General features: G+C 43.2%; 8 protein-coding genes across 11 annotated transcripts in view; 3 read left to right on the top strand and 5 right to left on the bottom strand.

Moving 5' to 3' along the window:
* Positions 1-4534, bottom strand: part of LOC130172327 (amine sulfotransferase-like) — an 8759-nt gene extending 4225 nt beyond the window's left edge. The window contains exons 1-6 of one of the 2 annotated variants that reach the window (XM_056380965.1): positions 4226-4534; positions 3666-3950; positions 3151-3365; positions 812-938; positions 630-724; positions 344-524 (exon numbers count right to left, since the gene is read on the bottom strand). In XM_056380965.1, the coding sequence (XP_056236940.1) occupies positions 344-524; positions 630-724; positions 812-938; positions 3151-3365; positions 3666-3945 (898 nt within the window). In that variant the 5' untranslated portion in view covers positions 3946-3950; positions 4226-4534. The remainder of the gene's footprint in view (positions 1-343; positions 525-629; positions 725-811; positions 939-3150; positions 3366-3665; positions 3951-4225) is intronic. The other variant, XM_056380966.1, reaches the window with a different exon arrangement.
* Positions 4535-6240: 1706 nt separating this feature from the next.
* zufsp (zinc finger containing ubiquitin peptidase 1) lies at positions 6241-26293 on the bottom strand. The gene is made up of 12 exons (XM_056380964.1): positions 26170-26293; positions 23119-23662; positions 22944-23045; positions 22649-22708; positions 21436-21531; positions 21218-21327; positions 18143-18311; positions 13484-13672; positions 11791-11956; positions 9743-9903; positions 7221-7441; positions 6241-6399 (listed from the first exon to the last, which is right to left on the bottom strand). Exons 2-12 carry the CDS (start codon positions 23651-23653, stop codon positions 6352-6354), a joined length of 1857 nt encoding a protein of 618 aa, XP_056236939.1. The 5' UTR covers positions 23654-23662; positions 26170-26293; the 3' UTR covers positions 6241-6351.
* Positions 26294-28229: 1936 nt separating this feature from the next.
* On the top strand, positions 28230-41780 carry kpna5 (karyopherin alpha 5 (importin alpha 6)). Its single transcript, XM_056381334.1, has 14 exons — positions 28230-28334; positions 30077-30210; positions 31518-31619; positions 31779-31878; positions 32296-32390; positions 33022-33153; positions 34637-34725; positions 34818-34917; positions 35022-35185; positions 37564-37642; positions 37742-37867; positions 37954-38081; positions 38267-38445; positions 39986-41780. The coding sequence occupies exons 2-14, from the start codon at positions 30082-30084 to the stop codon at positions 40171-40173; spliced, it is 1611 nt and encodes a 536-aa protein (XP_056237309.1). The 5' UTR covers positions 28230-28334; positions 30077-30081; the 3' UTR covers positions 40174-41780.
* A 12569-nt stretch (positions 41781-54349) lies between these two features.
* Positions 54350-64903, bottom strand: gprc6a (G protein-coupled receptor, class C, group 6, member A). The gene is made up of 6 exons (XM_056379825.1): positions 64541-64903; positions 63190-63472; positions 60640-61443; positions 59791-60006; positions 59249-59372; positions 54350-58222 (listed from the first exon to the last, which is right to left on the bottom strand). The coding sequence occupies exons 1-6, from the start codon at positions 64744-64746 to the stop codon at positions 57105-57107; spliced, it is 2751 nt and encodes a 916-aa protein (XP_056235800.1). The 5' UTR covers positions 64747-64903; the 3' UTR covers positions 54350-57104.
* Positions 64904-66530: 1627 nt separating this feature from the next.
* On the top strand, positions 66531-71160 carry cnih4 (cornichon family AMPA receptor auxiliary protein 4). The gene is made up of 5 exons (XM_056381736.1): positions 66531-66656; positions 67352-67420; positions 67850-67962; positions 68287-68427; positions 68541-71160. Exons 1-5 carry the CDS (start codon positions 66588-66590, stop codon positions 68566-68568), a joined length of 420 nt encoding a protein of 139 aa, XP_056237711.1. The 5' UTR covers positions 66531-66587; the 3' UTR covers positions 68569-71160.
* A 1271-nt stretch (positions 71161-72431) lies between these two features.
* On the bottom strand, positions 72432-87373 carry wdr26a (WD repeat domain 26a). Its single transcript, XM_056381735.1, has 14 exons — positions 86705-87373; positions 85718-85817; positions 85494-85550; positions 83708-83844; positions 81972-82069; positions 80376-80532; positions 79852-79990; positions 79629-79769; positions 76939-77058; positions 75944-76089; positions 75730-75808; positions 75516-75645; positions 74818-75012; positions 72432-74519 (listed from the first exon to the last, which is right to left on the bottom strand). The coding sequence occupies exons 1-14, from the start codon at positions 86983-86985 to the stop codon at positions 74497-74499; spliced, it is 1803 nt and encodes a 600-aa protein (XP_056237710.1). The 5' UTR covers positions 86986-87373; the 3' UTR covers positions 72432-74496.
* Positions 87374-90240: 2867 nt separating this feature from the next.
* On the bottom strand, positions 90241-118105 carry adcy3a (adenylate cyclase 3a). 2 transcript variants are annotated; one of them, XM_056381732.1, is made up of 21 exons: positions 117913-118105; positions 115987-117153; positions 110563-110712; positions 107344-107474; positions 105781-105892; positions 104541-104668; positions 104144-104302; positions 103125-103290; positions 102791-102910; positions 102236-102378; positions 101695-101856; positions 101408-101495; positions 99118-99234; positions 98637-98929; positions 98443-98524; positions 96948-97106; positions 96589-96735; positions 96362-96475; positions 96092-96218; positions 94546-94670; positions 90241-94457 (listed from the first exon to the last, which is right to left on the bottom strand). In XM_056381732.1, the coding sequence occupies exons 2-21, from the start codon at positions 116659-116661 to the stop codon at positions 94278-94280; spliced, it is 3378 nt and encodes a 1125-aa protein (XP_056237707.1). In that variant the 5' UTR covers positions 116662-117153; positions 117913-118105; the 3' UTR covers positions 90241-94277. The 2 variants fall into 2 exon arrangements, with proteins under 2 accessions (XP_056237707.1, XP_056237709.1); XM_056381734.1 differs by lacking the exon at positions 117913-118105 and adding an exon at positions 117722-117894.
* A 5184-nt stretch (positions 118106-123289) lies between these two features.
* On the top strand, positions 123290-130448 carry preb (prolactin regulatory element binding). 2 transcript variants are annotated; one of them, XM_056381710.1, is made up of 11 exons: positions 123290-123460; positions 123622-123687; positions 124647-124836; positions 125279-125477; positions 126358-126611; positions 127429-127509; positions 127621-127748; positions 127830-128003; positions 129121-129193; positions 129269-129428; positions 129527-130448. In XM_056381710.1, exons 3-11 carry the CDS (start codon positions 124702-124704, stop codon positions 129619-129621), a joined length of 1299 nt encoding a protein of 432 aa, XP_056237685.1. In that variant the 5' UTR covers positions 123290-123460; positions 123622-123687; positions 124647-124701; the 3' UTR covers positions 129622-130448. The 2 variants fall into 2 exon arrangements, with proteins under 2 accessions (XP_056237685.1, XP_056237686.1); XM_056381711.1 differs by having other exon boundaries at positions 123291-123452.
* Positions 130449-143405: the final 12957 nt, after the last annotated feature.

Below are 143405 nucleotides of genomic sequence, written 5' to 3'. Positions count from 1 at the left end.
CAAAGGTTCAGTATGTGGTGGTGACATTTTTTTAAAAATTAAAAACCATCAGAATAATCCTACACACAACAGTTTAAACATAAGCTCAGTAAAGCTCTAAGATTGAGTCTCACCCCGGCTGTTCAGTCTACCTCTTGCTACACACTTTATATGAAGAGGCTGCGTTATCAGACCAAATGTTTCCAAAGCTGTTTACAGTGTTAGGATGTAATATCAGTATACAGTTATTAAACATATTTAATAATTTAATTAATTAATTCTGTGGGTTGACAGTTGAACCTCTTGGGTATATTTAGGTAGAGGTTGACTTCCTGTTCGCACCTGAAGCAGTAAAGACTCTTACCTTTCCTCATGAACCTGCCCTGGTGGTGGTTGAGCAAGTCACCTGGCACCTGCTCGTAGTTGGCCTGAGGGATCTTCTTCATGTTCTTGAAGGTGCTGTGTTTCACCACGTTGGCCAGCTGCTCGTCAGTCAGCTCTTTCCCCAGGAACGAGGAGATCCTCTCCACTGCAGACTGCAGGTCCTGAGCAACAACACAGTACCATGGACGATCTCTTTCTAAAGCACACTGATGCTACAACAGACGATATGACCGGACGTGGTGAGACGGAGATGATTTGAGTCATACCTGGATCATTTCTTCATACGTGATGAACAACATGTTCATATCATCCTTGTGAGAGAACCAGGTCTTAACGTGATCAAACCAGCTGCACCCAAACACTGCAATGAACAGAGCACAATGTCAGTGCCACACTTCGGACACTCATCATGAAAACGTATTATTCTGTGGAGGACAGCTGCTCTCACCGTCTCCTCTCATGAACTTCTCAAAGAACTCGTCGAAATCCTTCGGCGTCTCCAACATGTTTGCGAGTTTATGGAAGTAGAAGTAAGACACAAGGACATCTTTGGGATTTCTTGCCACGTAGATCACCTAAAGAAAGGAGGTCAAACCTGGACATCACCGGAGTACAACTGTATCCTGTTCACTGGGGACTAACTGACTCTTATAACTGCCTTGCTGGATTTAAGCAACATTATCAGTGTATCGGCCTATAACTATGTGTTCGTGCCACAACCCTGCTGGGGCCCGAAATTGGCCTCTCAGTGTTAATGAGATGATTTGGGCGTGTAGCATTTCCTGCAGCTACAGGGCAGGAAGTCACAAGACCAACTACAACAAACATGAGGGGAACACAGGATAAAGAGAGAGCAACACAACAAAGTGAACCCGCTGAACATCGGGGGGTTTGTGTTGTCGCTGGAGCAGCGGGGTCTTAGAACAGCAGTCGCAGCCCAACACTGTGATCCAGAACAAGCAGCCCCCACTGAGGAGGTTTCCGTGTAGTTTACTGTTGATGTTAACGAAGCCCAGAGGACGAATCAGAGCCTCCAGTGGGACAAAATTTCCACTCTGCATGAGGTTGGGTATCGTTCTCAAGGCTGACACAACACATTCTGTGTATTGTACTTAAAAAACAATCAGTGACTTATTTTGGGAAAGAAGCTGTTTCAGGTGTTGCTTCACCTGTGTGGTCACTATGAAGGATGTAGTCTGAGCTGATGTTAAATGTCGTACTTCATACACAGAGATGTTTCTATTGTTTAGCCTGCCCTCATAATTAGTGTACATTCAGGCAGTTCATTTTTTCCTTTTAAAACAAAAACGAAAAAAAAAAACCCCACTGTATTTCTGTAACTTTCGTTTTGAACCAAAAATGTAAAAACCTTTTTCTTGTCAGAATTAAAAAATGGAAAAACAACAACGTCCCATTGGAAGAAACAGTCCAATTCTGTGTTTGCATATTCCTTTTTTTTTAGTAGTAAAGGGAAATATTTCAAAATAAAAGCCAAGAGGGTAGCGTTGGTGTTCTATAAACGTAGAATTATGCCAGAGAAGAAGCCATCACATTGTGGGGTTCAATCCAGAATATCTATGAAATTGAATTTTTTTCTTTGAGGTCTGGTGCATGTTGGTTGCATTAATCATTCATCATATCTATACTGGCTGTAGAACGATTTCTAAACAATTTCAAAGTAAGTGATGGGGACATGGTTCAGCTGAAACTAATATGAGTTTTCATATCTTCCACAGTTATTAACTATCCCTCCACAGTCAGTGGAAACAGAAAGAGAACATTTGGTTCTAAACAGAGGAAGTTGGGGAGATGCTGGTTTGATGCAGACTGCCGGACTTTCATGTGAACTCAGGTGGAACAGGGACTGTGCATTCTGATCTAGCTTGTGAGTATATGAGTGTTGTTCTTAGGCAAACTTGAAAAGATATGAATTTGTCCTTTAATATGTGACACATATTGTGAAGACAGGAAGTTGACCAACTGATGGAAGACCAGCGATAAACTGTCTGCCTCAAAGAGAAAAGCATGAAGGACATTAGTGATACAGCTTAATGAGATTTTTGTTGGCAGCACTCTAAGTCGCCTATTTAGTCTTTATAATCAGTAATAATTATGTGATAACTTAGTTTTTAATGCAGCTGTAATCTGATCTAAGTGTTACTGTGTGATGATGAACGACAATATAGTAAAACACAGCTGGAACCATATAAAATATGAAGAACAAAAACTAAATATTGATAAACATTTAAAGGTCCCATATAGTATAAAGGTAGATGTCCATGTGTTGTTTGATTATAAATCTGTATTGCCTGTATTCAGAAACTAAGCCTTAAAACCAGCCGTCTCAGTCATGCCCCAAGCCCCGCCCACCTGGACCCACCCTGCAACCTTGCAGGATTTGGTTTCTCTGAGTGTTTTCCTGAAAACTGCTTTATTTTTATCTGATCACTCAGAAAACAGAGGCTCAGAGCCTCCTCTCTTCTGATTGGTTCACCACCCTGTTGTTACTAGAGCTCCAGAGAGAAGATGAGAGAAGATGAGAGGAAATGTAAAACTACACTGAGATGGTTTTTGGTTCTTAAAACTACAAATATATCTTCTAATGGATCAACGCTTCAAATAAAACACATGAGAAAAGGAGAATATGGAGCTTTAACATAATATTATATCTGCTTTCAACTGCATGAGTATATGTTTATATACTGCTCATGAATGCTAAATGGAGGAACCTAAAGTAAAATCTTTAGGTTTAGGTGCAGGTGAGATACAGTTGTTTAAAGAGCTGACCTTGCCCCTCTGGCTCAGAGCAGGAGGCATGAACTGGTGCTGCAGGTGGGTGACCCTCAGTCTGGGTGACGGGGCCGTGATGAACGCCTGTCTGTTGCCGTTCACTTCGATCCAGGGGATGAGATCTGCGTTGGAGAACTTATTGAGCTTGCTGATGGCAGTCACATCTCCTTTCATCTCCAGGAGCAGCAGGATCTGCTGCATCCAGATGGTCCCTGTCAGACAGAGCAGACAGGCCTCATTTCCATCCCCCAGACTCTGTGTGTACAATGGCAGCAATTAGGTCAGCCTGGTGTATGAGCACACCTCTCCTCTCCGCTCTGAGGACCTTTGTCCTGATTTCTCTTGGAGTGTTTTCACAATACTCACTTGTCTAGTTGATGGTTTGATACCCTGCTCTCTGCTGAAATCAATTTGTTACACACAAAATAGCAGGACATTCATCTGGAAATGCTGTACATACTAATCAGCCTTGTTCCTTCCACTATGCTGAGAGCGCCACAAACCGCACTGACCTTTAGTGCACTCCCACTGCGTGACACTGGACACAACAGTGTATGTGATGGAGCCTGCAGCAAAGCCTGGTGCCTCCTCTGTGTGTGTGCAACACGAGTCTTCCATCTCTATGTTCCTCTCACCTGATTTCGGGTATGTGACGACAAACACGTCAGAGTCTCTGATCTCCAGGTTGTAAATCTGGTCCACATCCTCCGGATCATGAGTCCCGCTGATCAGCTTGAAGCCTTTGTGCGGCACCAGTTCGTGGTTGTGAGTCTTGGCATCATTTAAATCCATGATAACTGAAGCACAACAGAAGCACAGGTGTGTTTTCTTTACCTGTCTCTTCTCTAGTGAAAGCACAACAGCACTTTGTTAATACAGCTTAACTGATTCCTGTGTTTACATTGGTCTCAGTTCATCTACAGTCACCAGCGGAAACACTAACACTAACTAATCACTAACGTGTCTTGAGTTTCAGTCAACTGACTTTCCCAGCTTCAACAGCAGAAATAAAGTCACACTGTAGAGCGCGCGCACTAATCTGTCCGCGTGCCTCTATCAACATGTTTCCTACCTGCTCTGTTCGCTCCTCTGTCCGACTGGAGGAACCACGTCCAGTGTGTCTGATATGATCTCACTGCCACCAGCAGGAAACACCTTATATGAACCCAGATCAGTGGCAGAGCTGCGGAGGCCGGAGGTCCCTCCTCTTTTCCTCTGCTCAACGCTGGAGATGCGCGTGGAACGCGCGTTTTTACGCACTGTCAAGAAAAGCATCTCCGAGTCCAACGCGCCCTCAGCAAACAGAGTGATGACGGAGGAGAAGAGGAAAGGAAGGAAGGAAGGAAGGAAGGAAGGACGGAAGGAAGGAAGGAAGGAAGGAAGGAAGGAAGGAAAGAGGGAAGGAAGGAAGGAAGGAAGGAAGGAAGGGAGGGAGGAAGGAAGGAAGGAAGGAAGGAAGGAAGGAAGGAAGGAAGGAAGGAAGGAAGGAAGGAGGTCACTCAGTCAGCGGCGCAGTGGGTCAAGTGATTAGCGCGGGAGATGAAGTGACTGTAGCGCTGTCCCAGCTGAGACCGCCACAGGGAACTGATACAGGAAAAAGCTCAAACTGCTTATGCAACATCAAAACCAAAACAAGGTTCTGATGTTGCATAAGCAGCACTTTACAGAGAAGTATGCAGAACATACACACACTCACCAGAACAAACAGTCCAGAGGCTGAACCCCTGAACCGCTTCACCTCACATGAACCACAGAGCCTCAAACTCTCCGCACTCTGCTTTGGTCCTGGACTGTTGATCCAGCACAGTCACTGTTAACATCGTTTAAAATCCACTGAGGGTTTGGTAAGAAAACTGATGAATTATAGCCTCTGCTCTAATAACCCGGATTTTATATTTCCCATAATGCATTAATGTCTGATACATCTGTCAGACCCTACACCCCCTAGTTTAATCACTGTTATCAATTTGTCCAAGCTGAATTAATCCCAATGACATCATCAGGGTCATTTTCTCAGACTTCAAGGATGACATCATAGCCCTGTTTTCATTGGCTGAAAATGAATAAATTGGTGGACTGTCCCTTTAATTGCAGTTGATGTAATTAATGATTTTTTTTTATTTACACACTGAATCTGTCCAAGCAGTTCAACACAGTCAGCAAATACAAAAGCGTTAGTGTTTCCCCCACGTCAGTCGAGGCTCATCTGGCAGCAGGATCAGCTTTCGCACATCTGGACCGTGGGACTGTGAGGGGGCAACAGTTTATGTCAAGACCGCGTACAGGTTCTGGACTGGACTGCAGGTCCACAAACCTCCCACAGTGTTTGAAGACCGTTTGTTCTGTTCACATCTACAGCTGTGACCTCACACTGTCGCTGCCTGACTGTCGGTAAAACGTGTCACAGAGTCGTCCTGTGTTAATTAACTTATTCAAAATCCACTTTCTAGTTTATTCTGCATCTTTTAACAGCAACTAACAATCTTCAGAGGCAAATGGTGACAAAACCAGACTGTTTTTGTCTTTTTTTAAACTTGGTGAGGTGAGTGAACTGTCATGTTTCCATTCACGAGCTCATAATATAGAAATAGTCATTAAACGCAGCCCTGATCGTCATGACGGAGGTCGTGTCAGAGGCTGAGTGACTGAGCAGTTGCCTGATACAACCTCCATGACGTGGTCTCACCTCAGGCTCACTGTAGTTGAGCTTGACGAACAGACACACTCATTAAACATGTGATAAGTGCAGTGAAAGAGCTCCTCTGCTCTGGCAGCCTGAAGGTTCCTGTTTTATTGTAGCAAACATGTCATAACTCTTCATGAAGCACAGCAGGAGGCCCCTGAACAGCTGCTGGACCTTCAGCTTTACTTCACTTACAGCCACTCATCACACTGTGGTTACACACACATGACCTCTGTTCAACCTGTCATGTGACTCCTACAGCTAACAGAGCCTGAGTGATGATGTAGCTGTGCACAGGAGGTCAATTACTTACGATGACAAATATTTGATGTTTTCATTTGTGCTTATTTTTAGCTCAAATTGATATCTGCTTGTTGACGATGTGTGAGGTAGATGACTGGACGCATGGAGAGAAAATAGTTTATTTAAAACATTTAAAAAGTACAAAATGACGACATTAAATAAAAGAGGTAAATCAGATGTGTTCACAGTAAAAGCAGAAGTGTGTTTTCTGTTCACGGGATCCGCTCAGCACACAACATCCCGGAGTTCAAGATGCTCCTCTGAAAGAACAAACACAATGAGCTGATACACAGACAAACAGCGTTTATTTACACTCTAAAGCTGCAGGGTTAAAAGGTAAGCCAATCTCAGCTGTTTTGGTAACCCAGTGATGGGTCAAAAAGGGAACTGACCCAGCCATGGGGTGTTTTAACCCAGCAGGGTTGGGTTATAGGTGTGACCCGCAGCATGTTGGGTAAAAATGTTGTTGAATTTAAAGCTACCAAGAAGTGGAATGAAAAAAAAAAAAACACCCCAAATTCTGGGTTCTCTCTATCACTGGGATTTAAATGACTTATTTAATGTCAGTTAACTTCTTCTTCTTCTTCTTCTTCTTGAAACAAGCACATAATGTCCCAGCCATTCTTTTATTGCTACAACCAAAAAATATCAAGTTAGCCATGTATAAGTTCCAATACATTTAAAATCTATAAAATTAATTTCAAATTGATGTTTCTCATCATCTTTCTTTTGGTGGCCTAAACTGCGTAAAAATGGTGGACTGTGAAGAACGATCCAGCCCGTGATTTTGAGGTGCATCTTCAACCCATGGTGCTGGGTCACTATATTTAACTTAATGTCAGAACCCAGCAGCTGGGTTATTAAAACAACCCAGCATTTATAGTGTGTATCCAAACTTCACTGAACCTCTAATTCAAAGATTAAAGACCTTCAACAAGGTCTTTGTTTAGTGACTCGTGATGACGTCACAGTGAAGGAGCATCGCTGCAGGACTAACGATCAACCTGAAGCATCTAACGGGCCAGTTTCACCTTTAATCCGACTTCACTCCGACCCTCAGCAGGTGTGTCACCCGTCTCACCTGTTTCTCCTCCGCAGTCAACACCCCCTGCACAGCCACCACCTGGTACTGTTTGTGCTTCAGGCTGCCGGGGAACTTCCTGACGTGGCGGACGGCTGTGGAGACGGTGTTCCTGCTCATCAGCTTCCTGGTGTCTGATGCCGAGGAGCCAGGATCCAGAACCAGGAGGCACAGGTTCCCGTTTTTCTTCTGCTCCAAGCCCACAATAGAGCGGCTGTGACCTGCAGGAGGACACAGGGTGAGGAGAGGGAGACCAGGCAGAGGAGAGGAGAGGGGGACAATGACGCTGGATGAGAACTAGGTCTTGCGAGGTGATTTCCGACTTTGTTGGAAGGCAGATGTGATTCAAGCTGTTCTGAACAGAGACACTGGAGGGATGTAGAATGAGAAGCCGGCTGTCACAGACGGGCGAGACACAATATCGTTTAAATATGGAGGTAACAGTTCACACACACCTTCCTGCTGCTGTAAATACGCTCTACAGCACCAAATGTGGATTATTCCGCTGCTGAAAATAGTCCCCAACAAAGTCAGTTTCCTCCTGTTTGTTTGATAAAAACTGCAGGAGCCTGTTTAACATGAGGAGGAGTTAAAGAACTGTGCTGACAGCTCTGTCACACTGCACCGAGTCATGACATGTTGTTATTCTCCAGGCCTCACAACAAACAAACAAACATATATCTATACACTCAACCTGTATATGAACACTATAATAATCACGTCCTGAGGTGACCACAGTATTTATCTGCGGTTCAGCTGCTGTGTGCTCTCTCTAACGAAGCCCTTCTTAAAGCCTCTCACTCACTGTGGTGAAATCTGTCTACTGCACATTTCACACTTCACTGAGCTCCTCTGACACATGGTGTCTGGGACAGTGTCTAATGAAGAGAGATGAGTTGGTGGAAAAGTTCCCTATTTGTTCCATCAGCTTGTGGACACATTGTCCTCAATTACTTCCTGTGAAACAGGGATAATCTGTAAAAGTAACAGCCCACACAGGTTTATTATTAACAGCAGCAAATACAAGTACTCTTTCACAGATGGTACAATGGCACTTCAGTCACTGTGCTATGTTCAGTATGCTGACCTTTCACCCTAAAACCATGTTTTTACTCCTAACCCCAGCCAGGAGATGCGCCCAACATTTGATTATCACCATAAAACTGTCTGATTAAAGAATAAGTTCCTCAACTCTCCTCAGAGTGAACGTCTCTGTACAACACACACACACAGATGTAGGTGGAATCAGCAAGAACAAACATAAGAGTGAAAAATGTGGAACTGCTCCCCACCTCTCCTGCTCTCCACAGTCAGTGTTTACATGTACTGAAATAACCCGACTCTTGCAGAAACTTGATGTCAGACATGTCAATGTAAACAGGAAACCTGACCTCTGTTATCAGGAGAAGGGATTAGAGAGATTTGCTGAAGGCAGACCTGATTACCTGGCCTTTAACATGCTTCCAAGGTTTCTGAAAATGTTGTAAAGGATCTGTTTGGAGAAGAGCCAAAGCAGTGCAGAGGGAGAGAGGAAAGATCATTATCTGGCTGGTAGTTCTGCAGCAGCAGACCTGAAATGATTGAGTCTCACACTCTAAAACTGTATTAAAGGAGAAATAAAGAAATTCATTTAGCTGGAGAACTGATGAGGGACAGAGTTGTAAAAATAACAGTCCAAACTGAAGCAGCAGAGGTTTCACTCCCTTGTGTGGGTCAAGCTTCAAAAACACTGGATCCTTCATTTCCCAAGATGCAACTCAGTTAGATCTTGTCATTAGACCCTCACGGCATAGTAAACACTCACATCCTTCAACCTCCACACAGCAGCTCTGGTGTAAGTGAATGAGCTGAGACGGTTCTGTCACCTGTCTCCAGGTCAACGCTAAGTCGACTCTGATTGGCCACAGAGAGAACTGAGGAAGCTACATCTGATGAAGACTGTGTGACATGATCAAAAGCTCCAGGACAAGAAATAAATGGACTGACTACAAGGGAAAACCCAGATCTCCTCGAAGGTGGAACATGGACTGAAGCAAAAATACGGTTCTAGCTAGAACTACAAGCTGGACGAGTTATTATCCACTGACCTCTCTAGAGCAATGAAGCTAATGTAGCAAAAAAACAATAGACCATACTGCACCTTGCTGCAGTACAACTCAGTTCAGGTTAATGTTCTCCCCGTTCAGGTTAATGTTCTCCCCGTTCAGGTTAATGTTCTCCCCAGTTCAGTTTAATGTTCTCCCCAGTTCAGTTTAATGTTCTCCCCGTTCAGTTTAATGTTCTCCCCAGTTCAGGTTAATGTTCTCCTCAGTTGTTAGCTTCACTGGACTGAAGCTAAAGCAAGAGAACCACGGCTGTAGAACACCTGACATTTAAGCTTTGGACCTGTTCCACATACCTTTATGTGTCAACCGATCAGCTGAGGCGTGAGAACATCACCCAGGTAAAGACACAGGTAGGAGAGTGTCAGTGCAGCTGTAGAGTGTGTGATGGGGGGACTGAGGTGGGGTGTTGGGGCGTACCTTGGTGCTGCAGGTACAGCGGGGGCAGGGAGGTCTGGATGAGTCTGGGGGGTAGTCTGCTGCTCCTGCTGGACTGACAGAAGTACTGCTTCACCCAGTCAAACAGCCGGGGGTGGGTGTCACCGGGGCCGGTCGGCTGGTGGAAGTCGATGATGCGAGCACTAAAAAACACAAACAGCTCCAGCCTGATTACATGTAACTGACATGTTTCCCAGTCCAGCTTCATACAGCTGTTAAGTCATCCAAAGTAAAGTGAGGAGAATGGAACTAAATCAAGAACAAACATACCTGACATGCACAAAATGTACAGAAACTAAGGGATCCTGGTTTCACTGCATTTGGCAATGTAGAGAGATGTTCTGGGAAGAGGTAAGAGTTATGATGGAAAAGATCATTTCAAAACAAATTGAACTGGACCCTAGACTCTTTCTGTTTGGTTTATATCCAGAGAAACATGACTATAGTAAAAGTGAACGAGCGCTTATAGACTCAGTTTGCTTTATGCCAAAAAATGCATAGCACTGTTATGGAAAAACAAAAACACGACTCAGTGGATCAGACAGATGTTATAAAGCCTTCCATTACAAAGGATTTCCTACATATTAAAGGCTAAGCAGCATATATTTGATAATACATGGAGGCCCTTCATTCATTTTGTTAAGGATTAAGATTTAACAGACGAGCAAGTGAGCGACTAATTACTGTGAACAATGCAGTTTCTGTGTTTATTTATCCAGTTATTTAATCAATTGTACTTTGTATCATTATAATTAATATACCCCAGTTTGTATAGATTGCCAATTGTTAAGATAAGAGGAGCATTTGTTTGTCTTTTATTTTTTTAATTCCTTCCTATGTTCAGAGTGAAAGTGCTGGAAGCTGTATTTCATGTTAAAATATAAGTAAAAATATTGTGGCAGAAATCAGTCAGCAGAATGAGACTGTGAGGTGTCGCAGTTCTAAAGGACAACTCATCAGTTTCACTTCAGACCACTTATTCAGAGCTCTGAGTTATCCTAGTGACCACAATTATACGGACATACGGTGACATTCTCTGGAACATAATGGTTGTGTTCATGTCTTTTCCGAGGCGCAGTTTAGGGCAAATAACCATCTAATCATGTGATGCTGAAGTCATGCTGCTGCTGCTGATGCTCTTCAGGGGAGAGCTGTTGAGTCATGTCATGTTGTTCATACAGAACATTAACAAAACTACAAAAGCAATGCTCATGTTTCAAAAAAAAAAAAAAAAAACAACTTTAAATCAGCCACAGGAAGCCCACTGTGCATCGTACACACTCAGGCTACCAGCGGCTGTGGCAGTGTGTTCATTATCCTACAGAGCAGAGGTAAAGAGGTCATTTCACCCTGTAATAGACTGCACTTCTTCTACTTCTACTACTTGATATCATCAGGCTCAGAGAGAGGTCACATGACGTACACGACCTTTTGCTTTGGTGTAATTGTATATTTGTCCCATGCTCTGTTTCCATTAGATGCTGTGACTGATTCAGGATCCAATGACTGAATATTTGGGCTTACTAAATAAAGTAAATGAACCGTTTAATCAAACATACAGTGGGGTACATCTGATTTCCTCCAGCAGGAATAAATAAGTGATTGTCTTGCGTCTCTTTTCGTCTCTGAAGGAGAGAAGTTGTTGAAAGTCTGTGCTGCGTCCTGTATCTGCCAGTCTGAAGCGCCACACTTGCTTTCACACGTTTCCTCACAAATTCCGGAGGTTAAGTGTGTTTTATGTAAAAGTCGACTTGTCTTATCAGCACAGTGTGAAAAAACATGACACATTAGCAGAGAAAACAAAAGATTGCGCTGCTGACAAACTGAGCAGGCCCGCTGACGCAGACCGAAGCTCAGCTGCAACTAACTGTTATTCTCCTTTAAACACGGTACAAACCCACAGAGACTCAGGTGACAGTGACAGAAGACAGAGCAGCTGTAACTGCAATACATGCAGCTTTATTATCTTCAGGAATGGTGACGCAGCCTCGGGTTGTGCGCTACATTAATCGGAGTCTTGTGTTGCTCACCTGATTCCCAGAGAGGTGAGGAGGCTGTAGATCTCCGTTGCTCCGATCCAGGCTCGTGTTCCCTGCAGCCGCTGGTTGAAGTGGGACGCACCTTGTGGATCCAATCCTCCTCTCCAAGCCTCCTCGATCATACCCTGCACCCGGGGGATACTGGGCACGGCCTTCTCTGGAGGAGGAGGAGGAGAGCGTCAGTGTGTCCGGGCGCAGACATGGAGGCAACAGAGCAACAGCCTTTACTCATTCTCAATTGTTATCTAAGTGTGATCCACTGTTTTTAAAAAAAAATCCACCCTAAAATACTTTGTTTTGGACACTGCTGTACCATGTCTTTTTAATGGTGAATTTCTACTATTTGTATTATTTCTGTTGTTCTACATGGTGAACGTGTCCACTGCGGGGGATGTGTGTCCTGTTGAGAAACAGCGGAGCCTTAAGTTCTCAGTCTTGTTGTCACCAGGAGGAAAACCACAGAGGACCGGGAACAGATACTCATCTCTACAACAACAATAGTGTCACCGGACCAGAACGCAGAACAAGGACAAGACATGACGTGCTCTGAGTGCAGAGCGTGGCTGTCATCACAGACACACCCCTAGCATAACGAGCTGCCGGTCACTTATCTAACCAGCTATATTTATACTGTAGACCCACATGTTTTCACTGCCACTTCTCTGTTGTCAAAACTTAAACCAAAGTTCACACTAAACTAACTACAATCAATTCTCTGCCTCCTCCACTCAGACTAGTTTCAGATTACTTCCCTGTTTATTCAGACGTTATGTACAATATGAACCATTTGTGTGAAATTTTGTCATAATTGCTGTGACGTCTTGAGTAATGGCTAAAAAGTGTTTTGTAGTAGTTTGTCCTTGAGTCCAAGTGAATGTTTGTGCCAAATTTGAAGAAGTTTTATCAAGGTGGGGACGGATGGACGGACAACCTGAAAACAATATGCCTCTGGCCCTGGCGTTCACTAACTCACCTTGTCTTAATAAACTCAGTGTAATGTACATGTCCAGAGGTCTGACTCCATCAGTACATTATCATTACTCCAGTGTTTTCTTCCTCGTCAGTAACCAGCCTGCATGTGCTGGTATTAGTAGACTAGTATTTGATTTCTGACTTTAAGTTATATCGAGGTGTCTCATGTTATTCTACCAGACGCCTGCAAACTGATCAGCGAGTGCTATCTATGATTCCAATTGAAATAAAAAATAAAAAAGGCAAAAAGACTCTTCACGGGGTCATAAACACTGAACCTCTCCAGTAGACGGTATAAGAGACTGTTCACACCCTGACCTCCACCTGTCTGACCTGCTGCCCTCTGACAGGTGCTACAGGTCATTTAAACCTGACCACTAGACTGATGAACAGTTTCCTTCCTGAAGCTGTTTCCATAAGAACCTGTGAAGAAGTACACATACACTCGAGCGATAATCACTGAGACACTTCATATTAATCTATTTATATTAGGATTAATGTGTGTGACTTGTAATTTTGTTGTAGTTTGCACAGTACAATAAGGCTATTCTATTCTATAATATAATATAATATAATATAATATAATATAATGTAACATACAGCCATGAATATTGATAAATATCTTTCAGTCTGCACTGGGACCACTCCTCAGACTTGTGTGCTGGCAGTAAAGAGCTGACCTCAGGTCAGATATTACAGTGTGCTGGTGCACCTTGCAGGCAGGTCAGATACATGTCGATCCTGTGCAGGCAGGAGACGAGCATCTGGAAGTTTCTGTACCCGCAGCCCCAGCCTTTATCCCCCGCCGAGGAGCAGTAGTGGTCGGTGTCGGCGCTCAGCCACACGTGAGCGACGTCTCTGCATTCAGTCTGGTAGTATTCATACAACGCTGTGACCACGCCTACACAGACAGGTGAGGAGAGCGCAGGTTAGACAAAGTGACCTCAGCAGCAGCAGCAGCTCAGCAGAGAGACTGACTCACACAGAGAGAGAGAGAGAGAGAGAAGATGCTGACAGTGTACACATCAGTCAATCACACACTCTGTTTTCAATGGATCATTTACGTCTTTGATTTTGTGACATCTGTATCTTAAAGCACATAATTATGTGACATGAAGACATAATTACAAGGTACAAAGGCGATAATTAGCAGCTAATGCTACAGGTTACGTGCTACACGCACTACCACTGACACCAGTCTTAGATCAGTTTCAACAAAGGTCACTGACATGAAAACACAGACAGACATCTGCTGCATCTAACATGTGACCTTCAAAGTATGTGACAACGTTTTAACTGAATCTGACTCAACTAAAATTTAGACAAAAAATTTAATTAAAGGGAGATGAATTTCCTTTTCAAAACTAAAATTAAAACCCTTTTAAACTACAGTTTGAACTTAAAGTTAAGCTTTGGTCTAATTTTATATTCAAAAAGAATCGGTCTACTTTATCTCTTCATGTTGAAGATGAAGTTCATCAACATGTTGCTCTGTTTCCATTAGATGCTGTGACTGATTCAGGCTCCAATGACTGAATATTAGGCCTTACTAAATAAAGAATTAAAACCCTTTTAAACTGTATTTTCCCTAAAAGTTGAGCTTTAAATGATGATTAAAATAAGTGCAGAACTACAATTCACCTTTGTCCAACATTACACAGATCAGATTCAGTCAGTTGTTGTTTAGTGAGTTGATCATTGTCTCAGTATTTCCCACAGTCCCAGACCAGATGATTCAGATGTGAAGTCAATTTAATGTTGAGATGAGATTTAACCATTTTGTTACCAAATCAATCAAATGTTTGTCGTCTTTCATCTAAACTCTAAAGAGCACGAGCACGAGCACATCTCCTCTCAGACAGCAGGGAATTAAAAACTGCACTGATAAGCTGAGATGACAAGATTGACGCCTGGATGTTGAGAAAAGGGAGATATGGACATATATCTGAAGTAGCATGGCTAGAAACGTGACGACAGTCCCAGCAGTCCTCAGGTAGTGGATAAATCCGGTACAAATATCGCTTCTCTTTTTTGAGATTTATGTATTTTGTACGGTGGCCCGGAGAGGTCAGAGCACTGCAACTTAAGAAAACACGAGCAGATACACAAACGCACTGCAAATCCAAAAAAACATCTCCATCAATTTGACAACACTTGCGCTGCAATAACATCACAACACATGCAAATAAACAGAAGCTCTGCAAATTCAAACCTACAACATAAATGGAAGTGTTTCCAGCGGACAGGCATAGAGCTAACCGCAGCCGCTTTCAGTCGGTGGACTGACTGAAAGTGAAAGTGGAGGATGCGTTTCTCACACAGCGCTGAGTTTGTCTTATGATCCAGTCATTGATAAATAAAGTTAAACCTGACTCATCACCTCTGAAGAGGAATGTAAGAGAGAGGTCTGACAGGTGCAGTGAGGAGCTGTCACCTCAGCTCTGAGGAGATGTTGATTTTAAATGTTGGTTTAGCTCCAGGACAATGTTGGATCATCCTGAGCCGACAGTACATCTGTCAGATCACTGAAACAACCTGCTGCTCAGCAGAGGGTAAAGAAAAAGTTTTTAAAAGGTCCATTAAGTATAAAGGCAGATGTCCATGTGTTGTTTGATTATAGATCAGGTCTATGTTCTATATTAATACTGTGAAAGTATCAAAGCCTCAGTCCACAGAGAAATACACACAGGCTGTATTCAGAAACCGTTAAAACCAGCCGTCAGGACTTCTGGAACTTTGTGATGTCACAACAATCTTGCAGGATTTGGTTTCTCTTAGTAAACCCACTAATAAAAGCCAATTGACCCGTTTTCCACTGCCTTTCTGTTCAGAATATAGACACACACAAGGAGTGATGTCATCACATGCACTTACAGAGCACACACACACAACGCAGGGGAGGAAGAGTGAGCTGCTAGCCATCGTGCAAACAGGTGAAACAGATCTGTTACATCTCATCCTCAGGTTGGTGCTCCTGTAAAAGTGTCGGAGCCTCCGTGTGAGACTCTTCGATCTGTGATTGTGTGTTTTTGCAGCTTATTTCAGGGCTGCAGCTTCACTCTCAGAGGAAGGTGTAGCCGCAGTGTTTCTGGTTTAACAGCACCGTGCTGGACAGGTGACAGGTGTGTTTACAGCGTCTGTGCTTCGAAAGACGTCACAGCAGGAAAAGGGGCAAAAATGAGCATGTTGTGTTTACATCACTGCCCCTCGGAGCCGCAGCCAATAAATACCCGCATCTACTTCAGAGTCATTTGACCCAGGTGTGAATGCTGATTCAATTTTCCATTGCAGACAAAAGCCTGATGTAAGAGAGTCTTAGCGTGTTTTTTGACTGGTGGAAAAGGGCTTCACTGAGTGTTTTACCTGAAATCTGCTGTATTTTTATTTGACCACTAAGAAAACAGTCAGCCAATCAGAAGAGAGGCTCAGAGGCTCCTCTCCTCCGATTGGCTCGCTGACCTGTTGTTCCTAGAGAAGAAGCCTGAGAGAGGAGATGTAAAACTACACTGAGATGGTTTTTGGTTCTTAAAACCACAAATACATCTTCTTATGGATCAACACTCCAGATAAAACACAGGAGAAGAGGAGAATATGGAGCTTTAAGGAGGGGAGGGGCCCCTGTGGGTCAGGGGTTAAAGCAGCAACCCTGGACTGAAAGTCCCTGGTCTGAGTCCAGCTGATGACCTTTGGTTCATCTCTCTACTGGAGCTGAAACATGAGCACTGTGAGTGGGCGACAGTCATTTGTGCTGAGGACACAAATGGGGTTAGTGAACAGCCTCCTTTTCAGGTTTCCTTCACAGTCAGCTGTCCTGCCTTCACATGATGTACCACAACAATACAACACGGACTGATGCTGCACCCACACTGACCTACTCTACACCTGTCCCTCTGCATGACTCACTCACTGAGCTCTTCATGTTCATCTGATTTACTGAGCTGACAGTAGTTTGTATAAGCAGCTGAACAAAGCATGTAATTAGGTGAAATAATACACACACACACACGCACACACACACACACAATGACAGAGATTATCTCCAGGAACATTTTGTGAGAGTTGAGGGAATGCTGAAAAACTGGTCCCGGATAAAGACCTGGACTGAAACAGGGAGTTGACACACTGCTGACGGCAGGAACATACAGTCAACAGTCCTGACAGACTGTTTCAATGAGGCAGGACCAGGCCTCCTGCTGCAGGGCACCAACTGTCAGTCTGAGGTCTGGAAACACACAGTCCATTCACAAAGTCTTCAGAATGTCCCCGTCTCACAGGGTCTTGCTGTTTCATGTTAAAATCATTCAAATTCATTTAAAGCGAAACTGAATTTTTTGCAAATGAATTAAAAAGGAAAAAGTGAAATATCCCATTGACATAAGTATAGAGACACTCGCATCCACCCACTGTGACTTCCTGATCGTCAGTATCTCACCTTCAGCTGCAGCGGGACAGACCAGGTGTCCCTTCCCTGCACCGTCTCCCTCACACTGCCAGAGTCACATGTACGATCTGATCCACTGTTTACAAAGACTCCTGCACACATCAGCTGGAAACCTGAGGTCAGACACCAGACTCTGTGCTGCTCCTCCATCAAAATAAGAATCACATGAGGACAAAGACTCGTTGTCACAGCAGCGTCAGTGAACTTCCTCTGTCACTCCAGAGTCTTAATGAGTTTTTGTGTGTGAATTGTTTTAAAAACTTGAATCTCTGGGATCATAACAGCTGGTGTGAACTAGCTACGTCCTTTTATTGTTGTCATCTTCATCTATTTGATTTTCTGTGAAGCACTTTGGATGAGCTGTGCTGTTATAGAATATTGTCTCATATAGTCTAAAGGTCCATGTGTAGTTTGATTATAGATCAGGTCTAGGTTCTATATTAATACTGTGAAAGTATCAAAGCCTCAGTCCACAGAGAAACACACACAGCCTGTATTCAGAAACTGAGCCTTAAAACCAGGGAAAGCTCAGAGCCTCCTCTCTTCTGATTGGCTCACCGACCTGTCGTTACTAGAGCTCCAGAGAGAAGCCTGAGAGAGGAGATGTAAAACTACACTGAGATGGTTTTTGGTTCTTAAAACCACAAATATATCTTCTTATGGATCAACACTTCAGATAAAACACAGGAGAAGAGGAAAATATGGAGCTTTAAATGTTGGTCAGTGTTTTATTGTCACCTGATCCATGTAAGGCTTTCAGAGAGAGTTACCTACTGTAAGTTCCATCGTAAGAGATTAATGAGAGATGGGAAAAGAAAAGTATACCAGCAGCAGATTTATATTCACACACTTCACATGACTGAGCTGACTACACCTACAGCAACCTTAGACCAGTAGTCTGTCTGTGCTGCTTTTACACAGCAAACATACCCTGAGTTCTGGTTCTGTTGTCATCGACCCCCGAGGCCAGAGACTCCATCATCTCGGCCCTCTTGCAGTGAAACTCTGCGGGGCCCATGCGGCCCCCGGCCACAGCTCTCTCCATGGTCCTCTCCATCTGTCTGCGGTAGCCCCCTCTGCCGTCCAGACCGAACTGCCTCTGCACAGTCACATACCACACAGGTCAGGGTGATGACTGCAGTCTTGTGAAAGCATAAGACTGAGAGTTCACACACACACAAACGCAGACATGTGCTGCTGCACCACATACACTCACAGAGGAGACATCAGGAGACTGTTCAACCTCTCAACTGGGTCTCGAAACAGGGATCCCGCCATTGGCACGGCAACTCTTATTTTGAAATTTATGTACACCTCCACAGAATACTTCCTAATTTAACCATGTTTCATATAGTTTGGGGGAGTTGCCATATTTGATTCTTAAAATAAAATGATCAGCATATGATTAAAAAGACTTGCTTTCTCTGCTGCACTGCATTTAATTTTGTGTTGTAGTGTTTTGTTTTTTTTACATAAGACCTGTAGTCACTATTTATTCAAGTGTGTAGAAGTGGTCCATAAGCCCACAGGTTAGTTATCATTCAGAGAGCAGCTCAGAGGATCTATGACCTCAGTGTCTCTGCCCGTGGCTGTGTGAGAGTTATACTGGTTAGATTGATCGTATGGATGAACTGCTACCGCAGCTCAATAAACAAACACACAGACTGTACTGAGTCTGCTGTGCATCACACCTGTGCGTCACTATGACCACTTCAAAGGTTCTACATGAAACACTCAGGAAACCCTGAGTTATTGCAGAACTGCAGTCAGCATCATGTTGCTCTCACACTGCAGGTCATCATCTGGACATGTTACAGGCACCACAGAATAAAGCAGGTTGCATTACTCTCTAGTCACTTTATGAGGATTATTAACTAAAACCCCACAAATACTTAGTATAATAGTAACTTATCATTCTTTGAAGATAGACATCATTATTTTACTCGGCAGCGTCATTTTCTGTTGCCACCATGTAGAACTAATTTAAAACCGAGAACGGTAAAACATCGAGCAATGGTGGCCTGGAACTCATTACCAAGTTTCTTGACATCAGAAAATAGTACAATATGTTTTTTAAAAAGTTAAAATTGTATTTGTTTACACAAGGAATATTCTAGAACTCTGTGGGCCTGATTTACTAAAAGTTTGCGTGTGTAAAAACGTGTGAAAACTTGATATCACCCAAATAACAGATGTTGAAGCTGATCTACCAACAGTGCACACTGAGGACTGCGTCTTTCAAATGTGCAACACAACACGCGCTGTCCATTCAGTGCGTTTGCCTTAATGAATATGTGATATGGGGCGTTTCTGCCCTAGTGTGCAAAACACTGGGAGGAGAAAATGCAAATTAGTTAATTCAGCACACACATTGCGATTTACCGAGCCTGACAGTCGTTTGGTGCTAATCAGCCCAGCATTGCGCACACATGGCTGCTGGTATTGCGGCGAGGACGAGAACATGGGCACAATGAATGACTACGAAGAGAACCAGTTTTTCTCACTTGTGTTAACATTTTTGGAATGTAAGAAGGAAAAATAATTCAGACCACTGGATCTAATTTCATCCTGCTTTCCGTCCAAACTCTCCATGGCAGAAACCATTAGAACACGCAAAAACCCTCATTTAAATACTGCTGTTTGTGCGGCCTAACATTTGCACCTGTTGTCATTTACGCAATTATTCTTAGCTGCTCACCTGCAAAACGTACACCAATCAAACGTGCAATATGTTACAATAAACACGCCATTTTGTACTTAGTGATTTAGTCATCTGGGATCTTAGTAAATCAGGCTCTATGACTTTTATGTTTAAGTTTTCTGAAATGGAAATGATACAGGAGTTATTTCTTTCCATTATTATTATTTATCTTTTTTGTGACTTAGTGGATTGAATTGTGAAGTTTTCTTTTCTCCGTTATTAAGAAATGAAATTACTAAGTAGAGCTGTTGTATGTGTTATATGGGTTTTGAGTTGGTGTTGGTTGTTGTGCGTCGTAGGGGTCGTGTGTTGCGTTCTTGTGAGTCTCACTGTGAGTGTGAATGATACGGATGTGTATTGATGTATCTATTGTCATTGAAGAATTGTTTATGAATTTACGGGGACCCCAGGATGAGCAGCAACTGTTACAATACGGTGGCTAATGGGGATCTGACTATATAAAATAAATCTGGACATCAGACTAAACAGTGAGGTGACACACACACGACTAACCAGCATCATGTTGGTAAATGAAGTTACTAAAGTTACACTGTTAGTGTAGTTTGACTGTAAACTATATGTGTGGAGACAGTCAAACTATAATCCTGTATCATCAGACCTGACTGGAAGCTAGTTGTTTGTTGACTCTGCTTCTAACGTTGGAGCTGTAAGAAATTATGAATTTTATATTTATATCATAAATACATTTGCAAAGTTTGTAAAAACATGTTTTCACTGGGTCATTATAGATGATTCAGTTTAGACTGATCAGCAGAAATTAAAATGAAATCTACAAACACTACTCCAGAGAAGAGTGTGAAGACTCTGCTCTCTGCTCACAGGATTGGACTTGTGATTATTACATTTTCCCTGAAAAGTCAATGATGTGTGGAAATACTCCAGGTTGAACATGATAAATTGGTGGTTTTAATGTCAGTGGTTTAGAATAAAGCTGAGATGAACTCTGTGACTGTGTGATGACTGGAGCCGAGGCTGCTGGGAAAGAGTGACAGGTTTTCTATTGTTCTGGATCTTTACTCCGGCTCAGTGAAATAAAACACTGGCTGTGGATAAAGTGCTGACTTTAGGGTTCAGGTTACAGCGTATGACTGGATAAACAATAAAAGAAGGAGCCTCACTCCTCATACACAGAGCAACTCAAATGTTACTGTTGCTACAGTTTTACTCTCTTCACCAGCGCGAGTGTACTGTTTACTGTCATGGTCACTAACTCATTTAAAATCCAACACACATGCACCGCTGTCTAAACACACAGTAGGTGTTCTGTGGTGCAGAATCCAGACCTGCAGCTTCTTGAACTCCTCTGCCTCCAGCTGGGCCTCCTCCTGCCTCCTCCTCTGCTCCTCCTCCTGCTGCAGCTGCGTGGCCAGCTGCAGGTCTGAGCCCGGACTCCCTGCAGCAACACAGGTAAACCACAGGCTGAGTGGGCAACAGATCAGACAGAGACTGTGCAGAGGATTTTAACAGAGGGAGCTGAGTGAATGATGTAACATACACCCACCTGTTCCGTGGTCTAAGTGCAGTTCCACATGTTCCTGCAGAGAGAAGCTGTCACCGCAGACGACGGAGCACATGGGACACTCAAGTCTCTTCTCTCCTACAAAACACAGCGGAAACTCCATGTCAGCCTAGTCGTACATATTTTATATGAGGGTTGAGACAGATGAGCTAATGGTCTTTACCTTGGTCCAGTGTGATCTGAGAGAAGTGTGACTGAAACACGGAGAGCTCTGCACACTAACACTCACTGTCAGCGGGCGTCACTCACTGTTGGAGCTGTCTGCTGTTAGTTTCTCTTATACTCAGACAACAAGTCTTCAGAATGGATCAGTGGGAACAAAGAGGGACTACAAGAGTTACCAATTAGGGTCACATGTAGGTATATCCATTTGGATCTACTGTGTGAGATTCAGTCAGTTCAAAACAGACCCCGTGTGTGTGTGTGTGCGTGTGTGTGTGTGTGTGTGTGTGTGTGTGTGTGTGTGTGTGTGTGTGTGTGTGTGTGTGTGTGTGTGTGTGTGTGTCCAGGGTCATGCAGTCGTAGCTTGGACCCATAAAGTCTCCAGTCTTAAAGAGGATGAATCATAAAAGTGTTTAAAGCCTTTTTCAAATAAAAAATCTGAATAAATAATAGTAGATTGAAAACTTCACTGTGGTTGTTGATTGTTGTTACAAACATTTGAAAAAAACATCATCACATCATATATTAAACTAGGAGACAAAGCTGAGAGGATTCTTGACCATGGTGATGTCAGGACCCCCACCATCATCATCGTCATCGTCAGTACAAGATATGGTGTAACATCTGAAACACTGAACACTCTCTATTGAAAGAACAACTGAACAAGCTCTCTGTCTGTCGACACTGTAGACTGGACTGTAATGCTAACATCATCACCATGACAAAGCTAGCATGCTGATGATTAGCAGGTATGATGTTTACCTTTGTCGCTATCTTAATTTAACATGCTAGCATGCTAACATTTGTTAATAAGCACTGGGTCTGATGGGAGAGTCATTCCTTCTGCAGGCAGAGAAAAATGTCAACTTTGACCTGAGGATGGCGCCAGAGAGAAAGTCAGTCAGAGTCACTACAGTTCATCCTGAGGGGAACATGAATGTGTGAACCACATCTCATCACAGATAACAAGACAAATGTCTTGTACAGAGGCAGAGATCAGCTGCCAGAACAAAGGGAAGAACAGGAGACACACCTGAGACATGGCTGGATGATGGTGATGTCATGGCAGGTGAACACGCCTCCAGCGTCGCCCCTGAACAAACAGCAGACATGAATAAAGATACATCATGTTCATATGTGTAGCTTAGGGCATCTTAACCTTTAGAAACAAAGAGCTCTTGTGTCTCCTCTGATCTCAGCTGACTGGGCTGGTATTTGTGGACTAGATGCTACAGATTAACTGCATGCATTACAGTAGGTGCGAGTGTCTGAAGTGTACATTCTGTACACGGCAGCATAGATGCAGATCTTAGAGGCAAAGCAGTTACCCTCAGCTGAGTGCTGCTCCTCTAGATGCAGCTCCACATGCTCCTGCAGGATGAAACAGCTGCTGCAGACCAGGGCACACATGGGGCAGGAGAACAGCTTCTCTGTAAAATACAGGACAGTTCAAGTCAACGCTGACTTTACAATATGAATCAAAGTTGGAAGAAGTTGAATCACCTTTTCTCGGTGAAGACAGACGCTTCTGCTTGGCTTTGTTATGCTCAGATTTAAATCCGTCATTGTCTTCCTCGCGTTGCCTGACAGACTCTGGCCTAGTTTCAGGACTCTGTGATGTCAAAGTCAAGGGGATGGGTCCAGTTCGACTGGGCGATGAACACCCACTTTCAGGTGTACCGTTCTGTTGAGGTCGCCCAGAGTCTGTTGTGGGGCCAGAGGCACAGGTGGGTATCGCTCCACCAGCTGGATCACAGCTGCCCCCAGCCAAGCAGGACTGAGAGGTTTGGGGCTCCTGGCTCTCAGTTAGACCCGTGTCTGTTACAGCAGAGCTGGGTGTGAAGTCGGCCACACCCTGCGCTGTGAGCTGCTGCTCTGGATGAGCAGAGCTGATGTGGAAACACAGTTCATCATAGGACACTCCAGACAGGGAGCAGAGTGGGCAGCGCATGTCGTTTTCCAGGTGGCTGAGAAGGAGATGTGTTTTCATGTCCTCCGCCAGCAGCACCTCCTCTCCACAGATGTCACAGGTCAGCATGGCTGCGGCCTGCAGACAAACACAGGTTTCTTTCCTACAAAATGGCTAAAATTATAGACAGAGTATCCACAGAGCTGTGTCCAAAGCACTGAGTATGGAAAGGTGCACTTTATTAAGGCACAGTTACTGTGCTGTTGATTATATCAGGAGGGCATGAAGCCCTGGTGTATTCTACTTAAGAATGACACTTAAGGTTTGAGAAGTAGGGTGTTGCACAAAATCTCATAAAAAGTTTCCTGAATTTACAGCAATGAAAGAGATTTTACAGCACTGAAATTCTACTGTTTCCATGGAGACCATTTGTTTTAGTGCTTGTGATACCCGTTATCACTTTTGTAAAGCGGGTAACATTACAGAAGCGCTCTGCTATCTCATCCTCCTGTTGCTTTGATGGGAACTTCACCACAGTGAACTTCAGTCGTAAGGTACTTTATGCAACGGTTTAATTGACTTTAAAGGAGCTTTTTGTACGTTTTCCTACTGCTACATAGCTTGTGTTAGCATTAACACCTGTTTACTTACCCATACTGACAAGAGTCTGAGCAATCGTTGCATTAACAAGAGTGCTGCTTCTTCAGGGCAGAATAGACACAACAGTGACTCGGTATCGGAAAGTGACGAGACAGGCTGGCTGGACCTAGCTGGTTAGCATGCTAACTTCAGTAGATGAAAGGAAGTGATAGAAATAAAAGGAAAACAAGAGTCAGGCTGACATTGGTGTTGCTCTCCACCACTGGAGACACCTCTTGGTGAGTAAAGGAATGAAGTTGCAACGTTTCTTCTAGACTGTTAAGTAAACAACTGTTAATGCTAACTTTAGATATGTAGCAATAGCAAAACTTACAAATAGCTCCTTTAAGTGATTACTGAAATGTAAGACTTAATGAGAAAATCTTAACCTAAGTGAACACTTTAAGGAAACCATGAGAAGACTGAAGGGTTTTGTGCAACTGTTTTTATTTCAAGGAAACCATAACTCAGACTTTAAGGAAAATCTTAACTTAAGGTGTTTTGTGCAATCAGCCTCTGGTGTATTTGTATTTTGGAGTCTCATTTGTTCTCGGGTAAGATGATATGGTGACACTGAGGAACAGAGGAGGATGCTGAGGTCTCTGGTCCTGATCAGTGCTGACCTCTACTGGTTGTTGTTTGGACCTGCATGTGGCTGGAGCTGGTGTGAACCTGCTGGGGTCAGCAACTGTTTGTCAGCTGAAAAGAAGCTGCTGATTCCACATGGGGGTGACTCATCTGACAAAATGGTTTATATTAATAAATCAAAAAAAGTGTACCAATCTGTAGTGAAAATAGTAATGTTTAGGTGACACTGCTGTAGCAGAGGTTGGTTGTCATCGTCAGCTGAACTAGACTTAGAAGGAAAATACGAAATTGTGTAAATGAATTCTAATTTCTAATAAAATATAACAAACATTTGACAAAACATCAAAAGTGCTTAATTATGGCTTCCAAGAGAGAGGCAATTTATAGTACTTTTCAGTTACAGAGGTTGTTAAGGGATCAGCTGGAAACGATCCCTCATCATTATGAGCAGATACAAACTTGTATTTGAATTAGAAAGTTCTCATTCATTTGTTAAAGTAACAAAATATTATTGAATGCATATCTGACCAGACTTTATTGGAGCTGTTTAGGAACAAAGGAGACCTAGAGATAACAGATTAAAGACCAACACAAGTGTCTTAGTCAAGTGTTGTTCTACCACGTGTCTCCAGAACAGCTTCACTTCTCCTTGTAATTGATTCCCCAAGTCTCTGGAACCAAGTTTTCTACTTAAGTATAACACTTAAGTTGAAATTTCTCCTTAACTGAGGGAGTTACTTAAGGTTGTTGCACAGAATCACTTAAACAGTTTCTTTTGTTAAGGAAAACATTAAGGTATTTGCAGCAATGAAAGAGATTTTGCAACAGTAAAATATCTTACCTATATTGTCTCACAAAAATTAATTCCTCATTGCTGAAGGTGTTCATCGGGTTCTTCCGACTCAGCCAATAAGATACAATCAGAGGTACCTTAAGTTTTTTTTCCTCGGTTTGGTTGCTATGGTCTCCTGTGCAACGGCTTAACTGGCTTCAAGTGATTCCTAAATTCCTATAAGGCCAGGATAAGGTGAAAAACTTAAATACTTAACATTTTAAGGAAACCTTAAGTAGAAGACTTAAGGGTGTTTTGTGCAAACGTTTTTATTTTAAGGGAACCTTAACTCAGACTGTGAGGAAAATATTAACTTAAGATGTTTTGTTCAACTGGCCCCATAACTCTACTGGAGGACGAACACCATTCTTCATAAACATAATACCTCATTTGTTTTCATGATGGTAGTGGACAGCAGTGTCTGACAGGTTGCTCCAACATCTCCCATAATTCAATTGGACTAAGATCACTGTGACTGGAGCAATGGAGTCTCAACGATTCATGCAACGTTACCTAACCACTGGTATGTCTCACAGCGACTCACACTCAGGTCTTTATCTAAATCATACGCTGAAAATCTACTCACGGTCAAAGCAGTGCACTCAGTTCAGACAGGAGACAAGACTCAGTTCGTTTTACTTTCCTTTCTTCTGTTTCGAAACTAGCACGATTTCTTCTTCTTCTTCTTCTTCCTCTTCTTACTCCTCTTCTTCTTCTTCTCTGAGTTTTATTGGCAAACGACGAATTGGTGCCTTACCGCCACCAACTGGCCTGTGGTATGAATCACTCTAATTTATACAATATTAAAAAATAAAAATAAAACTTATATCTTCTCAATCAAATCAGTCACTGTAAGATCCTTAAACAGGATTGTAGAAAATACATTACTTTATGTTTCTTGGGTTTTGAAGCAGAAATAAATCAAAATATCAAAATAAATCTGGCCCATACTTGGGCCACTTGCTTGTTTTCCTCTGGCTCAGTATACCCCCGGTTCCCTAGCCCGAATCAGACAGCCTGAAACGGATAGCATTATTGTCAGATGCTACTTGCACATCTGGACTAATTCTGGCACACAAACAGAAAATCTTCCGTGAGTCAGCCAGTATATGGGCCAGACTCAGGCCAAGGACCCAGGCATATGTAGGGCCACAAGTTTCATTTTGCTACCCACCTTATATTTCTAACAGTGTTTTATAACATGCTCTACTGTTTGTTCTTGCCCACAGCCACATAGGCCTGTACTATGTTAACCTAGTTTGAAAAGTGGACTGTTGTGTCCAGTGTGTCTCAGTCTTGACTTGATGGTCTTGTCTCTCCTGTCCCTCCTTGCTTGCCACCTTTCCTTCAGTCTCGGCTTCATAATGAACTTAATTTCTGTCCTGCTGATGATAAGTCACTGTGATTATGTTTTGTGGCCTCCTTTGCAACCTCACGTACTATTTAATTTACTTTGATGTCAATATGTGCTAGTATCCATGAGAATATTACCACAAAGACGCATCATTTGAGTCCTCTTTTTTGTGGTCTGCTGTCAGTGACTGAACTGTAAACTGGTCAGTTCTGAGCTTGAGTCTGAACAAATGATTGTTCTCTATGGTCTTGTCTCCCCTGTCCACTGAACTGCCAACAATACTGCAGACATCTCCTCTGTTTACAAGCTTTGGTTTCTAAAACTTCAGACTCATGACGCATTATGGTGCCACTGAGAGGCTAGTTAATTATAGGTGTAAACAGGGCTTCATAGCATTTGGTAGCTGACAGTTGACAGTTGGTGCTGTTACCAGATAGCTTGCTAGCCAGCTAGCTTCTTCCACATGTTTGTTTACAGGGTTTAGTTTATCAGATTGAATTGAAACGTGTCAACTTTATTCCCAGATTAATTCAATTCAATTCAGTATAAAACTTGTCACTAAACTTGATCTAATCTGATGAAGTGATTTGCAGCAGTAGGAGCTCATGTTTTGCTGCCTCTTCTCTCTGGTTGCTATGGTCAGATAACTCAAATCACAGGGTTCATCAGCTCAGAGTTCATGGTCCGGCTTATAGCTGCTTTCTTGAATAGGCCCACTCTTTCCTTTTTTCTCCCCAACATCTTTATTGAACATAAATGTCATATATGACAGAGAAAATATTAATGCAGACAAATATATCAGTCATTAATACATAGATCCAGGGGGAGTGATCACAAAGAACACAAATCCAGGGTTTTGCAGCTTTCTAATTTTTGGAGTTGAAATATAGTTATAGTAAATATAGTGTAGTTTTAATGTACTGTTTGGTCTCATTGTCAAAAACTATAAACAAAGGTTTAGAATGGCTAAATCTAGATTTATGGATACGAAAATTTGCTAGAATGATCACCAAATTGATAATATAAAATTCTTTAGGTTTTATTATTAATAACAACAACAAGAAGAATAAGAATAAGAATAAGAATAAGAATAAGAATAAGAATAAGAATAAGAATAAGAATAAGAATAAGAATAATTAAGATACCAAACAGTACATTTCCCAGTGAAGAGAAAAGCATCAATAATGACAGCATCAATGTTGTCATGCCCACCTTGTCCGGTCTACCTGTGGGTCTACCTACCCCGGGCTGACCTCACACAGCTGACGGAAGTGACGCAGGGTGTTGTTGATGCGAGGGGCTTGCTGGGAGAGTTTTAGCAGAACGCCATTTTGCTCCTGGAAACGGAGGGAGAACAGCAGAGGCAGCAGCGATTAAAAAGCCGCACACAAGTCCAGGTACGTCAGCACTTCAGTGGGTAAGAGACTCGGTGTTTCTCCGGTTTGCCGTGGAAGTTGTCAGTGCAGCTGAATACACCCGGGATATGTGACACAGCGCGGCGTTAGCTGAGGAGCTAACCGTGAAGCTAGTTCAGTGATTGACCAGGAACAGCCCAGACCCGTGTTGTTATGTTGCCCGGAGAGATGTTAGTGAAGTTCACTGAACACAGTGATACTACATGATCAGCCTCAGCTGGGTGCGTTTAGATCAGGAGCAGGCCGGGGCCGGGTCCAGGTCAGCCATCACTGTTAGCATGTACAGCTAGCTGGCTGTGGGAGGGAGTTGGGTATGACCTCTTTTTCCTGTGCAGGGGGACGGCTGGTGTAACACGGCCTACACGGGAGAACTCTCCTGCGTGTGTTAGCTTAGGATGTGAGATGTGACTGCCTGTCACCGTGCACGGCCCTGATCTCTCCTCAGGTGACGAGAGAGGGCGAAGACCACCTTCAGCGTTAGCCCGCATAGACGTGTTCTGCACCACCCACGGTTTAAAATAACACAGTGCTGAGTGATATAAACTTAAAGTCCTCAGTGTTTAGAAACAAACCCGCGCCCCCCTGTATAATGCAGTTGAAGAAAAGCCACTTAACAATGTTGTTTTTGTCCAATTTTCGTGAAGTTATTCAAGTAGTGAAGACCACATCAGTCTGGCTGTAGATTCAAACATTGCACCATCCACTCTCAGCTTGGCTTTACATGATGCAATTGTTGGTATAGACAGTATCATATATTAACATAACAATTCCATATGCCTAATTTCTGAAAAGTCAGTTAATCATTCTTTGTCTTTATTCTCCTCAGTAGTTTTAAGTGGTTTCAGAGCTGGTTCTCAGACTTGGGGCTGGTCTGGCCCAGTCTCTATACCTGCCACTTATTAAAGGAGCGCTGCAGTAGAGCAGTCTGGGCCCAGTCTTCTTATACACCATTCATATAAATTATTTGCAGCATATTGTCTCTGTCTTCAGTGATCAAGATCTAAATGTTAGCATTCATTTATAATAAGCTTGCCGTCATTAATTTGGACAATACATTCACAATATGATTCCAGATACTCTCCACTGTATCTTATACAAGATGGGGTGATGTCCCCTGCACACTGTATTTATCTGCAAAGCTGTTTTTGGAGGGTCCTCATGTTTGCTTCACCGTAACTCAACCTCCAGTGACTGGCAGATGCAACTATCCCTCTATCAGATGTAGAACAGATGTTTTAACGGGCTCATTTTGCACAAGTGTCGATGTATGATTGAAATGTGACTCATTGTACACTGTAGTTAGTGGTGTATTTGGTTTTGTTGTATAGTATAGTGAATGTGTGGAGATGGAAAGTAGCTAGTTGGTAAATCCAAAACAAACTGCCTGTTATCTTGTTTGAGATGAATATATTTTTACCTGGTTCCGGACATATAAATGTAATAATACTTAAGTAATAACAATCTGCCAAGCCACCTACAAGACCATTATCAGTAATTGTCCCATACTTCCCTGTAGAAGAGACAATTTTCTGTTTCTTTGTAACATTTTTTATTAGTGTGGCAGTAAACAGTAACCCTATTTAAATACAGGTATAGTTTATTAAAATAGTGATTAATGTTTTGCCCTCTAGAAGAAAATGCTGTCACACAGTCAATGATCCTCCACATTTCATGAGTGAATGCACCTTGCTCATGACTGCCTGTCCTTCACCCTGACTTTTCAGACACGATGGCGAGTCCAGGGAAAGACAGCTACAGGATGAAGAGCTACAAGAACAAAGCGCTGAATCCTCAGGAGATGCGTCGAAGAAGAGAGGAGGAAGGAATCCAGCTACGCAAACAGAAAAGAGAGGAGCAGGTAAACTCTCTTTCCCCTATTTTATTTATTCACCCATTTTTATTTTTTACTTTAATCACACAAGCACAATAATAAATGCACACTGGTCCTGGGAGCACAGACCAAGTGAACCTGCTATTTTTATGCAGCAGGACAAAGTGTTAAAGTGGAATATAGATGAGAGGGTGTGGTGATTGATACGTACACTCACAGTAGGGGTGGGAGAAAAAAATCTATTCACTTAAATATCACAATAAATACATTTTTTATGATTCTTTTTAATTATTTATATATATTTTTTATTCCTGAATCAATATTTATTATATTATTTACACTGAGCTAGCAGCTAACAGTTAGCCCAGGTGGTAGCTGGTTAGCCTTATGGCATTGGCACATGAACCAGAGAGCCATTCATCTGGCTTGTAGCCTACAGCTTGCAAGACTAATGTTTTTAGCCTCTTATATCATAGTGCAATTCACCTTTTTGTTTGTTTTTGCAGTTTGTTATTGTTCGTTTTTTGTATCAGTTGTGTTAAAGTGATAATAAGCCTCTTTACTGGGCCTCTCTGTGCTCCTGTCATTCAGGGTGGGCATGAGGGTATGTTGTGTGCAGCTTGGTGTGATTTATATGTAATTTAATCAAGGTAAACACAGTGGATGGCCCCGCCTGATGTCACTACACTGTGGAGCAGCACCCCTCCAATCAGAGGCTGCAGATTCACCAACATATGTCCTGCTGCTTTCAGGTGCTGCAGGGATTTAAAAAACTGAAGAAGAAACAGTTTATACAGTAGAAATCAGCTGCGGACAACAGATACTGTCAGAATCTCTCAGATGCATTTATAGATCAATTCAGACTCATTTACAGACGCTCCTCCTTTAAACCACATGAATAGAATTTTTTTTAATGCTGATTTAAACACATCCATCAGCTGGAGAGTTATTCCAAAAAGAAAGACCAACAACAAAAAACCGACAACTCTCTGTGTGCGGCCTGATTTAATTCAACCTTCCACCTGTGAAACCCTGTGTTCTGGCTCGACACCAACATACCAAAAACATCCTCATCACCTTTCACAGTTTATCTCAAAACGTCAAGAGTGGGAAATTTCTGGTTTGGGTCATTTGGGTCCAGACAACATTAGAGAGTAAATCTGTGTTTGATAATGATTACAACAGTACATCAGACAGATCACTGCTGGCTCCAAGTTTCAAGTTTCTCTGCGAACTGTTTTTGTGTATGTGTCAGTGTGTTTAGTGTCACAATCAGTTCATCCAGCCAAAAGAAAAAGGAGGCTAATCATGTGACCTTGACTCTGTGCCCACAGTTGTTCAAGAGGAGAAATGTGTGTGTACCGTCTAATGATGAATCCATGCTGGAGTGTCCGATCCAGGATCCAGACATCAGCTCCACAGTACCTGTCACAGGTGTAAGTAGTTCACTGTTGTGTTCTTGTGTTTATCTGACCTTGGTTTTTTACAGCTAAAACACCAGGATCTACCTCATCTATCTAAGATCAGGTGTTTCTATAAACTAATCTGAAGTGATTAGAAATTTGAATATTTATCTGATGTTGATCTTTGTGCAGGACGGAGTGATAACTCCAGATATGATTCAGATGATCTTCTCTGAAGACCCAGACCAGCAACTCATTGCTACACAGAAATTCAGGAAATTACTCTCCAAAGGTTTGTGTTTCATCAAGGGAGTCCTTATATTTATGTGAATAATTTGATCTGAAGACCAAGCAATAATCTCTGGCAGCTTTATTTAAGTGTCAGTTGTACCACTGTTTCACTGATCAACACAACAGAGGTTAAACTGAAAAGAGTGCTAACATTTGAACGCACCACATCAGAATTGAACAGTCCGGTTGAGTTTGGATGATCAACTAACTGCATGAGCAGGTGGAATCTGTGATGGTTTGTGTCAGTGTCATGTGATGAGTCAGCTTTATAAGAAGTCCGCTCTCTACTGAACACAAAGCTGAACTGGCTTCATGCACATTAGTTGATCAGAACCACTGCCTTGTTTTAAACCTCTGTCAGTCTTCAAATCAGGTCCCGTTCAGTAAGAGAAGAGTTCTGATGTGTTCCTTTGCACAGAGCCCAACCCGCCCATAGACGAGGTCATCTCTACTCCTGGTGTTGTGACTCGTTTTGTGGAGTTTCTGAAGAGAAGTGAAAACTGCACACTGCAGGTGAGAGCTCCGCAACACTGCCACCTGTGTGCCTGAAGCTGTGATGGGTACAACGTTAAAACGATAAAAACTGATTTTCTAATAGATGTGTTACTGAACACACATGTTGTGTTCACCACGTGATGTGAGCAGCATCCAGGGTTCTGCCTCAGAGACGTGGGACATCTCAAATGTTCCTAATAGGATTGTACTGATAGACGATGATCTTCATGACAGACGATATACTATATAATGCCATGTATTATGTTGGTATTATTATTATTTTTAGTAGTAGTCTCATTGAATTTATAGTACATATTATTTGCGCCACCATACTTTCATCCCTGCATATAACCGATGCTCCGGCAGAGACCATATCGGGTATTGGCAATTTGACAGTTTGACGACAGGACGATCTGACTGTGGATCAGATCACACAACCTTAGTTCCTACCCACAATCACTGGTGCCAGTCAGAGTAATGAATGTTTCATTTCTCTGAAGTTTTACTTCAACAGTACAGATGATAATATGTTCAGTGTTGCATTATGTGCAGTTAATCATGAATTAAAAGATTGCCCAGGAAAGACAGTCATGTTTTTAACTCGTTTCAGACTGGACTGATGTGTGTGTTACATGTGTGTTTCCAACAGTTCGAGGCGGCCTGGGCGCTCACCAACATTGCCTCCGGTACCTTCCTGCACACCAAGGTGGTGATCGAAACAGGAGCTGTTCCAATTTTCATTGAGCTGCTGAACTCTGAGTACGAGGACGTCCAGGAGCAGGTGAGAGGTTGCAACACCACATGTTAAATATGGACGTCAGTGTCATCAGGGACAGTAATGTGAAATACATCTTTGTTGTAACAGATGCTGTGTGTAGTGTTGAAGTTCTGGCCACATAGTGTAAGATCACTGTTGATAGCTGGTTCTGTGCTCCCATCAGAAATCAACAGAGAACCTTTCTTCACCTCATTGGACAGAAACAACAGTTTAGACACAGACAACACAATGATATATAAGGATGTGCATTTGTTTACCGTGTTCCAAATCAATGACCGAGAGTAATTGATGGTATTATTGGACTTTTATCAGATTTTTGCATCGGTGTGATGAAGATGAACCATCATTTATTGATTAGTTATTGAACTTTCTGATTTGACAAACACAGACAGGGATACCTGGTTCTCTTGTATCAGCTCTAAACCGAATCACACGTCTCTCTGTGTTTTTCTAAACACACATCCTGCATCATCAGGTGCTGTGCTGGGCAGTGGAAACAAAAACAGAACCGGAGACAGAGCATACACTTGAAGCTGTGGGTCACTGAGTCCCTGAAGTGAAAAAGGCTCATATATTACATATTGCTATCAAGATACAGAATTACATGTAACTCCATGTCACCCACTGATAGCACCACCCACCAGGCTGCTAAAACTGTCCTTAAAAAATCAGTGGAACAGTTGCACCAATGTATGACTGTGAATCTGCAGTGTGTAGTTTTAGGTGTGTTCATGATATTCTGACCAGCAGTTCACTGATGATGTCCAGGAGCCGGTTGCATAAAACTCTTATGTAAGGGTGTTGCACAAAATATCTTAAAAGGTTTCCTTAGTTACAGAAAACTAAGTAATTTACAGCAGTGTAAGAGATTTTACAGAGGTAAAATTCTACTGTTTCCATGGAAACTGTTTGTTTGCTGGCATTAGCTTGTGGGAAGGCATAAACATTAAAAGAGTGCCCTGCAATCTCATCTTCATGTTGTTTTGACGGGAACTTCACATTGTTCGGAAGATGGTATGAGAGTGTTTAAACTCTCTGAGTGACCTGAAACACCTCGACTACGCCTGACTAGAAAGATCATGTGACATAAAAACGTAGAGCTCATCAAGCTGTGGAAAGTAGAGTGATCCATCCATCTATGTTGCAGTTAAGATGCAGTCAGAGGTACCTTTCGTTTTTTTCCTTACTTTGGTTGCTAAGGTCTTTTGTCCAACGGTTTAACTGACTTTAAGTGCTCTCTTAAGTATAAGACTAAGATAAGGAGAAAACCTTAAATACATAAGTGACCATTTTAAGGAAACCTTAAGGAGAAGAGTTAAGGTTGTTTTGTGCAACTGTTTTAATTTTAAGGAAACCTTAACTCAGACTCAGGAAAATTATAGCTTACGGTGTTTTGTGCAACTGGCTCCTGACTCTCTGAGCTGATGACACACTTTGGTGCTGTGTGTCTGATGGACTGAGCTGACTGTGTGTTGTTGTGTTTCAGGCTGTGTGGGCGCTGGGGAACATAGCAGGAGATAATGCTGAGTGCAGGGACTATGTGCTGAACTGTGGCATCCTGCCGTCTCTGCAGCAGTAAGTGTCCCATCCGTTTGTCTGCCAGTGTCAAACTTCTCAGTATGTTCATGACAACAGCTGGATCCTGTGTGTTGTGTCGTCACATCCAGGCTCCTCGCTAAATCCAACCGTCTCACAACAACCCGCAATGCAGTGTGGGCGCTGTCCAACCTGTGCCGAGGGAAGAACCCGCCTCCGGATTTTGCCAAGGTGAGTCCACCTGTCACGACCGACCTAGTTTGTATTGTTGATCCAGCTCTGGTACTAAACCCCCCCCCCCCGTCTTTGCTCTCCTTGTCTCTGGTGTGTGTCAGGTGTCTCCTTGTCTCAGTGTGCTGTCCAGGCTTCTGTTCAGTAGTGATCCTGATGTGCTGGCTGACGCCTGCTGGGCCCTGTCCTACCTATCTGACGGCCCCAATGAGAAGATCCAGACGGTCATTGACTCCGGGGTCTGTCGCAGACTGGTGGAGCTGCTCATGTAAGAACCCGACAGACCCACATTATAGAGAGTAGTTATTTATTCAGTGGCGGCCAGGCTGTACATGTACATGACAATGACAATGACATGACCAGGTGAGTCCAGTGTTTTCTGTGGGGACACCTCGGGGTGCATCATCATGTTTGTACTGGAAAAGAAAAAGAGAAGTCACCCATTGTCTGTTGGCAGGGTAACACATGACTGTGTTCAGTGGTGTGCAGTACTGAGAGTGAGTCACACTACACTATTGCAATACAACACAAGCAAATGTTCATGCTAACCTTGGAAGGTGATCAGACTGCGGACTGTATTTAAAGGGAAACTTCAGTTTATTTCAGCTTGGTTTATTTTTTTTCCACATACATAAAACATTACAAAATACACCGTATATAGTTTTTATTAAAGGAGCAGGAGAAGTAAGAAACGCATAGAGGGCCTATGTTAAACCTCACCTCAAAGTGAAAATAAACATCATACAGGATGAGCAAGATGAGAAAGACAGACAGAAAACAAAAAAATAAACCCCATAAACAACACAATATATACAGTGAAGGGGATTCAGATATTTACATTTAAATCTATCAGCCACAGACACAAAGAGAAAAAAAAATACATAAACCAAATCACTGTAAGTTTACCCTATTTCCTATCTGAGAGCTTATTAATGCTTCTTTTAATTTTCTTTTAAAAACAGGTAGCGAAGGTGAGGTGTGTACTAAGTGTAAATTGGCAGTTGTCCACCTCTATATTTAATGAAATACCGCCCCCTATTGGTATGATAGAAAGGGAGATGCAGATCATGTGGATTGTCTGGTATTTCCTTTACGTGTGGCTGTTGTGCTGACTCGGAGACTCAGGGAAACATGGACTCACATGAAACAGTGTATATCAGTACGAATCTACAACAGCTTTGACATAAAAGCCTGATTCCACATGAAGCATTTCTAACACTCTGAGTCTGACTGAAAGTAAAGTCAGCAGCACAGGATCCACATCTGGCTCAGTTTAGCATCAGCTACTGTGATGATTGTAATGTCACATTGTGGTGTATGGAGGTGCAGTGATGTCACAGGAAAAGTAATAAAGAATTTCCATTGTAAAAAGAATTTATAAATGAACAATTAATCCATCAAAAAAATACTAAATGGATTTACAAAAACACTCATAAAACAACGGTAAAACCAGGCTTAACAATCCTAATTGGCCACATGGGTTTTATAAGCTCTTGTTGGTTGGAGAGCTAACCAGTGGGTTTTATCAGCACTGAAGGCCCAGAGTGTCACAGCAAGGCTAACAGGAGAAGCTAAATGACAAAGCTAATCATTTAGCTAATATGAAAAGGAAATGGAAATTGAAGAAGGAATCCAGGAATTAATTCCCATTTTTAAAATACCTTCTCAGATAGTTTTTAAAATTCTATTATTTATTCATGAATTGATAAATGTATTTATAAATGGTTTATTTAATGAGTTTTTTTATGCTGTTTTTGTGAATCCATTTTTAATTCTTAAGTATTTATTGATGGATTCATTGTTCATTTATAAATTATTTTTTACAATCCCTGTTTTTAATGCCTATTAAAATATGACATTATGGAAATGCTTTACTGTTTTTCCTGTGACATTCCTGCTCCTCCATAGTGGTGGGTCCAGGATAACGCAGAACCAGTTATAACCATTATAACTAGTTACCAGTTTATTTGCAATCTCTCACATAAAATAGCATTTTACAGTCCTGCAGTTGAATTTGGAGACATCAGGCAGTCCCACAAATGTATTTGTTGTAACTTAGTTGAACAGCTAGGATCAGGCTCCATGGACGTATCAAGACTGTCCATCTGGCATCAACAGGCTCTCTTCACTAAAGTCTCTCTCAGCATCCTTTTATGTCTCCTCCTCCTCCCTGTAATTCAGCTCCTCACCTGTGTACTTAATACAATCCACCATCAGAGTCAAATGACTTCCTCATAACAGTCCACTGCATTCATCAGTGAGAGTTTCCTCAGAAGACACAGCGTCACACATGTGAACAGACAAATGTGCCAGCTGATTGGATTTCAGCCAGCTGGAAACTCCTGTGTTTACTTTGGTTCAGAGTCTCGCTGCTCGTCCTGATACACATTGTTTTACATCCGTCCTCTTTTCCCGGAATCTGTACAACAGGCCAGGTGAGTTCATAGGTAGCACCACCCATACGTCCACATTGATTGGAAATGTACCAGGTAAAAATGTCCAGGATTGTTCCTTGAGGTGGGATGATCTGGAACATGGTTTGTGTTGTTGAGCTTAGTCACTGTAGACTCAGATGATGATGTTTGAATCATTTCTCAGTGTTTTAGTGTGAAAACTCTGTGTGAATGTTTGTGTGTGTTCCTGTAGGCACAGTGACTATAAGGTGGTCTCTCCTGCTTTACGTGCGGTGGGCAACATAGTGACAGGAGATGACATCCAGACTCAGGTACAGGCTCAGTGACCCTGACACTTCATCCCTTCACTCGTTTATTTAGAAATACAGGATTTAACATGAATGTCCTCTGATGTCTGTTTGTCATCTCAGGTAATCTTGAACTGCTCGGCTCTGCCATGTTTACTCCACCTCCTCAGCAGCCCCAAGGAGTCCATCAAGAAGGAGGCGTGCTGGACTGTGTCCAACATCACAGCAGGAAACAGAGCTCAGATCCAGGTAATGGCCACCTCACCTTGTTTCAGTGTTTCCTGTGTGATGGAGAGCTGCTGTTCTGTAGCTGACAACATGTCTTGTTTTATCAGAACGTAATTGATGCCAACATCTTCCCGGTCCTGATCGAGATCCTCCAGAAGGCCGAGTTCCGCACAAGGAAGGAGGCGGCGTGGGCCATTACTAACGCCACCTCAGGAGGCACACCTGCACAGATCAGGTCTGTTCACCTTCACCCTCATGGGTCACACATTCAAAGCACTGAATGATTTTCAGATGTGACAAATCCAGATGTGATCAGCTGATTCACTTTGATCTGCCTGTTAGTAATGATTTCAAATTAAAGACTTCACAGTTTAAAAAAATTCTGAATACTTTATTTAACACCTCTCCCTGTGTGAACAGGTATCTGGTGTCTCTGAACGCCATCAAACCCATGTGTGACCTGCTGACAGTGATGGACTCGAAGATCGTGCAGGTGTCTCTGAACGGTCTGGAGAACATCCTCAGACTGGGAGAACAGGAGGCCAAACAGAACGGCACCGGCATAAACCCGTACTGTGCTCTGATCGAGGAGGCCTATGGTACACCACGACACAACACTGTACAACCTGCACTCACACCAACACCTCCACTGACAGATGTTTGTTGATTCAGTCTGTGAGACAGAGACCCTGCACAGCTACACTCTGATCAACCTGTTATGAAATCATTTGTACTGTGTGACACATAATACAAACATATTCAGCCTGAGACGGCTTTGAACAGCTTATGATCTTTAAATTCTTTTATCATTCAGAACTAGAATCACCTCCTCGTGGTTGTCTGCCTTCTCCGCTTTATATAAAATATGAACCATTTGTGTGAAGAAGTTCCGTCAAGGCGTTACTGAGATATCGTGTCCACGAGACGGACAACCTGAACACAATATGCCTCCAGCTCTGAGTGTCGCTGGTCGGAGGCATAAACACTGAGTGTTAAGAGCATGATCTTTACCCTCTGTTTAACAGGGAATGACTGATCAGTTCTTACAATATAAAACATTCAGAACCAAGAAAAGTGTAAAAAAAAATTTCATTATTACATAAATGTCTGAGGTTTATATTGTTAATGCAGCATAAACTGCAAAAGACAAAGTAAACTAATAAACACTGAGTTTGAGTTTCGAATCAGAAACTTCATCCGTCCTAAATTATTAGTAACTGCTTTCACCTCATCACCTCTCACAGTAGTTTGATTTGAAGCCAGTCTGACCCTCCACAGTGGGACACACAGCTGTGACAACTACACACAACTCTTAATGCATCTGTGAGACAATGTCACCATCCACATTCATCTCCCCTCAACCTGTCCCATCCACATCCACATCCACACCTCGGCTCCCTTAAATATTTATAAGTGCACGTTTTCTTCTAGTAGACAGTTGCACTCTGCTTTTCAGAACATCTGGGAAGATTAATAAAAAAACTGATGTTAAAATCATGTAAACGTCGGCTTTAATACACTCATTAATAGTGGCTGAGAATTAGTAACTAACTCACTAGTACTTTCAGTCCTGACAAATTAACCGTATCTCGTCGAATTAACTTTTTTTTTCTTCCCCATATTAGAAAAGCTGATGATGTCTGCACTCTGCACTATTTCACCTGTGCTCGCGATTCTCCTCCTCGCGAACTCTGTTTTTAAAAGAATCTGTGATTTGAGACATTTCTGCAAAAAACCCCCAAAAAACATACACGACGGGATGTATCGTTAACTTTGGGACTTTTCAAGAAGCTGGGTGTGCTGGGATGTAAAAGAGATAATATTCATCTGTAGGGCTGCCACCTTTTATGTGAAAAAAGGAGGCAACTGGTTTGGTTTTACTCGACATTACATTATTCACAGCACTTTGAGGACATGACACGAACAAAAATACGGGACAAATTGTGTCCCGCATTGATTCAAATCAAGTAGGCAGCACAAGGCAGCACGAAATTTTTGACTGAGGCAGCCGCCTCCCAATTCTCTATGCAGACACTGTGCACTCTGTGCAGACACACACACACACACACACACACACACACACACACACACACGTTTCTTTTGCTTAATGAATTATATAAATTATTTTATTTTCTGCAGGCCTGGACAAGATTGAGTTCCTGCAGAGCCACGAGAACCAGGAGATCTACCAGAAGGCCTTCGACCTGATCGAACACTACTTCGGCGTAGAGGAGGAGGACGCCAGTCTGGCTCCACAGGTGGACCAGAGCCAGGGCCAGTTTGTCTTCCAGCAGCAGGAGGGACCCATGGAGGGTTTCCAGCTTTAACCCCGCCTCATCTCCACAGCCCCTTCTTCTTGGTCTCTGAGCCTGGGCCTGCTGGCCTGCGAACTCTCCTGGGACCTCACCTCGTCTCTGCTGGACCAGCTCCACCAGCTCGTCCCCACACCTCCACCTCTAATATGCCTTCACAACAACACACATGCTGGATAGACAGAGGTCTGTGAATACGGAGACGGACAGTGAGAGCTGATTGGACTGCGGGAGCCTGAGTCCTGAACGGAGGCTCAGCTGACTGGTTTCCCTCTGATGAGACGTCTACGCCATGAAAAGCCAACTCATGTTAAAGAGAGTTCTCTTTTTCTTCAGTGCTCAGTATGATGTTCCTTTGACTTCCTGTGATAATGAAGTTCAGAATATTTATGTTACAATTAGAAACAAATCAAAATCCACATCCCTTTCTGAATGTGAATCTACCTCTTCAGTCTAAAGAGAGAGAGAGAGGGAGAGTGAGGACGGAGGGAAGGAAAAGCCCTAAATGAACAGATAAAGCATCAGGCTGATTGTTTTTCTTTTATTATTATGGCTAAAATCCAATCTTGAATAAATCTTGGGTGTTGAGATTGGGGCTGTAGAGGCTGATCTGTTGGCAGTGGATGTAAATACAGTGTTACTGTACATGGTGGTGTTGCCACGCTGTTCTGCTCTCTGGGTTCTCTCTGCTCCCATTTGTCTTCTCAGAGCTGGAGGAGCTGCTCCTCTCTCCTCCACCCTCAGCTGCTTCCTGGATCTGGCCTGCAGGTCTGAGTTGGTTTGAAATCTGTGACGTTGTTTGTTACGAGCAGTGTGAGAGCCGGCGCAGCGCTGTCTGTGTCACATGATGCAGTGGTTTTTTCTGTTTTCCAGCCTCATGATTAATCTTAAATTATTTTCTCTGCCTGCATCACTTCTTCATGTGATGGATCAGTGGACTCGGAGGGTTTTGTATATTATATATACATGCGAGAGAGTGTAACCAGAGTATTTAAGTGGCTGCAGGAGGGTGTGATATGCAATTATATTTCCTGGTTGATGCAGTTGTCGTGTTTCCATCACGATGAGGACGTTCCTCTCTTTACTCTCTGATTTATTTTTTTTTTTCCCCATGTTCTCGTGTTGTGGTTGACGTCTTAAGATGGAAACACACCGTGTTTTGGTTTTCTTCCTACTTTTGACTCCACCCCTGAACCATGATTGGACAGTTTTTCGACGCGTGCACGTTTGAGTACAGCGACATCAGCTGGTGGAGAAGCGAACATAAAATGAATCTAATATTTATGTGAAATGGAAAATATTTGTAATGCAGAAATGACATCAAGCACATTGAATTGTGTATAGTTTTCTAATATTTCTGGTTTGTATGATTGTATATCATTTTTTAGGTTTTGGTAGTGTTTTTGTTTTCTCCTGTTTGGGAGTTGATTTGCTGTGTTGTTGTGGCTCTCAGTAGAAGTGTGTGTGTTGTGGCTGCTGACCCGGACTGGATCAGGTCTGACAGCGACCTGGATCACAGAGGTCTGACAGTGACCTGGCTCAGACTGGCTCCTCAGTGTGGGGACGCACACTTCCATTGTGTAACAAGAATTAATAAACTGATCTGTTGGCTACAAACCGAACACACTGCATCACTGTTTATTGACTTACTATCACGTTCATTTTTTTTATTCTACAGCTACAGTTACCTGTTGTTTTACAGATTCATTTATGAGCGCCTTTCAAGGCCCCAAAGGACACGTAACACAGCAAATAGAAACATTCAGAAACAGAAACAAGCTAGAGACAATGTATGAATGAAATAATTAAATATACACAGTATACATATACTATATATACATATACATATACACACATACTGCTTTAAGCAGCTGCAAAATGATAAACTGTAAAACATTAAAGAACCTAAGAAGATGAACTTAAAATTAGCTCCATTTCCATCAGCTGTAAAGATAAAGTGATGAGAACTTTATCAACAACAACAACAACAATGGAGCATTTTAAAGTAGCTGTTGTTACTTCTACTGTAAGTTTTGCTATTGCTACATAGCTAACGTTAGCATTAGCAGCTGTTTACTTACCAGTCTAAAAGAAACGTGAGTTCAGCATCAAACTTCATTCCTTTACTCACCAACAGCTGTATCCAGAGGTGGAAACAAACAACAATGTTAACTCTTATCTCTATCACTTCTCTTATTCTACTGAAGTTAGCATGCTAACCAGCTAGCCACAGTCCTTCACTTTCTGATAGAGACTCACTGCAGACTCCAGTCTGTCCTGAGGACGTATTATAACCTTGTCTTGTAAAGACAAAAATGGCTGAAGCTCTTGTCAAGCAAAATGACCACCACCTGCTCCTGATGAGAAATCGTGTTCAGCAGAAGAGAAAACTTTAATATAGAACCTTAAGTAAATTACATACAGTTCATCCTGAAAGTCTTCAGACCATCACAGTTTCACATTATGTTGCAGTTTGAAGCTAAAGTAAAAAAAACAAAACAGTTTTTCCTCATCAGTCTACACTCAATACCCCACAATGACAAAGATAAAACTAAATTAAAAGGACTCTTCTAGAGCTGGACCTGGACTAACTGAGACATCAGGGAGAGGAGAGGAGACCAAGAACCTGATGGTCTCTCTGAGCTGCAGAGATCCTGTGTGGAGATGGAGAAACTTCCAGAAGGACGACCATCACTGCAGCTCTCCACTGATCTGGTCTTTATGCCAGTGTCCAGATGAAGAATATCCTCAGGGACAGTTTGTAAAGAAGCAGCTCAAAGACTGAGAGAAACCAGATTCTCTGGTCCCATGAAACCAGAACTGAACTGTCTGGTCTCAGTTCTCAGAGTCATGTCTGGAGGAAACCGGGCATGTTTCTTAGAACTGGTCGTTCCTCTGGCAGTTTCTCCATCTCCACACAGGATCTCTGCAGCTCAATGTTATATTTCAGTTTCTTCTTTATATTAAATTTGCAAAAGTTTCTCAAATTCTTTTTTTGGCTTTCTCATAATGGGGAATAGAGTGTTGTCTGACTGCAACATGAAAGAATGAAATGAATGTGTCTGACCAACAGACTATTTTCTCTCAGAGAAAGAATGCATGAATCACTTTTGTACAATCACTTAAACAGAATTAGTTTCTTCAGAATCTTCAGGACAGGATCGGGGAGTCCCTGTCACTGTGATTCACTCATTTCTGCAGTAACAGTGGATCCTGTCAGACTGGATGAGACGGTTCAGGAGCTGCTGGGAGCAGGTCAGAGGCCTCGGGAACCTGCTAGTTCTTTCTTTTTAGTTACAGTGAAGCTGGTCTGGTTCCAACCGCAGTCTCAGACGGTGCAGACAGACCAAGATTTTATCTGGGGTGGTAAATTTACACAACACAAACAAAACAAAACTAGAATTACCGCCTCATGTTTGTCTGCCTCCTCCACTCCACTAGTTTCAGATTACATCCCTGTTTATCCAGAGTCATAGAAAATATGAACCATTTGTGTGAAATTTTGTCATAATTGCTGTTTGAAATCTTGAGTTATGGCTAAAAAGTGTTTTGTGAGGTCACACTGACCTTTGATCACCAAAATCTAATCAGTTCGTCATTGAGTCCAAGTGAATGTTTGTGGCAATTTTTAGGGATTCCCTTACCAAATTTGAAAAAAGGATGTTGGTGCCAAATGGGGGGGTGTGCGTGGGAATATAATGTTAATGTAGTAGACTTTCCCAAGGGGGGTATGTTAAAGATGCGTACTGATGTATGAGGGGGGTATGTATAATACCTTTATGAATCTTTAAATGGTTGAATGGGTCTAAAGGAATACGTCATCATGCATCCATATTCACAAGCAACAAGTCCTGATGACTGTGTGAGAAACGTAAGTTCTTAAAGCATATTACCTTGAGTTCTCCCTCTCCGTCTCTCTGTCACACACACAGACACAGACATGCTGTGAGTTCTCCACCCCCCTCCCGCTACGTCACTCTGTCACGCACACACACACGAACACGCACAGTGCAACTGGAGGTGGGAAAAAAAAATAAATGTCAGTTCATAAATAAATTCTCAGAAAAGCATTTTACTGAACACTGATATGAAAAGCTTTGTAATGGTAAAGGTTGTAATCTTCATAGTCACAAAGTCACTGTACAGAAAATTTACTTTTTGTATCCTCCCCGTGAGAAAAAGGCACTAGTCTCAGCATCAGTGGAAACATGTTAAGATATATAAAGGAACAGTAAATATCAGGAGCTATTAAAGTTCACTGTGTTTCTTCTCTTTCAGTTGTATCAAAGTCGAAATTAGTATTCTGATGTTTCCGTCACTCAGTGTCAGGTGGAGTTTTCAGCATTTTCAGCTTATGCTTGCGTTAAAGGAAACCGACAGCACTGAAGTGTTTTTTATCCTCCGTCTTGTACATTGAGGTAATGATGGGAGGGGTGGCTGGCTGATTGACAGCTCATTTAAACAGTCACGGTCAAGGAGATGAGAGGCGAGGTGCAGAAACAGGAAGTTAATGAAGCTGGAGTGATGAGCGACAGGTACAACATCACTGATGCACTCATCTGTCTCTGTGTAATTGAAACCTCATTTAGTAAAACATAGTGATGCTGATTCACCGTTTTTTCTCTGAAACCAAAGAATTTTTTATTTCAAAAACAAAGCGTGAGAGTCTCTTTAAACTATTATTCCAGTATACGGTGATAACGTGTTTCATTTGGACTTTGAGAACGGGAAGGAGGAGGTTGCAGGAATCTTTGGAGAAATTTACTTCACACCTACAGCTTAATATTCTCTATAAAAAGCCTCTGTGATAACAGTGACTACCATTATGGATTTGGTGCTAATAAGCATAACATTAAAGAGAGTAAAATGAGTAGAACTTTTCGAATTTTTACTTTATCAATACCAAATTTGGTATACAGTGTTGGGTGACTGAGAGGCAGATTTCTATTACAAATGATTTATCTATCTAAAAGGTTTTTGTGGGTCAAAGTGACTTTGACCTTTGACCATTGAACTTCAAGTGTCATGGCAAGGGTCTGAATGGGAAACTTTAATTCTTGCACCTTAGAAAACTTTGATATTTACCTTGAAGCACTGGTGCGGAGTCATTAGGGATTTTTAGCATACAACTCTGCTTGGCATGGCCTAGACACAATCAAGGTCATTGCATAGGTCAGATGTTGGTCCCTGCTTCGGCCTTCCGGACTGTCGCACCTCCTCCGGTGCCAGTGCGGGCAGCTGCAGGGTCATCAGCTGGAGGCCGCCGTTCACGGATGTTTCGCCCCCTATGCCAGTACATCTCCCGGCGGGGGGGCAGTGGCGTATGGGGACGTCTCCCCGCCACTCCCTGCAACTGCCCTTAATGGGGTGTTAGCCCCCATCCACTTTCCTTCCTCTGAAGCCACAGCCAGTAGCTCGCCTTCTTGGCCTCTTCTCCCAACTCTTTCACCGCCTTCCGCAAGCTTGACCCCGTCAACCCAGCTCTGCGGAGCAGTTGGACTGCCGCCTTGCCAACAAAGCCCCTGCTTCCCACTTCCACAGGATGTACCCTGGCTCTCCAGCCAGCCTCTTGGCACTCTGCTGCCAGCTCAGAATACTTGAGGTGTTTCCTCTCGTGGGCTGCTGTCATGCCCTCTTCCCAAGGGATGGTGAGTTCGATCATGTGGACTGCTCTCTCCACTGCAGACCACATGACAATGTCTGGTCTGAGAGTAGTTGTTATGATCTCTCTCGGGAACACCAGCTGTCTTCTTAGGTCTACCAGCATTTGCCACTCCTTATCTGATCCCAGGATGGTAATTTCCTGTGTGGGTGCTCTGTGCATCTCGCCTGGTTTAACAAAGGCAGCTAGCGCAGGCCTTGTTGTTTCCTGGGTGCGGTTCGCTGCCACCCTACATCCTTCCAGGAGCTCTGCCAACTTGGCTAGCACCTGGTCATGGCGCCATCTAAAGTGCCCCTGGGCCAACGCCACCTTGCATCCTGTCAAAATGTGCTGGAGGCTAGCCTTGGAGGTACTGCACAGCGGACAGCCTACCTCACTCCCGAACCACTGAGTAAGGTTCCGGGGACATGGGAGGGTGTCGTACACTGCTCTGATCAGGAAACTCAGCCTGCCTTGCGGAGTCCTCCAGATGTCTGCCCAGCTGATGCGTCTCTGCACAGGAACCTCACATCTCGTCCAGGCTCCTTGACTGCCCTGAGTTATAGCCTTTATGTGGAAGCGCTCCTTCTCCACTCTGGTGACCTCGTCCACCACCATGGTCTTCCACTGTCTCTTGGTGGCTTTGGACCAGAACTTTCGAGGAGCAGTCCACCCTAGGCCCGAGCGACCTGTCTGGGTCGCCCGCATAACCTCTTTGTGTTGCAGGCTGGAGATGGCATTCTCCACCTCAACAGGTGCTTTCCACTTGCGGCCTGTGCGGATCGGGACTTTTGCACCTCTTATTAAATGGTCAGCGGAGTCCCTCATCTCTAGCACAAGGCGTATCTTCTCTTGCTTGTACCCGAGACTGATGGACTTCAAAGGGAGCTCCAGCATGTTCCATCCAAAGAGGCCAGCATCTGAGAAACAGCGAGGCAATCCCATCCACCTCCTGATGTATCTGTTGGCTAGGCTGTCCATCCTGCTGACCTCTGACATGGGGACCTCGCAGATCTTCAGAGGCCACATCACACGTTGGAATAGTGTGTGCTGGTAGCACCACACCTTGTGCTTCCCTAGGAGCTGGCTTTGGTCGATCTTCCCCAGCCCCTCGGCAAGTTGTTGTCTGGCCTGCTTCCCCATCTGACTGTCAGACAAGTCTGCAGTGTACTGCCTCCCCAGGCTCTTGAGTGGCTTTTCAGCAAGCTGTGGAATTGGCTCTCCTCCAGCAACAAAGGTGGTCTTGTCTTGGGGCACTCCTTTCCTTATTGAGAGACTTCTTGATTTTGCTGCCTTTACCTTCATTCTTGCCCATGAGATCAGTTCATCAAACCGCTTAAGAAATCGCGTTGTACACGGCGCTGTCTGAAGGATGGTCGTGACGTCGTCCATGTAGCTTCTTAGCGGTGGGAGCCTCTCCCCTGATGGTAGCCTGATACCTCCGACAACCTGCCTTTTTAATGTTTTCACGCAGAATAAATGAATGAATAAAAAAAGTAAATCTGTTGAAAGACTTTTGAATACTTATGTATTATCAACCTTTTAATAGTCAATTCCAATAGTTCAGTAAATAATAATAATCATACTAGTGGCCACAGTGGTCAGTCCAGTTACCCAGGAATTTTGTGTGGAAGAGTTACAGGAATGTGTCATAACGTTATTATTATTAATGTTATAATGTTTTAATGACAAGTTACCAGAAAACATTTGTGTAATGTTTTTAAAGCATGCTATCCTACTCTAAAATAATATTCTGGGAACATTAAAGAAACTTTCCATTGAAAACGTTTTAAGAATGTTGAGGCATAATGTTCAAGCAATATCATCACTAAACATTTTAGGAAGGTTGTCACCAAACCTTTTTAGGAGGTTTTTAAACATTGCTGCAGCTGCAGAGTGAGTTTATTCACTGTTACTTCATTGCTTCAATCAAGTGCGTGTGGGGAAGAAATGTGACAGAGGGAGTCGCATTAATGTTGCATGAAGCCAGAGTCTGTTTAGATTTACACAATCTCTCTCCTCTGATGGCGAGCGGCGTTCTGCAGGGTGTGTGTGTGTGTGTGTGTGTGTGTGTGTGTGTGTGTGTGTGTGTGTGTAATATCAGCTGTGATTGTATAAAAGAGTATGCTCTTAATATAAAAGCACTCCGCAGCACTCAGGAGATTCAGGGCACCTGAACGTGTCACTGCTTAAGGAAAGTGTGAGATTTTCAGAATAAAAGCATAATTAGGCGACCAAAAAGAAGGGGTGATAAAGTGGGGAGGGATTTCAGTATCTGTGTGTGTGTGTGTGTGTATTTCTGGGTGCATCTCAGTGTGTTAGTGTGTGTTTATGTGTGTGCGCTCCGGGGTAAATACCATCTGATTTGTACTGTGACTCCCTCAATTCTATTTTCTCGCAATGTCACTGACTCTCTCTCTCTCTCTCTCTGTGTGTGTGTGTGAGTGTGTGAGAGTGTGTGAGAGTGTGTGTGTGTGTATGTGTGTGTGTGTGTGTGTGTGTGTGGGTGAGAGTGTGTGTGTGTGTGTGTGTGTGTGGGTGGGTGGGTGAGAGTGTGTGTGTGTGTGTGTGGGTGGGTGAGAGTGGGTGTGTGTGTGTGTGTGTGTGAGAGTGTGTGTGTGTGTGTGTGTGTGTGGGTGAGAGTGGTGTGTGTGTGTGTGTGGGTGAGAGTGTGTGTGTGTGTGTGGGTGAGAGTGGGTGTGTGTGTGGGTGAGAGTGTGTGTGTGTGTGTGGGTGAGAGTGGGTGTGTGTGTGTGTGTGGGTGGGTGTGTGTGTGTGTGGGTGGGACAGTGGGTGTGTGACAGATGGTGGTGTATATTCCTCTCTGACAGTAATTTAAAAACAAACATGACATGTGGCTCTGCTACACCTGTTATTACACCTATAGATGATGTGTGTCAGTGCAAACGGAGATTTGATCTTAAGTCTGTGTCTCCTCCTGATGAAACAGACACTCGACCTGTTGCGGGCGAGTGTGATTCTGTGTGGTTGACGGCTTCATAGTGACGACCTTGAAGATTTTCATTTAAACAAGTGTCCTTAAGTCACTGAATGAGGTAACATGTAGTGACTGAGCCCGGGACCCACTGATGAAATTATATAGAACACCTGCATTTTACAGTTTTATGAACTGGGTCACTGAAGTTAGTGACTCATGTTGCTCAAAAACAAACCTGCAATTACCATGTATGACCACACGTGTCACCAAAGACAACAAAACAGAGATCTTCTGCTACTTGAAGGTTTTCCATTCTTTCTCAGATGTTACCAAACATCACTGAGTCATCAGTGTCTGATTCAATGACCTAACCATCCACTGTAAAAAGGATTTGAACTCACTTCTCTAAGTCAGTTCAACATTTACTGTAACAAACAGCAGAACTCCTGCTCTTCATCATCCAGTCATCTGTTCAAGTCTGCTGAATGAATGAGTGAACTTCATGGACTAAGATGTAATAGTTCTCAGGCTGCATCACTGCTGCTGCTGTGTTTTTAAAGATGCATTAACGTTCATATTTCTAACTCCTCTTGTTTTAAAATGGCAGTGCCGCTCTTTAATTACCTGTTGCCATGGTGAATCAGGTCCATTCATGACAGCTTTTTTTCATTCACAACACACACTTCAGTCAGAGTGGAAATACTCAGAGTTGACTAAACTGGCTCTGATCGGCTGATCTGGAACTTGAAATTCAGAGTTTCACACATCTGGCTTAGTTAAACCAGAGTTCAGGGTTAGACTCAGAGTTAGTTAAGCTTGCTTTCTGGAACAGGCCGGAGTCAAACACACAAACACTGCTGCGGCCATGTTGGTGGACACATGTATTTTGAAATGTTTTAATGAAGACACCTGCAGGCAATTAGACGTCAGACTGCGGTCGACCTGAGGAAACACTAAACAAACTCACTGAGGCGCTGACTGACTGATAGTTTGACTGACTGACTGTCTGACCGATAGTTTGACTGATTGTCTAATAGTTTGACTGAGTGACTGAGTGACTGAGTGATCGAGAGTGAGTGACTGACTGTCTGCTAGTTTGACTGACTGACTGACTGAGTGACTGTCTGAGTGATCGAGAGTGACTGACTGACTGTCTGATGGATTAACTGACTGACTGAGTGACTGTCTGACTGATAGATTAACTGACTGACTGACTGACCGTCTGACTGAGTGATCGAGAGTGAGTGACTGACTGTCTGATAGATTGACTGAGTGACTGAGTGACTGTCTGACCTATAGATTAACTGACTGACTGACTGTCTGAGTGATTGAGTGAGTGAGTGAGTGACTGTCTGATAGTTTGACTGACTGTCTGACTGATAGTTTGACTGACTGTCTGAGTGATCGAGAGTGAGTGACTGACTGTCTGATAGATTGACTGAGTGACTGAGTGACTGTCTGATAGTTTGACTGACTGACTGACTGACTGTCTGACTGATAGTTTGACTGACTGTCTGAGTGATCGAGAGTGAGTGACTGACTGTCTGATAGTTTGACTGACTGAGTGAGTGACTGACAGGAGTGGGCGGATCGATCCTAAAATATCGATACTTTGGATATTACATTTAGTTTTTGAAGATCGATTTTAGTGTCAATCCGACCGAAACCAGATTCTGTTTCTCTCTATTCTGTTGGACTGTTGACAGTAGAACTGTATGTGTAAACAATGTTCTGTTGTTATGAACACACAGAAATGCGCAGTGTGTAACTACAATCCCGCTTGACCTGTCTTGTAGAACAATGCTGTAATAACATGTCAACACTTATAGTTCCAACTCATTACGTTTCACCGACCTGAGGGCACAAAACCTCCAAAAGAAGCCAGGGTGATATGACAGCCACACCCCTCCTCCAGGCTGTCAATGACACATCGGAACATTTGCAGCTGTTGCCATAGCACTGCTGTTCACCATTATCATAACATTCATCACTGACTATTCTCAAAACTGTCATCAGGTTTGTCCATCAGGAGAATCAGACGTCCACACACACTGTCATTATGCAGATGTATGGGCCAGTTAACATCAGCATTCACAGTAAATGGCTCAGATATAATCTGTCTGACAGAAACACCTGTTTCTTAAAAAAAAAAAAGTGAGACCTCAGTGATAATCCACGTCAGTTTATGGACTATGCTGTTGCTATGCCGATGCTGTTCGGTTAGTGATACAGGCTCAGGCTGCCTTCATCTGTCAGACTGTTCAGTCTTGGATTTCTGCATGTCTTCATGCAGAAGCATGAAGCAGAGGTAATGTCTTCTTGTCTTTGGTCATGTGCTTGAATCCAGACACTGAGTTAGTGTCCTGTTGTCCTGGTTGTGTTGAATTTGATGCCGTGACAGCTCTACAAACTGCTGTGAGATCTGATCTGAGTTTGTTTTCTTAGTAAAGTAGTTTTATATTATATGTCCGCGCAGCTGATTGACTCTGCTGTCACATGTACTGCGCATACAGACCGGTCATCATGTGTCATGATGCTGGCACAGATAATGCAAAACCATTATTTAACAAGGCGGGTAATTCACTGCTCAAATTAAAATAACACTTGAGACAAATACTCTAATGGTTGTGGTCAGCTTGTTAGGATAGGAGGGTAAACAGTCTCAGGTGCTACTCCTCATTAAGTTTCACTGTGAAAGTCCCCAGCTCTCAACCCGTCTGTCCGGTTCAGCAACATCAAATAAGAATGTGGAAAGAGACAGGGAAACCACAGCTTTAAATATTAGACACTACAACTTCACTTATATCCTCCTCACTGTGTCAATGTCTTTGTTCTGTTAGTGGCTGTGTTTCTGAGAAAGTATCTGAAATGACTCTGGACCCCACAAAAGGCTCCAGGATCATTCTGCTCATTTTAATGGCTGCAGGTGGAACAGGAGACGCTGGAGAGCTGGTCACAGCTGAGAGGAATGTGAACTCCAGCACACATTGTAATGGTATATAAGGATACGATCGCAGTTAATAACAGTTGACAGGTTCCCATTGTTACATCATGTGCAGAGAGGCCTGGACTCAGATTTCCTACAATACTTAAAGGACTTTGGTGTTTTAATGTTCGGGACTTCACTGTTTCTACCATTTTACATGAGTTCACAGGCTTATATTTATGTTCATATATTAAATATTCACAGTCAACATGTGCACATTCTTACCGTCCTCTAAACCCCAAAACAAAATGATCTGTAATAACTTATTTATTATTATTATTATTATTATTATTATTATTATTATTATTATTATTATTATGTAACACCATTATTTATTTTACACAATTCTTTTTATATTGAGTAACATTCCTATTAGTTTTCATTGTTTTAGTATCACTCTCAGTGAAAAAGACGACTATTATAAAGGGTTATGATCACTGACTTATTACTTAATCTTAGTAAATAATCTTAGTACTAAGATTTTATAAATCTGTAATAATGTTCAGGTTGTGGACAGAGAGCTGTGCAGCAGAGGAGAAATATTGTTCTCTATCATGTGAATACAGCCTATATGTCAGTGTGCTGTTTAAACTGCTAATAACCATGGAGAGGTGAACAGGTCTATCAGGCACTGAAAGGTCAAAGGGCCCCTGGGCCTGAGCATCTGTATGAAGTGACTGTCAGTTAAAAGACACAAGACGACCGTGATCAGTTGGGTCCAGGTCAGGTTTCGGGGTTTACCTAATACAGTGCTGCAGGGATGATGTATTCTTGTAGTCCAACCCTGAAGTTATCATCACGCCGGTTCCCTCCATAAAAAGCCAGTGGGATCTTTCCATTGTCTTTTGGATTATTACAGGAAATAAACAAGAGTTTATGACACTGACAGGTTTTGTTCAGCAGGAGCATCTTCACTAATGAACACCACTTCATGATGTTTGAAGCCTAAATACAATCAGCAGAAGTAAAAAGCTAATGTTAGACTATAAAGCAACTACACCACGGTCACATGACTTCAACATCACCACCACTAAACTTTTAGCTCTGACCTTCTACAAAAGCCTTTCCTCTTCCAAAGTCAGTAACAGTTTGTATAAACACAACGAGGCTGTGAAGGTGGACTGGTGAGTAGATCAGTTTTCATGTTCACTGTGATGACGTTTAACGTCCCGACAACCTCTGCACCCCTGGTGACCTGCCTGAACCCTCAGCCTTAACCTAAACCTACCCTAAACTAAACCTCAACATTAAACCTCAAACTTTACACCTTATACCAAGTCTTCACCTTGACATTCAATGATTTACGTTACGTTCATTCAACCTTTATTTAAACTCTGAAACTCACTGAGGGAGAGAACTCATTTATAATGATCTGAGTCATCAAGAAACACAAATGAGAAACTGAGATACTGTCAGGTTTACACCACCTAAGACATTTAATACTGACACAAAGAAGAGAAAGACAGGAGCGTTATTTCTTACTCGCGAGGAGAACGGACAGAGATATGCTCAGTTACAATCTCCAACCCGCTCTGAGCATATTCCACCGTCATCTTTTTATTATCACATAAGGCATTCCAAGCATTCTTTAGTTACAAGTCATTGCTTATCTTAAAGAACTGAGAATCAAACAAAAGCAATATGATGGGTGCCAGATGATACATTGTTCAAATGTTCATCCCATGATGTAGGAGTAGAGCAGGCTGGTGCCAGTCTGCTCGCGACAGCTTGTGATCTCCTCCAGCAGCTACTACCTGCAAAACAACTTCATCACAAGACAAACTATATGCATGGTTATTATCATAAGACAAACTGTATGCATGATTATAGGGCTGTAAAGCAGGATACATGGTTAGTTAATAAATATGAGATAAATCCATATATACAATTATTCCAACAGATACAAATTAAAAATGATAAAAGCTGAAAGTGCATCTACTGAGCTGCAGAGAAAACGTTCCCCTGAGCGTCATGGTGTTAGCGTGTAGGAACTGATGCTTTAAAACATCTGCGGACGGCGTCGTGTGGCGTAGGGGTCTAAGCAGGCGCCCCATGTGTAGAAGCTACAGTCCTCGCTGCAGTCGGCCCCGGTTCCAGTCCCGCAGCGGACGGCCTTTACTGCATATCGTTCCCCCTCTCTCTGCCTCCCCATTTCCTGTCTCTCTCTACCTGTCCAATAAAGGCACAAACGCCCCAAAAGCCCAAAAAAACATCTGTGGACTTCATAAACCCAGCTCTGACTCTGTTGGTCCAGATTGTTGTCAGTTCTTCCGCATCATCACACAGAGCAACAATTCTCTACCTCTGTCACCGAGAGCGTGGGTTTGGTCTCAAGATCGGATGGGACACAGCAACCTCTCCAAATCAATGGGGACTTTTTAATGCTGGCAACTGAGTAGTTCATTAAAATATAAGATCTAAAAAACCTATACACAGTACCAGATCAAAGACTTTAGGAAATGACATGACAGAAAAGAGAGAAAAAAACTATATTTTTTGCATTTTTTCATCCAACATCAACATGTTTATATTCAGTAGTGCTGCAGTTTCCCTTTTCCACTTGAGCTCACATTCACACTCCACCTTCACCAGCTGCAACAGTAAAATGCTGCTAATCCAGTGATGCACCAACAATCTAATAATGTGAGGCTGGCGGGGTTAGGTAGCTATAACAGGTTTTGAATAACTGTGACTGATGGATAATTAGTTTACTACATATTACTGACGCTCTTGGATGGTGAAAAAGCTCCTGATGTCTCTTTTGACTACGACCGTGCACACTGACCGCCATATCTGACAATAAGTGTGATATTGTCCCCGCCCTTTCAGCCAATCAAATGCTTAAATCAGTTGTCCTGGAGACGTAGCCTCTGGTAGGGCACAGGGATTATATAATGATTTTACTCCAAACACAGTGTGAACTGTCCCCACCATCCATATGCAAATCTACGCCCTTGTTTGTCACAGACGTGTGAACACAGACATGATTTTCTTTTCCCTTTATTAGTTCAATACAAACAGAAAGGACAAAAGTTACATAATGCTAGTATTAATTCAGCAAACAAGTGAGCCCATCATTTCTAACCAAGAGTGATGACATACTGCTCATGCTCACTTAGACCCTCCCCCCACCAAGAAGACAGAAGACACATTCAACACTTGCTGCTGCTTAATTTATTTTTTGTTCATTTATTGTTTTGGTACGAAAGTTTTTTTTCACAAGCTGTATTTTTGTCAAACTGTCCTGAGCTTTTTAGTTTGAATTAATCAAACTTTCCTGGTTTGAATCTTTGTTGTGTTGACTTCTAATGACATGATTAGCGTGTGTCAGCGTGTCTAGCTCTGATGTTCTGTCATGGCTGACAGGATGAAGACGGATGAAACAAGTTGTTGTAACTGTCTCCAAGCTGAGCAGCTAAATCACAACAGACCACACAACAGTGTGTTTCAATGTTTTAGTTCAAAATAAACAAAATATGCAGCTGATTTTGTCCCATAGCAAAACAAATGCAACAATAATTGTTCATTTTAACATAAAATACAAAGAAGTTATTTTGAGAATTATTTTGTTATAGCCTCTCATAGTCTTATAATATATTTGCCTGATCTGATTATTACTAGCAATAAAATAGACAGATTTAAGTAAGTTCTATGTTCTACACAAAACATTACAAAAGCAAAAAATAACTATGATAAATATTATTAAATAAATAAATAATACTATAATATTATTGTAAAATAATTCACACTTTCAGAATACTATTCTTATTGAGACAAAAAGCAAAAGTTAATTAGTGAAATTGAATGTATTTTTAATCATCTTTAAATGGTATGGGCGACTAGCTGCAGATGTAAATTTAACATGTGAACGTTTGGTTGGTCTGGAACGAAAAGTCTCTGAGTAACTGAGAGAGTTACTCAGAAAGTGTTGTCGGTCTCGTCTACATCAGAGGAGAAAACGAAATCATAACAACAACAACAACAACAACAACAACAACAACACTATAATAATAATAATAATAATAGTAATAGGATATAATATTGCTGTCTGATTTTTTCCCTGCTTCCCTCCTTCTTTATATTGACAGTAGGTGTCTTTCCACTGGAGTCCATGTCACATTATAATCTGGCTCATTCTTCTCTAGTCTAAAAGCTACCTTTTCTTATTCTTTGTGTGTTGGTGTGTTTGGGGAAATCCAGTAGTTCATCATTACCTTCTTTGTGAGCGTACATAATGAGAGAAAGACATTTTTATTCTTTGAAGGAACTCTGCTGAAGCTATGTAAATGTTTGAGGTGTGAGTGGAATGGCTGTGTTAGTGTTGGTCCTCTGTTATTCCAAACCAGAGCTCTTTCATTTTGAGTCAGTCCCACAGCAGACGGAGCAGAGTTTCTCCAGCAGCACCACACTTTATACATTAACTATCACCCCATATTCCCATTCTGTACATGGTGATGGAGGGTAATATAGTCTGTTTGGTGTTTTGAAGGGCTGACTTCAGTTGTTCTACATGTCCCTCCAGGAAATATCCTTTAGTGTATGGAGGTCCCTGATCCATTTCACTGCACAGCTCTTAAATTTAACATTGTGTAAAAATGTTTGATTGAATATTTCTATGGAACAAGTTGTGCTTAAAAAGTATGTTTTCAACTTTGTGCATGTCTGTGCTCAGTTTGTAAGTGTTTTAACAGAAAGCTGTAGAATGGTGTAATGTAAATATTCACTTATTGGAAATTTATGTTCATTGATGGATTCATTAAAGGTTTTAAAGCAGTTACTAGAGAATATTTGTTTATATTTTATTCCTACGTCTGTCCATTTATTCCATTTTATGACTGTATTTACTGTGATATTTGGCTTCTGCCGAAGTGGCTGGTTTATTGAAGAGACTGTGTTGATTCCAGGGATCTTTGTACATAACTTCATGTTAAGTGATGCTTCAGTTGGGCTTTGGCAGTGTTTTCATGAAATATAAACATATCAATGTTTAGGCTCTGTAACATATGTTCTTCCATCTGTTTCCAATCTTTACTTCCCGTGGGATGAAATAACTCACTAACTGAACACAGACAGGCTCATGCTGGGTGGCAGCTGTGGTCACATACCCTCAGTGCTACAGACAAAGTCCCAGGATGGCAGCTAACCACAGCTACACCCAGGCTCTGGCTGATTGGGTGGAGTATGCAAACACACTATCAGCTGTAACAGTCTGCAGACTGTAATGTCTGTGTGAGCGCTGATGTCTGCTGACATGACAACCAGTATACAAGAGTCCAGTATTCACAGAGCGTCCTCAGGTTATATCTAAAAAACACGTGACCTCTCACTTCAGATCTTGAAATGTAAAGCCTTTAGAATTTACAAAAGATTTCTACTGTCAGTCACATGCTGATGCTTCTCCTGAGGCAGTGCCCCTTGTGCCGTCTTCTGCACGGGTGCACAGGTGTGTTCGTGTCTCTGCTGTCCGTCACCACAGCAGGTTTGAGAGGGTGATCTGCAGGCACAGAGAGGGACAGAGCACTGATGGTGACGAGCTGACTGCTGGACTGGAACTCTGACCCTGAACACCCTGACACAGAGAAACAGTCACTGGTTTTATTGGAATACTCGTACAGATTCTTCCTGAAAGCACTCTTGGTGTTTTTCTCCTTCTTAAAGAGGATTATGTAGCACTTTGGGAAGAAATGGCAGCTGAGGATGCCGTAATTGGAGATGAGGATGATGACCATCTCCACCGCCGACTGGTATATTCCTGAATTGGTCTTGTAAACGGGGATGAAGATCAGCCAGGAGATCAGGTAGAGCAGCATGCTGAAGGTGATGAACCTTGCCTCGTTGTAGTCCTGTGGAAGTCTGCGTACTTTGAAGGCACAAACGAAACACACAAAAGCTAGGATGGCTATGTAGCCTAACATCATCCAGAAGGCAACTACTGAGCCCTCAGCACATTGCTTCAGCAGAATATTGGGTTCGGAGTTGATCATTTCAAAAGGGCCATCGAGGACCATCCAGCAGACGCAGATAACTATCTGCAAGGCCACAATGATGCTGACGATGACATAGGGCCGGTAGAACCTCCGCAGAACCTCCTGCAGCTCAGGATTGAACTGGAAGGCCAGCAAGATCTTCAGGGTCTTGACCAGGATGCAGGAGACACACAGAGTGAAGCTGATGCCAAACAGCACCTGTCGAGCCTTACACTGGGGAGAGTTGGGCTGACCCACAAACAGCATGGCACTGATGTAGCTGACGACCAGAGAGAAGAGGATGACCTGGCTCAGGGGCCCCCCGGCAGCCTTCACCACCGGAGTGTCACGCTGGTGTAAGAACAGAGCCGATACCATCAGAACCAGGACGATGCCCAGGGCAGTGAAGGTCACGAGCGCCACGGCGAAGCTGTCGTCCCAGGAGAAGTAGGTCAGGGTTTTGGGGGTGCAGACGGAGCTGCGCTCTGAAGACCACTCTGTTTCTGTGTCACAGCTCAGACACTGGTCCATGTCTGCAGAGAGGACGCAGCACAGGTACACATCAACACACAAAGATACTGCACAGAGAATGCCGACCCTGACCTGTTGTTCATTATAGCATTATGACATCATAACTGGACCACTGAGCAGTCAGAGCCTGGGTTTACTGGACTGTTCCAGAAAATGATTCCTCTCTCAGTTCGCAGGCTTTCAGACCTCGTTCTCATCCTGACGTCAGACGGAGGCTGTGGGGTCACATTTGAGTTGTGAGGGTCACGTGACGGTCATGTGAGAGTTATTAGAGTCACATGGAGACATGGTAGCTAACAACTGGTTCACATGTTGTGGCCCATTTGTCTAAAAGGTAACAACTGGATGTGCTTTTATTTTGTTTTATTTTTTATTGTTGTGTCAGTAGGTTATTGTGAATTATCATGCACCTACAGAGAAAAAAAAAATCTTTGAGTTTCTGGTGCGCACGTGAGCACACTCCATAACAGGTGGGCTAAAGATTCACGTAATGGACAGAGAGGGGATGTTTGTCTGAATGAACCTGACGTGCTGTTTGTTGTGCTTCTGACACAACAACAGCCTCACACAGTGAAGAGCCGGTTGTACTCTGGACAGGGATATGGACACAGCAGCAGTTGTGTTGACACGGATGTGCTCAGAGATATGTTCAGACATGCACATCGCAGTGAAAACTTTCCAAAAAAAAAAAAAAAGCGAGATAAAGAAATGACGTGCAAATGAAGAAGAGTGACAAAGCGTGTGAAAACCCATCCAGAGAGACGAGTGTGGAGTCAGACTCTGTTCATACTGTGGGTGAAATAGCAGCTGAGTGGGACCAAGTATTTACTATATGTCAGAATGTGATTGGATCACTGTGCTTCCTGGTTTTAAAGAGTTAGTTCTGTGAGTTCCCAAACACACCTTGATGACAGGTGAAGACAGGCTTCATGTCAACAGGTGAATCTGACTGTTAACCAGAGAGAGAGAGAGAAAGAGAGAGAGAGAGAGAGAGTGTTTGTGTGTGTGTGTGTGTGTATGTGTGTTACCTGTCTCATTAGAGTAGTGGTTCGCTGTACAGTTGATGCACTCGTAACAGCAGATGTGTTGACCTTCAGCTGTCTTCTTAATCTCTCCAGGGACACAGCTGTTAGAGCATTTAGACTTGATGTCCTGAGGAAAACAGAGAGACCACGATCACAGACCAGAGACCACGATCGCAGACCAGAGACCACGATCGCAGACCAGAGACCACGATCGCAGAACAGAGACCACGATCACAGACCAGAGACCACGATCGCAGAACAGAGACCACGATCACAGAACAGAGACCACGATCACAGACCAGAGACCAGAGACCATGATCAGAGAGGCCATGATGACAGACATGTTCTGTGTATTTACATTGAAATGCTCTTAGTCAGCTGTAACAGTCTCACTTTGTCAGTCAACAGTGTGTGTGTGTGTGTGTGTGTGTGTGTGTGTGTGTGTGTGTGTGTGTGTGTGTGTGTGTGTGTGTGTGTGTGTGTTTGTATATGTGTGTGTGTCTGTGAGCATACAACTACCTAAGGGCAGCAGAGTAGGGGCCTACCTTCAGTTTCACGAGCTGCTGGGTGGTGCTGTGGTTGGTGTAAGTGAAGTTGTTGGTGAGTAAGTCGTACTCAGCCACGACTTCATTGATGTGGATTTCTCCTCCGTCGGACCTCCACAGGTTCATGTCGTAGCCCAGGAGTAAGTCTCCTTCCTCGTTGAAGTTGTAGCTCTTCCCTCCATATTTAAACCCCTGCTTCTTCAGAGCCTCCAGCACCTACAGGACATGATCAGGTATGATTATCATGATCAGCTCACTTACCTAGATGAGTCCATTAATACACAGTATCTCCACTTGACAAGGACAAACAGCCTCTTGCAGAGACTCTCAGCCTTTCACAGTCAATCATGGTTGTTTGTTGCACTTCAGCTCTGATCAGGCTTCCTACCAGAGAAACAGAGAGCTCTGGGCGACTGTACAGCCATGTTTTCCTACAATATAAACCCTCTGAACCCTCTAGACCTCTGCCATTTGGATTCAGCCTTTATCCTGGTTTTTTGGCAAATATGGTGTTAATACAGAAAAACACCACAGTTCCGCAGGTGTGAGAAACAGGCTGCCAATTGTGTCAACCCTGTGTTTATGGTACGTAAACCAAGGTGTCATATTTAATCTGACAATGATCTGTCTCAACAGCCAGAACCTGATCCTCAGATGTTACCTGAATCCAGATTTACCCCTAATCCTAGCTGCCTGTAAACCTGAACCCTGATCCTCAGCCTAAAAGTAACCCATGTGGACCCCATTAACACAACATACACACACACACACACACACATACACACACAAACAAACACGCAAACAAACACACACACACGCGCGCACACACAGACAGTCATGTGTAAATACCTCCCAGGGCTGCACACTGCCTGGTGTTTTACAGTCTCTGCTCCTGCAGACAGACGCCACAGCATGAGCGATGGCGCTCAGAGCCATCTCTAGACTGAAGACAGTGTCATTATTAATCTCTTTTTTGAGGACCCTCACAGCCTCAGACACCAGCTCTGCGTCTGTAGAGAAGTTACTGTCATTTAGCTGCTGGTAGAACTCCTGCAGGAAGGAGTTATTCGCTGTGTGTTGATGTCCGGCTGCCTCCAGCCTATCCAGGTACTCAGTGAGTGATGATACATTTCCATTTTTGAAGGTGAAGCCCACAACGTCTCCTATGTCCTTCAGAGTGAGGTTTCCTGTGACAGAGCTGGAGGAGGACCAGCTGTCACTGGCCAACCAGACTCGTCTCATCGAATCCACTTCCTTTCCTTCTCTCAGCGTCTGGTCCTTCAGCTCCTGGTAAAGGAGCGTCATTTGATCTGTCCTGGCAAATGACACGATGACCTTGGCATTGATATTGGTACGGATGTTTCTGGCGGCCTGTTTGATTACTTGCTTGAAATCCGGGCTGTTCTCGGGGCCCGGGAGAACTGAACTGAAAGCCACACAGATCTTATTTTTTAAGGCCTGGGTCAGAAAGAGTTCAAGAGCTGACCGCCCATACTCTCCATCCGAGGTAATGATGCCCACCCAGTTCCAGTCATAGGTCTTGATCAGACGGACCATGGCAGCTGTCTGGTGCTTGTCATTAGGGACGGTCCTCATGAAGGCAGGGTAGCGGGTCTTATCACTCAGAGTCACAGCGGTCGCTGAAAAACTTATCTGGAGAACAGAACACAAACATGAGATGTTTCTAGATGAATGGAGTAGTAATGTACAAGTACATTAAAATCTAGAAACCTGTGGCCTGGTGGTCTAGAGGTTAAGGTACCAACCCCGTCCACTTAATACAGAGTTGTACAATACATCATGGACCCAGTTCTGGTCACGTTTGTATTGGTGTTCAAGTCTACATTTTTCTCCTAAAACACAGTTGTGCAATGTTTGTGCAATGACTTGAAAAAGTTGACTCAAAAAGTTGAGTCAACTTTTTCCCTGGCGAAGGGGAAGCCAGCACACTGCAGGTGCTTCAGTGAGGTGTTACAGTCCTTACAGTAATCTTACTTGTTCAACTAAAACTATTAAATAAATGTAGGAGTGGAAGTATAAAGTTCCATCAAATGGAAATACTCAAGTAAAGTACAAGTACCTCAAAATTGTACTTAAGCACAGTTAGAGTAAATGTACTTAATAACTTAATACAATTACTGAGCCTTCAGCACACATGGATTTTAATATTGTCCAATGATGCAACAGGTTAAACTCCTGAATTCCTGAGTGAAAACAAAGGGGGTGTCTATTATAGAAGCTAAAGGTAAAAGACTAACTAAACCACCACAGATACACAAAACACAACTCTATATTGATGTCAAAACGTATCTCTACAACAGCTAATCCTCCATTGTCTCACTGCTCATGACTGAGCACCAGTGTTTGCTAACATTAGATCATATATGACATTTTATACTGGTAATGAAATGACAAATCAAATCAGCTAGCTAAAATTAGCTAGCTAAAGTGTAACCCAAAGATAACTGTCTCTGTTTGACCTGTCCACTTTCCATTGACAACCTTTGGATCATTTACACTCTATAATTTGACTTGTCTTACATCACACTGACTCATGATCATTTCAGTGTAGTGAGTGTCTGACATGGTTTTCCTGGACGTATCGGTTGGATAGAATTGCATATAAGGCTCAGTACCGTGTGTTAATACCAAATCCTGTTGGTGTGGAACTGTGAAAGTGTTTAAACCATAGATTTGGACACTGCTCTGGCTGACGAACCTCAGATTTAATGTCTGGGAGATAACTGTGGAAAACACCGGCTTTACAGTAGAAGACAGTGGTTGTTGGTGACAGGTCTCTGAAGGTCCTGAAGCTGAATGACTGTTAGAGTGAGAGTGGATGGAGAACGATGAAGGAGGCCATCTTCGAACACACTTTTGTGTACAGACTACTGCCTGAATCTGCTCTGGGGTCCGAACTGCGTTTTAGTCAGATCATAACAAGATCACCATTGACGGATCAATTAAACACCCCTCTCATTCCTGTGGCTCTGCTGCTGTGACGGGTTCATTTTTTACGAATCATTCACAGTGATGTAGATGTCATGAATAAGAACATTTTCTATATGTTATGTGTCTATATGTGAACACCAAAATAACTGCGGGTACCAACTTCATCACAAGGTCCACACATGCTTCGCTGCAGGTCCTTTCTGCTGCCAGTGAGACCACAGCTATCTCTATCTGTGTTCACTGTCCCAGTTAAAGCTCCAGTTGTTAATGTTCCTGCCCATCTGTGGTGCCTCACCTTGAAACCGTCCTCACCTGTGTTCTCTAATGACTGAATCTGATCAGCTGTAAACCTGTTTGGCTGTTTCAGTCCCAGCAACGGTGAACTCCATGTGCATCAGAGTCCAACCTGCTCCCACACTAAGTCAGCAGCCTGGTCCTGCCTCTTACCTGAGGAATCATCCTGAGCGTCAGTTGCCTGGCCATGGCGATGGTTGTCCCCGACTGTGAGGGACCTATAACAGCCATGATTGGCTGTCTACTGGTAGAGGTGTTGCTTCCTTCCCTCCCCATGAAATCTGCGGTTGCTCTCAGAGTCGTGCTGACGTCAGCGCAGGAGTCCAATATCCGGTATCCCAGAGTGATGTTCGTCTCCGTCAGTAGAGGGGATTTATTCATCACCTCTACAGCGTTGATCATAGCCAGAACCATGGCCAGGGCTTTCTTCTTGAACCTGAGTCAACAGGACAAACAATATAACTAGCACCAATAATTACTACAGTACACATGTGACAGACAGTTTCTTCATCTTCACACCTCCACTGAGACTGAGGCTGAATTATTCAATCACATATTATTATTATTATTATTATTATTATTATTATTATTATTATTATATCATGATGGTATCGCTGTGATAACTGTATTGTGATGATGGAGTTTTTCCATTCATGCTCTTTATACTGTTTTTCCTGTTCTGTGTCATTGCCTTATTGTACTTTTTACTCCGCTACATTTATCTGACAGTAATAGTTTGTAATTACTTTATGAACAAACATAGCATCAGTTTAAACCAGCCAACAGTACAAAGAGCGAAGAAGATCATTCTTGACCTAGGAAATGATAGTTTGACAGAATTATTTTAAGTTAGTTTTAAGTTTCACTTTGTGGCTTTTTCCAGAGCCCACACTTCATGTTCTTCAGCCACTGATGAAAAGTGTGAGACGTGGTTGAAAGCTCCAGCAAAAGTCAGTAAGTGTGAGCTGAGGTGACATTGGTTAAATTAAAACTCATCATTCATCAGTAGTTCTGACACAGGATCACTCAATCCTTGCTCTGGTAATAAGGGTCATTTAGAAGTGATTTAAAGACTCTTCTTTTAGTCGCTCCTCCTGTTCAATTTAAATTAATTTAATTTCATTATTTTCCTCCTTTCAGCATTTTAATGTCAAGTAATTTTATGTATCTGATCTAATTCACAGTAAATTGTATGTTATTTTAGTTTTGTTGTTTTCTCTTATTTTGTTCCTGTCAAGTCTTTTGTGAACTTCATTTTTTAGTGTTATTGATATTTATAATATAATACTTTTACACTTTAAATACATTTGCAGAACTTTAGGAGTATTTTAAATTGTACTGTTATTACTTTCATTTAATGACTTTAATGACTTTTAGTGAATGATTTTTTTTTCCTAGAGATATTGAGTAACAGGTTGTTTTGACTCACAGGACTAAACTTTGACCGTTTACAGATAAAGATCAGCTGTTTATCATGTGTTACATCTGTTTTAAATGATCTCACTTGATACACGGCAGAGGATAAGGTTCATACGATCCATCCTTTCTCTTCTCCACAGTGGTATGAACAGGAAACATTCCTCCGATGATGATATCTCCTGGAGCTGTAGCTGCCAGCACTCTGGTGGTGTTGTCAGCAGTGTGTCCTGTCTCCAGGATCATGAGGAGAAGTGTGAGATGAGAACAGATGATGAGAGCAGTCCAGGTCATGGTCCTGTCCTCTGTGCTGTCCCTCTGTACTGGGTCTCTCTGTGGTGTTTCTCCTCCGGCACACTGATACTCTCCTTTTTAAGCATCTTCACTCGGCTAACAGAAAATTCCCTCGTGCTTCCTCCTTCATGCTTCACTGCTCTCATGTTCTCCCCTGCAGCCCTGCCCACTGTTTCGTGACTGACAACAGGTGAGTCACTGTTCGGCAGAAGCAGCTGTCATCACCTCTGTTGTTGTTTTGCATATTTCTAAGCACTCACTGAGCTGATGTTTACTGAATGACACGCACAAACACACACAGTCAGTCACTTTTACACTTGAACACACTCATGCGAATGGGCATCGCTTTAATGTTTGATATTTGTATTAACAAGAAACTTCTGTGGTAACTGTTGATGCTAAAATGCAATTTAAAAGTGTTTGATATTGAACAATGTGTAAATGAGGACAGATAATTATAGTCTTACACAGACACACAGATCACACCTTAATGACTGAAACTATTAATAGGAGTTTATAATGGGAACATGTGTTACCGCAAGACACTGATGAGCATCCTGCCAAACAGGTACTAGTGCATTTTATTATTCAGTCAGAAATGTCCACCTCAGTTTCTCACAGACCAAAACAGCGTCTTCATATGTCTCTGCAGAAAAAAAAAACAGTTTATAAAACAGTAAATCCTCAGATTAGAGAACTGATCATCAGAATGACGGAGTTATGGAAGGAGCCAGGGAGAAGTGAGTGTCTTGTGTCTTGAGTGTCTGTTGTATTGTTCCACATTTACAGAACCTAATGACTCTGAAACAACCTACTGACTGACTGACTGACTGACTGACTGTAGAACTGGTAGAATGAAAAGACCGTAAATATGATACATTGACATAAAAAACATCTGAATCAGCAAAAGGAGCCTTTGCTGTTTTCATCTTTCTTTTTTCAGTCAGTGATGAAGCCTGGTCGTGGTAAACACAGCAAACATTTCAAACTAAATGAATCTTTCTTTGTTTCTAAACCTTCGAACAGAGACTTCAGATCAGAATCCTCTGCCTCATCTTTATCTAACGTCGCCATCATTAGGACACTGACAGCAGGTTCAAACATGACTGACTGAGGAGCTGGCTGTGATTCTTCTCCTACACAGTGAATGGCCAATCATACTTTGATAATAAAATAAAATTCATCCCACAGACTAAACTCTGCTTCAAAGTAAGAGTACTTCATGGAAATGTAGTGGAGTCAAAAGTACAATATTTGTCTTTTAAGTGTGGTGGAGTCAGAGTCAGACGTTTCAGATGAAAATGACACTCAAGTAAAGTACAGATACTATAAAATATACTTAAGTACAGTACTCAATTAAATGTACTTTGTTACTGTCCACCTCTGTATAAAACTATGCACTGACAGATAATAAGAGTGTCGCAGAGTGCTCACACAGCAGTGGTTAAAACTGCTGGTCTCAGATCAGATGGAGGCAAAGTCATGTTTCCTTACCTGATTTATTTGGCCCTCCTTGTCACATAGACTCTGATATACCGAGGCCCTGCTGTGACTCACACTCACCTGCTGGTTTAATTAATTAATTACAATGTCCCCCTGCAGCACTTCACTCCCACCTGACTCATCGCTTTATTTAGGATTAATAAATGTGACATTTTTTGTCCTCAGTTAGTCTAAAGTCCTGTTCTGGGGTGTGTGGTTTCTCTGAGCTGTGGTTGTTCTTGTCTACCGGCCACCAGGGGGCAGCACAGCATTAAACTGCCGTCACCGTGTCGGACCGCGGGCCGCGCAGGATGAGCGCCGGCCGGAAATAACAGTGAGTGAGTGACGGAAGAAGAAAGATGGAGGCGGCAGTGTTCATTCTGTCGCTGGTGGACTGCTGTGCACTGATTTTCCTCTCGGTCTACTTTGTATCCTTTCGGGTTGGGTGTTATATGGCGGGTGTTTTGTGGCGGGTCGCTGAGTCCATCTGTTTATACGCGCCCGAGCTAACGCGGGCTAGCTGAGCGTTTATCCGCCCTGCTCAGGTGTCGGTGAGGCCACTGTGAACTGAGGTGAACCGGGTTCTGTCCGCGGGGTAACTGCGGGCCAAGGTGTGGTCACAACAACCAGAAAACAACACTGTGAGCTGGGTGTAAGGTCTCAGTCCCCGCAGACACGGGCTCATCTCCAGCTCGCTCCTCCGTCTCTGTGACCGACACTCCGGTCGAATATGTGACTGTTGACCGGTGTCGGTGAGTCAGTAGGTGTGTCTGTCTTTTACAACTTCACCGATGACCGCGTTGACAACACGGACACCGTCACACGCTCTCGGCCTGGAGCTACTTACACATTGAGCAGCGTTTATGAAGACGGAAGTAAAGCTAGCCCGTCTCCAAACAGGCCGTCAGCTGAGACTACCACCTGTTAATAACAGAGTTAAACCTGAGGCAGCGTTTAGAAGAAATTCCCTCTGTTTTCTCCTCATTTAGAAGAGAGAGACTTTTCAGGCATGTTGAAAAACCTGTATTAACCTGTGTAATGTCCTGCAGGTGTCTGTCATCAGTCTGTCCAGTAGAAACAGGTAATGTCCACAGTCTCTGTATCACCTTGACTCAGAGCTCAGATCATCACCCTGTCTGACCTGGAGTGTGACTACATCAATGCTCGAGCCTGCTGCTCCAAACTCAACAAAGTAAGCAATAATAATAATAATAATAATAACTGATAATAATAAATAAATATACCTTATATAATAATATAATATACCTTATTTGTATAGCTCTTTTCAGTACAAATAACAAAGTGCTTCAGCTGAGTCAAATATAAAACATCTAACCAATCAAAGTGAAATCTAAATGAAATTAGAAAAAAGACATCACACAATAAAAGCTTTTTAATAAACATGTGTCTTAAGAAGTGGAGAACATAAAACTGAACTGACTCTGTGAGTCTGGATCAGATTTTGTGTGATTTAATTGTAGTTAACATATTGTTAACTAACTTGTTGTTACTTGTCTTCATTGATTTATTATATTTGATTGTTAAAGATGATTTAATATCAGCTGCTATAGAGAGGAGTTTATGTTTGATTGTGATGTGTGTTTGACATGCTGTGTTTCAGTGGGTAATTCCAGAGATGGTGGGCCAGTGTCTCTCCACCATGCTGATGCTGGTCTCCATGCACTGGTTCATCCTCCTCCTCAACCTGCCTGTAGCAGCTTGGAACATTTACAGGTGTGTTTAGCAGCTGCTTCATGCAGAGGCTGTGAGAGAACATGCTCCTCTGTACACTTGGTAATATGAAGTGTGAGTCAGTACAAACACATCTATATATATTAATTATTATCTGTATTTGATGCAGATTACTGAGCAGTTCTGCTTTATGGTGATATTATTATTATTATTATTATTATTATTTGTCTGGTGTCTCAACTGAAGGATCAGGAAATGTAAAGCATCATGTCATATATAGGTACTACAACATAACACACCTGTAGTCCATGTAGGTAAGAACACTGTGAGGCTCCTGGTTGGTTCACCTTCTTCTTGTCCCTGCAGGCACGTGAAGGTCCCTATGGGAAACATGGGCGTGTTTGACCCCACTGAGATCCACAACCGAGGTCAGCTCAAGTCCCACATGAAGGAGGCCATGATCAAACTGGGCTACCACCTGCTCTGCTTCTTCATTTACCTGTACAGGTGGGAGCAGCAGTGTTCAGTGTCAGCAGCTCGCAGCAGTCAGCTCACTGCCTGAGTGATGGCGGTGTCTGTTTGTATTAACATGTGTCTGTCTCTCCATCTTGTTTCTGCAGCATGATCCTGGCTCTGATCAACGACTGAAGCTCTCAGCAGCCTCTCTGACCCCAGCTGCCAAATCCCACACTCCAGGGTCCAACCCCCCCAACCCACCCCCCCAACACCCCCACCCCGCTCCTGCTCCAGTCCTGTGTGCACCAACCCTATCAGAACAGCCCAGAGAACACGTTCACTGTAACTGTGGTCGAGTTCACTGTTATGTGTGTTGTCAGAATCCCAGAGTTTGAACTGTTTAACACTTCAGTACCATCGTGATGAAACTCTACTGTGATCAGTTTTTTTATTATTAGCAGCAGCAGCAGCAGCAGTTACTCAGCCTCTACTGGCTGTAAGACACATCTCCACAGGGTGGGCTTCCTTCAACAGACACACACACACACACACACACACACACACACACACACACACACACACACACACACACACACCCCCCCGGCACCAACAGCTCCACTGTCAGCGTCGCATTTCCTCCTCATTCTGGTGTCTGCAGCTGATTGGATATTTAGATGTACCTTATCATTTGTTGCCGTGGATCAGTGCACAGTTCAGCTGCTGGCGTGTCACCACAGGATGTGAAGCAGCTGTGCTGTGCTCAGGCCTTCAGCTCTGAGACACAGGTAGCTCCATGTTAGGCTCCTCCATCACTCCTTGAAACTGTTGAGGTGGAAACGTGGTGGACTGAGTGTTTCAGCTGTTTGCAGGTCGAGTCTACGTCCACATGACTATGCTTTCGTTTTAAAACGCATCTCTTCTGCTCTCCTGTCCACACTACTCTGGAGTTTTCTAGCACTTAAAATGGAAACGCTGCTGGTTCCGTTTTAGTTTGAAAGGTCCGGGGTTGTGTTGCTATCTGGACAGGTGAAAACGGAGACCTTAGGAAACGATGATGTAGACGCCCACAGTCGCTCCTCGATTGGGTCTTATCTCCCTCGACTACCAGTGGTGAATACAACATGACAATGAAAGTGTTACTGACCTTGTTGTCTTTGCTAGCAGCTGTTGAGGAGTTTAATTCTGCATTTTAACACTGCAGCTGTCTTCGCTGTTCCTCGTTCATAGTGTTTTTTGCAACTAATCAGCTGCAGAGTAGACAATCTGCTTCCTGTTTACACCGGCTCGCGCATGCTCAGTGTACGTGATTGCTCAGGTATGGATGTGTTTTCAGCTGTGACAGTCTGGACAGAGATCGTTTTCATTTGAAAACGTAGTAGTGTGGACGTAGCCCGAGGCCGTGCTGACTGATCCTCCTCCACCTGTGCTGCTGCTGAGAGTCTGACGTGTCTCCTCATCAGTGATCTTCAACTGACTCAGTGTGTTGAGTGTTAGAAGAGGCCGTTCTTGTGCCTTTTTCTTTTTGCTTCCACAAGTAAAACTTCATGTGATTTGCAGTTTGTTCTGATTTAGAAAAACCTGGATCAGATCCACAGTGGTGGGAAAATGGCCGACAGGTGTGTTTGTCACTCCTGCATGTTTATTGGATCAGGGACAACGTGACAACATATTTCTTCTCTCACAGACACGGACTCAAAGCAAATCAAAGGAAAATCCACATAAAGCAATAATAGTAACTTTGAGCTGCACAGCACTGTTCAGGGACAAAGACAAAGGATAACAAGTACGGTAAATAAAATCCAAAACAAGATCAAGTCATTTTAACCGTCATAACCAACACCAGTGAGGAGATTTAGATGGACACACTGAGTCAGTGTGAATAAAGCTGAAGGGGGAGAGCATCGACTCAGGTGTTCAGACTGACTGAACCAGAACCAGTCACAGTTCAGTCACCTGCTGATGGATGTGTCCTGTCACACTCTCCCACTTCACTGCAGCTTGTTTAACTCATGTGGTCAAAGGTTTATCAAAGACAGGAACTCTGTGACGTTTGTACTGAAGTGAGGTGAAACTCTGTGATTGTGACGATGCCAGTGATCATCACTGATAATGTTCTGAGAGTCTTTGTGCAAACAGAAGCTGCCAGACCTCCACCTGATCAACCACTACAGCCCCCCCCCCCCCCCCCCCACACACACACACACACACACACACCAATTGATAAATATACAGTCATATTTGATCCATATAAGTCTGTGTCACTGGGCAGACTGAAGGACAATCACACAAACCACACATGTCAGTCCTGTGTCACTGTGTCTGGTGTTGTTGTGCTAGAGGGATGTGACATCACAGCTGGATTCTCTGAGCTGGGGTGTCATTTGTTTTGCCATAAAACAGGTTAATGAAAGCAGTGACTCTGTGTGTGCATGTGTGTGCGTCTGTGCATGTGTGTGTGTGCGTGTGCGTGCGTGGTACTGTATGAGTCTGGATTCGACTCAGTCCTGCTCTGATGATGTTTACTGACTGACTTCAGCATTGAACTCTCTGTATGTGAAACTGTGGCGTTGTCTGGGTCGGAGGATGGCGGATGTTTGCTCTCCTCTGTGTCAGGCCGTTCATGTTGTTCCGGAGCCACTTCTCTCTTCAGTGTGGGTGAACCGGGAGAACTGGTGAATGGGTTCCTGTGTGATTGACACCACAGTATAATGTCGTATGAATTGTTCGGTATGTTTCTGGAGGGAAATGTGGAGTTTCATAAATAAACATGAAAGACAAACTGTTCTTCCTCATTTGATTCCATGGTAACGGTGCAGCAGTGAATCATATGTTCTATACATCATATACATCAGGGACCACGAGGTGTTTACTGTTAGTGTAGAGGAGGAGCTGAAGTTGTATCTGTATTGATTTATCCTTTCTTCCATCCAGCACCGAGGTTAAACCCAGTATTGTCAGCTGTCTTCATTATTATTTTAACTGTTTTCTCCTCATTCCTCAAATCAAGATCCAGAGACTTCAGCTGTTTATCATGCAAGTGAAATACTTCAGATTTTATTATGTTAGCGTTTAATAAAAAAACTTTTAAAAAACAGTTTAGGTTTAATTCTCATCATTATGATGATAATATTGTCATTAGTCTCCTGTATCTGTTTGATGTCCAGAGAAATTTTCTCAGATCATAAATTGAGGTGAGTGTTGTTGACGAGTTGACACATCTACAATTTCAAGTTTATATGGTGCTGTTGTCATAGCAACACATCTTAAACCCACAAAGTCCATCTTATTGACAGTTAACTGGATCAAGCTGAAGCCTGAGCGAGTCATTTCAGGGAGACAGGATGTTAATGATGATGACTAATGGTTTTAGATTACATGTTATATAGAAGTCATTGAGAAATCTGCTATTATTATATGATATTAATACCACAATTACACCACACACAATAATACTGAACAAAAGTAAACTAAACCAGTTCAAACTCAGGCAGAGTCTGAGGACTGAGGAAGCTTCATCCACAGCCCTGGCAGAGGATCGCTGAGGTAGGTAAGAAGCTCCTCGACGGCAAAGCGCTGGGTGTGGATGAGATTCGCCCTGAGGTGCTGAAGGCTTTGGACACTGTCATGGCTGATACGCCTCTTGAATGTCGCACGGAGGTCGGGGACAGTGTGTGTGGAGTGGCAGACCGGGCTGGTGGTTCCCATTATTAAAAAGGGGGACCAGAGGATGTGCTCAAATTATTGGGGGGATCACAATGCTTACCCTCCCCAGGAAAGGGAACCGATTGTTGAACCTCAGATCCAGGGGGAACAATGCGGATTCTGTGCTGGCCCTGGAACAGTGGACGAGCTCTTTACCCTTGCAGGAGTGCTGAGGGGGTCATGGGAGTCTGACCAGCCATGGTGGGTATTGTGGGAGTATGGGGTCAAAGTTAAAGGGGTCTGAACACTTTGAATACTGGGTATATAACCCTACAGTTCATATACATGTTCAGTCAGACAGGAAAGAAACAAACTGTTGCGTTCAGATCAACTGAAAGACATTTCAGAGTGAATTCCATTTTAAAACCCTGAATGCTTTATTTAAAATATGCATACATAATACTTCTCCTACAGAACAATACAGAACAGTACAATCACTTTTTGTAATAACACATTTAAAATGTAAAACTGCCTGCAAGCAAACAAAGTTCTACTTTGGCTTCTTACAGCGAGAAGAGAAAAGAAGAGAAGCCTGAAATACTCAGAATGAACAAACTGCAGAAAGAAGCTGGACCACCACGTCTGTGTGTGACATCTAGTGTTGTGCGTGTTCTGTGACGGCAGAGCTGAAGCTGGTGATGGTTGTCATGGTGCCTGGGCAGATGAACAGGGTTCCCACAGTCCTCACAGTCCTGCAGGTGTCATCCAGGACTGGAAAAGAATCTGAGCAACAGAGTCTGTAGAAGCAGATTGGTGTAAAACAACAAATAGACTCGACGTGGTTCTTGTCTGAACTCTGCTCTGCGAATCTTCGAACAGACGTTCTGTGTCAGCAGGTGCGAATGTGGACGTGCCGCTTTACATTCCCACAGTGGTACAGTGAGTAGCTGCTGACACCCGACGGCAGAAGCAGGTGTGGGAACCCGGGACATCCCTTCATCCTGTCTGCCAGTGGAACAGCCTCATAGTACATGCCATAACATAGGACTATACAGCACATATCACACAGAACATCACATCAGGCAAGACTGTTCTGACTCTCTGAAACACTTTGTCAAGTCCATCATAACTTTATGTTACACTTGTGTACAAATGTGTCACACACTGACTGTTAAACACTCACTCCATCAGTGTGTTACTGTGACCTCTCAGCTCACTGTGACCTGGTCAACTCAAAGGATGAGGCTGGAAATTCTCTTTTTTTATCATAGAGAGAGAAAGAGAGCGAGTGTGTGTTAAAATTAGTCAGTCTCACACATCATTCACCGTGAACAAATACACTGTAGTTTAATCTGACTCAGTCACATACACGCACACTGTCCTGCTGCCACAAACACTCACTAGAGCACCAAATGTGGATTAATCTGCCGCTGAAAATAGTCCCTAACAATGTCACTATTTCCACCTGTTTGATAAAAACCACAGTGAGCAGCTGTTTCAGTAAATTACACTTTAAAAAAATGAATCTATATGTTTGTAAATTGATGTCCTCAGTATGAACTAACACACTGTAGGTTCTGAGCATATGAAACAGAAGAACTCCAGCCTCATCTTTTGAAGCAGCTGACAGATGAGCTGAGGTATTGGGGGGGGGGGAACAGCTCCACTCGAAGTAAATAAAAAACAAACGCAGTGATTATAAATGAAACTTAAACATGAACTAAACCAAAGGAAAAGAGATTCCTGCAACAGGAGCAGAAGCAGAGTAAAGGGGGAGTCCACACTGACAGCAGGAAGGAGACGCAGATCATCCAGAGGTAACAGCTGCAGCCACCACTCAACACATTTAATAGATACACTGCAAGTGTAAAACACAAGTTTCCATCAAACACGTCGTCCTGTGCTCTTCCTCTGCCTCTACTCAGGAAAGCTGAAGGAAAAACGTGTTCTGCATTAAAAAAAAAAAAAAAAGACAAGATGACAGAGTTTTAAAATGAACACATCCTCCTCTTAGCGTGAGTGACGGCTGTCAAATAAAATCTCTTCAAAGCTTCAGGAGGAGATGGAGCGAACGAGCTGTGAGCAGCTGAGACACAGGACTGAAGAAAACTACACCCTCCACCCGCCGTTGCTGCGCCACAGCCTAGCACTAGTCAGTGAACTACTCATGAATAAATAATGTAGCTGATAATAAATAAGAGGAGGTGGGTGGTCCTGGATGGTCCTGAGGGAACGGGTCCAAACAAGGGGAGGAGGTGGGTCAGATACTGGAGGTCCTGGAGCACAGCATCGCCCGGCTGGCTCTGCTCTCAGTCGTGTGACCGAGTCTGACATCTCTGTGTTGTGACATCCTGACACGGAGCCCTGCCGCCCCGCCTCCAGGATGCAGCTGTCCAATCACCAAAGCTTTCCCCGCTTCATCCATTCAAGTGTCTACAAAGTCTTAACGCTCCTCAGGCTCAGAGGTCCAGCAGGTCATCAGCTGTCCATGCTGCAGCACTCTGACATGAAGGAGACAGAAGGAGGCAAAGGGAGACAGGAAGAAGACAGAGGTCACATCGCTGAGATCCTTGTACCTGCTTTTAACAGAAAAGTCCAAACTCCACCTTCATCTAAACCTCACAGAGTTAATCTCACTCCATTTCAAATCAAGACTACCGCTATTTGTGGTTTTAAGAACCAAAAACCATCTCAATGTAGTTTTACAGACTGTTTAATACAACGGTGGGAGATGTGTGCGTCCCTCAGCACGTGGATTTCATTCACTAAAACCATGCACACCAGTTTTCATGTTCGTACCGTTGAGCCCCTCTGCATCCTGGACATCCAGGAAGGGGGCGGGTCCCCAGATCCGGACGGTTCCGTCATCTGAGGCGCTGGCCAGCAGTCCGGGCAGGACGGGGTTCCAGCTCACACAGTTGACTGTGCGGGTGTGACCGGTCAGCTCAGCGATGGGCAGCTCACTGCGCCGGTGCCAGATGTAAACTTTGTGGTCTGACAGGAGACAGGACACTGGATTAAACTTAAAGGGTCGACCTGTCAGGCTGCAGGTACGTGAACGGACGTGATCAGCTGCCTGTTTATTTCTAGCTGTACATACAACTTGTTGATGTTTACTTTTTCTGCTTTTACTTTAATCTGCCTGACGTTCTGCTAGGATTCAGGAAATGTGTGACCTAGGGTTACCCATAAGCCCCTTCTCTGCATGGGTCTGCACACATGCTTACATTCAATTTCATGCAAAAGTTTGGACCCTTCTACTTGTAAATCACTCTCCCATTCATTAACTCTTAATTGACTCGTTTAGACTTATTAGACTTGTTAGGACTCAGATAGAGCTGCAGGTCTGCTGGGCAGAAAAACAAAGCATGGAGGAGTCATCACAAAGAAACTTTACCTACAACCTCATCACAAATGTAAAAGCAACATCTGGATCAGCCAGAGTCATTTTGGAAACAGCAGGACACAGATTTCTAGTGAACATGACGCTGTCTCACCTTCGCTGCCGCTGGCGATGAAATCTTCATTGTGGCCTCCGAGGCAGGAGTGGATGGTGTAGAAGCCCTGGGTGACCCCCTGGTACTTCCTCACCAGCACCCGGTCTTGCAGGTCCCACAGGTGCACTCCCTACAAAGCACAGGATTTACTGTAGGAACTGGTTCAGGTTGAGGTGAAAGAACAGTACAGTGTGATACTGTACTAGCTGCTCACCTGGGTTGCAACATTCAGCAGAGCTAACCTCCCGTTTTTGGACACAGTGAAGGACATGATGGGATGGTCCTCCTGCACTCTGCAACGACACAACACACAACATGATCCACGGGACAAACAAACACACAGAGGCTGCTGCTCCGGGACTGCAGGAACCACAATTTGGTTCAGACGTCTATAAAACAGCAGGTTACTCAGCCCCGTGGTGACGTACATGTTTCTGTCCGTCAGGTCCTCAAAGTTGTATCCACGGATACGTTGGTGGGTGTCGGAAGCGAGGACGGTCCGGCCGTCACTCAGACACCACAGGCACTGCACCCGGACCCCTTCCCATGAGTCCAGCAGGTTTCCGTCCAGGTCCTGGGAGTCAGGAGGAAATAAAATGCATTGAGGAGCAGGATCTACACCAGACTGCTGCAGAGAAAACCAAGATCCTTCTGTATCTGATCTGGGGTCAGTGTTTTCTTCCTCAGTGATGGACCTCCCTTTCACAGATCTGACCTGGTCAAACTAAATGAATGGTCATGAAGCAGCACACAGGTCAGTTTTCATTGGCAAAGCTTTACTAAAACAAAAACCTCAGGGTCAGGAGCTGCAAGAGAAAAAAACTCCTGTGTTCTCTGTTCTGGAAAACCAGGAAGAACTACAACACAACTACCATCAACAGATGGTTCTCATCTGCAATTATCTATCATCTATCAGTTGATTAGACGTTTGATTTAAATGAATAATATCTCAGACCTCAGCCTCCCACAACCTTGCAAAGGATTCATCCTCTGATTCTGCATCTATTGATTATTTTCATCATTAATTAATTGCTTTCTCACAAATTTGGACAATAGAGTGCGACAATAAACAGGCATCACACACACCGTGTTTCCTCACTACTCCACCAGGCTGTGACTACACACAAATTCAATCTTTTTATTGTTTCTATATATGCAAATATGCATACAGTATGTAAGCAGCAATATACTGTAAACATATAATTAAGATATACATTATATCAGTTTTGGTTTGTTTGTTTCTTTTTCTATTTCGATGCTGAATTGTTCTTCTAAAACGTTCATGTCATTAAAGAACCTCTGAACTGAATAGTGAGCTGGTACTGCCTGCTCTGCTTCACACTGTCACTGCAGCTCTGTTAAATGTGTTTAGTATGTAACACTCTGACACCGTGAGTGTGTGTGTGCTGTGACAGATACTCACACATTGGTAGAACTGGCCTCTCTGGCCTCCCGTGACGAAGCGTTTGCCATCTGGGTTCCAGGCCACGCTGGTCAGGCTATCCTCATGAGACTGACTCATCTTAGTCCGTAACTCCCCCGTCTACACAGCAGAGGAGGAGAAGCAGAGATCAGACACAACACACTGATGATAACGTGACCCTCTAGTCACCTGAAAACACTATCTCTTATTGGCTCATTCTGTCCTCCTTCAGGTTTCATTGTAGTGAGAACACAGTGTCTGTCTCAGGGTCCACATGGAGGGGACTGGAGCAGCAGCAGCAGAAAGTAACACACTGAGCTTAAAGCTGCACTAAACAATAGTTTGCAACTTTAGGGTGTTTCTTTTTTGGGTTAGTTTTTTGGACGGATGTTATGCCTTTATTCCAGCTGCAGTGAGAGAGAGAGAGGGAGAGAGAGAGAGAGAGAGAGGGGATGACCTCCACGGCGCCCAAGCGTTAGGTTTGAAGTTTAATGAAATGAGTCATGTGCAGATTACTGTCACCACCTCTGCAGCTCCCCTCAGATCTCAGAGTATTCAGCCTCTTTAAGCTCACTCTCTCCGACCTGGTCTCCTGCAGCAGCAGCTGCTTGATGCACAGATTTCAATTTTCTTGGCTGATTCTCATTTCCTTTCTAAGAAATATAACTGACATCTACAGAGCACTATGTGCTTATAATAAAACACTGACTATATATATACATACATGACTAATAAATAACTAGGTAAATGGCTGGATGTATTATTATTATCAATGATGTCATTATAAAAGACACGGCAGCAGCACATGTTCAGCCGGGTGATGTAAGTGTCTGATTAAGTTTATTGTTCAGAATGCTTTCCTGACTGTTCCTCCACTTCTTACTTTAGTGTTACAGGTTGTACAGATTGCAGCTTTGTGTCTTCTTCACTCATGGTAAAGTACTTCCACATTGACAACATGGTGTGTGTGTGTGTGTGTGTGTGTGTGTGTGTGTGAGATCTGTGCGTCTCTGCTAAGGACCATGGCTGCACGGTACAAATACAAACAAAACATAATATACCATCATAACTGGACAATGGAATTAAATACAGTATGAGTTAAAAACAACCCACAGTATCCCAGCATTTCACTTAGTGTATACAAATTTATTATTATTGATGGAATGATGGATAGAACTACAAAAATAATTGTAGTAAACCAAAATTATAATTTAAAAGATACTTTCACATTTTTTCCTTAGACCTACAGTGTCCTGTATTTACACTGAGGGAGTAATCCTTCCTTCTTTTACATTGGCAGTAAGTGATGGGTCCTCTTCTAAGGTTCAGGCTAAGTTACACTAATATATCTCTATATATCTTCCAGAGTTAATCTCTTTGTATCACGGTCTCTCCTCTGGAAACACAATCTTGTATCAAAAACACTGTGAACTGGGGCGTAGTGGTCTAAGCAGGCGCCCCATGTGTAGAGGCTACAGTCCTCGTTGCAGTCAGCCCCGTTTCGAGTCGCATCGGACGGCCCTTACTGCATGTCATTCCCCCTCTCTGCCTCCCCATTTCCTGTCTCTCTACTGTCCTGTCAAATAAAGGCATAAAAAGCCCCCCCCCAAAAAAAAACACTGTGAACTGGAAGATATCCACATGATGTGACTAACTCCTAACTCAGACTGTTGAAGCATCACATTAACTTCAGCTGAATTCCTCCATCTCTCACACTGGAGTCACACCCAGGGGGAGTCTTTTCACAGCCAGTATGAAGAACAGGGTGACCAACTAGAATCACCTCCTCCTGGTTGTTTCCTCCACCTACAGGTCAAAGTTACAGGAAATATGGTCACAGTCTCTTGGATATAAAATGTCATCACTTCATTTTATCCTGTTAGGCATTTGTGTCAAATTGTGTCATAATTAGTGTATGAATTTGTGAGTTATGGCCAAAAACGTGTTGTGTGAGGTCACAGTGATCTTTGAATTTTCACCTTCAAATTCTAATCAGTTCATCCTTGAGTCCAAGTGAATGTTTGTGCTGAATCTGAAGAAATTCCCTCCAGGTGTTACTGAGATATCAGACAGATGAGCTGAAAACATGAAGCCTCCTCCTCCTCCGACTAAAACAGTCTGTGCAAAGTGTGAGACGGATGTCAGGATGGCGGCGTGAACAGACACAGCGGCTCTTAGCTCTCTGACTATATTCTTTTGTGTCCTTTTGTCTATTGTTGTGTGTTTTTACTGTTTTTATTGCTTGCACTGATCAGGAGAGGAGCTTTGAATTTCGTTGTATATTTTTTTTTACAATGACAACTAAGGTTTTTTATTCTATTCTATTCTATTCTATTCTATTCTATTTTATTCTATTTTGATGGACAGGCTGTGACAGCTGGTTGTTTCACTGTTTCTAAACACGTGAGCTGAGCTGACACTGTTGATGAGACCATCAATAATCATGTGAGTGCTTAGTAATGTTACAGTATTTGTATTATATTTAATTCAGAGAATTATTTCCTACGATTACATCACTGATATCTTTAATAAAATGATGAACTGCTGGCTGCTGCTGTTTCATGTTCACCACGCAGCTGACAGCTGATGTCATCCACTGATTTTAGATTGTTCTGAATGTGTGTCACCGTTCAGTCAGACACGAGGGAACCCAGTGACCGGCTGACAGGCGCCTGTGTGAGGTGTTATACCTGTACGTTCCACAGCCACAGCTCAGAGCAGTCGTCAGGACCACAGGCGATCAGGTAGGCGTCATCAGGGCTCCATGCCAGGTATGAAACACCGTAAGCGTGACCCTCCAGAGTCTTCATCAGCTTCAGCTGCTGGGTTTCCTGTTGACCAACAGACACACAGTCTTCAGACCAGTTACTTCAGCTCTGAGGTGGAAGTGATGAGGAGGAGACGACTGATTACCACGTCGACGTGCCACACGATGACTGTGGTGTCTTTGGACCCGGTTGCCAGTTTGGTGCCGTTGTTGGAGAACTTGCAGAACCAGACTTCGTTGCAGTGTTCGGTGAGAATCTGCTGAGTGTAGCAGGGGAACTGTTTCCTATAGATTAGGAACACACACACACACACACACACACACACACACACACACACACACAGGTCACTCATAGTACACACAATAATCTGATTTTGTTTTTTGTCTGTTTGAAGGTGTGCAAACATCTGTGTGCATTGTCTTCAGTTTTAAATGATGTGTAAGCGTATGTAAATGTTTGTAGTACATGTATGTAAATATATGCTGAGTATGGATGTGTACATGTACTGTGTTTATTAGTGTATCATTTTAAATGTCTTCCTTTCATTCCTTTTCATCTAACTTTTTTAAACAGAAAGAAAATGAAATTTAAAGACAGAAATAGATTCAATCAAATCATTTAAAAGCTTGGATGGAGCCCTGGTGCAGTCCAGTGTGTGTGGGTGTGTACCGGCTGCAGGCATGGTCCAGGAGCAGGGACACAGAGTCCAGTCCACTGTCCAGCTTGGTGTTGTGGTAGAGGCAGCGCTCCCTCTGCAGCTCCACCGCCTGCTTCAGCAGAGTCTGCAGGCGGCGTGGGGGCAGCATCACTGAGGGAGGCAGGTAGGCTGCACACACGGACAAGCACACACAAACACACACGCATACACACATATTAGTGGCACTGTATAGTGTAATATTCAACACTGACATATGCTTCTATGTTTTCTATTTTTATTCCATTCATTTTTATCTTTTATTTAGAGTCAATAGTTACTGCATATACACTAATTTAGCCTCTGAAAGTTACTGAGTTCTCTATGTAGGTGAACGTGTGTGTGTGTGTGTGTGTGTGTGTGTGTGTGCGTGTGTATGTGTTTATACTGTAATATGTGTATGTGGGGCATTTCAGTTTGTTTTCCTCTCCATTTTGAGCCCAGGTCCCAAGAGGGAGTTGAATCAGCTAATCAACTTGCTGATCTAAAGATCACTTTGTCAACATTGGGAGGTATGTGTGTATGTGTGTGTGTGGCTCTGCTGCCAGCCTCTGTGAACTACAGTTACCCACAACACCCTTTTCCTTTGCAGGTCCATAGAGATGTTTATAAGTGTGTCTTCAGAGAAACACAACTCATGCCAGTTGTGGAAAAGCTTGTATATGTAAAACAAGCTGAGTGTTTCCAGTCTGATGTTACATGGTGTTAATATTAAACCAAGGGGAGAACACTGAACAACTACTCTACTGATTAAAGTTTAAATGTATCTACTACAGCTCTATATTCTCCTCTTCTCCTGTGTTTTATTTGAAGTGTTGATCCTTAAGAAGACATATTTGTGGTTTTAAGAACCAAAAACCATCAAATCTCCTCTCTCAGGCTTCTCTCTGGAGCTCTAGTAACAACAGGTCAGTGAGCCAATCAGAAGAGAGGAAGCTCTGAGCCTCTCTTCTGATTGGCTGACTGTTTTCTGAGTGAGTGAGGTAAACACTCAGAGAAACCAAATCCTGCATGGTTGGATGGTGGGTCCACGAGTGCATGGCTGAGGACAGTGACTACTTAGTTATTACATCATAAAGTTCCAGAAGTCTTGATGGCTGGTTTCAAGGCTCAGTTTCTGAATACAGGCTGTGTGCATTTCTCTGTGGACTGAGGCTTTGATACTTTCACAGTATTAATATAGAACCTAGACCTGATTTATAATCAAACTACACATGGACATCTGCCTTTAGACTGGATGGACCTTTAAAGAATGACTGAAGTTTTGTAAATATTACCTAAAGATCTTTTTGATATACAGTATACTATTAATATAATGTTATATTCTAAGATCAATATGGCCAAGGTTAAACTGCTACTAAATGTTCTTAATTGCACAGGTTGAGATGTAACTTTGTACATATAATCAAACTGAACCTCATCTACACATTCTGCTGTTAAAGCTCAATGCACAGACTTACAGTACACAGCAGCTCAGAGAGTGTTAACTACAGGGGGGAGTGAGTGTGTGTGTGTGTGTGTGTGTGTGTGTGTGTGTGTGTGTGTGTGTGTGTGAGTCAGACTGCACTCACTCTGCAGCTTGTCCAGTAGCTTCGTTCGGGATGCCGTGCCTTTCCCTTCCCACTCTGCTTTGGCTCGTAGGTCCTCTGCATGACTGCACATCAGGTACCTTCAACACATGGCGACAGCTTCTCAGCTACAGTCACTCACACCTGCTTTACTGAGCTCACACACATCTGTCACTGTCAGTGTATTTATCTGTGTCTGTTCTGTCAGGAACGTCCTCCTCCTTCACAGCTACCGAGTCAGAAACAAGCAAGACAATGATCGATTCTCAGTACTGGACCAGCACCAGGGTCACATGACACATGTAACACCATCAGTATATCTGCTCAGTATGAACCTGGAATGAATCCTCTTTCCAGCATTAAAGTGAGGAAGAGGATAATCGACCAATCATCATCTTACAAGCTCTGCTCTGCTGCTGTTTGATGATGTTGGTCAGTTTGATCCGAGGCTCACAGCTACAGGCCACAGTGTTGTGTTCAGGAATATTATGAGGTGGTTTTGCAAAGCGACTGGGACATTTCCTTTAGCTTCACCCCCAGGCTGGAGAGACTGAAGCTCAAACACTGTCACACTGTGGGGCAGGATGAACACTGCAGCCCCTGATGTTCCCTGTGCTGCAGACAAAGTTGAGTCAGGATCAGTGGATGCACCAACGGAGCATTCTCACTGGTCAGAGTGAATAAAGCCTTACTGGGGAGTCTTTATCTAAAGCAGGACGTCAGCATCATGTAAACACTACTGAAGCATCTGTTCCTGCTGCCCAGCTGTCTCCGTCCTCAGCAGCAGCGAGAGGACAAACTGACTCCACCTGGCTGAGGAGCATCAGAAACAGTGTTACAGAGGGCACTTTTATCACAACTCTTAATGGGCAGTAGAATGATTATAGTGACCTGACTGATCATTACTGAAACCATTAATAAGGGAGTAAACAAACACACAGCTGGAGATTTGCCTTTGGAGACGATGTTTCACTAAACAGAGAATTTATGCTGATTCTATTAAGGATGCCACAATCGCGTTTATTTGCTGCCGATATCTATGAGTGAGATACCGATCATCTTTGGCATGCATTGCAGATGGTCAAATGTCAAATCAGCCTCACACGCTTTGTAAAAGTTCCACACGTGTTTTGGTGGTCTGTCGCGGCGGCACAGTGAACAAGGTGGGAGGCGGGACTACACTACACAGCACACAGTTCTTCTCCCAGCCGCAGACACCAGAGTATGAACCACAGGTGATCGGTTTAAAGGTGAATGGTGACTAAAGCCATTAATTCTGATCTACCGATCACGTGTTTTTAAAGAAAATCAGCCAATAATAATTGGCAGACGATCAATCGGGGCATCCCTAAATTTTATGTTTGTGGCAAAAACAAATGTGCATCCTGAGGTGTGGAGCTTCAGATGCATGAGTGTTTGAGTCTGTGTTGATTGTGATGTTTGACAAAGTGGAAGCTGGATGAGATGGAAAGGTGACGGACATCAGAGACACTGCCTGTGTGGACTGTCTCTCTTGTCATTTCAGGGGGTTCTCCACTCCGACACTGAAGACCTCATTATGATCACATTTTGATGCTGTTTAAACCAGAAGTGAAGTGAAGTCAGTGAAGTCAGCAGAATCCTTCCTGCTCCACCCCTGAGCGACCTGACAGGTTCTACTGCTACATGGACATGATAACTCATAACTCAGTTCTCCACAGTCTGACCCTGCTCCTCTGTCTGTCTGCTGGTGAACTGACCCGCTCAGGATGTGGATCCGCTCCGTGTTGTACTTGAGGGGGGTGAGCTCGGCTCTGAGGACCTGCAGGGCCTCCAGGACCTTCCCATCCTCCAGGTACTCCAGATACTTCTGCTGCAGCAGGAGGAACTTCATCCTCTGATGAGGGGGACAAGGACGGGAGAGGACAAGAGAGGACGGGAGAGGACAGGAGAGGACAGGAGAGGACGGGAGACGACGGGAGAGGACAAGAGAGGACGGGAGAGGACAGGAGAGGACAAGAGAGGACGGGAGACGACGGGAGAGGACAGAAGAGGACGGTAGAGGACAGGAGAGGACGGGGGAGGACAAGAGAGGACGGGAGAGGAAAGCGGTCATCACGATATCTGCAGGCCGTTCTGCTACATTTACTCACACCACATCAAACTCTAATACTTCATTACCAACACACTGAAATGACTGTTTCTGTACATTTGTTCCACATTTATAAAGAGTCCATCAGTCTATTAACTCGAGTGTAGAACCTGGTCTTCACACTTAAATCAGCTGGTTTCACTCAAACAGTCAAACACTGTTTATGTGATATTTAAACACATTTTCATCCTTTCTGTCCATCATTGTCTGTCCGGTCTGTGTGAAGTGGAATGTGAATTATCTGTTGTTGTGATGGACTGTCAATCACACAGTAACTGCTTGTCTCCTCTGACAGAGGCTTAAAATAAAAACAGACTTTGGACGAAAACAACCTGCAGTTAACTGTGAGAAGAAGCTGTGTGAAGGGGATCACCTCACAGTTATATTAGAGAGACCAGGGCTGGATTACAACCAGGCAACATGGACAACAAACCTCTAATCAAGAGGACCCTGAGTACAAGTAAAAAAAAGTCAAACGTTTGGAGGTTCATGGAAGGTTACTGGGGGCCAGCAGTTCATTTGTGGCCCAGAGCCGGTGAGTGTACAGACACTCTGAGAGCAGCCTCTGTGTTCAGGTTCAAGCTTTGTGTTGTGTGTATGTGCTGCAGTATTGTGTGTACAGGCTGAACACACTAAAAAGCAGCACATCCAGAATGAACCAGTGATCACTGGGGCAGTGTGAGTCTCAGACCACTGAGCACCAGAAACAGGTTTTGCACAGTCTTAGTGTGCTCTGTGTGTTTTGTTCTCACTGCTGAGGACAGGATTTAAGGCTACGTCCACATCACAGCGTTTTCATTTTAAAACACAGTAGTGTGTCATTTTAAGCAGGAAGCATTTCGTCTTCACTGCAGCTGATTAGCTGCAAAAAAATACAACATAAAATACAGCTGCAGTGTTAAAATGCAGAACAATAGCTGCTAGTAAAGACAACAAGGTCAGTAACACTTGTATTTCATTATCCATGATGTATTCACCACTGGTAGTCGAGGCTGATGAGACCCAATCAGGGAGTGACAGTGGGTGTCTACGCCATCGTTTCCAAAGGTCTCTGTTTTCATCTGTCCAGACAACAACACCAGCCCTAGAGTCTTCTAACTAAAACGGACCCAACAGCGTTTCCACAAATCTCCGGAGCAGTGTGAACAGGAGGAAGAAACGTAGGAAAAGGGATGCGTTTTAAAACAAAAACATAGTAGTGTGGATGTAGCCAAAGTCAGGTTATGTTTTCCTGTGGTTTCTGTGGAACTGATGGTTTCCCTGTTTTCTTCTGTGGTGCTGACGCATGTTTGAAGCTCTAACTACAGCTGGTCTCTTCTATTTTGTCCCTGTATTCACATGATGAGACAAAACAGTGTGTAAGTGGACTGAGGACTGCTGGGCTTGTCACTTACCACTATAGCACTTGGAGAGTGCATCAGTGCCTTCAGCTCGTTCAGATCACTCTCAGCCTGAGTGAAGAGAGGGGAAAGGTGTGAGATCAGCTTTACTGGGTCAGACAGTTCAAGCACAGAAACAATTTTTTTTGTACACTAAATCCATATTACTTCCTGTACTTGTCTAAATACAGAGAAAAGGTTACTGTTATGGATATGCATTGCAGATAACTCAGCTGCACCTTGTCCCACTCTCCTTCCATGACGTGGTTGCGGAATTTGGTGGCAGAGGGGTGCTCCAGTCTGCAGCCAGACTCCTGCATCAGGAGGTCCACCGTCTGACTGTGAGCAGTGTACACATTCAATTAATATCAATTATCAATCACTCAGCACTCATAACCAAGTTCTGACATGATCTCTGTCATCATGTGAACAGCTGATAAATAACATGTGACTGTGCTGGACACTATGCAGGGAGTGTGCTGAGCCTAAGGTTTAATTTTGTATCTACTGTCTATGAGCAGACATGAATCATTGAAGAATTTGTCAATTAATTCATTATTCAATTGACAGAAAATTAATTAACAAGATTTTTTTATATATGTTTTTTTATATTGTACAGTGTTTTAAGGTTTTGGGCCTTTGATGTGCCATGTTATAGAATATACAATTAATCCGTTAATTGGATCATAGATAAGTAAATAAAAATAAATATAAATATAAACTGATGTAAAAACATTCTTCAGTTACCCCATTGGATTGATCATTACGTAACATTTAAAGCACAATATACGGTATGTATGGTTACAATAACCTGAATGTGGGTCATGAGGTTCATCCTCCACATGTAAACAGAGGCGTCCTCTCCCACAGTGTCAGTTACATCAGCCCATAACAATCTCCCTTTAAAAATCCACCGTGTTTGTTTAATGTTGAAGCCACGGAGCTCGATCTGTCTGTACTGACAGTAACCTCCGCCACAGCGCTGCACGGAACAGTTGTGCGCCAGGAAGAAAAACACTTTAAACTTCACCCCTGTCAGCCGGGACTGTCTGATCCACTTAAGACCACCGTCTCAAACACCTGCGAGGCCTACAGACTCCTGACATTTAAACGTGATGTTCCCTGTCCAAAGGTCATCGTGACTGTCCCGGCTGCAGGATGGATCTCAGTGTGACACATCATCTGACAGCTGGCCGAGGACACGGTGCTTTAACCGGCCGACTTACTTGAGACCGAGGTCGTGTAGGTGTTGTCCTATCAGCCTGATGACATCCTCCTCAGACTGAGACAGACGCTTCTTCTTCTTCACGTCCGACGAGCCGCTGCTGTTGTTGGGCGCAGGCTGCGCTGACACTCCGTTGTTGTTGCTGACAGTGTTTCCATTGTTGGTGACTGACACCAGTCCGTTGGAGTGAGCTTCCCCGGTGGAGGACGACTCACCGTTCTGAGCACCGTTTCGGCAGGACAGTTCTGAATCCCGGTCCTGTCCTGCCCCGTTAGCCTGCATGTTACCGCGAGTTAAACGGGTCACACGACGTGTATTCAAACGAACGACGGGCGCAGCGGGACACTGCGGGGAAAACAACACCACCGGTACGGCCGCCGTACAGGCCCACTGACCCAGATGCAGCCCCGAACTGCCCTGTTCCCCCTGCGGCCGAGTCTCCGTGTTTGTTCCGCGGCGGTGGCCGCGACGATAACGCGGTTTTCGGCTGGGAGGACGAAGAGACGGCGGCCACAGTTATTTGGACGACCGCATTTTGTGACCCTCGGCGGTCTACGGCGCTGTCAGGTTCCGTTAAAGCCGCGGTGAAGTTGTTGGGTACAGCTTGTTATTGTTGCTCTCAGACAGCTGCAGCCCTGTTATGGACATACGCAGTGACGTCGGCGGAAATTCCTTCACGTCGGTTTGTACGCGCTACGTCACCGTTAGGGGGCAGCAGACTTCAACTGCAAGTGTTTAACTGGGGCCAAGTTATGGACATAGGCTACACTGTATACCGTATATATACGGTACCATTCAAAAGTTTGGACACACCTACCCATTTTTCTTTATTTTGACTATTTCTTTTCTACATTGTAGAACGGAAGACATTAGAACTATCAAATAAAACATATGGAATTATGTAGTGAACAAAAACATTTGAAAAACAACAACATATGTGTCATATTCTCGATTCTTCAAAGTAGCCATCATTTACCTTGATGACAGCTTTGCACAATATTAGCATTATTTTAACCAGCTTCCTGAGGTTATCACCAGGCAGGATTTTCAATTAACAGCTGTGCTTTGTCAAGAGTTAATTAGTGGAATTTGTTGCCTTCTTAATGCGTTTGAGACCATCAGTTGTGTTGTGTTATTGTAGTGTTGGTATACAGTAAACAGCCCTATTGGACAACTGCACTAATCCATATTATATAAAGAACTGCTCAGCTAAGTAATGAGAAATGACAATCCATTATTACTTTAAGACATGAAGCTCAGTCAGACCTTTTAATGTATCTTCACATGCAGTTGTAAACTGCATAAAATGCTCTGATGAAACTGGAGCTCAACATATATGAACTAATTCAAGACTGTGGGAAAACCATTCTAGGTGACGACCTCATGAAGCTGGTTGAGAGAATGACGAGCATACAAAGCTGTAAAAGCAAAAGGAGGCTACTTTGGAGAATCTAAAATATGAAATATTTTGCTTTTTTTTTGTTCACTACATATTTTCATAGTTGTGATAAATCAGCATTGTTTTACAGTGTAGGAAATAAGAAAAATAAAGAAAAACCGCTGAATTAGAAGTTGTGTCCAAATTTTTGACTGGTACTATTTGACATACTGATTAGGGACAATCTAGTGATACTTTTCACCAATTTTCATGTCTGGGTTCAAGTTGAAGGTACGATAACAGAAAAAAACTCAAAGAGGTACTGTTGGTTACCTTGGATCATTTCTGCCATATTGGATTTTATGTAAGTGTTTTTTCATTATTCCTTGGACAAATATTATTCAATCATCACTAAAATGGGCACAGATGATCTTCAGACTAAGCCTCAAAAAAGATTTCATCTTGGATTTTATCAAAAACTGTGGTAAACATAATAATGAGAAGAAACAAACATGGCTTAACTGAACTTTTATTAAAGGCAGCGTCAAGGATATTTTAATCTAAATATATAGCAGACAGGTCTAAAAAGGTCTGGACAAAAGTGCATGCTGGGAGGAGCATGAGGTAGGAACAACATCTTGTACTTCATGAGCAGGACTCTGTCTTCTTCAAAAATCCCTTCAATGCAGGGCTGAATATTGCACTTGGCCATATTGCAATTTCAATAATACTTCAACAAATAGTTCAGCCCTACTTCAAAACATTTACAGTAGAAACAGTGTAGTGCAAGTGTCCTTCTTAACAGTTCACATGACACAAACAACTAAATTTTCACAGTCACGTGGTACAGTCACATCTCAGGAAGGTGCAGTATGGAGCAGAGGGGTGTGGGTCAGGACTTCCCCATTCTGATTTGACACTGATTCATCTACAGGTCCTTGACATATGATTTCCCTGCACACAAAATGAAACAAAATTCAATCAAAATCATCTCTAATTTATTTTTTTCAGCATAAAGCACAACTTCTGCAGAGACACCATCACAGCGATCATGATTCCTTCATCTGATTTGGTCATGTTTTATATTTAATTCTCGTTTCATTAAATGATTTCGTCTGACACTCATACTTTGAATGAGATCATCTTTTTAACTGACAGCAGTTCTTTTCAAACTAGAGTTTAACAGAGGGGAACATTTTTTATTGACTCATTAATTAAATAAAATGACAATGTGTTCTTTGTGGGAAATACAAATTAGACATTAAACAACACCTGAAACATAAAATATAATAATATAATTATATATTATAAAAAAACACCTGAAACATTACTCTGTACATCTATTGGATCGGTACAATTCAAATGAACTGGAAACAGCCCACATCAGCTCATTTCAATTAATTAGATTGTTGATATCAATTTAAAATTTCTATTCAAATCAAGTAACTACATATATTACATTCATTGCACATATCACATCAACTACATCCCTCACACAAAATACAAAATGACATAAACAGGATACCAAATAAGTCAAATCATGACAAATCAAAGAGATTTTTCAGCAGTTTGTCTCTTGAATGCTGAGCTGACGTCACAGATACTCATCATCACTTCATGAAAATAAATCACCAACCACAGAGGACCTATCAAGGCCAATTTGTTGAACTCAGTCCTCCCCAGCTCCACCCTTTCATCCAAATATGGTCTTCTGGCTCCAAAAAGATGGCGACGTCCATTAAGCCAAATTCAAGGCTTCAAAACGGCAGTTCATGAACAAATGGGTGACGTCACCCACTGTTTCCCACTTGGTCCAGACTTGTTTAAACAGCATTTTAGTATTTAAATGTAGGCTAGGCCTACTACTAGTTGAAATATAGTCATTTAATGTTGCTGAGTTTTTAAATGTAAAAGATATTTATAATCTAGTTCATCTGAAACTTCTTCTGCTACGGGAGTCTATGGCAGCCCCTAGACCATATGGTAAAAAGTTTTGAAATTTGGCACACTGATTATGGACACTCCCATGATGCCTTTCTCCAGGTTTCATGTCTATACCTCAAGCGCTCTAGTGCCTCCAACAGGTGAAAGTTGGAGGTGTGTTCACTCGTGAGCTGATGAGCTCTTTCTGGACTTCATAGTAATGATGACACTGAGACTTGTCTTTATTAGATTTCTTTATTCAATTCACCTTATGATGACAAACAACTGAAATGAAAGAGGGTACACTGACAGAGATTCTTCAACTTAAAGACCAGGATCGGGATCAGCTGCTCAGAACAGTCTGAGGAGACCTACAGTATCTAATTCAATCCACAAAACTGTGAAGAGGAGTCAAAGCTCTGGATCTGAACAGTAACAACAACTACATCCACCACAGGGTTGAATCATCAGCCGTCAGCTGGCCCGGACTCTCCAGACGGCATCTCAGTGTTCTTGTGTTGGAACTTAGCTCAAAAATTTTTTTGCAACCAAAACCTGGAATCATATACAGAGTTGACACAGTATTCAAAGTGCTATTTTGTTCCCAAGCCTGAGATTCTTTTAAAATACAAAGGAGAGGAGAGGAAACAGCTGTGGTCCGTGATGTGGCTTTTACATTTGAAGCCATTCCTTTATCATTGGCACTTTCACATCTGTGTAAGAAAAAAGACAACGTCCCTGTCATCTCCAATAAATAAAACTGACCAATAAACACAGTCTGAACTCTATGTACAGTGAGGACACGCTCAGTCCTCTTTCCCTTTCTTTAAATAGAACAAAACATTACTTTATAAAAATATGAATTAAAGGGGAAGGAATGATTGAACCTTTCCTTAAGAGAGGAGAGCGTCAGGTTTGTAGAAGAAGAAACTATTGCACTTTCATCCCATTCTACAGAGACACTAATGGGTTTTACAATCAGCAGAGGAAAGAGCAGTGACTCCTGAATACTTCCCCCAAACCTGACACACAGGTCAGCTGCTTCCTGTTTGTTCTCCTGAACGTCACTGCTGTTAGTCAGAGCCTCAGAGACACAACAGTAGGGGAGTCATGTCTGAAGCTCCGTGATCAGAACCTGTATGATGGGCTTCAGAACCTGCATGTGAGCAAGCCGACTTGTTAGACTTTTTTTGTGCAGGCCCATTCACCAACTCTTAACACACCGTTTGTGATTAGGCCCATTTCTTTAGTATTGACACACTTTCCCTGTGTACCTGCTGATCTTTCCACCTGACTCCAAACCTTGGGTAGAGGAACCAAGAAGACTGAGTGGGAGGTGAGACCTGAAGCTGAAGCTGTGAGAGGACGTGTCCTCTGAAGAGATTAGATTGTCTGAGTCCACAAAACCACATGGGTTCAGCTGAGGTCAGTTCTTTCACCTGCCCAGGTGTCTGAGGGTCAGTGCATAGACCATCACCTTCCACCAACTTCCCGTGTAAACACATCAGAACACGTGGAACCCTGTGCACATCTGCTGTACGTGTCCATGTTGGAATATGTGACCAAGCAAACAGAGACTAAAGAGACACACAGGTGAGAGAGAGACCTCATCTCTACCTGGTATAAACATGAGATCTGTGTCTGGATCATTGAAAACATATGTTAATACACTGGATCTGTCTCAGCCAGGTGTGTATAACATCTGTATAGTTTGGCCCCAGTCAACCCAACCCAGTTGAGAGGTCACCTGACCCTCACTGTGCCTCTTCATGCTGTCTGTAGCCGGTAAACAGCAACAGGTCACATCTTCACTTGTCCATGAAGGAAACATGACAGCACAGTGGGTGGACAGCGGTGTCAGAGCACAACTGAAAACTACCGTCTGTGTAGGGATCTGACCAACAGGCAGAGATGGAATAAATATCAATTCATTCCAGGTGTAAATTCAAAGGCCTCATCATCAGGTGCAGCTCACACGTTAACACCTGGTGGAAACAACATGGAGAAGCTGAGAAAAGTTCGACTTCCTGTTTATGAACTTTTTTGTCGCTGTCGTCATTTTATATCATGAAATAAACAAGTTAATCATTTTACTTCAAATTCTGCTGTTTTCTTCTTTTCCATCATCATCATCATCATCATCATAATCATCATCATCATCATCATAATTCAGTGAAAGAAAACTCCAGATCATTACAGCGTCAGTCCTTCAGTGCGTTTCTAACACTGTACAACACCAAGTTCATCTCTGAGGTCATGTGTCACAGTGACGTCACTGACATGAGTCCGATGGGTGAAGAAACAGGAGCAGTCAGACGATCAGCGCGAGTGCAGAGTTTATCCAGATGAACTTAAACATTTTATTTTGAAAGTGAGCGGATCCGACACAGCAGAAACAAACAGGAAGTGGGTCTGTAAACTGTGATGGATGTTTAACAGACGGCAACGGTTTACTCTTCTTCTTCTCTGTCTGATCGCCTGACTGCTCGCGTCTCTGGACCCGTCTCACCCTGTTCCCGGATCTCATCACAAGTTTATGACCAGAGAACGTACAAACTTAACCCCCAGCTGTAATAAACTGGAATGATCCTCTCACAGCAGCGTGGGGGGACTGGTGGACTGTCCCTTGTCTGTAGAGGATCCCAGCTGGGACAGGCACTTCCATCAGTCCACTGTCAGTGTGAAATAATATTCCTGCCATGTGTCAGTGTCCCGCTCCTCCAACCGACAGTGTGGACATCTGTTGTCCTCTGTTGGTTCAACACAGCATCTAGAGGCCAGCGGTGTAGAGTGCTGTACCAGGTCCAGGAGCAGAGGGACAGATCTGATCTGTCCCCAGATCAGGATCAAGGAGAACCAAGAGCCTGATGGTTGAAAAATACACTATAGGCGATGCACATACTCTTACACACACCAGGACCACACACAGGCAGCAGCAGGTGGCAGATCACTGTATCATCACACTCTGATTGGTCCACGTCCGCATCCTCTTCCCCGTCGGAGACAGAGACCTGAACTCAGATCAGTCCGTCAGACTCAGTACATGGAAGTATTCTGTAAACCGGCAGCGTCCAGAATTTAAAAGACACGTGGTGTTAATGTGCTGAGGAGATGGGTGTGTGTGTGTGTGTGTGTGTGTATGTGTGTGTGTGTGTGTGTGTGTGTGTTTGTGTCTGTGTGTGTGTGTGAGAGATCAGTGTTGGAAAGAGATAAAGCCCATCATTGTATTTAAATTACATCACTTTGAATTCAAAAGTTTATGTTCAATGATTTTATCATTTTAATTTTATAATTAGGAAATTGTGTTTAAAGTTTTGTTTGAGTCAAGACCAGAGGTTGATTTCTCATTCTCATTATTATTGCTCTCTCTCTCTCTCTCTGTCTCTCTCTCTCAATTCAATCCAACAGGCTTTACTGGCATGACATTTTCAATGTATTACTAAAGCACAATTACAATCATTAAATAGAATTAAATGATCAAACCCACCCTGAGTCTGGTTCTGCTCGAGGTTTCTGCCTCTTTTTCTCTCCACTGTCGCCAAGTGTTTGCTCGAGAGCTGGGTCTAGACCTGCTCTGTTTGAAAAGTGAGAAACTTCGGTTGTGATTTTGGAGAACACTCTGTTTCACATCATTAGAGCGTGAACACATGCTGCAGACTCCCAACTTCTCCCGTTACTAATGAAACTCCTGCTTAATCACTCTCAGTTTCAGGTCACTATCACTCCAGTGAGCAGGTTATACGTTTGATTAGTCTGTTAATTAGCAGGATGTCTCAGGCTTTAATTACATTTAGTGTCATGGTGCCAATAAACAAGTGATTCATTAAGTGAAAATCCAGGAGTTTTCCTCATCACTGCACATGAATGAAAACGTGGTTGTGTAGACTGGACTGTGACGACACCTGAGCCTGACTCGTTACCTCATACGCTCTAATTATTCCAGTTTGATCTTGGATCATGTGTCTGGAACTTCTGTTTTTTATTTATTTCATTTTCAGTGAATTCAAATTCAGATGATCCAGATTTTGAATTCTTGGTTCAACTTGAACATGTCGTTCAAACTCTCCTGGCTCTTATATCTTTCCGTTGACATGGACACGTGTGTGTGTGTGTGTGTGTGTGTGTGTGTGTGTGTGTGTGTGTGTAGTGTGTCAGTGGTGTGTAGTTTGAACTGTAAACATTGTGTGAAGCTCAGGTCAGGTTCAGTTCTCTGCCCCCCTCCCCCTGCAGTGATCACTCAGGTGGGCAGTGTGTGTGTGTGGGGGCGTGGCCTCTAGCTGTCCACCACCTGGTGAGGCAGAGTGACGGAGGAGCCGTTGATGAAGGAGCCCTGTTTGTCTCTTCCCTTCAGAAAGTAGGTGAGCAGCTCCCCCTTCCCCTTCACAAAGATCGGCCCCCGCCTCACGAAGCGAAAACCGTACTCCTTCAGGATGTTGTAGCAGTCCTCCACCACCTGGGGGCAAAACACACACACACACACATTAAAGCGAGTGTAAATTTGTGTAAACAGTGGGAGTGATCCAGTAAACCCAGTGCTGCACCTGGATGTTCCCCATCACCCCTGTGGACTCCATGCGACTGGCCACATTCACAGTGTTGCCCCAGATGTCGTAGTGGGGTTTCCGGGCACCGATCACTCCGGCTAAGACTCCGCCCTTATTCAGACCTGAGGGAGAGAGGACACAGGTGACAGGTGAGTTCAGACCTGTGAGAACCTGAGGAGAATCTCCTGCCAGTGATGGTGACGTCTCCCTCGGCACAGTTACACCTGGAGCTGCGGCTGTAATACAGAACGCAGGAGGACAAGCAGGACAACAGTGTGCAATGTTACACTTTTATGTCCTCTTGGCTTTTGACATTTTTACACTTCAATTGCTCTTTCTGTCCTGTCCACTGTTCTACTGTTTTTGTCAAATGAGAAATGAAAAACTGAATCAGCAAAAACCAAAATTGGACTGATATTTGAATTGGATTTTCTTGCTTTTTGTTTGGAAACAAAAAACTAATAGACCACTTGAATTCCTTTTTCGTTTAGAATTAAAAATCAAATAAAACCATATGAATTCTGTCTTTATTCAAACAAAATAATGATAAAAGGAATCATTTCATTTTTTGATTCTGACACTAAAAATGTTTTTTCCATTTTGGAAGACATTGTTAGTGTCAGTAGATCTGCCCTTTCTGGAGGCGCCCGGTTGCTCACCTGGTAGAGCGAGTACCATAAAGGCTAAGTCCTAACCACAACAACCCAGGGTCAAATCCGACCTGTGGCGCTCTCTCTCTCTCTCTCTCTCTCTCTCTCTCTCTCTCTCTCTCTCTCTCTCTCTCTCTCTCTCTCTCTCTCTCTCTCTCTCTCTCTCTCTCTCTCTCTCTCTCTCTCTCTCTCTCTCTCTCTCTCTCTCTCTCTCCTTGCTGCAGACAATGAGAATAGAGTGAATGTATCAATAATTTTCTTATTATATATTTTCTTATTATATTATTTATTTATTTGAAGCACTTCAAGTCTTATTAGTAGATCGCTATGTCAATAATACCCAGATGACTTAGATATGATTTTGTTTATTGTTTTTTTTTTTTGTGTGTGTTTATTCTTTATGTGCATTTCTTGTGTTCAAGAAAAAAAAAGTCATCCCATTCAAAATTATGGCCAGTTTGCCACTGGGTTACAGGTTTTTCACAATAAATGAAAAGAAATGTTCTCCACGTGTTTTTTTTCTCACTGTACGGAAAACATACTGAACTGTGAATTAAAAACTGAGGTATGTACCGAAATGTGAGTTCTGCGTGCCGTGACACCCCTGTTAAAAAGGAGACTGTGATAAACCAATGGTAGGAACTTTCATGTTGGTGCTGAACCACATCGTGTGCTCGTCTCTCTGATTGTGCGCTAAAAGATCCACAACCATGGGACAACTGGAGAATCAAAATGGAGAGCTGCTTTCAGTTCAGTTGTTATCATCAAAATAAAAACTGCCCTGACACTTGACAGTACAACAGCACACACACACACACACACACACAACACACACACACACACACACACACACACACACACACACACACACACACACACACACACACACATACCAATGCGCAGCATGAAGTTGTTGAACGACTGGTAGTTGATGTTCATGAGTGTGACCTTCATGGCCAGAGCGAAGTCCGCCAGGTCCGCCAGGTGCTGCCAGCGCTCCCTGTCCGACTGCTCCTCCTTCTGTCAGACACGGACCAATCAGAAACCACCATCAGCACAACTCGCACATCATCGTCAGCGACTGTGTCATGACATCACTCAGTCATGTTGCTTTAATCAGAGACACACACTGAAGTCCAGAGAGGTCACATGACCCAGCTCACCTTCATGCAGGTGTAGCCATTGCTGACATCTGGGGTGACACCTGACGCTGCCATGTAGGTGCTGCCGATGGTCTTGATTTTAGTGATGCAGCGGAACTGAGGCTCATCCAGCAGCTGACACGGACACAGGTCAAAGGTCAAGGACATGAGGTCAAACACTTCAAACACTTCAAACACACACACACACACACACACACACACACACACACACACAGGACAACACTTACACTGTCAAAGTCAGAGATGATCTCGTTGAGGAAGCGCAGACACTCAATGCCTCCGTTGTTGATGCTCTCCTCTGTGTAGAAGTCAGAGAAGTTGGGGATCGAGGCGAACATGACTCCGATCTCGTCGTAGGACTGACTGTACAACTCCTGCAGGAGGTCACAGGAACAACAGGGTCAGAGCCTTTGAGGAAATGTGGAACCTGCATGTTCCTGAAATCTGCAGCGTGATCCTCTAAGACACGACTATGAGCAGAATACTACATCATGACTTCTTCAACCTGATGACATGAACTCTGCAATAAACCATAAGTGTTTCTTCTCCACACACAGGGGGAAGCAGGGACTGATGTGGGTCTCACCTCGTCCCTCTTCTTGGATCCCAGGAAGTGTCGGGCCACGTGTTCAGGCAGCATGTTGGTCACCAGCGCTTCGTTCCAGCGCCTCATCTCGTACACCTTCTCCTTCTGCTCATGGACCTCGATCTTCCACAGGAACAGGGTGCGGGCGAGCTTCTCCACCTTCAGACAGGGACCAGTGTTAATGCAATGATGTTAATGACAAACAGCTCCACTCAGACTCTGTTTCTGGAAACACTTTCAAAAGAGCAGTTTTTACATGAACTAATCATTAAAAATACCAAAGCAAATGACAAATATAAACTAATCAACATGTCCACAGTGGAGGACGTGTCTCATTCATGTGGAGAGTGGACACTATGCCAGGACAATATGTCGGCCTCCCATGTAATGATGATCAATACGATCAATCAGACTGTATCACAGCTGTCATCTACAATGAAGACTCATTGTTTAGCAGCATGTCTAACAATTAACAATTTTTAACAATTCCATTCCCTCATTTTTAAAATGCCTTTTGAAATAGTTTTTCAAATTCTATTATTTATTCATGAATTAATAAATGTATTTATAAATGGTATAAATGGACTGTTTTATGCTGTTTTTGTAAATCACTTTTTATATCTTAAGTATTGATTGATGGATTAATTGTTCATTAATAAATTCTTTTTACAATTCTTATTTTTTATGTCTATTAAAATATGAAATTAAGGAAATACTTTTCTGCTCCTCCACAGGAGTTTAGATATTACACTGAAAATAACTGAAATAAAATATATAAATAAAACAGACTTGATGCTAAATTAATACTCTAATCGTCATCATCACCACCATCATCATCATCATCATCACCACAGCTGCCAGTTCAGAGGAGAGTTACAGTAGATTTGTCTGATTTTCATTGGTGTATCTGGTCACAGCTGCTTCTCCATCACTGTCTGCTACAGAGTCTTTCTGCAGGTCTGTGTCATCTTCATCATCCTCCTCTGTTACACTGTTACATCACATCACCTCAGATATCTCTGTGACTGTCGCACCACCTCCTGACATATAAATCAGAATCTCAGTAAGAGTCAATCAGCTCTGCAGTATCAAAACCATGTTGAATGAGGGGCCTTCATGTGCTGCTTTCATCATGTTTGGCCTGTTCATTTTAGTGAAACTACTGACATTTGGTTTTGTGCTGGGTTGATGTTTATAGCTGTGAGGTTCCTCTGTTACTTTTACACTGTATACTGTGTGTGAGTTGCCATAGCAACCTACAACACGATTGATTGATCATTGATTTTGTTTGTATGTCCACTGTCCTGTCATCATAAAAATCACTGAGGAGCTTTAGTTGTTATCTGATGTTTTCTGAGACAGGAGATCATGTGATCCTTCAGAGACACAGAGGAAACAGGAAGCTGCTGTGATGTCATGTTCAGGCAGCACCAGTACAACACTGCTAACCGTGCTAACTGCTAACGAGCAGCGGACACCGAACACGAGAACTTACATGTCGGGAGAAGTAATAGAAGCTGACCATCATAATGAAGATCATGATGGTCATGGTGAATTTGGAGGGAACCAGGTACGACCTGCAGAGAAAAACGTGTGTGTTATCAAACACATGAAGACAGGAAACTAAGACCTGGTCCAGATGTGTGAGCTCACACCAGCTCTGTTACAGCAGCTTCCTCCTGGCCTCACCTGTAGTCCTGGAAACGGGCCATGTCGTAGCGGTCGAAGATGTCCCTCCAGCTGTAGATGTTCACGATGCCGGTGGCCACGGTGATGAGCAGCATCAGTGTGAGCTTGACCATGTGACTGACCTGGACCAGCATGGTGGTAGCCATCAGAGCAAGCACAGCAATGTAGCTGTAATATTTGGGGTTGCCCAGGCAACCGTCAGGGCCGGACCGAGTGGAGGAGGAGGAGGAGGAGGAAGAGGAGGGAGCCACAGTGGTGCTACCTGAGTCTGGGACTCGAGGGAGACAACTCAGCTGGACAGAGGAGAGACACGAAGTCCGGAGATCAGGATCATCATTAACATTATTTCTAAAACTGGACTCTCAGATCCACGTCCTGTCTCAGGACTCTGAGGACTTTCTGTCCAGGTTCCTGGATCTGGGTCCAGCTACCAGCTGATAGAATAAACACAGGCTGTAAGAGAGAGCAGAGAGCAGCTCACCATGTCCATGATGTCGGCCATGGTGAGGATGAAGATGGCCGCCATGGCCCAGGTGTTCCGGGCCCAGCGGGTGTGGTCGATCCAGGTGGAGAACGACACCAGCTTCTTGGGAAAGACCTGATACACAAACACAGTCCAGTCAGTAAACAGACCAGTACAAGCCTGTAAACCAGAGCCCAGACCATTCAGTCTGACGCTGTGTATACAGGGATGAGGTTCACATTCAAATCCATTTATCAGAGCAGATGTCTCTCTCTCGCCCTCTCTCTGGAGTTGTTGAGGTTCTACTTGTAGGTGTTGCACACACTTGGGTGGAATAACCCTTAAAAGTACATGTAGGACTAAAAAAAAGGATTTTAGTTAGAATAAACCTTTATGGCAGCTTTTGCGATTTAGGGTCCCAGGAATGCGGTGTTGAAACTGCAGCCTCCAGTACTGCAGGAACATACCATTGGGGTACAGGTTTTAGGGTTGGGGGTTAGCACCTAAATGGAATGCAGCCATTACTTGTATTGTTACTAACACCTGTACTTCTCCTGCTCTGACATGTGGCTGCTAACACTGTACAGTGATCACACTCGCACACATGTGCCTGTGAGAGTGGAAACGTTACTGCAGGCTGATGACACTGTGATATCTGATGTGATATTGATGTCGACAGTGAGTGTGCATCTTCTCAGAGCATGTGACTGACTGACTGTGACAGCAGCAGTCGATACCGTCCTGCCCGCTGCATCAATACATCTGACTTTCCATGAGGTGGAATCAACAGAACCGCTCCCACCCCCCCTCCCACACACACACACACACACACACACACACACCAGCACTTTATCCCCCTGCTCTGTCACATGTCCGTGTCCACATGTTCAATGTTTTTGGAAATGTTCACGTGTTTGATATGAACACAAAAAACAAAGAAGACATCCCCTCCTCTATCAGAGTCCACTGGAGTCTTCAAGGTTGAGATTACACATAAAGGATTTTAAAGGAATAGTTAAATATATCAATAATAACATATTATTTAACCAGAGTTTGTTTCTTTTACACGGTGAATTCATCACTGAGCTGTAGGTGTTTCCTCCTGCCTCCAGTCTTTGTTCTAATTGAACATATTTGTGTTATATTCACATTCACAATTCTTATAATATTTCTTTCCCATTTTTATCGTAAATATTTTATTGAAACAATTTTCTATTTATATTTAAACTACCTTACCTGCAGAACTTGTTTTTGCTTTATCTTTCTTTATATTTTTTCTTAATATGTTTATTGTTATGCACCAAAACACCAAAGCAAATTCCTCATATGTGAAAACCTGATTCTGATTCTGCTAGGCTGACCACATCCCGACTCCAGCTCTGCACTGAACACACACCGACAGACACTGTCCCAGCACATTGAAAACATGTTTCTCTGAGGACACGAGCTCATGACCAGTCAGTCAGTCAGTCAGTCAGTCAGTCAGTCAGTTCTCTAACGCTGACCTGTGTTTGGCCTTAAAGTTCTAATCTGTAACTTTTCCACATTAAAATGTCTAAAAAGCACTAGACCTGTGTTCTATATGTTGAGTTGTGTTTTTACATTATCCCAAATGTTTCCATCAATTCTCAAACCAGAGAAATCTGTGATTTTAATTATGGCAACGGTACATGTCCTTTGGTCGCCTGTCAATGACATCATATCTTCTATGATCATGTGTCAGTGTGTTTGTCTGACAGAAGCTCAACATTGACTTTTATTTAGTTTTAAGCCACATACACTTTTTACACCTTGGTGGTTTTCAGCTCTATATTTGACCCAGATGAAGGATTTTAGTCGTCGGACGTCTGGATCTGAAGTTTTCAGAGAAACAAGCTGAGGAAATGTTAGACAGCTCAGCTCCAACTCTTCCCTGAGTCTCTGTCCTCCGTACAGCGTCGCTCGAACACTGACTTTAAATGTGAAACTGCTTTATTCAGTGTTTTTAATGGTTAGAATCACTGAAACACTGACACTGAAGAAATCCAAACCAGGAAGAGCTTAAGACAACTCCCATGATCCCACGCTATTTCACAGCATCACCCAATGCCATCTTTTCTTATTGTTTTTATTGAGAGACCCCTAGAGGCAGAAGTTGCAGACTGTGAGTCTCCTGGTCCCCAAAAGAAACCAGACAGACTGACCTGACAGTTGTTGGCAGTCGCCACATCTGGAGAAGCTGGTGCTAACTTGCTACCAGGAAGCAGCAGGTAGTGAAAACACGACACAACCGTCAGATGTAAAAGGGATAAAACGTGCTGTGACTCACTCTGGGGAAAATGGCGGCCAGAGAGCAGATGGTCAGGATGAGCAGCAGGACTTCTCCCACTGCAAAGGTGATGTAGTTTGCAATCAGCCTGTTCCACAGCACATGAACACACAGCCAGACGGTGAGAGAAGTAAACAGTGGTTAAGAAGTCCAGACTAACATATGTCACACAGAACAACATGTTAGTGAGTTGGGTTGTGATAGCTATACAAACTGAAGTGAGGGATAAATGTCTGAGATCTAGACAGAGAAGTGTGGGGAGGTTTGTTCTGGTGTCGTGGACTGACCAGGGGTCTATGAGCGCCTCCATGGCTGCAGTGAAGAGCAGGACCACACAGGAGCAGCAGAAGGCCGCTCCGCTCTGCTTCTCCTTCTCCACGGAGTAACGAGTCTCCAGGTCCGGATCCACAAACCTCAGGGAGAGCCTGTTGGTGTGTTTCCCCTTCAAACTGACGACACAAGAAAACCTCAGCTGTTACATCAGATGGAAAAGACTGGTATGACATCATCTATAGTTTACCTGACATTATAATATTATAGTAAAACACTGTGACACCACTGTGCTGTGCACTGTGTGAAAACTGTGACATTGATTTGTTTTCATTCTTCACTTTGTACTTTTTTTTTGGGCTCCGACTAAAACCTGACCTTTGCACCAGCATCAAAAGTAGTGAGACTGGGGTCGAGTGTCTTGTCAGATTCATCCTGATCCAGGATCAGGAGGCGGAGCAAGTTGCTCCTCATGGTTAGACTTGAGCCCGGCATGCGAAGGTGTGTGAGGGTGTGTGGAACTGCACTAAGACGGTTTAAGTCCTGTTTCTCACTTACGCCTGCACCGTCTCTCTCTCCAGCAGAGCCTCGTTCAGCAGTTTGTTGAGCTCCTGCTCGTTCTCCTGAGCATCGATCACTCTCTCCGCCAGGTCCCGCAGCCGCAGCCGTCTCCGCGGGTTAGGGAAGGACGGATTCACCACCTGAAGACCAACAAACAAACCGTTCCGTGTCTGTGTCTAAGATTAAGTAAGTCCCTTGGTCTGTCAGTCACCTGCACCTAACCTCCTCTGAACCTCATCATCTTTAAATGAAACTTGATGTTGTTGATGCTGTGAGGTGGAGACCTGGTGTTTAAAGCTACTATTGATCCACATTAATGGAAAGACTGACAGGGTGAGCTGTCAGCAGCTGCTACTGCTACTGGTTAACTACACAAACTCATGTATTAGAGTTGAAACATGTGAAGATCTACTTCTAATCTGCAAAGAACTTCACTCCTGTAAATGCGGGTGTGACCAGGCTCTAAGACTCATCAGTGTTAATTTAGATTCTGAGGGTCCATCCAGTGGGACCACACCCCTCTTTGCTGTGAGTGAGGACCTCAGTGGTTACCCTGGTGTCCAGCTCGTCTGGCTCCTCCGGCGTGGTGCAGGCTGTGTTAGCGCTGCCGTTACACTCTGTGGTGTTGATCAGCAGCGGAGAGTTTCCATTGGACGAGGTCACAGACAGCTTCTGATGAGAGACGGGAAAACAGGAAGTGATCAGTGTAACAAGCTGACAGACTGTCCTCTCATGAACACGTTTATTTTCAAATCATATTCAATAAATGAAGTTATTCAAATGTTTCATGGTGTGGCTGAACCTCAGACAAACGTTTGAATATCTAAATATCTGCTGTACAGGTGTGTTGCAGGTGTGTCGTAGGTGTGCTGCAGGTGTGACTCACTACACCGTTGATGCCATTCTTTCCCACAGGCCCTTTAGGGACGACCACCAGGTAGGTGTCGATGCCTCTCTCCCTCAGGTAGTCACAGCGGTCGCCTCCGTTCCCAGGCTCCACGTCAAACTCTCCATGAAGACACTCCATCGTGCTCTGAGAGATGTGGACGCGACTGGTCCAACAGAGGGTCACATCGGGTTATTGATCTATCAGCAGGTTATTGATCTATCAGCAGGTTACTGATCTCATAACATAACCATCTTAACAGGTGGTTTAATGTTGCTGCACTCAGTCAGAGTCCCATTAATGAGTCTGAGTATTTCACTGAATGAATCACAGAGCAGAGGAGCCGTCTGCTGTTTCTCTTGTCCTATAGTAAATGCATGTCACATGACAAGACAATGACATGTGGTTGAAAGCTTTGGAAAACATTTGAGCTTGAGCTTTAATAATGATTTGATTCACTACAAATCATTGTGTTTTGGAGATATTTAGTTAAACTGTGTCTCTTACAGTGATGACCCCACAGAGACTTCGTCCCCAGCTGCTCTCAGCTCCACTGATCCTTCCTCTGTTAGCTCAGGTTTGTGACGTTTGAAACCCTGAATCTGTTTTTATGAGACTGTCATTGGTTCACTGCAGTTCAAGGTGGAAACACTCAGTCATGGTGTTGATGATTATTTCACTCATATGTCTGTATTATATAAAAACGTTAACCAGTCTAAAGTTAAACACTTTATTTTTATTAGAGGGGGTTTTAACTCCTACAATAATAAAGTTGTCTCTAAATTATTATTTCTCTAAAGTTTTCATTCAACTGGTCAACCATAACCCAGTCCACATGTTGAACGGTAAAGTGGTGGAACCAGGTTCAGTTAAACCAAAATAGAGAGCAGGTCAATATTCTATATTCACGTGACCATGGGATAAAACTGTAAAACCAGTTTACAGACTAACCCTAACCCTAACAGTGGACTGAAATAACTTTATTTAAACCCCTGTTGGGAGTTGAGGTCTGGTCTTACCCTGGGATCCCTCCAGCCTCCATCTTGTTGGCCACAGTGACGTCGGTGGACCAGACGTCGTACTGCCAGCGTTTCTGACCCAGCACTCCTCCCAGCACGGTGCCGCTGTGAACTCCCACCCTCATGTCCACGTCGGTCTGGGTTTTCTCTCTGACGTACCTGAGGAGGTTCACAGGGAAACACAAGGACACCGTCACACGCTCAGTCTAATCAAACTGCCGCATCACAACCAATGTGATCTCCATGACCTCTCACTGCCAACCACCGTTCAACGCTTTATTTCATAGCTGAGCCAATAAGTGTCCATCAGAGGATCGATCCCTCTCTATGACCTACAGACTAACACGCTGCACCACAGCGGAGCTGACACGGTCCAGACCCTGGTCCTGGTACTCACGAGATGGCCTCCACCATGGCCAGGCCCATCATGATGGAGCAGGCGGCGTGGTCCTCCCTGTAGTCCGGCAGGCCGCAGATGCAGTAGTAGCAGTCTCCCAGGATCTTGATCCTCAGCTGGTGATATTTCTGATGGGAAGACAAGGCTCAGTCACAGACATGTAGAGAGACCAGACTGGGATCTGAATCTCCTCCGTCAGTCTCTTCAGCAGGCACAGTAAATGGAGGAGTGAGATTTGAATGGACTGTTTACTGACCTGACATTCATGACATTCACATTCATGTCAAGTCTGTAAAAGCCTAAAAGCGGTGACCTCTGACCTCCAAAGTCACTGGTCCTTTATATACACTGATCTGATCTGACATTAGTTTGAATAATTGGTAAAATCACAGTGTGAGGCCCAGCTACAGCGTCCTCTTATAATAACAACAACAATATTAATAATAATCATAATTTAATAATAATAACAATTTGTTACATTTATGAATGGCTTATAACTATTTTATTAGTAAGCTTGTAAATCATTTATAAGCTGTTATAACACATTAGATAAAAAGGGCAACTGTGATTGAACTGAGATTGCTCTGTTGTAAAAATCTCAATATAAACAAAGATCATTCATTCATTCATTTCTTCATTAAGGCCATAAATGTCTGTTTGGTGTTTATGTCTGTGATCAGTGTAAAGCTTAATGTTTTTTCATCAGTTATTGTACTAATATTTGTGAAACACTGAAGACGACTGTCACTCTGTCTTCAGCAGGACACGACCTCTCAGCTGATCACACACATATAGATCATGTGGGAATGATGCAGACATCATGCTCCTCACATTGTCTTGAGCGAATCACAACTTGTTAATCAGAATATTTTATCAGAATCAAACATGAATATCTCTGGGCTTCAGTCTACAGTCTGGACTTGAGCAGCAGGGGCTTATGGGAAGTTGTGCAGTCATTCATGGGAATAAGAACCCATCCAGCAACAGACCGGACCATGAACACCAGCTTCATCACCTCTGTCTGGCTCATCTCATCATTCTCTTCTTATGTAACTGTGACTTTGTCTAATTGTTTTAAACTGTCAGAAATCATTCAGATGACAGAGTCTCCACACTCATCAGAATGACAGATCATTTTCCTGCAACCTGACGTAACATCATGTTAATTCATGTCTGTATATAACAACTGGACCATGTCAGAGTCGGATGATGGTTGTGAGGTAACGGAGAGAGAACTCACTGCGGCCAGTTTGTCGAAGCGAGCGAACAGCTCGTTGAGCAGTTTGACCAGCTCCTGAGCGCTGCAGGACGACGACAGCTGGGTGAAGCCCACGATGTCTGCAAACAGAATACTGACACACACACACACACACACACACACACACAACACACACACACAGATCAAAACCTGTTCCAGTGTTCATGTGGCCATCTCACAGCTGTTTTAAAACAAGTGTTGAAAATGTGTGAACTGGTCCTTTAAGTCCCTGAAACATCTCTGCACCAGCTTCTTGTGACTCATTGATCCACAGCAGCCTCATGTTCAGGTCGCTGTGTCGACGTGTCGCTTCCTGTACCAGTACAGAATCGCTTCCTGTCTATCTCCACAGCTGACTGACACCAGAACAGAAACATGCGTTGGGTTCAGCTAACTCTATGTAACTCATTGGGCTCTTGCTTGAGCAAGTGTCTTTGCTTTGGACTGATGCAGTTGTCATTTTCCCGTCCAGCGCCCACGTTGTTTAAATAGCAAACACACACGCACACTGCTATCTTCAGTCTGTCTATCAGTGGAAAGTGATTGACCTACAAAAATCTGGTCTGAAGTCAGCGCTGCAGTATTTTCACTGTCAAGAGAGTGATGTGTGTCAACATGCACGGGCACACAGAGCTCATACACTCTGCCTGGTACACACAAGCAGAGTGAGCGGAAGATGTGCTTAGATGTTGAGATGTCAGGTGGAACATTACAGCACAGCCTCAGAAGGTCGGAGCCTCTTTGTGTCATGTTGTGTAACGCTGTCATGTGTCATGACGTCTCTTGGACGAGACTCTGCAGAGAAGTGTTCTTTCTTACAACCTAAATCCTCCGCAGTGTTTCCACGTTCATCACCTCAATTTGTCACCACAGTTTCATAACGAACCGAAGATTTATTCACACTTCTCATCATATCACATCAAATAATTCTAATGTTGTGCCGTTGCTGCACTGTAGAGCTGTGAGCAGAGCGTTGATTCGCTCAGCCATTATTTACCCCTCAGAGTCACAGAGCTGCTGCCTTTGTCAGGACCGGTCTATCTGGTCAGGACTGGACTCACTGGTCAGTCACAATATGTGATCAAATGACCACAAATACAGTCTAACTCTAGAGAATGGGAGATGGCACTGTGATTGGTTTATTGGATGTTAGGCCCAAAACACTCCCATGATAAATTAAGAGATTAAGTACAACCCTTCTGAACCATGTGCCTGGAGCAGCGACCGTTTTTCCACTGTTAAAATAGCAAAAGTGACGTGGACACGCCCTGGATGCACTTACGCCTTCAGACCAAGCGCTTTGGATCCTTAAAATACAGCCCATTGAGTTTTGATTGAATGTTTTCTCTCACACACACACACACACACACACACACACACACACACACACACACACACACACACACACACACACACACACACACACACACACACTAACCTGACTGCTGAGCAAACACGCTACAAGCAAACTTGTTGTGGCGGTAAAACAGGTGAGACAGACAGACAGACAGACAGACAGACAGACAGACAGAGGGAGCAGGTTACCTGACGTTTTCATGTCTGTACATGTACATGGTGTTGAACTGCTGCATCTCTTTCTGACTGGGCTCCTTCTTCATGTCCTGCAACATCTCGTCCGCAATGTGCTTGGGGAGGATGGAGAGCAGCAGACGCTCCTGTGGAGGACACACACACACACAGGGACCCAGACTTCATTACAGATCTGGGGCCAGTTTCACAAAGATATTTCAGACTGGTGTGTTGTGTTGGTCCAGTCTTAATGTTGCTCATGGATCAGTCCAATGTTAGAGTGTTTCACAAAAATAAAGACTGACTCATTTTAAGCCAAAAACATTAGACACCTTACCCCCAGGCCAATGTTACCATTCAATCCCTTCAAATGTGGCACAAACATTAACTTGGTTTAAAGGACAAATTGATTAGATTTTGGTGGCCAAAGGTCAAAGGTCACAGTGACCTCAGAAAACACTTGTCACTATGACAAAATTTGTCACAAATGGTTGATATTTTATATGACTGGATAAACAGGGATGTAACCTGAAAGTAGTCTGAGTGCAGGAGACATACAACCACGAGGAGGTGATATTAGTTTACCTGTTGCACATGATTACACAGCGATGGCAACAGGAAATGATGCTGCTTCCTGGTCACCTGACCAGAAAACAGCTGCTAAGACTAAAATATAGAAACGATTATAACAGAAGAGACACAGACCAGAGTTAGATTAGGAGTGAATACATAAATCATTAAAAATTTTCTTTACTACAGCATGAAGGTGTGAACAGCCATCTGTGTTTACAGAAGCTGAACATATACACACACATGCGCGCACACACGCACAAACACACACGCACACAACCACGCGCGTGCACACACACGTGCACGCACACGTGCACGCGCGCGCACACACACACACACACACACACACACACACACACACACACACACACACACACACAGGGTTCGTGGAGAGGGGGTGGGGCCGAGGGGGCAGCATGACAGCTTTCAATATTCTTATCAAAAACCTGAAAGAGAGGCAACAAACGCTGAGCGGGTTGGCTCTGTGATTACAGCTGACACTGTCTCAGGGGGCCGGTTGCCATGGTAACCAGCAGCCACCGGATGCTCCTTGATTGGTTGACGGCCCTCGTCTCCCAGCAGCTCGTGCTTCTCCATTAGTATTCTGGGAGTTTCTTCCACTCATGGTTTTATCAGTGCTCTTGTTGTCTCACAACACCTCTCTCTCTCTCTCTCTCGCTTTTTCCTCTGGTCTTTCACTTGCTCTCTGTGGTATAAACCATCTGTTCCATAAATAGCAGTGATGGAGAAAACCCAGAGGCCACAGATGTGATGTGAGGAGGGAGTTGACTGCTGACACAGTACCAGCTCTCTCTCTCTCACATACACACACACACACACACACACACACACACACACACACACACACACACACACACACACACACACACACACACACACACACACACACCTCCAGACCAGCCTGTTCATGTTAGTTTTTTGTTAGCTTCATCTATTTCTCTTAGCTAGTGCTACGGTCAGTGTAACTGACTGAATCTAACATGATGATGTTTTGCAGGTTGCTAACCAGTTATTCGCTAATTTGTCATCTGAGAAACTCTAGTAGTAGCACTAACACTGACATTTATTTTAATTGCAAACGTTTGCTAGCCTAGCATTAGCTTACAGTGTTTCCAGTTTGGGCCAGTCTTACTTTCAACATCTGGCAAATACATCTGCTCATTTATCAGTTTGGTCAAAGGAAATCGAAGGTAAACAAGTCAAGTTTGTAAACCATCTCACCGTTCTCGCACAGGATTTATTCAGAGACATTGAAGTGGTCAAGGCTTCCCACACTCAGTGTGACATCAGAGGAAAATGGCCACCATGAATATGGTTTATGCAAAAACAAACTGGACTTGATGACTGGACATAACACCTGACTGGCTGAAACACGCTGTTCCCATGTCCGTCTATTGTTTGGTTTCAAGGTCCGAGTCACCATGTCATCCAGGTGTAAGAGTTTGGGCTCCGACTGATTTAAATCAATCTTCATTTAATTAATCTGTTATCAATTCATAAAATCCTGATATCAATCTTTTAACAGTTGCCTTTTACAGTCTCCTGTGGATGTGTGGAGCTGTGACCCTGACCCTTCAAACCCAAACAGATCTGGTCACATGACAGACAAAAACATGGCAAAGGTCCGTAGCTCCACTGAGGGTGCAGGTCTGAAGGCAGAGATGTGGTTGGATTTCAGATTTTAAAACTATGAAGACAAATATTATCGAATACTGGGCAATATATTAAGGAGGCTGAGGGGAAATTTATTCAGCATAAGATAATACATAGATTTTATTGTACTCCTTCTAAGCTTCACAGGATGCGTTTACTGACCAATGATTTATGCTGGAAGTGGCAGACAGAAATAGGAATATTTTTTCATGCAATTTGGGAGTATAAACTTGTTTATCCATTTGGGGAAAAAATACTGGAATACATAGGAGGTGGGTGGGCTTGATGACACCTGTATCGCCAAGACTTTGCTTACTGGGGGACCAAACAGAATTTCCCTTTATATCAAAATGAGACTTTACAGTGATGAGGGTAGGGGTCATCATGGCTGCCTGAGTGATCCTCAGATTATGGAAAAGTACTTCACCTCCAGATCTTAAAATGGAGTCTATGCAGGAGATAGTATCATATAAACATATGTTAGCTAAAGTTAATGATAAAGGTAAGAACTCTAAGAGGCCTTGGGATGGGTGTCTTTGCTCACAGTATGAGTAAGACACTGTGATCTGCTTGTACTACTTTAATCGCTAAATGCTTATTCTGGTTGTTTTAAATATGTACATTTACCATGGGCCTTTGAATATCTCATTACCAAAGATGATAATAGTGCCTGTGAAGACAGTGAAGAGCTGCACAAAAGCAAAGCTATACGTAAGATGTGAAGAAGAAGAAGCTGTGTGTACCTGTTGGTTCACACTGTAGCTTGTGCACAGGGGTATGTTAGCATATTACATAACACACATTACTGACCTACTTCTTGAGATGTGTCTAAACTGTTGGTCTCATTAAATTGAGAGTGCATTAATGTAACATGAACATTTGTAATAATGCACCAGGTTAGAGGATCAGTAGTGATACTGTGTTCTGACTCTGGACACATGCCGTAAGGTTCATTCACACACATAGACACCAGAAGGTTTGACCTCTGACCTGTTGCTGGCTCTGCTCCTCTAGGTTGAGTTTGACCTCCAGTGACTGCCTCGCCTCCAGGAAGGCCTTCCGATGCTTCCTGTCAGCCATGTAGTACGACATGACGCCCACGGTGATCGCACACACGTAGATCACGATGTTGGCCAGCAGCTAGAGGCAACAAGAAATCAGCAGGCAGAGCTCCATGTTAAATGAATACTCAGTGTAATAAGTGGACACAGCAAAAGTTTTGAGGATGGAAACTTTCCCACAAAGTTTCATACAGAGAACTAAAGACTTTACTCTGCTAAACACACACTCCTATGTCCAGACTTGTTGTGGTGCTTTTAATGACATCACTATGACCCACTCTCTGTCATACTGTGGTAAATATCTTGGCTGCACTGTTTGTCTCAGAAGACCATGAAAAAAGTATCTGCTTTTATGATTAATTTAGTTTTAGAAATTCAGAATTTTATCTGACTAGAAATGGAGGACTCTATCTGAACCTGAGGAAGAACAGGATCCAGTGTAAGGTTTTTAGATGAAGCTTGAAACATTGTGGAACTAGCACCTGGATAATTTACAGACACACACCAGGGTTTGTTTTCACTATTATACACTATTATTGTATTTTATGGAATGCCATCTAAATCAATATTAAATAAATACATAATAAATACAGCTATGAAATAAATCCTGAAGTACATAAATTAGGTAATAAATGTAAGAATATATAAATAAATGTAAATATAACTATATAAGCAAGTCAATAAATATATAAATAACTTTATAAATTAATAAATTAATATGTGAATAAATAAATCGTTTTTTTCAATATTAAGAAATTACAATTTTTATTTATTATTTATTTATTTTATTTTTATTTAATATTTTATTCCAGATTTATATATTTTTGGAGACATAAAATAAAAAATAGAAATGAAAAGAGCTGGGAAATAAATGTGGACTGTGGAAATAAAAGTCTCCAGAAATAAATAAATGTGGAATATAAAATAAAAGTACCATGAAATACATAAAAAGGTCATTAAAAAAAAAGCTCTTTATTTATGTATTCATTTATTTATTTTCTCATTTGTTAAGCTATTTATTTATTTATTTATATATTTACTAATTCATTTATAAGCTATTTATTTATTTATTTACTCATTTATAAATTTCTATTTACTTTTATTTATATATTTCTACATGTATTCACTAATTTACTTATGTCACTTACTTATGTTTATTTCATAGCTATATTTATTTATTTATTTAATATTGATTTAGATGGCATTCCATATTTATTGTGTTTTTCACTCATAGACCTGGTGATCTGAGCACATGGATCTGAGCAACAGTTTACAAATCAGAGGGCACAGATTCTGAATCTGAGAGCACAGCAGGTTTCTAAACCCACAGTGTAAACATTTACATATGGATCTTTTGCTTCCCCACTGGCCCCTGGAGGTCATTTGTGTGAAGTTGTTTGGATGATGCGCTCAAGAAATCTGCAGGCTGGATTAACACAGACCAAGAGAAGCACATTTAGAACAAGCACTGAACGAGTATTTTAGAAAACAGAACAGAATATTTTTCATACTCTCTTTTCTTTTTTCTATGCTTAACCTGGAAATGACTAAAATTAAATTCCATACTTTTCCATACAGTTTAGGAAGCATGAATTCCTCTGAGCGATTTATGTGGAAAGAATGTGATCCAGAAAACTCAGTGAAAACACACAGAATGAGGTTAATACCAAGTATCCGCCTGCTGCTGCAGCTCACATGTAGCTGGACCTTAACCCTCATCATGGAGCTGATTCCTGCACTGTGCAACAGTGTTTCCCAGTGTTCAACTATCCCATCGTAGTCTTTGTGCAGCTGTAGCAGCTGCTGTATATCAACTCCTTCATAAAAAGGGAAATACCGGAGAGGTCAAAGTTCACGAGTTGAGTCCATAAACCATGAGAACAGAACAGTCCTTAAATCACATCCATCCCATAAACCACCTGTGCACTGAGATTATCTGATGCATTTAGACAAACTCTGGTTCTCAGACTCCTGAAACTACAAATACCGTTTCTTTTCTCAATTTAGGGGGAAAGTGAAGAGAAACATCTGTTGAGACTAAACATTTTGACTCTAGATGTGTCACCTTCTATCAAACAGCCTCTTAAGTTGTAATAAAAAAAATTAAAAAAATAATATTTTTAATAATATAATAATAATAAAATAATAAAAGTTGTCCAGTGCTGCAGTGACAGCTGTAAACTGTCTGAAATCTTAAAGACGTCTCTGATGAAAATCATGTTTTGAAACTTGTTAACATCCATGTTTTTTATGTTTTTTATATAATACAGACATTTGATGAGTGAAATAATCATCAGCACCATGACTGAGTGTTTCCACCTTGAACTGCAGTGAACCAATGACAGTCTCATAAACACAGATTCAGGGTTTCATACGTCACAAACCTCAGGAACCAATCCTGTCAACCTGTGAGGACAGGGGGCGGGGCTAAATAAATCTGAAACCTCATCAGTACAGAGAGAGAGAGTTAGCATTAGCACAACCACTAACACTGTGTCAGCCACTGCCAGTTACAAGCTAACAAACAACATAAAAAAATAAAAGATGCTAACTACGCTAACCGCTCTGATCCGTCTGCTAGTCTCTGGTTCTGGTCTCAGACTCCTCATCTGAGTCTGGGTCTGACTGAGGCTCAAACATGAGGCTGAGTGTCTCTGATGTTTCCTCCTCTGACCATCATGATACTCTCTGCTGCTTCACCTGTCCACCTGGAGCCAGCAGCGTTTTTTTCCCACTTTTTATGTGTGAAAATCATGTTAAACAAAATATGAATATATGATAGCAGCTGATTTTTAGAGATTTGAAAACATGTCTGGAGGAGCTTTAACACTGTACACAGGGGCCACTGCTCACTGGGTAACAGTGTGTGAGGGCTCAGTGAGTCTCAATTTTCTACAGCTGCTGTTTCTCTCTCTGCTCAGTGTTAACATGTATCCAGGTTTACAGACCACGATCAGTGTTAATCCTCATCATCAGACAGTGAGTGGTTGTTTCCACAGCTTCACAGATCGTTGTTCTACATTTTTCTTAATGTGAAGAAAGTTAAAGGTTCGATCCTTAAGTTTTCTCTGCTTCTGGGGCAGGTGGAGGTGATTGACCGGAGCATCAGTCATTGTTGTGTTCGCAATACAGAAGTCTTCCTCTCTATCTCTTCAAATGAGTACAAGAAGAAGAAGAAGAAGAAGAAGTGGAAGAAGAAGAAGGATCCTTTATATACCATATATGGTATTTTAAAACTCCATCCCCCAAGTATACACAAAACTACTCCAGCTGTTGGAGGGAATGTGTGGAAAATTACGCTGATTATGCACATATTTTTTATACATGTAAAAAACATGCACCACGAAAAATAAAATATCCTTTTAGGAATACGCCCCAAAAGCCTGCAAAAGGAGGAATTATATTTGTTTTGGATTATGAGAATTACAGCTCTTAAGCAAATAACAAAGGGCTGGAAAACGTGGGAACCTCCCAGGGTAAACAACTGGTTAGAAACAGTGGAAGATATAAATAATATGTAAAAGGGAACTTACAAAGTCAATAATAATGAAAAGAAGCTGGGAAAAAGATGGGCCCTCTTCAAATTGACTAATTATACTTGATAAAAATGCCAATGAAACATCAGACAGATCATGTTTGAGATGATTTAAGTTGTATACATGAAACAGTAACATAAAACCAAGCTAAAATGAAATATTAAAGCCTTTTATCTGTTAAATACATTTATTTATTTAAGTACTTGTATAAGTAATTGATTGTATTTGTACATGGGTACTTGATCGTATACACACACATATGTATATATATATATATATATATATATATATATATATACACACACATATGGTATGGAGATACAAATCATGATCAGTAACAACTACACCGTCGCTCACCCTATTGCTTTATGTGTGCACTGTGTTCTGGGTTGAGGTGAGGAAAATAACAGTTTTAAGGTTAAAAAGTTTGTGTCAAAATGTTTAAATAACAAGAAATGTAGAATGTTTCATTGACATTAACTGAAAATAAAAAATAATAAAGAATAATAAAAAAAACAAACAAAATTAGTTCCTGTTTCGAAGAATATCTGATAATGATCATTAGATTTTAAAATATAACACTGATGAAGCATCACCTGTTTCACTACAGTCCAGCTTTTCTCTGTTGTGAACTTTCAGTCAAAGCCTCAGTGAAGCAGTGAACTACAGACAGTTAGAACGGCTCAGAGCTTGTACAACACCTTCAGCTCAGTGCATGGGAATGAGCTTGTTTGTTTCCTTACAGCAGAAGTGGTTGATTTGCTTATGTACACATGGTGTTAGTGCAGGGAGGTAAAAGGTGAACATGAAGCTATGAGACCATTGAGTAGAATAGAAATAAACACCGAACATCAGATCCGGTCCTCAGTCGTGTGGCTGGGACCTCGGTCTCATCAGGCTCAGCTTGAGCTGGAGAAAATCTCTTTAAACCATTTACAGTGTCTCATGTACAGAGTCGAGAAGAAACAGACATCTGCCGTTATTCATTTATAAAGCTCTTGTGTTAAGGCTTCCAAACTCCCTCACATCTCCTCCCTCATTTGAATCCAGTATCCACACAACACAATCCAGAAACACTCAACCCTCGACATCACTCATGTTCGCACTAATGTTGGCAGAACATTTCTCTTGGACACTTTCAATCTTTATTATTTGATGTATTTTATGATTATTGCAAATGTTTTTGTTGATTCTTTGCTCATTAGTTTCTTGTATCGTGTAGTTCTGGTGTTGTTGATTGTCTCTTGTGACTGCTTTCTGTTCTCAGGTCTCTCTTGGAAAAGAGATTATAATCTCAATGAGACAGAAAATGAATAAATAAATAAATACATAATTAGAACAACAAAAGTATTTTGATAATACCAAATGAAATGTGTCCAGAGAAGAGCATAAAGAAGCACAGAGAGCTTTGAATGTCAGATTACAAATGACTGATTCTTGGATCAGATTTTAATCATTATTTTCCAGTTTGATATCGTCTCTTATTAGAGCTGCTTGTGTTTAGATCAGATGTAACATTTGGTTTCTGTTGTTAAACATCTTTATATTTATTTTTTCAGCTGCTGTTTCCAGGGTGACGAATCAAACTGTCTGGATAAAATTTGGTCAGGATGGATGATGGTCAGTATCATGGTTAAAAGCTCCAGAACTTGTAAGTAAGCGGACTTGAGTCGAGGTTGATTTGTCAGAAGTGCTGTTTTAATATCAGCACCAAAGCTCAGTCTGTAGCCCTGAATGTGGCCGTTAGAAACCCCGAGAATGCAGCTCACACACAGGTAAGTAAATGCATGTCAGGACCACCCCATCTCCCTGCTCACCTGTCTGCCAAGCGCAGCCCCCTGGACCTCCTCCTGCTGATGCTGGGCGATGGTGACGCCCAGAACCAAAGTGTGGACCCCGCAGGACACAGTGGTGATGAGCACGATGGGGGTCAGCCTCAGAGGCAGAGTCAGGAAAAAGGAGAAGCTGAAGAAGGCCTGCCAACCCACGGTGTCGCTGGCCTGGTGGAAGCGAGCATAGTTCAGACCCAGGTAGCAGAATATCTGCGCCGCTATGAGCACCCACAGGGCGTAGGGCACCACCCGTCTGGAGATGCGGTCTGGCAGCAGGCCGAAGCGGCACAGCAGGTAGAGGATAATATCTGCAGCCAGTCCCACTGAGGCCACTAGGACAGACGCCAGCTTGTCAGTGGTGTAGACCACGGCACACATGATGATGATGTAGCTGTCGAAGAGGGCGGCGAACACGACCAGCACCAGCAAGGTCTCGTGTCTCTGCCGCCTGAAGTAGGTCTGGTACAGGTTCTCCAGAGACTCGGGCGCGAAGGTGAGGCGCATGAACCGCGGCAGACAGAGGCAGCATCCCGAGCTCCGCACCGTGACCTCATGTGTCCGCCCCACCGCCTGCCCGGGGTCTGAGGGCAGCGTCACGGAGCAGTCCGCCGAATACTCTGCCGAGTACTCGGGCTCGGAGAAGGCTCGGTTCCGGGGCATGGTGGAGTCGGAGCGTTTGTTTCCTGTCCTCTCCACTATGAAGAAGTGTTAAAGCTGTTTGTCCCGCAGGAGGCAGACCTCACTCTCAGGTGTGCATCACCTGCTGCTCGCTCTTCTGCTCAGTAACCGCCGTCGTCCCCCTGAGAGCCGACATGAATCACAGCAGAGTGTTGATTGTCTGGACCCGTGCTCCGCAGACACGTCCTCTTACATAGCTGCGTCCCTCACTGCTGTCATTGACTCAGTCGTGTCACAGATCGAGCACGCCTACTCTCCGTCAGCGGCGTGAGAACGTGCACTTTTTAACTTCCTCGTTCAGCTTCACAGACGGGACTGCTGCACCAGCTCCTCTCCACCTGCGCGCTCCACACCTGTGAACCATGTCACTGGATCAGCTGGGTTTCTGTGTGTGTGACTTCCTGCGTCTCTGTCACTCCTCGGGGTTGGGCAGCATGTTGAATGTTGGCCTTCCATGGTCCCGCCTCACATGGCCTGAATACAGAGGAACAGATGAGGAAAAGAAAGACCATGGCTGAATCTCTCACCACACACACAAACAGCAGCACCTGATGATCAGGTACAGCTCATTCCCTGAGCCCTGCAGCTGGATCACACCACATCCAGCTGTTTATCACAGCCTCTCTCTTCCTGCCACCGTCACTACACCATTTCATTGGGAGAGACTCCGGCCTACATCCCAACACCAAACACCAAACATCGGGGTTTTTCCACTAAATTTTCCCTTGCATCCTTTTCTTTACCTTCATCAAAACATCCGCTGACAATGGAACAAATTCAGGCCTAACACTTACAGCTGGTGTTTTCATATTTATGCCGAATAGAAAAATGTCTCCTAAGCTTTGTTAAAACCGTCAGTGATGTGTTGTGATGTTTGGTCTGAGCCGATGAAACAAGGCGGCGGTAAACTGCCACATTTGTCTTCGGAGTGTGTCACACCGGGGCCGGGCTCTGAGCTGAGGGCCTACCGAGCTACATGTTGCGCTCAGTCACACACAGTGAAAACACTGAGACGTTAACACAGTGACATACGGGATCAAACCTGTGTAAACAGCTGCTTCAGCCGCTCCAACCGTTAACATGTAAATCTGACTGCATATGGTTCTCGGTCCAGTTCCAGAGTCCGCTGTCTCACGTCCATCCAGCTGCTCTGCTGGACGCTGACATTTTGTCCCTGGTACTTCAACTGTTTTGGAAACCATGAAGATGATCCAGACTGATGCAGACGCTTACCTTCAGTCAGAGCCAGATTTCCCTCTCCTCCGGGCGGCAGCGTTGTTCGCTCAGACCGGCGTGAGGACGGGGGGGGGGGGGGCACCGGGCCGCCGGAAGCAGCTTCAGCCTGGAGGAACTGATGAAGATGGCTCAGAGAAACGGGGCCGACATATCCACAGACCCCCACTCCTGTCTCTGTTGGTCCTGGGTGTTTTCCGCAGAAGACACGGAACAGTCACCGTGAAGCTGCACAAAGTTACAGCAAGACTTCCGGTCACCTTCGAAATAAAAGCTGTGTTTGCACATGTGGCAGAGAGAATTAATCTAAATCACATTACATCTGTCACATTCATAACAATCTACAAAGTTTATTTTATTTTATATTAATTTTCTCTCATTATCAAACTTTTTTTCGGTGAGGCAAGGAGGGTGATATAACATAATACATAACATAATCTCAGTGAAGCTTCACAGTCTGTTCAAGATGTTGGAATCAGTTATATACAAAATAAAACTCATCTCAGGTCAATGTACCAGCCTGTCATAACATGATATAGATAGATAGATAGATAGATAGATAGATAGATAAGTAGATAGATAGATAGATAGATTGATAGATAGATAGATAGATAGATAGATAGATAGATAGATAGATAGATAGATGATAGATAGATAGATAGATAGATAGATAGATAGATAGATAGATAGATAGATACATAGATACATAGATACTTTATTTATCCCCTAGGGAAAATTCATGTGTCCATTATCTCATTGTTGATAATAATAATAATAATAATGATGATGAATACAGTTAATAATAAATAAACAACAATAACTAGATTAGTCCACTTCCTGTGGCTGAGGTGTTCTACAGCCTGATGGCAAAGGCTCAGCCTTTTTGACCAGCTTGTCCAGTCTCTTTGTGTTCATGTCAGACATGCTCTGTCCCAGCAGACTGCAGCATAAAAGAGTACATGTCCACCACTGACTGATAAAACATGTGCAGCATTTCACTGCAGACGTCCTTGGTCTTGGAGGTGTTCAGAAGGAGGCAGTTCTTGTCGCTCCATTCACTGAAGGCCATCTTCAGATCCCTGTACTCCTCTTCCTGCCCGTTCCTGATACACACCACAATAACTGTGTCATCTCAGTATTTCTGGATGCTGTAAGACTATGTATGTATATTATACACACAAACTGAGAACTAAATTTGGTGATGAAGACCTAGAGGTGTGGTTGAAAGTGATAATAGTGGACCTTGAGTTGAGATTTATTCAGTCATGTCAGCTCAGATGTAAGAGACCACTGAGTCGACTTCATGAGCTTTAAAACTTCATTAACAGTCTCTTTTACTATGACAAGCTGTGAAACTACAGACAGCCTAATGAATAAAACCACAGTTTCTTATAAAAGGTCTGTAGGAAAGTAAAGTCCAAGGTCTCAAAAACAAGTCGAGCTTCAGCAGATAACGTGGAAAAAATGTATATGTTAAAAAAAAAACAGTCGTAACAAATGTATTTGGATATTCATTAATGCGCTAGTCATCTTTTTTTTTATTTTGAAGGTACATATCGAAAGGTTTCCGCTTTTACTCTGACGTTTTCTGTCTAACTTGACTCTGCCGCCTCTCCGTGTCCACATTTTCTCCCCCTGAATCCCCGCCTCCTGAAACCATCACCACCCCTCCCTCCACCCTCCTGGAGGTGAGGGTCACAACAAGATGCTGTTTAGAAAATGGTCGGAGCGGGAAAGTTAGTAACCTTAGTAACCTGAGTAACCTAAGTCACATCTGTACGTGTGTGGATGAAGTTGGTTTGGTGCCTTGCTCATGGACACTGACGTCAGCAAGGTTCAACAGGTGTACCAGGAAAAGTCGCCCTTGTCACACGCATGCACACACACACACACACACACACACACAAACACACACACACACACAAACACACACACACACACAACACACACACACACACACACACACACACACACACACACACACACACACACACACACAAAGCCCTTGTGTGGTATCCATTAGGAGCAGGGACAGGAGCTGGGGATTGAACCACCATCCTGACCTGCTCCTCCTGGAGGTTTAGTTCATGACCTCTGAGACGACCTCAGACCTGCAGGATGGTGACCACTCAGCGGTGGTGTGGACTCTGCTCAGAATTTTGATGCATGCAGGCACTGAAAAAAAATCATACACTTTGTCTCAGTTGACCTGTGACAGTGGTGGTGTTCATTGCCCCCCCCCCCCCCCAAGCTTCTTGATCCAAATTCAAGGTCACCAGTAGGTCTGAGCGATATGGAAAAAAGGTCATGTTGTGATTATTTTGGCAGATATTGTGATATGAGTCATGATTTCAGCTGGACTGGGCGTTTTTGCATTTCACTTAAAAAAATATGAAAATGATGATGATGTGATTTTTTTGGGTCTTGTACCAAACAATCGTGTTCCTCTACATGTGGAGAATATGAATTGTATTCCGGGGCGTCTCTGTAGCACCACAACACTTCATTTATGGTCTGTTGTTGTGAGTGACACATTTTACCTTTATAAAAATGGAGCTCCATACTACACTTGGCCATTTGCAATTTTGTTAACATTTCAATGAATTGTTCGGCCCTGCAAAAACTTTTTTTTTTTTAGAATTTAAACTCAGAAATTTTGACTTTTAATCTTCTGATGCGCTTCAGTACAAATGGGTTTAAGATGGAAACAACAAGAACAAAAACATTTGACTGGACGTCACGTCTTCCTTGTTCTAACAGGAGAATCATGGCAGATCTGGACACTTAATTGAGGTGAGACGTGTTGCTCATCATGTCTCTGTGCAGCTTGACTTATTCTACGTTGTGGTGAAGCTGATGTAGCTGCACAAACCTACAAGACACTGATGGCACATCCATGTGTGCACGTGGAACCAGCCTGACACCAGCTCCTCTCAGTGACACCACAGTGCCAGCAGGCCTGTATTGATTGTTCCACTTGTTCCACTGATGCTAATACAGACTGTTGGCCATCGATCAGCGTCCCAACCCGGCCGTCAAGGTCACACTGAAACCGACACATACTCATGATGTGCTCGTGGATTAAGAGAGCAGACATGACAGGAACATGTCACCTTCAGTCTGAGGAGTCACACTGAATTATCCTTTGTTTCAGACGTGCCGGAGTCCACAGGGACCCACCAGGCCTGTGGATGCACTGTCACTAATTAATTTACCTCTGGATTCCCCTAATGATGTTACAGTGGGAGCTGGATTACCACAGAGAACAGCCGGCTCTATAATTAATAAACTGTGTGCTTCAGCATGAGGAGCCAAGAGATGATTATGTGTTGGATTAAAGTTCGCTGCATCGTTTGACAGCTGACAGACCAGACAGCCCTGAGTCTGAGGACGGAAATGCTAGTTTTTCTTTCATTTATTTATGAATGAATGAATGAATGAATGAATGAATGAACTTTATTTATACAGCACCTTTCATGCAAATAATGCAGCTCAAAGTGCTTCATAATAAAAAAATAGGTTTAAAATCATACATGTACAAAAGGAAGGTTTGTGCATGTGGTTAAAAAATTACTATTTACAAAATAGGATTAACAGCCAATGTTATTATAAAATAGCACTTATGAAATAGCACTAAGCTGTTTAGATAAAGGAAGACTGCTGTTAGTTCTGTTAAAAACATATGTTTGAGTTGTTTAAAACTGTCCACTGTATCAGCAAGTCTGATACTGAAAAGCAGAGTGACCCTGGGAATATTTAAAAACGCAGCTGTGGAGGATCTCAGGGTTCTTGGAGGATCATGGGGAGTCATAGATTCTGTGTTGTAAGAGGGGGCAAGGCCATTTAGTGCTTTAAATGGCCCCAAACCACCACCACATTCAGGCCAGGAAAACACTGCCTGCCTTGCATGTGTGTGGCGGCTGTGGAACGTCTTGGTTTTCATTTCAGTGCCTGTGTTAAGAGGTTACAGCGGCCATACTGCCTGAGACGTGCGTCTCACACTTCGCCAAATGTGGTTCCCAGTGAAAAAGGAACAGGGAAAACATCTGTTGCTAGTCCTATTGACATCATATCAGCAACATTACATAAAACTGACACCTTTCACCATAGTTTCAATTCCAAGCTTTACCTGAATATGTCACATACATGAAAAAATTATATTTTTTAACCATTTCAGCATGTGGAGACAGTGGAGGCCATATGTACTATAGTCATAGCAGAGTACCAGTGTATGCTGTAATTATATTATGTCAGTAATTTAACAGGTGATGGGCAGTATTTGTTTTTCTGGTATGCTCCCTCTCTCTCTCTCTCTCTCTCTCTCTCTCTCTCTCTTTTCTTTCTGTCTTGCTCTGAACAAGGGTAAACAAAAGTCAAGGCAAACTCAATGAGGAAGACAGAGCTGGCATTAGTGACACAGCAGACACGCAGGCAGTGTGCAACACACACACACACACACACATACACACACACACACACACACACACACACACACACACACACACACACACACACACACACACACACACACACACACACACACACACACACACACACACACACGTGAGCAGCAGCGCTTCAGCAGATGCCACACACATGCAATACAGACAGTATGTCCTGTGTCTACTTCCTGTTTTCCACTAAAAGGTCCCATCAAAGCTCAATTCATGTGTGCAGGAGTTGACTACTCAGCCTGGGCAGGAAAGCCTGCCCAAAGATTGACAGCTTGGCCCTTCAAGGAATAAGGAATAGCCAAAGTAATAGGGGAAAAGCAAAGGCAAAAGGTAATGGCATTTAAAAAAAAAAATCCTTTTATATATTTCTTTTTATATTTTTATATTTTTCTCTTTTTCCCATTTTTTAATTTACTTATTTATTCCTTTATATATTCCTTTATTTATTTTCTTATTCCTATATTTCTTTTACTTTTTTATGGCACTCCTATGACTCCATAAGTTCAGATTGTTCTCATACTCAAATATTAAATATAGTTGGAGAAATTATAGTGAGTGTAGATGTTTTTTTAATGTCATCTCTGTATCGATAGTTCATCCGGTAAGATATATATGGTTTTATGGTTTTATGGTGGTTCACTATTATTTGTAAGAAGTTCTATTTGTATTCACACCAATTATGTTCAGTGAAACACTGTTAGAGATGTAAACAGTAAATGTTGCTGTGATGCAGAATTCTTTAGAGGAAACAACAACAGCTACAATAACACAATGACAGCCTACACAGATATTTTACTACGTTTTACCTTAAAAAACACATTTTGCCAAATGCTTCTAAGAAGAACTATTTCATCACGTGGTTTTAAAACAACAACAACATTAACAACGTTTTTGTGGTGACGTCAGAACGCACGGTACGCGGCCCTACGCTGCTGACGTGTAGGTAGGGAAGTGGCTGTCGGCCGTGTTTAGCCGACAGCATTAAGCTCTTCCTGTTCATCACCGGCCCTCGTCATTGACAGCTCACTGCCAAGTCATCTGAGTCAGCACTGAGCTACCTAACAAACAGGAACACTACACTAACAGGTACACAGGTAGGAGACTTCTCATAAATCTCCGTCAGGAGCTAGCAGGCTAGCATGCTAACAGGCGGCAGTGGTACCTGTTAGTGTTACAGCTAGCTACACATACCAGCTGTACTCAGCGGTTTCCTCACATTCCTGCTGATAACATAGCGGTTCTATCTCCTGTGTAGCCCGCGGTGCTGGTGGAGGAGCAGAGGGAAGACATCAGGAGACACTGACCAGCCGTCAGTCCCACGGTCAGTGCTGTTAAACTGAGCACTCAGTGAAAACCACAGCAGCTCATCACAATCATATCACACACATCATTTCAGCCTGAGACAGGATGAGGCTCTGTCTCCTCATGCTGAATATCCCTTACATGCTGCTGTCTGTCACTGAGACGTGTACAGCAGCTTACTGTGCATAGATGATGGAGGCAGCTGCTGGAGGCGGGGAGTTTAACCATACCTACAGCTGCCGAACCGGTCACTTCAGCAGAAGTGAACCGGAGCTTATACCGGAAATGTTAAGGCCTATCGTGGACCGCTAGATCAGCTTATGGCTCATTACTGTATTTATGGAGATTAGTAACCTGTATGAAATACATATATACCTCGTTAAATTTCCCTCAACAGGTTCTGTGATCCAGCGTTTGATCATATCCCTCATATAAACTGATAGAAAAATGAGACTGTTTGTTTAGTTGGCTCTTTATTTCTGTTATCGATTGGTCAGACTGGCTACGGTGGCTAGGCTAACTACAGCCATGTTAGCGCAGGCTAGCTCCAGTGTCATTTTATTTATGAAATTGTGAACACCTCATCATATTTGTTTTGGGGACATCTGTTAAACAAAGCACCGCCAACACGTTATATATTTAATAAAGATAGAACTGAGTTATAAACAGCGCTAACTAGTTGATATTAGTCAAACTCAGCATCATTGATTTCCTCGACAGGTCCCGTCATCATGTTCCTGTAGTTGAGATTAGCTGCATTATTAATGACTTAACACTGGGTATAAAACATGCATGGAAACAGCTGTAGGACCTCATTCATTACATTCATGTCTTTGGTATGTTTGTATCAGTACTTTGCAGTCACAGGAATCCAGCACCAGGTCTGCATCCACCTGATGTGATGTCATCAGTCCACCCGGACAGCCGTGTGTTTAAACCTGGATGTCACAGTTAAACTAAAGACACTGTTTTCCACAGGTGGAGTTAAAGACAGCAGCTTTATGAAGAAGTGTGAGTGACTAGCACAGCAACAATGGGGAAGAGGAGGGTCCCAGATCTGTACCGAGCCCCCTTTCCTTTATACTCCATTAAAGTGGACAGTAAAACTGGGCTGGTGATCACAGCAGGAGGAGGAGGGGCCTCCAAGACAGGCATCAAGAATGCTGTGGTGAGTACTGACCATCGCCTGTTGTTTTAATACACCACTACAGTGGCCCTGAAGAAAACACACACACACACACACACACACACACACATAGATAAAACACAAGAACATGAAGAAAACAGCTTCAAGAACTTGACAACACATCATGTGTTTGGTTGTGTTGTGTGTTTTGGTTTTGTTTCCTCCTGTATTTAGATGTCTTCACTCTATTTGCTTGTGTTGTGTGTTATTACATGTGTTTTTATGAGCTGCAGTGTGCTGACCTTTCAGAGCCACCATAGATACAGCAGAATAGGATATAATACCATTACGTACTGTGAGTTTGTTGCTAAAGAAACACTTAGTTAGGGAGGCAGTCTTCTTCTTTCAGTTTCATGTATGAATGGAGATCTGGGTCCCAGACCTCGTGAGAAGCAGTAGAAGACTAATGACTGTGTGTTTTCAGCACTTCCTGGATCTACAGCTGGTTGGAGAACACCAGTACAGCGCCACCCTCCTTCACTCTCATGACACGGACACACGTGCAACCATGAACATGGCTGTGGGCGATGGTGTACTTGCTGCAGGACAGGACGGGACCTGCTGTCTGATGAAGTTTCAGCACAGTGCAGAGAAAGAACGAGGCAAAGCTGCTGCTAAAGATGGTGAGGCTAACTGCTCCACCTGCTCTCATCAAAACATGGGCTGCATGTAGCACACTCGTTGATGTGTAGCTGACTCATTTATCGATTGCATGTGTCCGTCTTCATTTACTTAGACATAATGATGAAGTTAATATGTAAATGAAGTGATGATGATGAAGTATGAAGTATCTGATTTTATGAAAAAGCAGTGGGCTAATTAGATTATAGCAAACAGTAATATTCAGTGTATACAACAGAACTACGCCCCTGGAGAGGCTGTAGGAACAGTGTCCACATATTAAAACTGTGGCTAAGACTGGGACTTGTTAGTAGTTATGGTTGGCGTTTTCGACATGTTCAGTGGTGTATACTGTGTATGGACACATATTCAGGTTATCCCTTTATTTTTAAGGTTAAGTGAGACTTTCTTCTTGTTCTTCTACTTGTTCTTCTTCTTCTTTTACTCCTCCCCTACTTCTTCTTCTCCTTTTTCTTCTTCTTCTTACTCTTCCTCCTTCCTACTCCTCCTTCTTCTTCTTCTTCTCCTTCTCCTTATTTTCCTTCTTCTCCTCCTCATCTTCCTCTGTCTTCGTCGGTGATTCAGACACTAGTAAATCTGTGTTAAGCTCCAAAACAGGACAGGAGCTGATGAAGCAGTGACACTGTAACAGCTTCATTAGAGCGAAGTCAGCAGCTGAAATGAAGTTACAGTATTATACAAGTTATTGATTATCAGAATATCACAGAATATCAGTGCTGTGGGTCCTTTTGTGAAACTTTATTTAAACCTTAGTGCACAGGACAGAACTGTAGGAGCCTGACGCAAATGTAAATGTGTTATAACACTGTTATAACAACTGTTATACAACAGCTGTGTAATGATTCATTTGTGCACATGCAGGAAAGAGCAGCGTGCAGCAGGGCAGCACCAGGAGACGAGCTGGGAAAGGAGACAAAGGGGGACAGGACGGAGCTGCAGCCTCTGGAGATAAGTCAGAGCTGAAGGATGAGACGGCTCACATCTCTGTCACCGGTTTGGCTGAAGTGCAGTCTGACCTGAACCCTAAGGACCCGCTCCAGAAGGTGGTCCGGTTCAGTCCTGACCTGAGCCTCCTGCTGACAGGAGGCACAGATGGATACGTCCGAGTCTGGGAGGTAAACACTGTCAGGTTGTACTTTTCACTTTCACAGTGTTCCCACAGCGACTGAGTCTGATTCAGCTGGGAGGTCAGGACACTGAGTATGGATGTCAGGTGGACATTGACATACATGTGATCCAGCTGGAGGAACCACTCCTTATTGCGCTTTGTCCTTCAGTTTTCCCGTCAAAGCCCCACGTACTGAATATAAGATTAAAAATCCATCAGCAACACATTTTAATTATTGATTAATATTTGAAGTAGTTTACCTGCACAAACGAGCTGCTTACAGCTGTTCACATGTAAAAACTCTGTTCAGTTCGGCTGCTGTAGCTCCTCCACTATGAGGTTTGAGGTCATTAATATTATTTCTTCTGGATTATAGAAACGTTTTCCTTTCATCATTTATTATCTTTGATCATTTTAAATGAAAATTTGGAGTGGTGACTGTTTCTGAGAAGTGCACAGTCATGCACAAAAGGAAATCTGTCATTTTACTAAAAAAACTAAATTACTGAGTCGTGGAGACTGGATGAGTGTGTTGAAAGGTTTAAACCAGTCCACTTTATCCCGAACTGGTTATTAAGAGGTGGAGATGAAGGTGGAGACACAAACCTTTCACAGACAGTGGAACTGACTGCACCAGACGGAAGAATGAAGGTCAGGGTCTAAAAAACATAGGTCAGGTTTGTTGGACTGTGCTGTGAGATCACATTATCATGATGGGAACTCTAAAAAGACAAAGATGACACGTCTTTATCAGTCTGATGTCTTTTGGTGTTGTTGTTTACCTTGTTCACCTGGTTGTTGTTGTTGTTGACTCTTCTTCTCAGTTTCCCTCCCTGAAGAAGAAGTTTGACTTCAGAGCTCATGAGGGGGAGATCGAGGACCTGGACCTGAGTCCAGGGAAAAAGGTGATAACCTGACTTCTCCTGTGGTGTGGATGTTTACTGTCGGCTCAGGGTAATGACGGATGCTGTGTATTGATCCATCGGTAATGATCAATATGCTGTGTTGTCGTGCAGCACCTGGTGACTGTTGGCCGGGACTTTGCCTGCAGTGTGTGGAGCGGCGACCAGCTGGCCGTGAGTCTGAAGTGGAATGAGACTTTGCCTCAGATGGATGAGAAGACGTATCGATACATGGCCTGCAGGTCTCTTCTTCTTCTGCGACTCATCATATCCACGTGGTTTCATTTGACAGTCACTCATGGTGATACTTTGATATGTTTCAGGTTTGGAAAGGTAGAGGACCAGAAAGACGCCCTGAGGCTCTACACAGTCCAGATCCCCCACAAAAGAGACAGAAGACCTCCTCCGTGTTACCTCACCAAGTGGGACGGCAAGAGCTTCCTGCCCATGCTGACGGCTCCCTGTGGCACTGAGGTCATCTCCAGCCTGGCTGTCAGGTGACTGAGGGCTCCAGATTAGAACATACAGAACTTTCATTCAAAAACACATAATTATATGTCTGTAGAAAAATAGTATAGTGTATTTTTTGAATCTGTTTATTAGGTTTAGCAATGTTTCCAACATGACACGAACAACCGTATTCGAGTATTCCCTCCCGTCCCCGTAGCAAAGATGAGCGAGAAGCAGCTGAGACATTAAGAGATCATCAAATACAAAACAGATGATGGGGAAGTTCAGAGTTCAGAAACACTCCAATCAGCAATATGTAAGATCCCTGTATGTCGCACAGATGGTGTGGTCAGATCGAACACAAAAGAGTGTGAAGATGATGTGTATAGAGTTCAAACACCATCAGGTAGAAGCTGAATTAAACCTGAGCCCTGGTCAACATATGAAGTACTGTGTCCCAGTTAAAGGCGGGTGCTCATGTCACTGAGCTACAAGGTCACACGAGAACATCACGTTTTGGCGAGATAAGGCGTACAACCCTGTCACTCCCCCAAGCCCGTGCCATTACAATAACAACAGGGTTCCTACACTAGAAAAACATCCCAGCGTGTGTTTGTATCTATGTGATAAATCCACTGTAAGTGCATATGAAGCGATCTATCTTTTGATATTACCATCCCCTGGAACGACTGTTCAGGTCTTAACATAATCCAGAAAAGGTGTCCATGTTTTTCCAAAGTTCCTCAGAGAAAATCTAATCTCCTCTAGTTTAATCTGATATAAAAATAAAACATCTGTTATGGGAAGGTGGAGACACATGTTTTCATCTAAGAACTATGAGGCATCTAGCTAAGAGAGAGGTCAAAGAGATCATTCGCTTAAGGTACAGAGGAGTGTTGCTTCTGGGGGGGATCAGGTGGAACGTCCATACCAGATATTTCCCTGAAGGATTTAAAAAAAGTTAGTTCAATTCAGTGCCCAGAGTTTAAACTAGCAGGAATATATCTGTACACGTAATATACAAAGATAAAGAAACCTCTAAACCCTTCGTTTACACGGTGTCTCAGCTGAGTGAAGCAGGTGACTGTGTGGAAGCTAAATCAGCCTGTTGAGGACAAACTTGTGGATTTCCTGTTGTGTAAGATGTAACTTTGTCTCTGACAGTGACTCCGGGACGTTCCTCGGTCTTGGGACTGTAACAGGTTCAGTAGCGATCTACATTGCCTTCTCCCTGCAGGTAAAGACACTGAACACACACGTCTCTGACAGTCGGCCTGCTGTGTGATGTAACCTGCTCCTCCTCTCTCTGTAGAAACTGTATTATGTCCAGGAGTCTCACGGCATCGTGGTGACAGACCTGGCCTTCCTGCCCGACTCTCTGAGAGGCAGAAACATCAAAGGGAATAATGAAACAGCCATGTTGAGTGTCGCTGTGGACAGCCGCTGTCAAGTCCACGCTGTCTCCAACCGCCGTAAGTCCTGCATCATCATCATCATCACCACCCAGTGAACACACAGAGACCATGAGTCAGACCCTCAGACCCCTCTCACCTTGTCTTGTGTCCTCCAGGGTCCTTCCCCATCTGGCTGGTGCTGTTCTGCTGTGGCCTCATCGTCGTGGGGGTGGTCCTCCTCCTCCAGTACCTCTTCCCAGGATTTATCTGAATCCGGCTTGATGGAGCACGGACACACCTCCACGTTGCTGACTCTGTCAACATCAGCAGTCCTCAGTCCAACATCCAACCATCCACTGCAGAACATTGAGTCCCAGCTGAGCCTGGAGGCTCTCCACCTGCAGCTGTCATGGCGTCCTCGTCCCCCCTCAGCCCCCTACTCAGGGTTGTTCTCTCTCAGACCTGTGAACCCAGTGGACTCAGACCAGCACAGACTGGGATTTTACTCTATCAGTTAATCTTAATCTTTTCTGGATTCATGTTGGAGAGTTGAAGGACTCATGAATGTTTAAGGGTGGGATCTTTTTATTGACATATTTAAGGAACAGTATACAAATATAAATGATGGGCACATATTGTGTCTGACTTAGTTTTTCCTTCACACAGACACTTTGAATTAGTCTCCAATTTTATGTGTTTCCCATTTTATCCACTAGTGGGCAGCAGAGATCACACACAGTCCTGAGGTGAAGAGAAATTTGTGTCAGTACAGAAAACACCAGAAACATTTCTGCAGTTCAGCAGCCTCTAAAATAATTTCATATTAATTTAAAAACAAACATGTGGGTAAAGCTGCTCTGAGCAGACGAGAAGCAGAGTCAGTAAACATCTGTAAACATCTGTAACGGTGATGAAAGCTGGATGTTCTCTCTGTTATGAAGACCTGTTCGTTTTCAGATAAACTCTCTGGCTGCCCGAAAATGTGAATGACTTTTTAAAATGATCCCTGTCATTGTAACTAACCTGGTGAAATGATGGAAGAAATAAAATATCAATAAGAAAGGTAGATGATTAAAAAAAACACCTGGTCTGTTCATGATTCCTGATCTGTGGTGACGGAGCTGATGTCAGAAGCCACTCCTCCCACCGTCCACACTCCACATGTGAATGTTACACATTGGAGAGCAAGTTTTTTTTCATCTGTATAAATGCCTGTGGGGGGGGGGGGGGGGGGGGGGGGGGGGTAAAATGAACAGGGGTGTTTATAAAGAAGAAAAAAAACCTTGACCTTGAAAAATGATCCTTTCAAACATAAAAGAAACTCACTTGCCTTTCAGGGCTTGCTTACACATCCGTAACAAATATCTAGTTTACAGTTCTTCATTCGTCCAGATATTTTAAAAACCAAAAGACCGGTTTGAAGAATGAATAACACAAAACAGCTGAACTGATCATGTTCTCTGAACTCTGGATATTTCAGTCATCATCTCTCCTGTCGTTTACATCAGGTCACATGACACCTGCTCTGATATTCTGTTGGTACAGAGAAGCTCAGTGTAACAAACCACAGTGAGTCCATGACCTCACAGGAGAGAGACTTCTCATTGTTATACTGACAGAGTGAAATCACTGTCCCAGTTTTATTTCATAGTTGTTACCACTCAAAGCGCTTTACAGTTTTTTAAAAACATATTCACCCAGACGTTAATACACAGTTTGGGCTTGATATCTTACACAAGGACACTTCAACACATAGACTGGAGGAGCCTTGGATTGAACCAGCGACCTCAGAAGACGAGCTGCTCTACCTCCTCAGTCACAGCCACATGGAAGGACAGAGGTTGACCACTGGATGTGATGGAAGATCCTGAACCAACTGGACTATTCCTCCACAGAAATCAATTGCTTTAACCCTCAGGATGTGTTGCTGCTTCACAAAGTAAACACGAACACGTGAACACGCCTGATGATTCAGCTCACTGTTGTACCTCTGTTGCCCAGCAGGTGGCGCCACATGTCTGCTGAATGTACAACAGTGAGCTGTGAAGCTGTAATGAGATTGCTGTGTTGATTTAACCTACATTTGGTTCAGTAGCAGCTCACCCAGGTCCATTGGACCAGTTCTGGTTGGACTCAAGAGTCCAGCACATAAAAAGGGTCTCTCAGAGTCCTGGTGGTTTAACCTCTGAGGAGGAACCTTCCCCTTCATCATCATTTCACTCTTCTAGATATAGAGAAGCAAATACACATTTGATAAATACACAGGTAGAAAGAGGCAGTAACAAACCGTGCATTGAAAATGAATGACAGTCTATAAAAAGTAGCAGATATAATATGGGCTATGATGTGATATTTCACCTGTCATCCTCTAACAGTGGATATTTGGGACAGTGTGGATGAAGATGTTTTGTGTGTGTGTGTGTGTGTGAGAACACCTGACCACTGGCCCAGACACAGAGTGACGTCACTACAGCTCAGCTCCTGTGTGTGTGTTCTGTACATACAGGTGGACTCCACCTGTCACCAAACTGTGAAGCAGTATCCAGACATTCAACATATACACCCCCGGCCCGAGTCAGCCCCCGTCCTCCTCCGTCAGCCGTGGAGGGAAACTTCACACCTTCTTCTCAGTCTTCAGACCGGTCAGTGAGTCAAGTGTCAGGAAGGAGAGGTAAGAACATGTCTGTCCCTCTCAGACACTAACTCGTGTCACAGTTGGCATGGTAACACAGAAAGTGGAGGTCACCAGGACGACTGGCTGTGCACAGATGGATATGTAGAATTAGACCATTAAAACTCTGGTTGTAGGGTTCAGAGGGAACCAGCAGTCGAGTTCAGAGCTGTTAGTTTGAGGAGACGCTCCACTACAGCAGAATATAAACTGAACATGACGGGGGCCCTGATGTCAAAGGGGCCCTGTGTCACAGTTTTAGACTATTCATTATTTGAGGTCACATGTGTAAACATGTGGGTCATCAGTGTTCAGCCAGAAACCATCACACCAAGGACTGGTGTGCTGTTGCCCCCAGGAGCAGCTCTGGGCTGGGTGGGGGTTTGGGCATAGTGGTTACACTCAATATTGCAGGATTATGTGACTCAGTGGACCCAGGGTTAAAATTTTGTGTGGGGGTGGGGCTGCTTCTGACCCTCCTGGTTAAGACTTGGATCCCCCCCAAAATAGGTAAAAACAACCATTTGGAGGGGTTGAAACATTTATATATCCTTCTTACCTGTAATTGTAAATATTACAATATTTTTCCCCTATTCATGCCTGGAATAATCTTGTGATACGATTTCACCCCTATAGTGGGCCGTACCATTTCTAACGTCTTATCTGCCTCACTCAGTCAGTGGCAAGTCTCTGCTCCTGTGTGTCGCACAAGCAGATTGAGACACTAGGCAATCAGATAATATCAGAAAAACCAAACCCATGTGTCGGCTGAGCTCCTGCTCACAGTGCTGCTGTTGGAGGTTTGAATGCTGTTCAGAGGTGTGAGGTAGACATCATGAAGCATGTTTCCACTATAAATGCCCCTCTGATGGTGCTGGGTTAGTGAAGATCAAGCTTTTCAAATGAGAGAGAGAGAAACCTTCTTTCTCTCAGATGAAACGTGTCCTGGGGTCAGAAGCTAATAAAATACCATAAGCCTTTTAAAGGCAGTGCAGTTCAGTGAGCGTCGAGGATAATATGAACCAGACAACAGGGCAGACGTCAGCTGCAGCAGCTCTGTCAGACTCTATCAGCTCCTCACTGCATAACACAGAAAACACTGAAACACTGATGATCACTGTTGTCATGACGCTGACAGATGAAGGTGTTTCTCCACCTGTAACAGGACAAGGCTTTTAAAACCTGAACCTGAAGTTTGTCGTCATTTGATGGAGTCTCCAACAAGAAATAGCAACTGACTTTGGTCTGCATGAAGTGACTCAGTGATCCTGGGCAGAACTGGGGACGATGTGGTTATATGGAATTTGCCGTGACGTTGGGTCACATTGTGTTGAACAACGCTACTGTTGCTGTTGTCGTGCTGTGGTCCGTCCTGGACAGTAACGTGTTATAACAGTGACCCGTGAGGACACGCTCAGTCTGTTTTAACAAGTGACAGAAGAGAAATAAACCACACTCATGCCAGTCATACACTAGGAAACAAACACTTAACCTTTTAAACACATTGAATGGAGCTTCTCAGTGTCAGCAGGTGTTAGCAATATTTAAAACCAAACAGAGCTGCAGGGATGATGTATTGTTGTAGTCCAACCCTGAAGTTAGCATCACCCTGGTTCCCGCTGCTAAAAGCCAATGGGATTTTTCCATGGTTTTTTTTATATCTTTACTGTCTTTTTTTAATAGGTGTAAAAGCTTAAAGAAATCAGGACTGGGGTATTTACTGACGTCTTTTATGACGTAGAATAAAACGTGAAAATGTCTTGAGCTTGTGTTAGCCACAGACCTTATTTCAGACAAAAAACATATTCAAAAAACCACCTTCAGGACCAGGGAACAGGAAATGCTAAAATGCAACCAATTTCCAGGTTTTGGGACTCATTCCTGCAGAACTCTATAGTTCAACATTTGGGGGATATGCCGATTGATTTTATTTTATCACAAATGTCATGAGAAGTTTGATACCACTGCATGTGTGTGTGTTCAGTACAGAGCTGGAGTCAGGACTTGGTTAACCTACCTTAGAGTGAGGACTGGAAGCAGCAGCTAGCCTGGCTCAGTCCAGAGTTTACAGTTAACCAGCACCTCTACAGCTCAGTGATGAACATGCTGGGTCTTGTTTGTACTGAAGTGCTGGATCCATAATGGAGAAGGTTGATCCTCTGGAGAGCATGAATGTGCCTGATGGATCTCATGTGACCTGCATCTTGTTGTGGCGCTGAAGGAAAGGTCAAGGGGTCACTGGAAACATCTGGACAGATCCTCTGGGGACCATGAATATCTGTGATCCACAGTCATGAGTCAACGAGATAAGTTGTTGATTAAGGTAAATATGACACACGTGTCTGCTGAGGACTGTGATCTGTCAGTTTACAACATGAAAATCACTTCAGCATGTGGTGCTGAACCAGTAACTGACTTCAGTTTGTTCTGGTTGGTGTTAGTCTGATGATCTACACCGCCTCGTTCACAACATAGTGACTGTGTTAAAAACAAATGTTGCTTTTATCAGAGGAGTTTGAAGCTCCGCCTCCACAGCTGACTGATGACAGAGGGAGAAGAAGAAGGTTTAGGTTTAAACATGCTGAAGCAATAATAATCTCTAATGTCTTCCATCTCCCATAAAGAACTGGACCTGGTGCCACTCTGGCTAACCCCCCCCCCCCCCCCCCCCCCCCCCAGCAGCTCCCACACTCACTGAATCCTCTCAGAGTGGTGTCCCATTCTCACATGATGAGAACACCCAGCTGATACCTGGGACCTGTTAGTCCTCCTCCGTGTGGTCAGGAAAATGTCGGGTAGCAGCTTGAGATGGGTGTGTTTGATGCTTCAGTCAATCACAGTCCAGCTGTACCCAGATGTTCCAACCAGCTCTCTGCTCTAACTCATACTGTGACTCCTCATCGTGCTCTTCCTGTTTGTTTCATATGGAGCGGTGCTTCAACAGTTACAATATTATTGTAAAATATAAATAATCATTATATAAAATAAATATAATATAAATAATGATGAGTTTAAAATTTTACTGATCACTTTTAAAGCACTCTGGGGCCTAAACAGAAGTGTTAACCCCGTATGAGCCAGCTGGGCCTTTGTGGACGTTTCAGAGTCGAGGCTTGAATGTAAAGGTGACCGTGCTTTTGCCATCAGGACCCTCAACTTTGGAACGACCTGCTGGAGGAGATGAGGCAGAGTCAGTGACCACCCATTTATATAGACTCGCTTTTATGTGATGTCATCTTTTTATCATCCTTTAATTGATTTTATTGCTTGCTGTTTCTACTCTCTCAAATTTTTTCACTCATATTGAAGTATATTGTTTGTCTTTTCTCTCTAACTTTTGTTTGGCCTCACTGTCTGGTTTTCTGTTGTTGTATTGTTGCTATGTAAATAAAGTTATTATTAAATCAGTTTGGTTATGACCTTTGACCTTCTGATCTGAATGGGCTGGTTGAGACTGACCCAGATGCTTTAAGAGGACTGTAACTGTTCCCTAATCCTCAGTGACTCAGTCCTCCTGTCTACACCACAGAGTCAGTCCTTGTCTTCAGCTCTGCTCGCTGTCCTGCTCTGGTTCTTCTCATCCAGTCTTTGTTTAAACACTGATGACCCATCTCAACAAGATCAGGGTGTCAGCCTACACACACACACACACACACACACACACACACACACACACACACACACACACAACACACACACACACACACACACACACACACACACACACACACACAGATATACAGAAACACATGGTGGTCCTTCCTTAAAATGTAACTGATGGGAATGATGGTGACTCGATGGAGCGCTGACTAGTTCATATTAAAATGAAAAATCTTTAAAAACTCACAAATATATATTTTCATTTTAAAACGGCTCAGTAATTTACTGAAACAGCTTCTCACTGAGGTTTTTTACCAACAAGCAGGAGGAAATAATGCTTCTGTTGGGGAATATTTTCAGTAGTGGATGAATCCACATTTGTAGTGAGTATTTGAAGCAGGAGGACAGTGTGTGTGTGACAGAGTTAGAATAAACTACAGTGTGTGTTCATGGTGATGAAGGAACATGTCACCTGGTGTAACAGTGAGATTCACTGATGTGTTTTTATTTTCAAAATATTTTTACCTCTGTCAAACATGTGTTTGTTTGTCAGCAGGATTACACAACAAATTCTGAACTGATTTGCACCAAACTTGGTGGAGGGATGGGGAATGGTCCAGAGAATTACCTGTTACATTTAAATAATAGATAATAATAAAGTACACTGATGTCATGGCCCTGGTTTACTTCCTGCAGGACGTCACCTGCCCCTCCTACTTTCAGCACGTCGACCACCTTGTCACCTAGTTTGACTGTAGCTTCATCCACCTCAGTGGTTCCTGGTGTGGGAACCTCTCAGTCAGGTAGAGGAACAGGAACAGCCTGACACAGGTGGCCAGTCGGACTAGCAAGATCAACTGGAGCTCCAAGACCTGTACAACTGACATCTGGTAGTATACTCAAGGTCCCACTAGCCTGGAAATCATTTGTGTCCTCTGCTGAGACCATTCTGAACAGAGACGCCCCCCACCCCAAAACCCCACCGCCATAACTAATGAGCACTGCTGCTGAAAAATGTATTTTCCACCTATTGTGTTGCCAGATTGCTGAAGACAAATTTCCATTTAAAGCAAATTTAATGTAAAACAAAGTTTTATCTTTGGATCAGGTATAAACACTTCTTATGGCTCTGACGGAGCATGAGCTGAGGATACAGAGGCCCAGCTGTGACCTCCAGATTCAGACACATGAAGCCACAGCCCTCTGCTCCATCTGAAGGAGTCTCGGTCAGCCACTGTGACGCAGTAACATCTGCATCAGTACAGCTCTGCATCCCTGAACTGGGACACGGTCATAAACCGGTTCTGTGATGCTGTGTGTGGATCATGGTTTGGTGGGTTGACAGTGCGTGCCATGTTAAAGTCCAGGCAGCTGTGTGTGTGTGTGTGTGTGTGTGTGTGTGTGTATGGGTGTGTGTGTGTGTGTGTGCGTGCTTGTGTGTGTGTGTGTGTGTGTGACCACATTGCTGTAGGTGGTTTGTGGGCTGTGCTGCTGTTATCCTCAGTACAAACTGAGCGGTGACGGAGCAGAAAGGAGCTGAGTAAGATGGGAGTTCCAGAGAAAACCCTGCAGTTTCTCACTCTCCTACACATACACACACACACACACACACACACACACACACACACACACACACACACACGCACAAACACACACACAAACACACCACAAGCCTCAGTGGGGCCTCCACACACTGACGTCAGTCATAGGGCCTGTTGGCTCAGGGTTGGAGTGAGTGGGAAAGATGTCACACAGCTAAAAATGGATGACGACTACACATGCAAGTATGCCAGATACCAGACCACACAAACAAGAGGGAGACGCTGCCACACTTTATTTAGAGAGCAGCTCAGAGGCAGAGGAGGAGCATTGGAAGGTCACACAGACACAGTGAGGCTGATTACTGCCACAGTCTGATATTATGAGACTGTGGAAAATGTGCACGCTGAACACTAAGAGGAAACTGTTCACAATTATGAACAATATACACTTCATTAAGACTAATGAGGTGGACAGAATATTAGGAACATGACTGGTAGATCAGACTGACTCAGTCGAAACTTGGAGTGCCTGAACAAAACTTTACTAATATCTCAAAACAAAACAGCGTTTCACCATCATCTCCAGCTGTTTAGCCTCTGACAACTCTGTCTGTTGGGTGCAGTTATTCGCTGTCACACCTGTAACGTCACCGCAGCCAGGTGAGGAGTCAGACCACCGGAGGTCAGCTGAGATTTTCAGCTGCTCTACGTTGCTCTTTAAAGAGGAAAATAATTCTTCATCAGTGACTGAAGGTACATTGTTCCCTCTGGAAGCAGCTGTGGGTGTAAGACCAGAGGAGCTCCTCTTATTTTCTGGTTGCTTATCTTTAAAGCTGTGACAGTCTCCTTTGTTTCTGTTGTTCAGTGTACGAGAGCAGACACCTGACTTCATTCTGTACAGTCTCCATTTCAGACACAGAAGTACACCATTGTGTTTTTACTTGTCTGGTTACATCCATCACTGTGTGCATGTTTAGGTTCAAGTCACTGCAGAGTCATGACTAAACCACATAGTGACTGAAGACACTGATGCTCTATTTAAAGTTACAGATAACAGATTTTAAACAAAAATATAGCCGCAAACAACTATTGTCCATGTAAAGATATACTGGAGTAATGGCATCCTGAGCAGAGAACTAAGCCACGCCCCCTCTGTGTGTGTTGTAATCTGAGTTTCTCTGTTCTTTGTTTTGGTAGCCGTTTTACAAACACACAGGCTCCGCCCACAGGTGAGACAGCAAAGTACGCAGCATTCAGGTGAAAGTGACCTCAGAAAAAGAAAGAGATGAGACCAGAGCAGTCTTTACCGGCTCCATCAAGGTCATTACTGGCTCCGTCAGTGTCATTGGTGCGTCTGGTGCCTATGGATGGGTCCAAGGCTGAATATTTTATTTGACTGTGGAGCCAATACTGGTCTCAGAATTGTTTTTTCTTCTCCTCCATCTATAAATAACTTGATGCTACGTAATGTTCTGGTCTGTTTTCATTAGTGAAAGCTACAGTAGGCATGATAATATTAGCTAACTTGCTGTTACGCATATTATGAGTGTGTTTGACAAATGTTGCTATCGCCAGCTGGTGGTCTAGTGCGACATATAGTGTCAGTTAATATGATATAGAAAGTGAGCTGGTCAATGTGAACTGGAAAGCTAAGGGTGGTGCACGTGTGGTGCAGGGGCTTGGTCACATGTTCCAACATCAGTGACTGTAACAGGCAGAAATCTTGTAAAAAAAGAGAGTAATGACAAACTCAAGTATGAACACAGATTCAACCTGTGTGTGGCTGGTTGTAAAAAGGCAGAAGTCTGAGACTGGATATAAATTCTGAAGGAGCGTAAACGTGGGACATGTTAAACACTCATCCTCTAAAGCCTGACCTTTCACCTCGTGGTGTGAAGAACACATTACGTGGCTGTAAATTGTGTTTTCCAGGGAGACTTCATGTTCACTGGACTGCTTCTATGTGCACATTTCTTCTCACCCACAGAGGGTTTGACCTCTGTTTTGTCTGAACTCTGTCTCTCTGTATCTGGTCCTCCACAGTTCATGTCCTCTCTGGGTCTGTGGTGTTTCAATAAAGGTCAGGGTGTTGGTTTTAACCAGAACCTTCAGTTTGCTTCTACAGGATGAGGACAGCAGACTCCCCTCTCTCTGCTCTACGTGTCACTGTGGCAGCTCCATGTGTTCAACACCATGGGACTAAATTACACATGTGATGGGGATCTTGCTGCGCACACACCCTGCTTCCATTCTGGGGCAATATAAGCAGATCTTAAGACAAACATGGAAAAGCAAACAAGGTCCCATTAGGAGGAGGCTTTGGTTTCTGACAAAAGGGGAATGAGACAAAGAAAATGACAGGGTGAGTGGAACAACCATGTCCCACTGTCTGACTGCCTCCCTCTGTGGGTGAGGTGAACTCTCCCTCACCACAGAGGGAGGGAGTCAGCCCCTCTTAGCCCAGACAGTGGAAGAATGATGCTGTGACACAGAGGCAGGATCAACACACACCACATGTGCCACAGCCCAACATGTGTGACTACAGCAGTGGTTATTTCAGGTGTCTCCCACAGACCCTGAAGGTCACACAGGCTCACACTGATGACGGAGCTGTGGTTTCACTACTGTGTGTCAGACCACAGACTCTGTGTTAGTACACTTGTGAGGACCTTCAGACACTCGAACATGCACATTTTATCATGTCTGTTTTAAAACAATAGTAATTTTCCCATGTGAACAATGAAGTGGTTTTTCAGTCCTGATTATACTGGACTTTTGAAGATCCTATCTGAACGTTTTTTCAGTGTAAGTGATGAGCCTGTCTGAGTGTCAGCTGATACATTCAGTGGGCTCCATCAGTAGAGAGCAATGATGCATATTTGGTAAAAAAGGCTAGAACCCCAATTAAACTCCCATTTATTTACCACTTACCTGCTCCCACTCTGTAACATCACCCAAAAATACTGTATTATATACAGTTTCACTGTTATGCTGATGACACATACCTCTATCTTCCAATCAGCTGTGGTGACCAGTCCAACATAGAAACCGTCCAGTGAAAGTGAAATAAATAAAATACTGCATGTCAGACAACTTCATCCAATTAAACTCACAGTATGTAACTTGTGCTGCAAGGGGTCTCTCAATTAAAACAATAACAAAACACAGTGTTGGTTGACTTCATGATGTAGCGTGAGATTATTGAGTTATTGTCTTCGCCACCATAACTGTAAGCTCTTCCTGGTTTGGATTCCTTCAGTGTCAGTGGTTCAGTGATTCTAACCATTAAAAACACTGAATGAAGCAGATTCACATTTAAAATCATTGTTTGAGCGACACTGTTCGGAGGACAGAGACTCAGGGAAGAGTTGGAGCTGAGTTTGATGCTAACCTTTGTTCTGATTGTTTCTCTGATAACTTATGAACCAGACGGTCAGGAGGTTTTTACCAGCAGCTGAATTATCCACAGAGGTTACCTCCTCTCCACAACAAACACACCAGGGGATTAAAACCAGTAGAAACACCCAGAAAGCAGTTTTGATTTTTACTTGGTAGAGCATGTACCACAAAGGCTTAGTTCCACAGTGACCCGGGTTCCAGTCTGACCCGTGGCCCTCATGTCAACCCCTCTCTCTCTCTCTGACTCTTCTCTCTCTCACTGTCACTATCTAAATAAAGACAAAAATGCCCAAAACATGACTTTAAAAAACATCAGTGAATCACTGTTGTTTTTTGGTGGACAGGGAGTAGCTGGAAACTGAGACTGCTTACCTTTGTTTGTTTAATAGGTTAAAGAAGCAGGCATTCAGCAGGTTTTTACCGGCAGCCGAATTATTGGCAGAGGTGTCCACCAGAGGATTGTAACCAGTAAAAACACTGAATAAAACAGTCTCACACTAAAAACCAACACAGTTCAGTGACACAGGACAGGACGTCTCCAGTAGCTGGGAGCTGAGCTGTCTAACATTTCCTCAGCTTGTTTCTCTGATAACTTCAGATCCAGACGTCCGACGACTAAAATCCTTCATCTGGGTCAAATATAGAGCTGAAAACCACCAAAGTGTAAAAAGTGTATGTGGCTTAAAAATAGATAAAAGTCAATGCTGAGCTTCTGACAGACAAACACACTGACACATGATCATAGAGGATATGATGTCATTGACAGGCGACCAATGAAACGTTACCATGATTAAAATCACAGATTTCTCTGGTGAGAATTAATGAAAACATTTGGGAAAATTATATGTTTTGTTATGTCAACAACATATAGTATATCACATTGGTCTAGTCATTTTTAGACATTGTAATGTGGAAAAGTTACCTTTAAATCATTATAACTTTAAATCACACAAAATCTGAGGTCATTGTACTCACAAAAAGAACTCAACTCATAGAAAACCTATAGGTGAACCAACAAATTACATTAAGTCCTCAGCAAAAAATCTTGGAGTGTTCTTTAATCAGAATTTGTGTTTTGAACCTTGGATGAAGAAAGCTGTGCAGTCATTATAGCCAAAATGAAGTCTTTTATTTTAGCCACCTGTCATGTTTTATTAACAGAGGAAAGCAGCAGGTCTACAGTGCATTGGTTGCAACAGTTGTAATATAGAGTGTGATAAACAAAGAACTGGGAAATTTAAAGGGGTTGACAGGAAATAAGTCACATCACGTCTTGTTTTGGAGGGTTAGCGTTAGAGTCATTTATAGCAGCTTACCTCATTATATTCTTTCTGAATTACGTTAACTGTGAGGTCTTCACCCTCAAACAGCTCTTTGAAGCTGTGAGGCCAAAATGTCCTCACAACCATAGGAACACACATAACACACATACACTGTGGGATTGTGGTGGGGGGGCTGCCTGCTTACTGATGCCATCAGTAGCCCCTTTATTCTAAACATGGAAGGATTTTTTTAGTTGTTTATGGGGGCAATGTTGGTCATCGCAGACACACAACTGACGTCTGTGTAAAGGAGAGAGCCGACATGGCGGGACAGACGCCGACACTGGTGTGTTACACGTCACGCCTCTGACTCCTGAACCCCAGCATGCTATCTGAAATCACAGGGGTGGAAACATTGTGGCTTTGTTTGGTTCAGTGTAAACACAGCAGCATAATGAGGAGTCTTAACAGCAGTATGGTGGGACCTCTCCACCACACTGGTTTTAAGACTCTGCTGTACAGTGAAATTATACGTCTAGGCCTCAGGGCAAACAGTGTGATTCAGAGCTGTGTAGTTTGAATCTGTCACTGTGTTGGTGTGGCTCTGTGAGGGAGGTTTGGCAGCTGTGGTGTACATTTAGCATGAAGCTGTGAGGGTTACTGTGAACTCCCACATACAACTTCAGGAGAAAGTCATGAGTGTTTAGCCACAACTAAACACACAACTAAGCAATTGACATAATTTCTGTTGAGGTCACCTGATGTTAGAGGTGGTTATACTTTACTTCCACATCATCATCAGCTTCAGCTTCACGAAAGATTTAAAGGTTGTGTGTCACACTGTTAAAGGGAAAACATGATGGAGATCTGATGTTTCTGTTTGTTTCATGTGTTAATATGATAATATATAATCTTCCCCCTCGTCACTCTGCACACAGCTGATGTTTCCCTCTCTGCACTGGAGGTGATGAGTGAAGTTTAAGTCACCTGTTCATCAACATTTATTGATAACATCTGTGTCCACATGTCGTTTTTATCTATACACCTTCGTGATGCACTGTTTAGGTGGTATAACACTTACTATTTTCCAGGCTTTAAAACTAACCTCTGTCAGTGACTGGAGGCTGAGGATGGATGGTAGCAGGAAGTTCTACTGAAGAAGAAATGCTCAGAGCAGCTTGTTAAAAACAAAGGAAGAAATGAATGTGAACTAGTTCATTTAAATCTGCTTTAACTCTCTGTGGCTGATGACCACAACATCTGATGCAGGAGTGGAACAAACTCAGGGGTCACAACATGGTGTTTGTTTGGATGAATGAATCTAACAGAAGAAATGATCTCATGTTGCAAATCACAGCTTTCATGATGCAGATGTGGTTCACAGCAGGACTGAAGCAATGATTCAGGACAGGAACTGACTCCATCCCAGGCCACCCTCACACACACCTGATTCTGAAGATTAACCCTGTTTGTTAACAAGAACCACACTAGGTATACATTTGACCACTATGTTCATCTTGGAGGAACATTTATATATATATTATCAGGCCACTACTACTTGATGCTACTGCTGTATATGACA

The sequence above is a fragment of the Seriola aureovittata genome, chromosome 7, assembly GCF_021018895.1.
Source record: "Seriola aureovittata isolate HTS-2021-v1 ecotype China chromosome 7, ASM2101889v1, whole genome shotgun sequence".
Classification (NCBI taxonomy): domain Eukaryota; kingdom Metazoa; phylum Chordata; class Actinopteri; order Carangiformes; family Carangidae; genus Seriola; species Seriola aureovittata.
Note: the sequence above shows the minus strand (reverse complement) of the source record. Positions and strands in the feature narration are given on the sequence as shown.

Excerpts from the sequence above, each read along its gene's own strand:
- zufsp (XM_056380964.1), bottom strand. The coding sequence starts at position 23,653 with ATGCTGACCTGTGACATCTGTGGAGAGGAGGTGCTGCTGGCGGAGGAC. Across the intron at positions 23,046-23,118 it reads TCTGTCTTCACCGAGAAAAG|AGAAGCTGTTCTCCTGCCCC; the intron begins GTGATTCAACTT and ends TGTATTTTACAG. Across the intron at positions 9,904-11,790 it reads CTCACCTCTCTGGGAATCAG|TGCTCGCATCATCGACTTCC; the intron begins GTGAGCAACACA and ends TGTGTTTTTTAG.
- kpna5 (XM_056381334.1), top strand. The coding sequence starts at position 30,082 with ATGGCGAGTCCAGGGAAAGACAGCTACAGGATGAAGAGCTACAAGAAC. Across the intron at positions 34,918-35,021 it reads CGCCTCCGGATTTTGCCAAG|GTGTCTCCTTGTCTCAGTGT; the intron begins GTGAGTCCACCT and ends GGTGTGTGTCAG. Across the intron at positions 37,868-37,953 it reads GAAACAGAGCTCAGATCCAG|AACGTAATTGATGCCAACAT; the intron begins GTAATGGCCACC and ends TTGTTTTATCAG.
- gprc6a (XM_056379825.1), bottom strand. The coding sequence starts at position 64,746 with ATGACCTGGACTGCTCTCATCATCTGTTCTCATCTCACACTTCTCCTC. Across the intron at positions 61,444-63,189 it reads CGCTCAGGATGATTCCTCAG|ATAAGTTTTTCAGCGACCGC; the intron begins GTAAGAGGCAGG and ends TCTGTTCTCCAG. Across the intron at positions 59,373-59,790 it reads AGCAGCTCGTGAAACTGAAG|GACATCAAGTCTAAATGCTC; the intron begins GTAGGCCCCTAC and ends TGTTTTCCTCAG.
- cnih4 (XM_056381736.1), top strand. The coding sequence starts at position 66,588 with ATGGAGGCGGCAGTGTTCATTCTGTCGCTGGTGGACTGCTGTGCACTG. Across the intron at positions 67,421-67,849 it reads GCTGCTCCAAACTCAACAAA|TGGGTAATTCCAGAGATGGT; the intron begins GTAAGCAATAAT and ends GCTGTGTTTCAG. Across the intron at positions 67,963-68,286 it reads GCAGCTTGGAACATTTACAG|GCACGTGAAGGTCCCTATGG; the intron begins GTGTGTTTAGCA and ends TTGTCCCTGCAG.
- wdr26a (XM_056381735.1), bottom strand. The coding sequence starts at position 86,985 with ATGCAGGCTAACGGGGCAGGACAGGACCGGGATTCAGAACTGTCCTGC. Across the intron at positions 85,551-85,717 it reads TGGAAGGAGAGTGGGACAAG|GCTGAGAGTGATCTGAACGA; the intron begins GTGCAGCTGAGT and ends CTCTTCACTCAG. Across the intron at positions 77,059-79,628 it reads TGTGGCTGTGGAACGTACAG|ACGGGGGAGTTACGGACTAA; the intron begins GTATAACACCTC and ends TCTGCTGTGTAG.
- adcy3a (XM_056381732.1), bottom strand. The coding sequence starts at position 116,661 with ATGCCCCGGAACCGAGCCTTCTCCGAGCCCGAGTACTCGGCAGAGTAT. Across the intron at positions 98,930-99,117 it reads TGGCCGACATCATGGACATG|CTGAGTTGTCTCCCTCGAGT; the intron begins GTGAGCTGCTCT and ends TCCTCTGTCCAG. Across the intron at positions 96,476-96,588 it reads TCATCTCTGACTTTGACAGT|CTGCTGGATGAGCCTCAGTT; the intron begins GTAAGTGTTGTC and ends TGTCCGTGTCAG.
- preb (XM_056381710.1), top strand. The coding sequence starts at position 124,702 with ATGGGGAAGAGGAGGGTCCCAGATCTGTACCGAGCCCCCTTTCCTTTA. Across the intron at positions 126,612-127,428 it reads GATACGTCCGAGTCTGGGAG|TTTCCCTCCCTGAAGAAGAA; the intron begins GTAAACACTGTC and ends TCTTCTTCTCAG. Across the intron at positions 129,429-129,526 it reads CCACGCTGTCTCCAACCGCC|GGTCCTTCCCCATCTGGCTG; the intron begins GTAAGTCCTGCA and ends TGTGTCCTCCAG.